The 133,451-nt window shown below is 46.2% G+C and overlaps 7 protein-coding genes and 1 long non-coding RNA gene across 14 annotated transcripts; 7 read left to right on the forward strand and 1 right to left on the reverse strand.

Annotated features, from left to right (window-relative positions):
- The first annotated feature begins 2,877 nt into the window (after window positions 1-2,877).
- On the forward strand, window positions 2,878-5,682 carry HOXD10 (homeobox D10). Its single transcript, XM_004426655.3, has 2 exons — window positions 2,878-3,832; window positions 5,180-5,682. The coding sequence occupies exons 1-2, from the start codon at window positions 2,878-2,880 to the stop codon at window positions 5,455-5,457; spliced, it is 1,233 nt and encodes a 410-aa protein (XP_004426712.2). The 3' UTR covers window positions 5,458-5,682.
- A 3,324-nt stretch (window positions 5,683-9,006) lies between these two features.
- On the forward strand, window positions 9,007-11,188 carry HOXD9 (homeobox D9). Its single transcript, XM_004426654.3, has 2 exons — window positions 9,007-9,892; window positions 10,240-11,188. Exons 1-2 carry the CDS (start codon window positions 9,109-9,111, stop codon window positions 10,479-10,481), a joined length of 1,026 nt encoding a protein of 341 aa, XP_004426711.1. The 5' UTR covers window positions 9,007-9,108; the 3' UTR covers window positions 10,482-11,188.
- A 5,379-nt stretch (window positions 11,189-16,567) lies between these two features.
- HOXD8 (homeobox D8) lies at window positions 16,568-18,996 on the forward strand. 2 transcript variants are annotated; one of them, XM_014784616.2, is made up of 2 exons: window positions 16,568-17,157; window positions 17,533-18,996. In XM_014784616.2, exons 1-2 carry the CDS (start codon window positions 16,596-16,598, stop codon window positions 17,826-17,828), a joined length of 858 nt encoding a protein of 285 aa, XP_014640102.2. In that variant the 5' UTR covers window positions 16,568-16,595; the 3' UTR covers window positions 17,829-18,996. The 2 variants fall into 2 exon arrangements, with proteins under 2 accessions (XP_014640102.2, XP_087291082.1); XM_087434956.1 differs by having other exon boundaries at window positions 17,536-18,996.
- A 3,781-nt stretch (window positions 18,997-22,777) lies between these two features.
- Window positions 22,778-36,897, forward strand: LOC147916309 (uncharacterized). Of its 3 annotated transcripts, XM_087435418.1 has the most exons (5): window positions 22,778-23,250; window positions 33,411-33,436; window positions 35,587-35,698; window positions 35,945-36,149; window positions 36,270-36,897. In XM_087435418.1, exons 1-5 carry the CDS (start codon window positions 23,149-23,151, stop codon window positions 36,464-36,466), a joined length of 642 nt encoding a protein of 213 aa, XP_087291544.1. In that variant the 5' UTR covers window positions 22,778-23,148; the 3' UTR covers window positions 36,467-36,897. The 3 variants fall into 3 exon arrangements, with proteins under 3 accessions (XP_087291544.1, XP_087291542.1, XP_087291543.1); XM_087435416.1 differs by having other exon boundaries at window positions 35,945-36,897; XM_087435417.1 differs by having other exon boundaries at window positions 35,948-36,897.
- Window positions 36,895-38,903, forward strand: HOXD4 (homeobox D4). Its single transcript, XM_087435415.1, has 2 exons — window positions 36,895-37,825; window positions 38,373-38,903. The coding sequence occupies exons 1-2, from the start codon at window positions 37,390-37,392 to the stop codon at window positions 38,711-38,713; spliced, it is 777 nt and encodes a 258-aa protein (XP_087291541.1). The 5' UTR covers window positions 36,895-37,389; the 3' UTR covers window positions 38,714-38,903.
- Window positions 38,904-48,276: 9,373 nt separating this feature from the next.
- On the forward strand, window positions 48,277-57,114 carry HOXD3 (homeobox D3). Of its 4 annotated transcripts, XM_087435421.1 has the most exons (6): window positions 48,277-49,075; window positions 49,661-49,750; window positions 50,375-50,726; window positions 53,187-53,279; window positions 53,855-54,478; window positions 56,298-57,114. In XM_087435421.1, the coding sequence occupies exons 5-6, from the start codon at window positions 53,938-53,940 to the stop codon at window positions 57,053-57,055; spliced, it is 1,299 nt and encodes a 432-aa protein (XP_087291547.1). In that variant the 5' UTR covers window positions 48,277-49,075; window positions 49,661-49,750; window positions 50,375-50,726; window positions 53,187-53,279; window positions 53,855-53,937; the 3' UTR covers window positions 57,056-57,114. The 4 variants fall into 4 exon arrangements, with proteins under 4 accessions (XP_087291547.1, XP_087291546.1, XP_087291545.1 ...); XM_087435420.1 differs by having other exon boundaries at window positions 48,277-49,750; XM_087435419.1 differs by lacking the exon at window positions 50,375-50,726.
- A 3,867-nt stretch (window positions 57,115-60,981) lies between these two features.
- LOC147916310 (uncharacterized) lies at window positions 60,982-71,751 on the reverse strand. The gene is made up of 3 exons (XR_015553224.1): window positions 71,616-71,751; window positions 62,132-62,329; window positions 60,982-61,613 (listed from the first exon to the last, which is right to left on the reverse strand). It is a non-coding gene; the product is annotated as an uncharacterized LOC147916310 (long non-coding RNA).
- A 364-nt stretch (window positions 71,752-72,115) lies between these two features.
- On the forward strand, window positions 72,116-74,076 carry HOXD1 (homeobox D1). The gene is made up of 2 exons (XM_004426658.3): window positions 72,116-72,815; window positions 73,184-74,076. The coding sequence occupies exons 1-2, from the start codon at window positions 72,170-72,172 to the stop codon at window positions 73,516-73,518; spliced, it is 981 nt and encodes a 326-aa protein (XP_004426715.1). The 5' UTR covers window positions 72,116-72,169; the 3' UTR covers window positions 73,519-74,076.
- Window positions 74,077-133,451: the final 59,375 nt, after the last annotated feature.

Below are 133,451 nucleotides of genomic sequence, written 5' to 3' on the forward strand. Positions count from 1 at the left end.
TTTTGTGATAATAGATTCAAAATTATATCTGAAATACGTGTTTTTTTTTTTCCCCCTGTGAGTAGAGAAGATCTATTTAAACCCAAATCCAATGTGGTGGTGACTTTGAGCTCAAAGCCAACGGAGCTGAAACAGAAAGGCCCCCAAATTCAGAAGGCAGCTCCTGCCTGTCCTGGCTCGCCGCAGACCTACCCACTCCTCGAGGAATCGCTGCTTTTTAGCCTGGATGTTTTCTTCATGTATAAATAAATAAAGATTATGAAAGGGAATTTGATGAGCATAAAATTCCCGATTAGATTAAACAGTCTTGCCTCTCGCGTGGATAGGGAGAATTGGACAACCGAGATCCCGGCAGCTCCCCTGGCCGAGATGTGAGGGGACAGCAGTGCTAGAGCACCAGGCTGGCGTCAGGGCGCCTGCCGCGAGCGCGTGCAGCGGGCACTCTGTCCAGCCTTGGGCACGCTTAGCCGTGGCTGGGATCATGATCTCTGCCATGTGAGAAAGCAATTTTCGGGATGCTGGTTGGTGGCTTAAACAAGTACCTTAAAGTACCTTTAAACAAGACCTTAGCAGACTAGAGTCCAAAGTTGGGTGTTTTTTTTTCCTGCCTTCCTCACCTACCCGCCCCCCCCCCCAGCTTAAAAACAGCCACCCCTGCAGAAAGGTAATGTTTAAACCACCAGCTTCGCCGGGCGACATCCTGCAGCCAGAGCAGTTAGAGGCGCCAGGCTTTTAACCTGACAATGATGTTGTATTTGAACAGCTGCGTAAAGGTTTAAAAGGTCTGTCTCATTGCCACCGTGGAGTTTTTAAAAGGGGTTATTGTTTGGGCGAGGGCACTGCGAGGGGACAGGCGAAGTGGTCCCAAGGCCGAAAATAATGTCCCACGCCCGTTTCCACCAGGCCAGGGGAGATTCCTTTTGGGGTGGGGGGACAAAGGGTTTGTTGGAGAAGGTTTTTGTGCAGGAGCAAGCTGGCTTCTAGGTCCCCCAGAACGCTGAGGCGCTTTAATGAGCATCGGGCTCCAAAGAAATGTTCTGCTGAGGCGGAAACCCAATTTGCCCACAAGTTCAGTCTCTGGGCCTGAAATCCAAAGCCAGCCCGTAACAGTGCGAGTGTGAGGAGAAGAAAACACGGATGTCTTCCCGGAGAGAGAACTGGTTCACGATCAGAGTTTCCGGGGCCCTTTTCCTCTCTTGGATGCAGGAAAGGGGATCCAGGAAGCCGGAGGACGGCTCCAGCATCCTGGCCGGCCCCTCGTCCAGGGGAAGCCTTTGGAAATCAAGGTTAAAGCTCCCCGCTGCTGCCCCGAGGCCGGGGCTTCCAAAAGCCGCTCACCCGCCTGCAACCAGAGAACGAGGGAGGAAGTTGTTGGACAAGTTTCTCATAAAACTCTGAGTTTCCACGGTGGTGATGGTGGCTGTTCTTTAATGAGCCCGACCACAACCCCAGACCAAATCCTTTTTATAGAACTTTCCCTCACCAAAGGAAACAGAGGACTAAGATTCCCCCACCTCCTTTTTTCTCCCTCCCCTTACCCAAGCAAAACTATGTCAAATAATTTTAGGAATTGTCCAAAATTATAAAGCTCAACTTCTGACAAAAGTATAGCTTTTAATATTTGACGATTTGTGTTAAAACAAAAATTGACCTCTTGGTTAGTCGCGAAGGGGAAAAATCAATAGTATAATTTTCAATAATTCATAAAGCGAACGCCATTATGCTAAATCTTAACTATTAATCTTATCCTTTACAAAGTCTCGATTGATTTGTTAATAAAATATCTTCCCGTGTGTGGCAACAGCGGGTATAACTCTTTAAAAACCTTCAGAAGCAAGAAAATTACCAAGTAGCCCAAGAATGTAGATGAGAATTTTATTGATCGCCCTGATTCTTCTTAATATGTATTAATAAATTCCACAACCTTTTGTACCTTGCACTTGTCAGAAACCAATGCTTTTACAAAATCCATAAAAGGAAAACATTTTTCTTTGCAGAAGAACCAAATGACACCTTTGCATCCCTCTCTCTCCTGCCTGGCCCAGTCAGTTTTCTAAAACTTCTGGAGTCTGAGGGCGAGAGTTTTCCCCTTTCCTTGAAAAATTCTTTTCTTTCTCTCTTCCTTCCTTCCTTCTTGCCCCCTATTATCAGGGTGTGTGGGGGAGGAAAACCTCGGTTTAGTTCTCCGGCTGGGAACCCGAGGGACGCTTTCGCGGATAGTGAACTGCTGGCGAGGGATTGTCTCTGGGCTCAAAGCTCCCAGCGGCCCGGCCCGCAGAGGTCGGGGTGTGGTTCCTCGGAGAGCCGAAAGCTCGGGTAGCCCACCGGGGCGCGGAGGGGCCGGGAGCCGGGACGGGCGGGCGGGCCGAGGGAGAGGACAGCGCCGTAGCCGGGCCGGTCCTCGGGGCTCCGGGGTCGGCCAGCTGCACGGCCTCTCGGCCCTCCCCTCGCGGCCCTTTTCGCCTCCGCTCCCCAGGATACCTTAACCGCGTCTATGCGCGAGAGATCTTTCCTGTGGACCCCTGAGGTGGGATGTCTCAGAGCCCGAGGAATCCGACTCACCTTCCCAGGCTGCCCAGGACAAAACTAACCAGCCTGGGCCCCCACCCCCTTCCCGGGCCCCGGCCCTCTCGGGCGCGTTCTGCCTGGGTGTGTGCGGGAGAATGCTTCTGTGTGCTGGCACCACGGCTTTCCGGCTTCCCTCCCAGCGCGTGTCCTCCCGGAGGCCCTTCTGGCCGAGCCTTTCCTTCCAGAGGCCGGAGTGGGGGACGCGAGTGGGGCGGGCGGGCGGGCCGAGCAAGCCCCGGGGAGGCTGGCGGGTGGCTGAGAGTGCTGGTTCGGTTGTCTCCAGCGCGCACTATCGCGGGCGCGTAGTAGATGTCGCTGTTGTCCGTGCTTACGCGGCCGGCCGGCCGGGCTCTGGAGCACGTGACCTGCGAGGAGGCTGCGGCTCAAGGCCATTTTCAAATCTCATTGGCTTGGTTGTCATGTGGTCGGCAGAGGCATCCACAATTACACGGGGAATGTTTTCCTAGAGATGTCAGCCTACAAAGGACACAATCTCTCTTCTTCAAATTCCTCCCCAAAATGTCCTTTCCCAACAGCTCTCCTGCTGCTAATACTTTTTTAGTAGATTCCTTGATCAGTGCCTGCAGGAGTGACAGTTTTTATTCGAGCAGCGCCAGCATGTACATGCCACCACCTAGCGCAGACATGGGGACCTATGGAATGCAAACCTGTGGACTGCTCCCGTCTCTGGCCAAAAGAGAAGTGAACCACCAAAATATGGGTATGAATGTGCATCCTTATATACCTCAAGTAGACAGTTGGACAGACCCGAACAGATCTTGTCGAATAGAGCAACCTGTTACACAGCAAGTCCCTACTTGCTCCTTCACCACCAACATTAAGGAAGAATCCAATTGCTGCATGTATTCTGATAAGCGCAACAAACTCATTTCTGCTGAGGTCCCTTCGTACCAGAGGCTGGTCCCTGAGTCCTGTCCCGTTGAGAACCCCGAGGTTCCTGTCCCTGGATATTTTAGACTGAGTCAGACCTACGCCACCGGGAAAACCCAAGAGTACAATAACAGCCCCGAAGGCAGCTCCACAGTCATGCTCCAGCTCAACCCTCGCGGCGCGGCCAAGCCGCAGCTCTCGGCCGCCCAGCTGCAGATGGAAAAGAAGATGAACGAGCCCTCGAGCGGCCAGGAGTCCACCAAAGTCTCCCAGGTGGAGAGCCCCGAGGCCAAGGGTGGCCTTCCGGAAGAGAGGAGCTGCCTGGCTGAGGTCTCCGTGTCCAGTCCCGAAGTACAGGAGAAGGAAAGCAAAGGTCGGTATGAGCAGAGTTGCCACCCCAGCGGGGCGCGCAGCCTGGGAACCCGGCAGAGAGGGAGCACGCCTGGGTGCCCAGCGCCGAGCCTGGGCAGCCGAGGCGGGCCGACTGGCAGGTGCTGCTTCTCCTGGCTTTTAGAGGGACGGTCTCAGTCCCGAGAAGGTTCCTGCTTCTTCCCTGCTGCCCTGGCCCTCCTGGCTAGTCCTGGCCCCATGCTGATGGCGCCGGGGCAGAGGAAAGGCTTGCTGGGTTTATTTTTCCTGAGCTAGACCTGAAATGCAACAAAAGAGCACAAATGAGACCTGCGGCTGGTAAACACGGCCCCAGAACCTCCTTTCTCCCGCTCAGATTTGCAGTCCCAGCTTTGCCTTTCATCCAATGATGATTTTAAGGTGGTCCAAGGCAACGTGTTTGTGTTCAAGTGTATGCACCCCGCATCGTACGAGCTTGGGGGTGGCAAGGGGAAGGAGGTGGCTGGGCTGGTTGGCGCTTGGGCCGGGGAACAGGGCTCCCTGCCTCTGCGGGGATAGGTAACCTTGGCTTTGTCTGGGGAAAGTGCCACAAGCTCTGCAGTCTGTTTGCAAAGGGGGCAAAGGCTGAACTGGGGAGAATGGAATCTGCATGGCCCACCGGCAGGGCCAGCCTTAGGGCTGGGCGAGGGCAGAGAGCTGGGGGCTCTGGCTTTTTCAGAAGGAACTCTGCCCCTGAGCCTCTCCCCTAGTACCCAGAGGTGGGCCACAGTAAGGAGCTACATTTCTGGGGGAATGCTTTTGTGTGAGGGCAAGAAGACATGAGAATTCAGGAAATTCTGGGGGATACAACAATGCCCAGGCAGGGTGGAGAAGGTGTACTTGGTTCCTCGGTTGTCTTTCTAAAGAAAATGGGCACCTATAGACCTGGTTGTGGGGCTCCCTGCCTGCCTAGGAGAAGTGAGGAAGAAGTGGCAGACTTGGGGACCCGAGGCAGCAGTGGGGTTGGTAGGCTTGTCCAGGCTTGCTTCTTCCACTCCAGCCCTGTTCTGAGCTGACCACTTAGAATGTTGCTGGGGAGATCCTGAAAGTTCACTGTTGTACTAATGTTTTGTGCAGGTCAGAAAGTTGAGAGAGAGAACCCTGACACGAGGGCAAGAGTACCCGCCCATTATGTCATTTTGGGCATTTAAACTAATCTGGCATCAATTACAAATCCCTTCCAGGGCCCACCTCACGTGAGCAATGTTTAATACCAGCATTTCTCAAAGCGGCCTGGCTGCCAGTGGGGTCATGGCCAAGGGTACATTTGAACAGAATGAGAGAAAAAAAAAATTCTTGATTTTTTTTCTTCTTCTCCCTTTAATTTTGTTAGAGGAAATCAAGTCTGATACTCCAACCAGCAATTGGCTCACTGCAAAGAGTGGCAGAAAGAAGAGGTGCCCTTACACTAAGCACCAAACGCTGGAATTAGAAAAAGAGTTCTTGTTCAATATGTACCTCACCCGCGAGCGCCGCCTAGAGATCAGTAAGAGCGTTAACCTCACCGACAGGCAGGTCAAGATTTGGTTTCAAAACCGCCGAATGAAACTCAAGAAGATGAGCCGAGAGAACCGAATCCGAGAACTGACCGCCAACCTCACCTTCTCTTAGGTCCGAGGCCCTTCGGAGGCCGAGATCGGAGACGGGGCACCGCGTTCCAGGGCCGAGTGCTGGAGGACTGGGAAGGCGGAAACAAAACCTTCATTGCTCTTTGTTTTTTGTTTTGTTTTGTTTTTTTTCCTGCTAGAATGTGACTTTGGGGTCATTCTGTTCGTGCTGCAAGTGATCTGTAATCCCTATGAGTATATATATATATTAAAAATCTAGCACGTGTAATTTATTATTTTTTCATCGTAATGCAGGGTAACTATTACTGCGCATTTTCATTTGAGTCTTAACTTATTGGAACAGTAGAGCATCCATCAGTCCATTCACCCATCCAGCAATGTGACTTTTTCATGTTTTTCCTAACACAAAAGGTCTGTGTGTGTGGTTAGTCCATGAGCTCATGGCGTTTTGAATACATCCAGTACTTAAAAGTACTTAAATTACATATATATTTAAAAAAGATTAAGAAAACCCACAAGCTTTGGGGGGAGGGGGACTAAAAAAGCACATTACAATGTATCTTTTCGCAAATGAATTTAGCAATTGTCCTTGGTGAGATGGAATAGTGATGACTTATGCCTTGTAGCCTTTCCCTTGTGGTGCATCTGTGGTTTGGTAGAAGTACAACAGCAACCTGTCCTTTCTGTGCATGTTCTGGTCGCATGTATAATGCAATAAACTCTGGAAACGAGTTTGCTCCCTCTGCTTTCTGAAATGGAAATATGTTATGGTGGAAATGAAAGCCTTTGGTGAGATTATTTTCCTGTTAAATTGCTTGTTTAGGGCAGTTGAGGGGGTGACAGAGAGCAGGGGAAGGGAGATGGGAGAGAGAAGCTGGAGGAGGCCTAGGGTGCTGAATTTTGGCAGTGGTGGGGGCAGTGATAATCCAGCTTGGGTGTGCTGTTTTCACAGTTTCGAAGAAGGGGAGTCCTCTCCCCTCCTCCCTCCGTGATAGTAACATAATTGAATTCTCAGTGAGTGTTAGCTTCCCTCCAGCCGGAGCCTGGTAAGTAAGCCTGTGCCCACGCTGCTTTTTCCTCGAAGCTCCCCACTTGTGTGTCTTCCTCTCTTTGGTTTTGGTTGTGTTATTTTTAGTGCTTTCAGCGGGGTCTTGACCATTTCTGGCAGGTGTACCATCGTCAGGGGCTGGGTTGAAACCAGTCTTGCCCACCTGGAAGCCACCGGGCCTCCGTTACAGGAGCAAGAACAAGCAGCAGCTTAGCACTTCCTCGGCTCCAATTCTGCCCCCCCTTCCCTCACCCCCACCCCCACCCCCAGCGCAAGACAGCCAGGCCACAGCGAAGCCATGGATGGGTGAGTTTTCCCATCCCACTTTGCTTTGGTTTCTTTGAGGAAGGATTTTATGCTCAGTCATTACCTTTTAGTGGCCCACATGAAATCTTTTTAAAGGAAGAAAAGATTTTTTCCCAGTTAATCTTCCCTCTATTTAATTACAAAATGCTGGTTGGAGCCACTGTATCTGGGAGGAAAGAAAATGTACAAAGGGTGACTGAAAGGGAATTTGCAAATGAACATGACTTCCCATGAAGTCCAATGTTCCAGCTGCCGCCAGGGCTCTGAAAACTTCAGCCAGCTTTCACCAGTATATATATGTATATACTGCAGGATCCTCAGCCCGAGAGAGTGTGGACTTATCTAGTCCTGCCAGGGAGAAGGGAAGAGAGGCCTTGGGGGGAAGAGCTGACAGAGAATTCGTTACCCCAGGTTGTGCTGCAGTTTCAAAGGGTCTCCAACAGCTTCAAGCAGCTTCACAAAACACCTTTTCAGTTTTTCTTTTTACTTTTTTCCTGAAAACAGTGTATTTAGGGGATCTAAGCCTTAGAGCCCTCACCCAAGGAGTCTTGGGGAGACTCAGTATTCATTCAGAGTTTTAAACTTCCTCTTGAAAACCAAGAACCTTCTCCAGTTCCAAGACAGAACTCTTTAGGGGAGCCATTTCCTAGGGGTGGGAAAGAGACGGCTTGGAATCAATGCCAGGTTGGGAACAGGAGTAGATTTGCCCAGACCCCCATTGGTTGGGCAGGAGAAGGAGGGCAATTTTAACTTCCCCGTTTGCCCGCGATGTGGGGAGCGCCATTAGTTGTTGACAGGGGGCCATGTCTCGGAGGAAAACCCGTGCTACAGGCAAAGGCAGCTCCTCTGGAACAAAATCAGAAAGCCATTGGCAAAGGCAATCAATCAGGCCATAAGTAGCCATTTCCCTCTTTCCTTTCCGGGGCTCGAGGTGGGCTGGGAGCCCTCCACGGGTGCGCTGGGCAACTTGTAGAGCGAGGAATACATCCTCCGCCGCCGGCGCCCGGGCTGCTTTTGTCTCGGCTCCCAGCCGGGCTTCCGAGGCTTTGTACCATGGATTTGGGAGTGACAATGGGCATTTCCCTCAGATTCAAGGCTGCCTAGCCTTACCTCTGGAGGCAAAAAAAAAAAAAAAAAAAAAATCAGAAGAGAGTAGCCCAAGGACCAGGCCATTTTAAAGACATCTCTGGAATCCACTTGGAGACCTCCAAGTGGGGCCCACGCGACTTGGCCCTTCCCGGGCAGATGCGAGTCCCGCTGGCCTCTTTGAGGCAGAGTCGGGGCGGCGGGCGGGAGCAGGCCTGCGCTAGCCTGTGGGTCCTGCCTTATGGCGTGTTCTCTTCCAGGGTCTTTCCCGCAGCCCTGGAGAAGACAAGGCATCCTGGCCGCCACTGTCCGCACGGTGCCGACTTGCCAGCCTGCCGGCCCTTCCGAGGGCACACTGAAGCCCTGGCCGAGGCCGCCGCCGCGTCCAGCCAGCGGGCCAGGCCGCCCCAGCTCGCCCCTCGGGCCGTGGCGTGTGCTCAGCCTCACGTCGGGGTTGTGTGTGGCTGCCCGGGCGTGTGTGAGTGTGGCAAGGGGAGGGGGCCCTCCGAGCTGCTCCATCCGTCCGTTTTATTAGGGACACATTAATCTATAATCAAATACACCTCATAAAATTTTTATTGAAAGGCATAATATCATTACAGAGGTCTTCCACCTGTTTTAAACAACACGACAAGCTGTGAGCGAGCGTGTGTGTGTGGGTATGTGTAGGGAGGGGGTGGCTTTGGTTAGGGAGAGAGGCACAGGGAGAAGAACTCCCCTCGGGCGCCAGGGGGCCGCCTCTGAAGGCCGGCCTGCCTCGGGCCCGCAACCGGCCCTGCGCGCCCCCGACTGTCCCGGGCTCTGGCCAAGCGCTTGGCGCGCCCAGGACGCACGGCCGGTAGCTCAGAGTCCAGGCACCCGGGCGGCGGCGCCAGGGTCCACACTGCAAGACCGAGGGCGGCAAGAGAGGGCGAACAAATAGTCCCCAGCGCCTCCTCCGGCTGCGGTCGGGCGTGTGGTCCCAGCCGCCGGCGGGCTGGCCGAGCCAGGCCGGGCCGAGCACGGCGCACGGGCCGGGGCCCGCGGGCTCTAATTGCGGCGCTTATGTTGATGATTTTTTTTTTTTTTTTAAATCACAGCAGCCCCCAGTTTAGCGGACTGATTTACTCCCGGTATTGGTAAATATGATCACGTGGGCCGCGCGACCAATGGTGGAGGCTGCAGCCTGCGAACTAGTCGGCGGCTCGGGCGCCGGCGGGGAGCGGCGCCGCGGTGGGCAGTGTAACCTTGGGTGGGAGCGCACGGCGCTTCAAAATGTCCTCCAGTGGCACCCTCAGCAACTACTACGTGGACTCGCTCATAGGCCATGAGGGCGACGAGGTGTTCGCCGCGCGCTTCGGACCTCCGGGGCCCGGCGCGCAGGGCAGGCCCGCAGGTGTGGCCGACAGCCCGGCCGCTGCCGCCGCCGAGTTTGCCTCGTGTAGTTTTGCCCCCAAATCGGCCGTGTTCTCCGCCTCGTGGTCCGCGGTGCCCGCCCAGCCCCCGGCGGCGGCGGCGATGAGCGGCCTCTACCACCCGTACGTGCCCCCGCCGCCCCTGGCCGCCGCCGCCTCCGAGCCCGGCCGCTACATGCGCTCCTGGATGGAGCCGCTGCCCGGCTTCCCGGGCGGCGCAGGCGGCGGCGGTGGCGGAGGCGGTGGTGGCCCGGGCCCTGGTCCCAGCCCCGGCCCCAGCGGCCCACCCAACGGGCGCCACTACGGGATTAAGCCTGAAACCGGAGCAGCCCCGACCCCCGCCGCTGCCGCCACCTCCACCTCCTCCTCCACTTCCTCGTCTTCCTCCTCCAAACGGACTGAGTGCTCCGCAGCCCGGGAGTCCCAGGGGAGCGGCGGCCCCGAGTTCTCCTGCAACTCGTTCCTACGGGACAAGGCGGCAGCAGCGGCTGGGGGAACCGGGCCCGGGGCAGGGATCGGGTCCGGGTCCGGGGCAGGCGGCTCGTCGGAGCCCTCGGCTTGCAGCGACCACCCGAGCCCCGGCTGCCCGCTGAAGGAGGAGGAGAAGCAGCATCCGCAGCCGCCGCAGCAGCAACTTGACCCAAGTAAGTGCAAAAGAAATTGCCCTCTGATTTATTGCTGAAACCTGTAAGGCTCGAATGTGCAAAACTGATAGTTTTACTAACCTATAAAAACGTCTAGACGCCTACCCTAGCCTGGGCGAGCAACACGCATCCATAAAAAAGCTTCCCATAACCACCTACCCTGGGCGCCCGGTTTGTACGGTAAACAGAGCGCGGGCATTAAGGCTTTTTATGATAATTCCCCCCAAGTTGTGAAAAGCGGCCATCCTTGGTGAAATTAATTTAACGATCTCTCTCTCCCACCCTGTCGTCTCACCTTGCTTCCCCTCCGCCCCCCGCTCCCCTTCTTCAAATCCCCTTCTTCATAGACAACCCCGCAGCAAACTGGATCCACGCTCGCTCCACCCGGAAAAAGCGCTGTCCCTACACCAAATACCAGACGCTTGAGCTGGAGAAGGAATTCCTCTTCAACATGTACCTCACCCGGGACCGGCGCTACGAGGTGGCAAGAATTCTAAACCTCACAGAGAGACAGGTCAAAATCTGGTTCCAGAATCGTAGGATGAAAATGAAAAAGATGAGCAAGGAGAAATGCCCTAAAGGAGACTGACCCGGCGCGCGCCGGCCTGACCGCTCTGCTGTGCAAAGGCAGTGGGGTTTTTCTTTGTGGGTGCTTGATTTCCAGAAACTCTCCAGCGATTCGGACATTTGTTTCCCCTTTTTTAGGTAGAAGTGACAGTGTGGTTGGTCTCTGTGAGGTATTTGGGGGGCTCTGTATTTGCTCGCTTATGTGTTGGAGAAACCAAGTGGCTTTGGGGTTTTGCCCTATCCCGCTCCCTCCCTTTTCTGCCCGATGGTTCCTTAGGAAATGCTATATTTGTGAGTGCACGCTGGCTTGAGGAGCCCTCTCCTGTGTAAATGTCCCCTATGTTTCTGAAAAGTGCTGTAGTTTAGCCCCCAGCGCTGCTCACGCGGGGGCCAAGCGCACCCCACTTCCAAGAATGAAGGCAGAGTGAGACAGTGCGGAGGCCGGCCCAGGCCGAGGCCTGGCCAGGTTGCCCACCGGTTATGAAAGCCCCCTTTCCTCAGGTAGCCCGTGGGCCCTGCACTGAGACCTGGAATGAGGCTGAGAGAGAAGCTCAGGGCCTCCGGTGGGTCGGGGGTTTAGTCTCAGTGGGCTGGGGGAGCTGCTCTCTCCCAGGGAGGGCTCAGCTCGCGTGGGCGGCGGCGGGTGTAGGCCCTCTGGGTTCCTACCTGAGGACCAGTTGTAAATGTTACTGCTTCCTATCAATAAATGCTGACCTGATCAAATGGAGCCCAGAGCTGGCCCTGAACGCCTGTGTGCCTGCTTTCTCCCCGCAAAATATCACCCTCGCGGGACTTCTCCCCCATCCCTGGGAGGGAGACACTGCTAAAAATCAGGGGCCTTTCCACCTGAAAAGTCTTCTCTGATGTGCTTCTGAGTCCCCCTTTGTGTGGGCAGACCCAGCCTAGGGCACAACCCTTGGGGGGCCCTTGGTGGCCCTGTTCCTCCCTCAGCCTGCTTCCAGCCACTTGCTGAGCTCCGTGCCCTGGGCCCAGGGTCAGCCTCGCAGCAGTGCCCAGTGGATCAGCCGGGCCCCAGAAGCCAGGCTTTGGCGCACCGCACCCCACGTCTTCCTCTGCTCATGGAGTCCCAGCCATCGACTCCCCTCTCCAAACAAGGGACAGGCCAACTCTGCACTCTGGAACAACTCCTCCAGCTCAGTAGGGCTTGCTGGCCCGGGAGGGCTGAGCGGGTCAGCCTGTGAGCTTCCGCCCCTCCCCACAGGAGCCCCAAAGTGACCTTAGCAGATCAAAATGGTCAAGGCTCTCCTCGGCAGCTCCCGCCACCCGACTACCCCTTCCCCCACCCCACCGTTTCTGTGCATGTTTAGCCCCCAGCTAGGCCCTCTGAGGGCTGCATTCAGAGGCTAAAATGAAGGTCATTGTAAGTGAGGATTCGGGCCCAGCACAGACTTTGCAGGCCCTGAGAGGCGGCGGCGCCCGGCAGCCTGGGCTGGGCGGAAGGCGGGGACGATGGCAGAGTTTTGGGGGATCCTGATGAAAGAGGGGACTTGAAGGAAAAGCAGAGGGGGGCCGGGAGGGAAAGCCAAGGCCCAGATCTGGCAGAAGGTGCTTCGTACCTCCGCCCCTGTGGCCAACCCGATACCTAGGGCTCTTTGAAAACAGGAAGAGCCAAGGTGTCATAAAGCCATCGAGCCGGCGAGACGTCTGGAGGTAATGAGTTTACGACAGGCCCGGCGCTTCGCTTTGAAACCATCTCATTTTGATGTTTGTGTTTGTGGGAGGAAAGGAAAAATGCAGACAAAACTGGGTCTTAAAATCTGGACAATAAAATATAAACAAGCCCGCGTTGGACCAAGAAGGCGGGGGCTTGGGAGCCCCTGGTGAGGTGTGAGCACCTAGGAAATAAAAATGGGGGTGAGGGTGGGAAGGAGGAGATGGTGTATTTCTGATTTTAAAAATAGGCTGGATATTAGGAGTAGCCTCGAGTGGGTGGCTCTTTATAATATTTGACTATGGCCCCGGTCTAGCTCGTTCTTAAAAAAAAAATCGGCCTGTTATTTGGGGGTGGGAGTGTTATCGATCTTGGGTCATTTGCTCAGGCCCAGGGTCTCCCAGCTGCATTGGCGCCCGGAAAAGATGAAGTTACTTAAATACCTTTCACAAAATTATCTTGCCGTCCATTCCAAACTTCACCCCCAAAATATTGTTGGAAATTATATCTATTTGCTTATAGAAAATATAATCATTACAGCTGAATTGGAGGAAAGCATTTTTGAAAATAAGAAAAAAGATTAACCTCGCAGGAAACACCTAAGTTGATTAAAATCTTTGCTTTTTTAAAAAACTCAGGTGGAATGCTTAGTCAATTCATTTCACTCTGTGACTTCTGATAGAAATTTAAAATCTCATTTATTGTGCATGGAAGTTCCAATGAACACACCCCAACAGTGCCTTTCCAGACAGCCACTCAGAGATCCAATAGAAAGCTTTTCATTTGGCTTCTATTCGCCCCGTCCCCCAGTGCCCGGAGAAATGGGCCTGAAGCATTAAAATTACGAAGTTAAAATAGCAAATATTCATGATTTAATGCTGAGTAACAGCTTTAAAAGACAAAAATTAACAAAAGTAATGTCTGCAATTTCTCAGTTTTCGAAGTGCCTGGCTCCTCTAAAAAAAAGCCTGTTGCAGTTGATAGACGGTTTGATTTTTGTTAAATCCTGCCGGTCCTATAATTGAGGGCGAGTACAGAATTGGGACCTACTGTGTCTGGCAAAAGAAGGACTGGAAGCTTTTGAAAAAGACGCTACTGGAAGCTCTTGGGAGCACAATTATCTTTGGCATTCACGAGCCTCCGTTTGCTGCACTTGACTTGTTGACAATCAAAGGGATGAAGCATTATTAGTGTCAGCGATCCAAGCGCCAGTCAAACTAAAGAACAAGATTGGAATTGGTTTGAGTCGAATAAAGGCAAGTTAAGCTCTGTCGGCTCGAGGTGGCATTTGGCCACTAGAGAGCGCCGTTGCTCCACTTTGTGATCTCGTAAAGCTCGAGTTGCTGCGGAGGAAGGTTTTGATTAAAAATATTTACAATCTTATTTTTAATTCCAAATTAGGATAAATTTAACCAAAAGAAGCAATGTACACTATTACATTCTCCAGCCGTGTGTGTTAGGTATAAAATTTTGGCTTAGTCAGGATTTCAGAAAATTTGGACTATGGCGCAGCTGAAACTGTAAAACGTTATGGTAAGTTAATGCATTCTATCAAAACAGAAACGTGTAAAAGCATAGATCTTTATTTACTAAGTTAATCGTGCTCTTTTCCCATTCAGATTATAAATAGAATGCTTGAAAAAAAAATCGGTTTTGTCCCAAGAGGAAATGTTATGTTGTAATGTTTTCTTAATTAGGCCAGAATGTGTAGAAATGAATTTTGTAGTGTTTGTGTTTCTTTTTCGCCCCCAGGAATCACACTGTTCTAGAAGGTGCCTTGAATTATTGAGATCTGGGCTCGCTCTTCTTTTTCCCCATTCCATTCCAAAACCCACTCATATATCGCGAGTTTAAACACGCACTCACACACGCCAAACAGTGAAATAAAAAGGCACAATTACAAAGTTAGTTCCAAGGCTTTACTGAAAATAATACTCTTTTAATTGGGTATTTGCAAGATTGAAGTACAAATCATTAGCTGTCAGAATCGGTTTCGTTCGCCTTCGCATTTAAAAGACGTTTTATCTGGCGATAACTGGCAGAAAACATCAGCAAAAACCCCTCCCCTCCACCACCCCAACAACAAGTCTTCTGCACTCCGTACTAATTTAAAAATTATATAAAGTATGCCTTTATCACCTGGAGATTCCTTAGCAATGCGTTTACCCTAACCATTTCCAGCCATTCCCTGTAGAAACAATTGAAGGGGTCAGACATTATTGTCTCGTTTGTGCCTTTCCATCTCGACCTTATTTTTTCCATTTGCAAAATATGATATTCAGTCCACCCGGGCTGACTTCAGGATCGCACTCACAGGCTGGGCCAACCCGCGAGGAGTGAGGGGTAGTTGAAATCACTCGCCTGCTGCGCCTTTGGGGGCCGTCTGGGGTTTTTGGACATTCGCATTGGGCGTGAAAAGCGGCGCGGTGTCTTTTAGCTTTAGCGGGAGCGTCCTCGGTGGGCTCGGGGCGTGTTTCCGAGGACAGTGCCCCAGGCCGGTGGGCCTGGCGCCCTTACAACAATGGATTATCCCCCAAGAAAGGGGGCTCGGTCGCCCAAAGAGCCCACGGTAAAGGCCAAGTAGGCGAGGGAAAACGCATTCATCAGAGACCTATTACATTTATTGGATATTAAAACGGGAGTAGAGAGGAAAAAAAGAAGTGGGGGAGAGAAGGCGGTTGGTGGTGTAAGCCAAGCGGCTTTAGAGTGATCTTCCAGAATCAGGAATATTTTGCGGATTCACACTCGACTTGCCACTTGATTCGGGACTTTTCCTCATCGTTCACAAGCTAGGATGAGCCTTCTCTTTTGGAGAAATTAGTAACTTTTTAAGCTGAGCCCGGCGCCCGCTCTCTCGGCAGCAATTTCGCAGGCTTGGCGAACGAACTAGAATCGTTAGCAGGAGATAGGCGCCGCCTGCAGCTGCCTGGAACCGGCGCGATCCGAACGCTCCATGGGGGGACTCGCGGGCCTCGGCCCCCCGCGCTCCGCCCGGGGCCACCGCCTGCCCTGGCCCGCTCCGCGCCGGGGCCGAGACCCGGGAGCCGCGTCCTGCCCGAGGAAATACCACCCACCCCAGCGTGAGTCCTGCTTCCCGCCTTGGAACATTTCTGTCCGCTGTTCTATTTACTCCCTCAGCAATGCTAATGCCTACCCCCACATTCTTCAGCCTCCCCCCTGCGCCCGGTTCTGACGTCTATCAAGGGTGAAATGATGGAAACTATATTCATGGGCATGATTTCCATTAAATATCAATTAACCTGGGAGCCTCAGCCAGGCGTGCAGTGCGTCAAGGGTAAATGTACATCTCATTTCCACCAGCCCTCTCGGCTGGAAAAGAAGGGCTTAGATTCGCTTTGATAATGCCAAGTTTGAGGGTCACACTAGTGGTCTTTAATCACACCACTTACATAGCACCTAACTCAAATGTATGGCCCGGTCCTTTTCCTCAGTGTCCGTCTACACTGCTTGCCCTTGCTCCTTGCCTGCGCCCGCGTGTCCAGAGGCGCAAAAGCCACGGCCAACTTCTGCGGGGCTGCTCCAGGGGCCGGGGGAGGGAGTCATTTGCTCCGCAGCCTCCTGGGAGTGGCCTCCCTGCCTACCCCAAGTGTAAGGTTCTGCCGCAACCCCGCCTCGCCGGTCGCAGCCCGCATTCCCTCGGCCCCGGGGGCACGGCGAGCCCTTGGCAGTGCGGCTTTATGGGCCCCCTTTAAGGCCGGCGGAGGCATCTCCCTGCCGGCGTGAGGCGTCCCGTCGGGAGCAGCGGTGTCGCCTCCGCGCGGATCCCTCCGCGCGGTTATCTCTCCCCCATCTCGCTCCCTGTCGGCGCAGTGGCGTGGTGCGAAAATGCCTCGCCGGGGCGCACCGGGGCGGCAGCCTCGGCGGCGGCGGCGAGAGCGGTGGGAGGGGGCCGCGGGGGGGGCGAGGTGAGAGGTGGCGGCGGGCAGAGGGTGTTTTTTTCTTTTCCCTCCAGCGCGGGGGTTTGTAAACCGAAGCCAAAGAGTGTCCCCGTGGGCCGGGCGCACTTTTTTTCTTGTCCCGGTGCGTTCAGGGCCGCCTGGTGCCTGAGAGGAAACAGTGGAGGCAGCGGGGCAGGTCACCCGGGGCGTCGGCGATTATATTGCTGCCGAGCCGGCGCGCGCCGGGAGAGGCCGGGCGGGCGGTGGAGCGCGGGGACTGGGCGAGGCCCCGCGACCCGCGAGGGAGGCGGCGCGAGGCCGAGGCGGCGGGCGCGAGAGCCGGGTATGAGCGCCCAGTAACGGAGCGCCCGCGGCTGCCGGGCCTCAGAGGCGACGCGCGCGCGGGCAGGCGGGCGGCAGCGACAACGTAGCCCAGCGGCGCCAGCAGCCGCCCCAGAGGCCCCCGCGGCAGTGCGGCCGCGCTGAGGCGCGCTCCCTCCGGCTCGGCGCCGCCCGCCTGCCCGGGGCCGCCCTACCTCGGGCCCCGGCCGCTGCGGCCGCCCCGATGAGTTCGTACTTCGTGAACCCGCTGTACTCCAAGTACAAGGCGGCGGCCGCGGCGGCGGCGGCCGCGGCGGGCGAGGCCATCAATCCCACTTACTACGACTGTCACTTCGCGCCCGAGGTCGGCGGCCGCCACGCCGCCGCCGCCGCCGCCCTGCAGCTCTATGGCAACAGCGCCGCCGGCTTCCCGCACGCGCACCCGCACCCGTCGCCGCCGCCCGCCGGGCCGGGGTGCGGTGGTGGGGGCGGCCCGGGCCCGGGCCAGGACTACTTCCACCCGGGCGGGGGCAGCCCGGCCGCAGCCTACCATGCCGCCCCCCCCCCTACTCCGCATCCTCCGCCTCCGCCTCCCCCCTGCGGCGGGATTGCCTGTCACGGGGAGCCCGCGAAGTTTTACGGATACGATAACTTACAGAGACAGCCGATTTTTACGACCCAGCAAGAGGCCGAGCTGGTACAATATCCTGACTGTAAATCGTCCAGTGGTAATATTGGCGAAGACCCAGACCACTTAAATCAGAGCTCGTCTCCTTCTCAAATGTTTCCCTGGATGAGACCACAAGGTTGGGATGCAATTTTTTTTTTTTAAGCGGGGAGAGGGGAGAAATCTGCTTTCATCTCACGTTCTAGCTTTAAAACTCCCTTTTCCTCTCCCTCTCTTTTTCCTTCTTGTGTAGCTACAGTGGCTCTTATTCATAAAGTAATACAGGGGTTTTTTTCTGTCTTAAAATGGAAACCATGTAAAGATGATGGGGACAGAATAATTGTGAAGACCTTCTCTCTGGCCCTCTTGCTTGCACAACCTATATATATTAGAGCTATAGAGACTTGCTTATACCCCTTACACCCATTCCAGAAACCTCCAGCAGCCTGCAGAGGCACCATTACATTTTTAAAACGTTTATTTTCCTCTCTTTTTCTTTGTTTCTTTTAATCAGCAGCTCCTGGTAGACGAAGAGGAAGACAAACCTACAGTCGTTTCCAAACCCTAGAGCTGGAAAAGGAATTCCTTTTTAACCCTTATCTGACCAGGAAGAGAAGAATCGAGGTTTCCCACGCCCTAGCCCTCACCGAGAGACAGGTAAAAATCTGGTTCCAGAACAGGAGAATGAAATGGAAAAAGGAGAACAACAAGGACAAGTTCCCGGTTTCCCGACAGGAGGCGAAGGATGGGGAAACCAAAAAGGAAGCCCAAGAACTGGAGGAAGACAGAGCCGAAGGCCCAACAAATTAACTTCTACCTTTAAAATTTTACCACAGACTATTAAAACTAATGATCAACATATGCTGGTGGACACCACCTATTTTCTTTGTTGAAAAGGACTTTATCTGTATTTCAAGCTACCTTCATGTCACTGCTCTCGAGGTTTCTGCGCTTTGAGAGGGATTTGGGTATTCAAGTTTCTAGTATCGCATAGAAGCAGCCCTTGAGCTGTCCTATGTAAGGGTAATTTGATACTGACCTTGTAGCTATATTTTTATAATGGTAGTTTTTAATGTCTGAGCTGGTGATTTGCCTCAACAACGTAAACTTCCTAATGATTAGCACTAAATAATTGAATATAAAATGCTTTATTAATCAGACAAGTGCACTTGAACATTTTAAATCTTTTGTTTATGGTGAGTAAATTAAAAGAAGTTTATTAATTTTTTTAAAAAAATTATGCCTGCAGAATATTTACTTTATATTATTTGATTAAAATATATTATTTATGTTTTTTCTTTCTGCTTTTATAATGAATGGTTCGGGTGCCTTTTGTTTACTCCTAAAACGTTTCTTTGAGTATTTTGTAAATGTAATATCTCTGGGAAAAGTCTGGGCCAAATATTCGAAAAGCACATGTTAGCTGAAGACTGTAATGTGTAGTCCCGGCTCTGCAGCTTCCTCAAACTTGGGGAAAATGTTGGGCTAGTGACAAAAGTTTCAGGACAATGTCAAAGTTGACATTTAATAGTTTTTCTATAGTCTGTACAAATTATGGCAATTTAATCATCTAGAGTGAATGAATACTTGAAAAGCTAATTATAACATTTTCACTCATTAACTTTTTACTCCGGCAAGTCACCTTGTGGAATGCCTCTCGTTTCTCAGTTTGCTTTCGTTTTGAACAGCACTTGGTATCGCCTGAAAGCGCTGGGTCTCTATGCTGTGGCCGCTGCTAGGATTCTGTTTTTTGAGTAGGTGCTGTATTTATTTGTATTCCCTTCGCTCTGTTTGCACGCCCATTTTGAGCCAACTTGCTGTGCGCGTCTCAGATGTCGGTTGGTACGTCCTCTGCTGTTCTCCAGGATGGCCTCACCTATTTGAAACAAGCCCTGAGAGCAAACGCAGAAAAATCTGAGTGTAAACAACCGCTCCAGAAAATAGCTAGCTCCTTAATAAAGAAATTAATCTTTTTCTAGAGCTAGTGTCTTTGAGCGCCGCAAATAACCCTTTTCCTGAGTCAGGAACAATCGCCTGCTCTGCTAAAGTTTCTATTTGATAAAAAGTGGGTGGAGGAGTTACATGTGAGTTGTAAAAATAAATAAATGCAACGGTGGGGGCAGCTTTCTTTCCTTCCAGAGAGGGCGGGTAGGCTATCCTAGCTTCATCTTGCTCTGAATAACCTTGGTAAGATACTGCAAGAGCTTTGAACTTCGCAAAGGACTCCGGTTGTAGGCCCGAGGGGGGACGCCCCGGAGTCCAGGTTACACCACAGCTTATCCCACTGAGCTGGCACTGATGCTGGGGTTTGGGATCTGTTATTAACAAGATATCCGTTTTCCATTCGAAGCTGCTCCTGCAGCTGCCATTTTACGAGGGAAGAGGAGGGGGAAGAGGGATGGGAGAGAAGAGGAGAAATTCAAGCAAACTAACCTTTCTCTCGGTAAAGAGAAAGCACCTTTATCAGGTAGACATTGAAGAGCTCTCTGCTTTTTCTAGATGTGTTTATTTTTAGAGAGGTACATTTTAATTTCCAGAGTGGCTTTTATTGCACAGGTAAGAAAATGGAATCCTATAGTTTTAGGCCTGGATTACCCCCTCAGGCGCTGGTGGGCTTTTGCCTGCCACTTCAAGGACCAGGGAAATGTTGGCACAGGTCAGGCCAGAGGCGAAGCCCCACCTGGCTTTCTATCCAGGGAAGAGGCTGTGACTGTGGCATTCACTGACCTGACCCAGGAAAGACAGTTTTAAGTCACGGGTGACCCAGGGCTTAAGAAACATGTGCACAAGAGGAGACAGCTGCAAACGTGCATGCTGGATTTGGAAACATATTTCTCTGTGTGCTGCCTGAGGCTCTGCTGTTGGCTGGTATAGAGCAAGGATGCCAAGAGCCTGAAAGCATGGCTAGCGAACGGTCTGGGGGTGGGAGGTAAGCTGGCCAGAGACTGGTGCTGGCTAAACTCCAGCTGCCCTCCATTTAAGGGACTCCTGTCTATTAGCAAAATTCGGTGTCTCCTACTCAAGAATGCTCTCCAAATATCCCTTTTAGAGCCACTGATTTGGGCAAGACTGTCAGGTGGGGGATCTGGTACATGGATGGATATGGAAATCCAGGAAGGAAGAGGAGATCGAAATGTCCTTCTTTCCTTGGAATTCTGTGTTGTTCTGGAAGTGTTGTACCTTTGGCTCCATTGGCCCCCTAACTTATGGTAAAATCGTAGCTCATGTACAGAAAAAGACTCTGTTGCAATAACTGGTGTATTTGAACATATACAAATTTGGTGGGGTTTTTTGGTATATATTCGGTGCATTTGTACGTATACATAGATTACACATGTGCAGAAAGTGTTGGTAATAAATGTAGGCATATACGTTTCCTTTTGTAGCCAGGAAAAGCAGAGATTTGTCTCCAAATAAAGAGCTTGGGGAATTACACATCACACACCCACTCACCACCTTCTTTCTTACAGTGGCTAGAAACCCCCCATTATGGTGTTTTATGCAGACAGACTTGCAGTGACAAGAGCAGAAGATGCCCTTCTAATTGGCTCAAATCTGTAAACACCCGAGGGTTTCGGCAACAAGGGAGCAAACATTTTTGCTGCAGAAATTTGCATAAACCTTCAGAGAACACTTTGCAAACCCAGGCGATGCTTTTCTGCCCTGGGCTGCTTAGAGAGGTCTGTAAACCATTTAGAGAAAAATAGGACCCTCCAATGTTAACACTGAATGAAAGAACCAAGCCTTCGAAGTGATTTAGGTTCTCTGTTTGCGAGGGCCAGAAACACACAAAAGAGGGTGTGGATCTCAGTGATTCCTAGAGAAAAGCCAGTTCAGGGACTGCCATTTTGTGAGGTTCCGCAAGGCACAGCACATCGCTTACCTCTGTACAGGGGAGAAAAGTGCAAATATGGCTGCCTTTTCAGTGCACAGAGTCTTTTCCCAGCTCTCCTTTCCCGAGCTGAAAAGGAGGGTCAAAAAGCTCCGCTTTTATTTGGGTTGAGGGGGAGAGGAAAATTGAGATTATTTCTCAGAAAATTTTCTCAGAACAATGTCTGTTCGGTTCCACATGTATAGACCAGTGTGGAGCGTTCTAGCTCGGGAGGGCCCAACAACTTGCCCCACTTTCTTGTGTAATGAAAAATATTGTTTTATTATTCTTCAATGCAGAAGCTGTTGCTATTCCTCATCCAAGCTTGTGTTCTCTGCTTCCAGGTGTTGACTGAATCCTTGGGTATCTGGGGGTGGTCAGGGGAAGAGAGAGAAGATTTTAATGGACCCTGGCTGCTGCTATGGTTCCCTCCAGCGAAGTTAGAGCCCACTGACTTTTTCTAGAAAGAATATGACCTTTGCTGACAGATGGCAACAGAAGTCCTTTAATCAAAAACATCCAAGGTCATTGGAACTTTTTCAAGGGATACAAATGGCCTGCTCCCAGAAGGTGCTGTTGCTTCCTGCTTAAGTCCATCTCCACTTAGGTACTTACTGGGTGTGAAGATGTTAATAGCAGAGAGCTTACACATAGACATCCAAGGCAAATATTTATAAACCTATTACTAGAAGTCCAAAGACAGTGTCCTTGAAAGGATGGGGGGAGGGGTTACCTCTTTCAGGCAGGTTCTGAAGCCTGGGTGACCATGCCGGTGCATTAATGATGAGGGGAACGATGGGGCCAGCCAAGGGCATTTACGTTCTGCTGAAGCTGGCTGGAGCAGCTACTACCAGAAGCGCACAGGGAATGTGACTCCTGCCTCTGAAGAAAAAGGCCTATTTTTTTCAAGGCTGAAACTAGAGAGTCTTTCTTTTCCTGAACAAATGGAGCCCCTCTCCACTTCAATATTGCATTGAGCAGGCTTTTGAACGGACAAACATTTGGGGGGCAAGGGAAGTGGGAGAACTAGAATTAAATTCCATAGAAATGAGAATTGCACTTAGGAAGACTTAAAGAAGGGGTTTCATTGGGGATCCAGAAAGATTGCTTCTCCTCTAACCCGGGACTAACCAGGAGGACGCTTCTGCCCAGATAAAGGCCAGGCATTGGGAGCTCAAATCGTTATTTTGGAGAAGTTGACGAGTATCTAAAACCATTTCCAGCCTTTGAGCTGGATGGTGACTCTCCTACTCAGAAACCCCAAGAAACGGGAGGGGCCCCAATTTATGTCGCGGCGGGGGGAGAGTGTGTGCTTTCTTGGCCTGCAGAGTCTAGGCTTTCTGAGCAAGATCCCTGGGGCTGGCTTGCCTGAAGATGAGAGGGGTAAAAACCGAAAGTGCTTGGCAGCCCTTCCTGAGCGGGCCTTTTTGTGAGGGGAGGGCAAGAGAAGCCAAGTGACCCGCATAAGGAGCGAGTTGGAGGCGGGTGACAGCCGGGATCACCTCCCCGAGCGCCTGGGTAGTACACCGCACTCATTTTCCCTGTAACACAACGCCCAACTGAACAGAGGTTTTGAGTCAAACAAAACAAAAAAGAAAAAAATAATAATTCCTAGAAAAGGTGAGAGAGTCAACAGCCGCGGAGGCACGAGAGGCAGAGAGCAGAGGAGAGGGGCACAGAGGAAGAAAGAGGAGAGGAGGGAGGAAAAAGGAGGAGGAGAGAGAGGGGAGAGACGAGGAGAGGAGAGAGAGAGGAGAGAGAAAGAGAGGAAAAAACATGGCGCTTGCGAGCTGTATGTGCAAAATCCGCAAGGAATTGCAGTAAATTCCTTTTTGTTTGAAGAAAATTTACAACTTGGTAATAGACCTTTTTATGACCTATTTGCGGTCGTCATTGGCTGCGGCTGGTCATGTGCAGGCGCCGCTCGCCTTCACGGCCTTTTTCCTGATTTCCCAGGCGAATTTCGCCCCGCATTCTGCCTTCCTAGAGCCTCACCCCCTCTTTTTCTAACCTTTGTCTCTGCAGAGGTGGGTTCCAGTCGCCGGCTGCGGGAGTGCGGGGTCCGCAGCGGCCTCGGCTCCCGCCCGGCGCCCCACTTGGCCCCACCGCCGCGCCGCCACCGCCCCCGGAGCCGGCGGGGAGCCCAGCGGGCGGGAGAGCCCGGAAGGAGCCCCGGGCGCCCAGGCCCCCGCCGGCGCCGACACGGCCGGCCAGGAGCAGCCGGCATGCTCCGGGTGACCTCCGCCGCGCGGGTCCAACATGCGCGGGTGCCCGCCGCCCGGAGCGCGCGTAGCCCGGCAGCGCCTAATGGATTACAGCAGCCGCCCCGGCCGACCGCCGCCTCGAGCTCGGCAGCCTCCGGTAAGAGTTGTCCCCTCGCCGCACCCCGAGCACCGCCACCGAGAAGCTCGAGGCGCCTACCTCCTGGGGCAGCTCGCTGAGCCCGGCCCGACCCCCTCCACTTCCCCGGGACCTGTGGGTGGCTGTCTGTGCCCCCTGGTCCCTAATCACTCCATCTGTGAGCGGGCGTTCCCTGGGGCCCCGGGTGGGGTCGGTTGAGCTCGAAGAGAAGCCCCATTTCCTCTCGAGATTCCGAGAAGTGGATGGCGGCAGAAAGGACTCCCCTGCCTGGATGGAGAGCCTGACAATCCTCACCCTGGGAAGAGGGTGTAGACGGTTCCTGGACGTCTCAGCTTTGCTGGGGGTCACTAAAGGCACTCTGTAGTATAGAGCAGTGTTTTGCGGTTTGTCTGTGGTCAGAGGTACCGGGAAGGCTAACAGGTGTTTTTTGAGGGTTGAGGGTTGAGGGTTGGGGCTTGGGGTGGGGGTGGGGTGGATTCTGTATACCCACGACGTGCTTGGTTAATCTGGGCTTTGGTGAGTGATGCTGATTTCTAAGATTTATGGTTTATTAGGCCTTGTGTATGACATGGAATTTTAACTATTTCTGTTTCTTTAGTTCTTAGAGAATTTTTGTAACGACTCAAGAAATGTTCCTCCCCCAGCTAATAATCTGTCAGGTGAATTTGGATTATTTTATGTCGCAAAATGGATGCATGTTTTGAGAGGTCATAGTATCAGAAAATCTGGTGCAGGTCTCGGGAAAAAACCAATAGACATTTCAGAAAGCATGCCTAAGTTCAAACATCGTGTGTGTTTCTTATTTGCCAGAGTAGGAAAATAGTAGATATTTTGCTCTGTAAATGTACTGTCGTGTTTTTTTGCATACAAAAAAAATGTTATACAGCAACGTTTCCCCCTCTACTTCAAAAGTACTGAACCAAAACATTATCTATGTGTCAAAATAAAATCCTTGGAGGAAAAAAAAAGAATGCTTTTTTCTCCCAGCAATTTTGAATGGCACTTGAGGATGCAGTTCTCAAATCCTATTGCCTATTCCCTCATGGACACGTTGTGAAATATTAAAACCTTTGCACAAATCTGCCGCATTGCGCATGAGGTTGACCTGCGCATGGCGGAGTATCGTCCCCAATGCACCTAGCGACAAATCCTAACTCAGTATTCCCTCAAATATTTCAGTGTTACTGTGTTGGCCGTAAGAGCATTTCAGAACAGTAAATGACATCTTTGTAGAAAGATATTTTTAGTAATTAACGATGGAATCACGCTCGTTTCAAAATGGAGGCCACGATTTGTGGCTAGTTGACGTCTGCGCAGTTGTCCTGCATCCCTATGATTACTCACAAATAAACTGAGTGTTTTTTTTATTTGGAATGTCTGTATTTTGTAGCTATTTCTCTACTATGGTACAAGGGCTGTAGAGATCATTCTTTCGTATTGACAAAAACCATTACGTATTGAAAAGCAGGCCCCTGGTCGGGGTCTCCTAGGCCCTCCCCTGGCAGCTCCAGAGCCTGAGGAGCCCCTAGGTCGGCTGGGACCTGGGTGGGGGTGGGGAGGAGTTGTGGCCATGATGGCCAAGCCCTGGTGTTCAGAGCTTCAGTCGCTTTTCCCTGGGTTCGGTGGCTGAGCGCGCCCAAGTGACTAGGAACCTGGGCGGGCTGCAGGTCCGATTACGCAGCAGAGGGTGATGTCATGGGCAGATATGGAGGACTAGGGGGTTCTTTGTAAGTCCTGTGGTAGCATTAAGCACTTATTGGAACTAAATGGTCCATTTCATCTAAGAATAATCTGCAAATCACATTGGAACTCAGGCCACTTAGTCCACGAGGAGACTAGTTAACGCTTTTACCACTGCCGGAAATGCCCCCCTTGTCCCTGTTAACCCAAGAGAAAATTTAAACGAAATAAACACTTCGACCCTAAGAGCTCACAAGCTGGGGAGTGTCACCTCCAGCGTCCTTGGCCTGAACCTCTATCCGTTTATAGATCAGGGAGCCGATGGCATGTCCGGGCCTTGGTGTCTGCGGGTCAGGCTGTGAGCTGGGCTGGCGCTCTGCGCGAGGACCAAGAAAGAGCGAAGCTCACGATTGTAAATGAGGCCAAAGCACCAGGACTGAAAACCAAACGTATTTTCCTGTCAGATGCTCCTCCAAATAAATATATTTCACCAGAATTCTGTTTTCTGAGCTCGAGAAGCAGGGGAAATCGGAACAAAGACAGTATTTCACTCTGGGCTGGCAGGCAGCTGTTAGAGGTATTTACGGCCTTGCCGCAGTGCGGCAGGGCAGGGCACGCGGGGCCACCGGAAGCTAGGGAGAAGCCACCAAGAACTCGGAATTCCGATTTAAGTCCAATTTAGGGCCACTTTTCCGGAATTGGCGTGAATAGATACCCTCTTTCTAGGAACTAGTCCCTTAGACTTGATAGTTGTGCAGAATGAGGGAGAAGTTGTGCTCTCTGAATGTAGGATCGTTTTTCCCCCCCACCTTGATTAACGACTCAGGAGAAGCCGTGCACTAGGTGTGAAATTGCTGATCCAAATGACAACCTTGAGAGCATACATTGGCAACATGGCGATCTTGTTGGTTTGGCGGAACAGGGCTTGCAAATCAGAAAGCATAGTTGAGGCTTTTAATACAGGTTTTCCCGAAAAAGTCTGTTTCCTGCCTCTCTGAGGTGGGAGGTCCAAGCTCCTCTGCAGGTAGGCGCTGGAGCAGCGCGCGGTGTCGCACCCCGCACAGCGCTGCGCACGCCGCCGGCACAGCTCAGTGCGCCGAAGCGCCTGCCACGCACGCCCGCCCGGCGTCCGGCGCATGTGCAGTGAAATAGCCCAGCCCGGGGATCCAACCAGCACAGCACGGATGGGGGGAGGGGGCGAGTGGACGCAGAGCAGGAAGATATAACACGATCTCTCCACTCCTCCCTCCCTCGGGATTCGCTACTCGTCTTTCCTTTATTCCAGCCTTCAGTCTAAATATAGCCAAACATCTTGCCCCTGACTACGTTATTTTCAATCATCTTGACTCACCACCCCACCCCTATTTAAATCTGTAGTTTAGAAACAGTCTGCAAATACGAGCTAGTGGCCAAAGGGAACCAAATCCTTCAAGGTGTTAAAATACACACACATTTCTTAACACCTTAAAAGATTTTATATATGTGTGATCCTCGGGGAAGCGTATAGATTTTTTCAGTCTGGTGCTTCTGCTTTGGAAAAAGGCCTTTCCTCTTGGCGCCCGTTCAAACCGCCAAACTTCAGGCCAATCCTTCAGCCGGACCATTCCCGGATCTTGTTACGCCAGCGCAGCACGTTCGAGGGCCCTGTGGGGGTCAGCGGCTCGGCGGAGAGCGGTCAAATAAATAAATAAACGGACAAACTAGAGGGATTTCCCGCCTGGGCTCGCCTAATTAATGGGGGATGCACGCTCAGGGGCCGCGAGCCTGTTGTCGGTGCTGGGCAGGTGGGGTGGGAGGCGGCCTCAGGGCCCTCGCGACTCCTTCCGGCCACCCGAGGAGACACTGAAGAAGGAGTTTACAGTCTCCGGTGCGAGAAGACCTCCGCCCGCGCGAGGCAGCCCGGCCTCGGGTTTCGGGGGCTGCTGCAGTCCCCCTGCTCGGCTGTCTGGCGCCTTGTCCAGGAGGAGGCGCTGTAGGACAAGCGTCTCGCCGGCTGCGGCGGCGCGGGAGATGCCCTGGGAGCGGGCGGGCGGGGGAGGGGAGGACACGTGACCCCGCCCCGCCCTCCACCCGCCGTCCACCTCCGCCGGCAACCTGCTGTCGGCCTCGGAAGAGGGTCAGCGATGCTGCGCCCACTCCCAGGGGGCCGCTTCTCGGGACCGACAGCAGAGGCAGCCACGAGGCCCGGGAGAGCCTGAAGGCAGGTTCTGGGGTGGCAGGCCACCTCACTTCCTCCGCCTTCCCGGAGGGGGCGCGATTTCCGCGTGCTGGGCTCCTAAGAGCAGGAAACTAGGGTCCCGTGGTGGGACAAGCTGCTCCCAGTCCTCGGGATCCCAAACAGCCCCCTCATGCTGGAGTGCTGTTCTTGCTGTTCTTTCTTGGATCCTGGGACCCAGATTGGACAGCCTTGAAAAGCACAGCGATGCTCAGCGCCTCTTCTGGTAGGCTGACAGGCCTCCTCTGGCTTACCTAGAACCGGGCCGGGTTCCGGGACTCCCTCGGGGCTCCTTGAGGGCCAGAGCCAGGGCGAATCCCATTGACCTTGCAGCTGGAGAACTCCGCCGATGCTCATCTCTACCCTTTTCCACATCACCCACACGTCCTTCTTTCACCATTGCTCCTATTTCAGGCCTTTGGTGAGCGCCACGGGGTGTTTCTTGCACCTTCGGTGACACCTGACTTCAACAACTGGCTCTGATCCAACCCCACTGATCTTCCTTTGTCTCCTGGCAACACAGTCTTTTGCCTCCCTCTTTTCTCTACTTTGGGGCAATGATTCTTCATGAAGGCCTGCATTCAAATCTCTTGTTTATAATGCAGGTTCCTGAATCTCATGCCAGACTTACTGAATCAGAATGTCTGGGACTTGCATTTTGTAAACACTCTCCTCCAGGGCAATTAGGATGCACGCTTATGTTTAAGAACTACTGGTCAAGGGTCTCTCCTGTATCTTGTATGGTTCTTCCGTCTCCAGGAGACAAGTTTCCTCTACTACTGAGTACCCCCGTAGTTCCAGGGGCTCCCTCCCTAATTGGGTTTTCTAATGTCACTACCCTATAGGCTGAGTAATTGCTCCCACTTAGGGAAGGAGACATTGATCCCTTGCTAACTTGGAGATTTCAAAGAGATGCATAGGTTCTGGGTTCAGACTGCCTTCGTTCATATCTTTCCCACTTACCTGCTGTGTAACCTTAGACACTTAGGGCAAACTCTTGGGGCCTGTTTCTTCATTTAAGAAGTAAGGATAATAAGAGTACCTTCAAGGGGTGTTATGAGAATTTCTACTTTCATAGCGTTGCTGTGTGCCAAGCACTGTTCTGCTTTACATACCTTAACTCACAAAGACAGGCCTAGGCTTGGTCACACAGGAAGTGGCAGACCCCGGAGAACATTGTTCTGGGACTCTTCCTATTGCTGTAGTGGGCCTCCTAGGTGTTTAAATGCCCCCTTCGGTGTCAGTGTCTGGCACCTGCCTACAGGTTCACTTAAGGGCCATACCCAGGAGGAAAGTACCCCTCACTCCTCAGTGGGCAGATGTCAGGGAGGGGACGCCTCACACCCACAAGGGACATCTGCAGCTCCTACAGAGGGCGTCAAGTCTTTCCAGAGATCAGGCCCCACTGTCCACCTCCTGGAGTCACCTCCACCACCACCCATCAGTCATACCTACCAGGGCAAGTACCCTCTTTTCAGTCTCTTTAAATCTGGGACAGAAAAGCAAACGGCCAGTGGGCAACAGCAGAGGAGGTGGGTGTGCCCACTCTCCCCAAATCTGCTTGTGCTCCAAGATCTGGGCTCCAGGGCCCTGGCTGAGTTGCAGCTCCCGTCTTGGGTCCCTGTCATGCCAGGGTGTGTCTTGGAGAGGACTTACCCCCCAAATCTCCATCAGCCTTTCCAATTTTTTGAGATTCTTTATCTTTTAAAAATAGTTGTATAAATACTGCTTCCAGCTACAACGCACACACGTGCGCACACCCCCCTGCAACCAGGTTCCATCCCTTTGACTTCTGCCTATAGACATCTCCTAAAAGGCCTTCTGCAGCCCTTGGCCAGGCTGCCTCTCTTGGCTTCACCAGGAGTCTACCTGGGTCATGTTTCTTCTCAGCACACAGTCTCTTCTGCTATCAACCGTGTCAGGCAGAGGCAGCCCACAGCACAGGGTGGTGCTGCAGCCCCCCAGCCACCCCCGACTCCTGTGCCATCTACCCTCTATTCTTGGTTCTCAAAGGACTTCCATGACCACCCCAGACCCTGCCCTTGGGACCACTGGAGCCTTTTCCAGCCCCTGACCCCACCACCAGAGATGCCACCCCAGGGCCCATCCTTTTGGATCCCATCTCTCACTAATGGAGTTTTCCTCTGGGGTCACCTTTTCTTCCCAGAGGACACCAAGCCAGAGTTCCAATAAGTGGACTCCATTTTAGGGGGTGGGGGTGGGGGTAGTGGGAGAAGTGTTCCTCTTTCAGTGATAGAGTACAATGCCAACAATATGGAGTCATATTTGTCTCCTGCTTGATACTCCCTGCTCAGCTCATCTCTGGCTCTACCCCCAGCCTATGTACCTGTGTCCCTAAGTACCAGGCCTGGGCAGTCTCTTCTTCCATCTGTCCCCAGCCTAGGGAGTTCATCCAAAGTCCCATCCCCACCTATCCTGGTTGTTTAGACACTTAGAGAGAAGAACTCAATAGCACCTCTGAGCAAGAGACCTCTGAGCAAGAGGCTGTTTGGGTGGGCAAAGGGCTGACCTCATTACATTTGGAGTGCAGCTGAGGCTTCCTGGGGCCCTTTCATGCTCTCCTTCCTGGGAGCTGCTCTGGCTTCTGGGTTGCAGGAGCCCTGCAGGGGTCCCTATCTCCTGGGAGGTCTCTGGGCAGGAATTCCCAGGACTGGCTCTTTCCAGCCAAATGGGGAGCAACAGTGCCCAGGGTCCCACTTAACCCAGAAACTAGTTCCTTGCAGGTTTTTAAGAAGGCTTCAACCTCTCCTCCTCCACCACCTCTTCCATTACCGCCATCACCACCACTGAAAATCCTTGGGAAAACCCCGACAAATTGGCCCAAGCTAGTCTGCCATTCCCCCTGGTGCTCAGCCTGCTTACTAGACTGTTCTTCACTATCCCCACTCTCTCATTCTTCTACAGAAGCCCAGGATACTGGGGGCTGAGGGGCAAGGGAAGACCGTAGGAAGGTAGACCCTCTCTCCTTCATCACCTTGGCTGGCTGTCCTAAGACTAGAAAGTAATTGAAGATGTCTGCCTCAGTATTTCCTTTCCTTCTTTTCTCTATGCACAGCTAGTTACTTTCCTGTTATCTAAACATACAGAGTAGGCTATGTAATTTTACTCATCTTACATAAGCCACAGTGAAGACTTCAACCAAATCCCAGTCACCACCTTTCTTCACCATTCATTCAAAAAATAGCTACTGAACCCAGATTAGGTGCCAGGCATTGTTTCAAACACCACCTCCTCAGCCTGTCTTCTCCTTATCCCATCCAACATAAAAAACTCATCACAATAGCCTAGAAAGTCATACATCCTTTGATTAATTCTATTTCATTAATTTAAGGAAAAATAAAGCTTTTCCCAACTCCAAACTTTTTTATAGTGGATTAACAGGGACTAATTTTGAAGCTGCTCTCCTAGTGCTAACAGAATCAGAAAACATTTTTTAAAGAGTTGATCTTTACTAATATTTTAAAAACAGATACTACCAACTGTAAAAGGAAAAGATCCTCCTTAGTGGCTAATGAGAGGAAAACAGGGAGAAATAGATGCCACACAGTCCAAGCTAACAGCCCCCTGCTTTCTATCTAATGAAAGTCAAATCAGGAAATGGGTTTAGAAATGGCGAATGGGTGGAAATTGGGATGCAAAGTGATCTTTGTAGAGAGGGAGGTGGGCTTGATGGGACTTGCTGATGAGAACTTTTACAACTGAATTTGATTTAGAAATCCTGTGTGTATGCTCTACAAATCTACACAGAACATCCATTCTGTTAATTGCAATAGTCAAAATCACACATTTTCAAACCGGGGGCAACTCTGGCAGGCTATGGAAGATGCTGGGGGTCAGTTCTCTTTATTTACTCTCCTGGTGGGAGCTGGGGGCATCTTTCTCACCCTCACCTCCCCAAGCATAGAATGTCATATTCACGGGGGAGCCGTGCTCAATCCCCAACCCCTTTTCTTGGCTTTCTCAGCAGGAGCGCACGCTCCCTCCTCCTCTGTTAGGATCTCCCTCTGGTGGGGGTGGCAGTGGAGGGTTTGGGGAGGATAGGATCCCACCCAGGTTTGGGCCCCTGAGACTGTGAGCCCCGAGCCCTGTGGTTGGGGGCACTGTGGGACTGGGGACATCTGACTTCCTGGGCTTGGGTTCCTTGAGAGCCTCATTTGCTTCCTCACACCCTGTCCCCTTCACACCAGGGCTGTTTTATTGTTTTATAACCTTCTTTAGAGCTTCAGTTGCCAAAGATTCCGATGGGGCTATCTTCCACTTTCTCACTTTACCAAACCCCAAGTCTTGCTGTTTTAAGCAGTTTGGTCACTTGCAAAGACTTCCCTTTCAGATCTAAGCAAATTATAGAAACCTCTAGGCAGGGGCTACCTTCAACTTTCACTGAGCCCGTCTACAACAATACAGAGCCAAGTGTTAACTCCAACTGCCACCCCCAACCCCAAGCCCACCCAGCCTCTCCCTAACCACCCTTTTTCTATTGAAGCTTAAACAAAATCTCAACTTCTGGTATAAGCAAGAAAGAAGTAGCCTTTGACTTTCCTCTTTATTTACCACGTCTAGAGCCAGAAAATGATTGAAATAAAGGAGTTGATGGTACTCACAGCGAATGCAGCGAAAGAATCATAAGACATGCCCACCAACCAGCTTTTTTCCAAATAGCACTATCGCCCAACTTAGACGTCTCTCAAAAGATGCCATTTGAAAAGCCCAGGGTATTGATATGAATATGACCCCCCTTGCATGCTGGATATTTGGAACTATTTAAATGTGAGGGAACAGTTGCAGTGAACCTTTATTTAGTGAATAAAAGTTTAAAGCCGAAGGTTATTTATGGTTCTGCAGAGATGGGACCTGAGTGGCTATTTATGAGCACGTGATTCCAATAAACTTTGTTTTATGGCTTGAGAGTTGACAAGCCAAAATATAATTCCCACCATAAATTAGGTTAAGAGCATACAAGTGCAGATGCTTGGTTCCTGGAGCAGCGATAGGAAAGTGAGAGGCTCCAGCTAGCGCCGAGCTCAGAAGGAGACAGTTCTACTCCCAGCTCCCCTGCCCACTAGGAGAGAAAACCAGTAAGTCACTTATTACTTTTCCCAGGACAACTCCAGGGGTGGGGGATTTCTCTGCCTCCTCTTGGTCTTGTCTGCCTAGGGTGGAGAGAAGTCCCATCGAAGTTAATTCTAATTTTAGCCTAAACCTAAATTAACAAATGGAATAGGAATCCCGGTTTTCTCCCCTCCCTTCTGGGCATAGAAAGTTAGGAATTGAGGGTTCCCACTTCACAAGAGGGACTTACTGTCTCTCTCCTGCCCATAACGGAGCATCTGCCTCAGAAGTGGAATAAAACCGTGGTAGTCTAGGTGGAGAAAGAAAGGATGAGGATGAAGATGGCTTTGCCTCTGAGATTTCCCAGAGAAGACTGCCATCCTAGAATAAAACTAGAGGAGACAGAAAATTTAAAGCTGGACAGCAGCCCCTGTGAAGACCACTGCTTTGTAAGATTGCTTTGTGGGTTCTCCAGCAGCAATGCTGACAAAATGATGTCATATCCATAGAGCTGGATAACAATCTAAAGCATTGCCATTTACCTTTAAACCCATCGATTTTCCTCCTCCTTGGTTATCATTTGGGTCCTCATTTCCCTTGGAAATTGCTCTTTGTTTTGAATTGGAGCAGAAGGGGAAGGCAAGTCCCAGCCATGCCTGGTCCTTCTTTGGGAAGAAGACAGGTTTTGGCGGGTGCTAGTTGGGGCTGGGGAATTTGAAACCAATCTGAAACTGGAAAAGGGGACTGAATTGCTCCCAGCGCGAGACAGACGGGGAGCTGGGGCGGGAGACAGATGCAGCGGCTGCCCCCTCCCCAGTGGACCTGCGCCCACCCGGCCGATTGTGCAGAAGGAAACACACAAAGGCCCATTTTCTCCTCGCTTCCCGTTTTCCCACTGGGGAAACCCTGTTACAGGCAGCCCAAGTCGGGCCAAGCAACCAGTAAGGTTTTGCCCAAGGGTGCATGGAGTGGGGGAGGTGGTAGGGGCCATACTCTGCTACTCCGTGGGTCCGCCTTTGAGGACTGCGGTCTCTCGCTCCGCGGAGAACTTGGCGCAGTTCCTGGGGGCGGGCACCCGAAGCAAGGAGGTCTGGGTATTGGTGGGGTGTCTGGGCCTTGTCATTTTTCTCTGTATCATCTATCTCTGCTTTATTATCCTGTGGAATTTAAGTGATCCCCGTTTTCATTGCAACAGGTTCGGGACCATGAGAGACCGCCGCTGTAAGTACCTTCCCGTTTCTTCCGAATCGCGAAGAGGAGGTGCTGATAGCTGCGGAGGTGGTGGGCGAAGGGCCGCGCCAGGGGAGTGGGTGAGTGGGTGGTGGCATACGGCCCTGCCTCCCCCGGCCTGGCGATGCGAGGGGAGCTCGCTTGGAGGTGGAGGATCTAAGTTGAGCTCCTGGAAAATTTTTCTGGGGCCTAGTTCACAGTCACCTCACCAAGGGAACGCCTCGAGCTCTCGCCCTTGTCTCCTTGGGCCTCCCTGGACCTTCGGGGCCTTTCCAGGCCTCCCCAGCTCGCACAGGTGCAGTTCTGCCGCAGTTTACGCTTCTGTTAAGAGCTTGCAGCTAATTAGCAGCCCGCCCTATTAACAAGTGGCGGCGAGCATCGCCTTCTGCTCGAACCAACCTGCTAAACACCAAGGCAACGCGATCCCCCTCCGCAGCCCAGCCCAGCTTAACCCGGTCCAGCCTAGTCCAATCTCTTGTTTTTTATCAAAGGAAGGGAAAAAACAAAAACAAAAAACAACCCTCTATGGCTGCGGGTGTTTTCAGTTGGCCCGCTTCCGGGAAGGGCTGCGAATTCTGAGCTTTACGTGGGAGTCCCTCCTCGCCCCTCCCCCAGCCCCAGCCCCAGTGGTTTGGGCTCCGGGTTGGGGACACAGGCTGAGTGAGGAGCGTTCACCTCGCTTCTCTGTAATTGCAATTCACGAATTGCCTCACCAGAGCCGCTGGTATTGCAGGCAAACAGGGTGGGGGCGAGGATTCAGTGGGGGCAGAGATTTTGGGGGTCTTGGGCTCAGAAGTTTGGATCTTTCTGAGTTGCATGTGCCGAGGACAGGTACATTTCTGAGGAGGCCTGTGAAGTCTCTAGGAAGACTATTTCATTGAGATGATGGTAGTGGCCCCTCCCTCACTGCGAAACGGAGATGATTTTATTTTAATGGAAGATGGTACATGCGAGGGCGGTCGGAACCAGGCACCCTCCCTCTCTGGTGAGGCGCCCTCTTTCCAGGGTCGGAGAAGCAGGGGCTTGGCTCTGAGCCAGGTTTCTTTGCCCTCCAGGCTGGGCAGCCTAGTCGACTCCCTGGGGGCTGCGCTCACCCCCAGAAGTGGAGATTCTGCCCAGTATATGGTTTCCCTCTACGAATCAGGCTGGCTCAAGTGAAACGGGCTCTGAGCTCCAGGCTGGAAAAGCTGGTGTCCCCAGGACCCCCTGGTCTTGCCCCCTTCCTGTCCATGCCTGGCTCTGGGTGCTTATCTCTGCCTACGCTCCTGGCTTGCAAACCCACATTCGGCACCCTGTAGCTGAACACAGCACAAAAAGCCCGAGAGATCAAAAGCATTTGTATGGGCAGTTGAGGGGAGGTGAATATTTAACGCTTTTGTTCATCAATAACTCGTTGGCTTTGACCTGCCTGAACAAGTCGAGCAATAAGGTGAAATGCAGGTCACAGTGTCTAACAAATATGAAAATGTGTACCCTTACCGGGGTCCCCACCCGGCCCAGCAGGCTCCCCCAATTTGTCTGGATAAAGTCTAGGCCCAGGGTCCAGGAAGGCGGGCACGTGGGAGAACTTGGCATTAGGGGAATTTGGGGGGAACTCCCTTGGGACAAGAGAATTGGGCATGGGGAAGCCTTGGGAGCTCTTGTTAGAACTGACACCCAAGAAATCCCTACAAAACAGCCAAAGTGCTGGAACCAAAGGATGGGGGGTGGGGGGAGTGTGCAAAGTATAGAGTAGAAGCAGGCAGCCAATTTTGCCAGGCTGGGGGGCCGAGGGGATTTCTCCTGTTCCACCCTACCAGGCCCAAGCTGAGGCTTGAAACTAATTTTTGAATCATGAGGGAAAAATCAAAACAATCAAAAAAAATTTTTTAAACACCTTTGGCACGGTCAGGGATCCAAAAGCCCACTCGAGCTCGGGCATCCCTCTGCCCCCGAACTCCATCAGGGCCCTGAGTGCGTCTGTGCTCTTGGTGCTCTAAACCAAGAGGTGAGCCCCAGACCGCGCAGAGGCGCTGGGGCGGGCGCAATTCATGAACTTTTGTACTCTTGTGTGCTGCTGTCGGCAAAGCAAAAATAATGAAACTTTGTGATATGTTTGTAAATGATTTCGAATGACCCCTCGCCCTGCCCTTCACCATTAGCGCGCTGGCCCCAGCCCAGGGTGGCTCGATGCCTGCAAGCAGCGCCTGCCTCCGGGTCTGCAGCAGCGGCGGGACGGGACGGAGAGGCCAGCCGGGCTCAGGGCCCAGGAAGGTAAATGCGCGACTTCTGGGAGAACTAGCTTTGTCAGCCAACCTGGCTTGCCCCAGCAGTGGGAAAAGAATGGGGGGAAGATATTCCCCTCTTGCCTCTTTTTCTTTTGCCACTGTGGGCATTTGCTCCTTTCTGGAAAATACCATTTGATAAGGGGGGGGGGAGTTATTTGGATCCGGAGAGGGGGGTAATAAAGCCGCCATTTCTGGGATGGATTATTTTTTCTTCTTTTCTTTCTTTCTTAAGAAGACTGTCCTGGCTCCTTGGCTGCTCGGTAACCCCAGCCCTGGTACAAGGATGGGGAACTCGTTGCTGCAAATTGTCACCAAGCCCTTCAGGCCACCTGAACCATCTCTGAAAGTGCGCGTGGCTGAGTCCCGGCGGTGGCCGCTCGGAGGAAGAGGCCCGGGCTGGCAGCAGTCTGGGTACCTGCTCTGGGAGGAACCCGGAGGTAGTAACGTTGTCTATATATACCCTGTAGAACCGAATTTGTGTGGTATCCACATAGTCACAGATTCGATTCTAGGGGAATATATGGTCGATGCAAAAACTTCACGTTTCTCCAAAATAGCCGGAGTCGGAAGTGGAGGCCAGAGGCAGCCGGCGCGGGTCAGTCCTCTCTTTCTGTTTTATTACCTTGGACTCCAGGAGGATCGACTGAACCTGGTGGCAGAAAGCAGCCTTGTCCTCAAGAAGACCCTCACCTTTAAACAGAGGCTCCTGTGTAAACCTCTAATTGGTTGTATGAATTCAGGGCCAAAGGGCTAGGTTTTGGGGGACTGCGGAGTGTGGTGGGAGGCCAGGTAGCACCCTAGCTCTGCCCTCGAGCATGAGGTTGGGGGATGCCCAATGAGGGGGCTCACTGGCTGTTGACTGTCCTGTGGGAGGAAGAGGAGCTGAGAAGAAGGAGTGCAGGGTCCTTTGGGGCCCATTTGGGTGAGGTGGAGGTGCCCTCACCTTCTTCATCGCCCACCCCTCAGTGGCACGGGCAGGGGCAGCAGGGGCCTCTTGCCATAGCGGCAAAGCCCAGCTTTGGCTAGAAACACCCCGGCCTGGGCACTCGCAGAAAGCTTGGCGGTTACTCATTGCCTAATTTGATTCAGGCCAGCCAGATCGTGGTAACTTTTGGGTGACCCTGACGAAGACAAAGCCGGGACTCGGCCTTTGTATGGCAGAGTCCCCGTTCCCGCGGGCGGGCTGGGCGGGTGGGAGCCCTGCCCGCCTGGGGTACTCTCCGCAACTCAGAGACCACCTCCCCCACCCGCCTTTTGGTGCCCTACACCTGGACAGATACCGGGATTGAGTTCCCTTGGAACTGTGCCCACTTTGGGGGGCTGCTTTCAGGCCGGGGTGAGTGGAGAGGGCACTCGAGGTTAGCAAAGTCAGTGGCGGACGAAAGCTGGGATTACCTGCGGGAACGAGGGTGCTGGGGAGTAGAACTAACATTAACGTCTGGTGGGGGCCCTCAAATGTGCCACGGCGAGTCACTTGATTACACGTATGTTATTTAGTTAAATTTGTGAAAATTATGAGATGCTCACCAACCCGGTGATAAACTCGCTCCCTTGCTATTGGCTGGACTGGTCACATGGTCACCAACTTTATTCAGTTGACAGCAAGTAGGAGGGCCCTATGGAAGGAGAAAAAAAGACAACACGAGAAAAATTAGTATTTTCTACCTTCTGAAATTAATGGCCATGAGTTCGTATATGGTGAACTCCAAATATGTGGACCCCAAGTTCCCTCCGTGCGAGGAATATTTGCAGGGCGGCTACCTAGGCGAGCAGGGCGCCGACTACTACGGCGGCGGCGCGCAGGGTGCCGACTTCCAGCCCCCGGGGCTCTACCCACGGCCCGACTTCGGTGAGCAGACCTTCGGAGGCGGCGGCCCCGGGCCCGGCTCGGCGCTGCCCACGCGGGGTCACGGGCCAGACCCCAGCGGCCCCAGCGGCCCCTACGGCGCCCCAGGAGAGCCGTGCCCTGCGCCCCCGGCGCCCCCGCCCGCGCCCCTGCCCGGCGCCCGGGCCTGCAGCCAGCCGGGCGGCCCCAAGCAGCCGCCCCCCGGGACGGCACTCAAGCAGCCGGCCGTGGTCTACCCCTGGATGAAGAAGGTGCACGTGAATTCGGGTAAGCCCCCCGGCCCAGCGACCTCTCAGTCCCCACCCCAGCCCGGTGGCCCGGGCCCCGGGAGAGGGTGCGAGTTGGTGGGGGCGAGTGGGGCTTCAATGGGCGCCGCAATTGCTCTCTCCATAAATTTTTATAGCCGAGGGAGCAGGCCAGGACCATGTGGCTGGCTGCTTGGCTGTGGGCGAAAAAGGGGGTGGAGATGGGGGTGGGGTGGGGGAGGACTCCATTTTCAGAGCGGAGGGAACACGGTGGAGGAGAGGCGGCTTTCCAAAATGCCTGGGAATTCCGGCGCTGGCGGTGGGCCGGGGAGATGGGAGCGCATTTAGGGATCCCTGTCTGCCTGCGAGCCTGGGGAAGTGAGTGGGGGTGAGGGGGTGGGTGGGAGGAAGCGTGTGCGCCAGGGAGAGGGCGGGCAGGAGGAAGAGAGCGGCCGGGGAGCGCGGGGAGGGCGCGGGCCTCGGGGCGCGCCAGGAAGTGAGCGCCGTGGCGAGGGGCCTAACTAGTGGCCGGGCGCTGACCTGAGTGTGTTGTCGGTTTTGTCTCGCAGTGAACCCCAACTACACCGGCGGGGAGCCCAAACGGTCTCGGACGGCCTACACCCGGCAGCAAGTGCTAGAACTGGAAAAAGAATTTCATTTTAACAGGTATCTGACGCGGCGCCGTCGGATTGAAATCGCTCACACCCTGTGTCTGTCCGAGCGCCAGATCAAGATCTGGTTCCAGAACCGGAGGATGAAGTGGAAAAAAGACCACAAGCTGCCCAACACCAAAGGCAGGTCCTCCTCATCGTCTTCGTCCTCTTCCTCCTCCTGCTCCTCCTCAGCTGCCCCTGGCCAGCATTTGCAGCCGCTGGCCAAGGACCACCACACGGACCTGACGACCTTATAGAAGTGGGGACCCTGGGCCCATCCCTCCCTGCGCTCTCGGCCGAGGCGAAGCTTTGGGGGCAGGCCGGGCCTGCTGTCACCTCGCTGGGCTCTAAGGTACTGTAGGGTGGACCTGGGACACGCAGGCCGCCCTCGGACTAGGTTAGCATCCTGCCCGAGGGCAGCCCCCTCCCTGGAGCAGGGATGGGGGTGGGAGGGGGGCGGGATTCTCTCTCGAAGTATATTATCATATGGCAGGAGCTACTGAGAACAGAAAACCTTGGCGAGTCATTAAACTCATGAAAATCTCCGCTGTTGGATTTTGAATTTGCAAATGAAGGTTGGATGCTTTATCCCAGTGTGAATTTGAACATTCTCCCCCACTCCACCCCTCCAGGGATCTTTGTGGTTTGCTAATGTGGGGGAGTTGAGGCAGAAGGTTGGCCACCCTTGTGCTAGATGCTTTCAGTGGAAGTAGGAGAGCTGGGCCAGGATTTCTGAACTTTCTGGGTTGTCTATATAATTTCCAGTGTGAAAAAAAATATTTTGCTCCCGGTGGCCCCATGCCCAAAGAAAAGAAGGAAGTGGAAACGGGTTATTTTATGTTTAGATTATATTTGCTTAAATATTTATTTGTTGGGGAATGGGATACAGAAATAACTGACATCTTAATGCCAAAAATCTTAAGATGGTGAAAGGGGCTGAGTTTCAGGGAGCAGAATCAGAGATGTGTGGATTTACTTCTGGCTGTAAGCGGCATTTTGAACTCCACCCCCTCCCCACTCCCCGGAAATGTGTGTGGGGGGCCCTTAACCCTTCTAGAGGGAAGCAAAGGGTCCACTCAAAGTTGAGTTCTTGAAAATATATTTCCACATGTGCTTTTCTCAGCACTGTGCTTACAACCAGTTCTGGGTGATTAAAGGAAAAGGGAAAAAGAAAGAAACAAATGGTCCAACATTTTCCTTCTGGGGAAAGAAAACAAAACCTCTATGTTCTGGGTCATTAGATAACGACTGAATTTCTGTTCCAACTGGATTCCAAATACCCCATATAGCAGTATTTTATAGGAGTTCGTGTATGGCCTATAGCGGAGAGGGGATGTGCAGTAGGGAGAAAGTGGGTAAGTGAGGAAGTCTTGCTATAAAAAGAAAAAACTAATGGAATCTAGAAATCCACAAAACTTGGTCTTAGGGTTTTTTCCACTGAAGTTTTTATTTTTTAAACAAATCTAAGTTTTTCTCAACCCATTAATTGGAAGCAGAAATTGTAACAGTATAAAAGTTTTCAGGCCCTCTTCCTTGCCTTGAGAATAGTGGTTTAAAAACACTCAAACAACAGGAGAGATGTTCTTTAGTCATTTTTCTTATGCCTTGCCTGGGAATCATTCAAAGCTCATTTTTCTAAAATGCTGACCCTTAAGGATGAGAGGGAAAGAGTCAAAGGTAATGACCAGAGTTCATATACTCAAATGAAACAGGGCTTCGGAAGTTTAAACCCCAAAGCCTCAGTCTCCAAAAAGAAATGCCTGGGGTAGCTACCAAACAGTGACAGGAGCCGGGAGGGAGTAGGGTGAGCTTGAAAGGGAGATTCAGAATTGGGCTATTTTTTCAATGCTTCAGAACACTTTAGAAGATTTCAGAGATAATTAAAAAAATATATTTAAGGGAGGGGGGGTGGAAAGACTTTCTCTACAGGCGTGTTCTTTGGTTCAGTGTCTCCTGAGAGCTGAGGGCAGGTATTCACTGGAGTCCATAGACTGAAATTCCACTTCTCTAAAGTATCTTCCAAGCCTTGGTCTTTTGTATTAGACCCTGGGGACAGCTCTTTGTTCCTCCTTGGGGTGAGCCTGGCTCTCAGACTTGCACATGGCAATACTTGAATATCTCCATGTCGGGATATTAAAGATGGATATTCCTGCATTATTCGCATCATTGTTTCTATGACAAAAAGCACAGAGTTCATACATAGTCAAGACGTCTTTTTTCTGACGCCCTCACGTTGAGAAGCTGAAAAGGTATTTTACTGGAGTTCGGCTAAATTACAGAATCAGGTTCATCCAGAGGACAAATTTTCTATTCGATTAGCTGTATTTCAGCTGGGAGGACTGACCTCTAAACCCTTAACCTTTTGGACTCTAACTACCCTTCTCTTCTTTTTTCCCCCTCTAACATGGAGAGCAGTCTTTGGATGTAGCATTTGAAAAGAGCCGCTGTCCTTAGGCAAGTTGCAAAGTTGCTAAGATTCTTTCCTAAAATGCAAATCTGTGAATACATTGAACCTTGTCCTCGGGAGGGGGGAAAAGTGTATATTTTCACAACATCCAACTATATATATATTATAAAGATTATTACATAGATTTTCCCCTTCCCAGAAGTTCAGGTCACTTACCCCAGCTTCAGACCAAATGCCAAAACTACTTAACTGCCTTCACCCCTGCCACAGAGGAAGGACAAGAGGCATGTTTTGATGAAGAAAACCCAAGCTCCTTCTCAAACATAGCCCCACTACTTTGGAAGGTAACTTAATCAGAGAAACAGCTTCTTTGTTTATAAGTCTCAGCCCTCCTTCTCAGCTTCCAGGGATTGTCTTTTGAAATGTTAATGGAGCCTGGATGGCCCAGAGGGCAGCCCTCAACCCTGAGGTCCCAATCGGACCCCAGCGTCCATTTGGGCCCACAGGAGTGGGGCAAGGAAGAAGCAGCACCCCCTCCCACCACCATCTAGGGCAGGGAAGGAAATGAGTTTCCATCTGGGAACAAGCTCTGGAGAAAGCTAGATGTGGAAAGCCTCAGTGCCCATTTGCTTTTATTTGTTTCCAGTTTGTTCCCCCAAATATGAGCCAGAAGTGTTTGTTTTGGTGTTTTTTGTTTTAAAGCTGTGTTGGGGTTGTGACTGGGGGGGAGTGAAATGTTTGCTGAGGACATTGCTCCTCAGACTCCCATCTTACTTTGTCCACTGCAGCCTTTTGTTGGGAGATGACATGGTCAGTCAGCCCCACGGTGTCTGTTCACACAAGATGGTTTTTTAATAGAATTGACCAATGTTCTGCTGCCACTGATTAAAGTATTATTTATACTAATTGTTGCCTGTAGTTTTGATGTAATTCATTGATCTATATTTGAAATAATAAAAGGTGTAGCGAAATCACCCTGTTTTGTGCCTCCACAGCAGCATTCTTCATTAAGTCTTCTAAAAGCTGACATTCAATATAAACTTTTTTTTATTTTCTGCAATACGCCTGGCCTGTGAAGGTTAAACTGTAAGGCGTAGCACTTCTGTCACTACCCCCTCCCCCATACACACTCCCAATTTGGCCACCATGTTTTGTGAGTATTGGGACGCCTGGGGGTGCATTCAGGCTGCCAGGAAGGTGGTGGGCACTATTTTTGAAAGGAAAATAAGTAACTTCCTAGGCTAAAAGGGGGCTCTAGATTGGCTCTCTGCATGGTCCAGGTCAGCTTCAGACCCCTTCCAGTCTCTCTTTGTGAAGTGGTGGGTGAGAGACCTCCCTGCCCCCCAACTCTGGGAGAGAGTGTGGGGTGCTGGGTTCTGGGCCGAGCCTGAGGTGGCCAGTGGCTGCTCGGACCTGACCCCTCTGGCCTCCGATCTCCGGCTCCTTCTACTTTTCCTGTGCTTTTCAGCACCACTGGGCCCTCCAGCACCTGCCCCTCCTCCCTCAGCGCCCCTCCGCCCTCCAGACGACAATAAACATTCTCCACTATAAAAAGTGGCATGCCCTATTTTTATCGTGAGGGCCTTTTCACGTCTTTGCCTCTGCCTTGAAGAAGGGGCCAGGACAGGAGTCCCAAAATAGATGAGGGGGCTTGCTCGCGACAGGAAATGAGCAGAATGCATAAAATCAGACATGTGTCCTTAATATATGGAAAGGCTCGCCTCAGACGCGTGGACATGGGTATTTATAAGTGCGCAGACAGAAGTTTAAATATTCAGACACATTTTATGATTGTCCTCTGCCCGTCTTCTGGTTAATGGCTCCTCCTGTGCCCACCAATACATCAATACCACTGTGTGTATTGAATCGCAGGCAGGAATGAGGAGGAAGCGAGTCCGTAGCCGAGCCCGCCTGAGTACAGTACAGTAAATCGGGACCCTCGGCAGACGGCGCTTCCCGCCCGCCAGCCCGCCCGCCATGTTGGGGAGCCCTCCCTGCCCCCCGCGCCGGGCTGGGCAGCCGGGGCTCGCCGGCAGCCGGGGGAGGGCCTTTCATAACCCAGGGAATTTTCAAAGTGCGAGGAAGATGATAAGAATAGATTTCTACAAGTCCCGACCACGTGATTGGAGAAATAATTAATTCAGCACGTCCCTTAAGAAACACGGAGTCGTCATTAATCTGCCACGCAAAGGGCTCTCTCCGACTTGGAAAGTGCAGGATCCCAAGAATATCACCCGCCGAGGGGGGCCGCGCGGCTCCCCCGGCCCTCCACCCTCGGCTCCCGGCGGCGGGCGCGGGAGCGCGGCCGGCAGGTAAATATTTTGGCGACTTTTATTTCTGCAGATTTAAATCCTTAATGAACTTAGCTGTCAGGGCCGCTGACAAATAGTTCCCTTTGCTTCCTGATTTGGAACCGCGCGCGGGCGAGAAGTTGTTAGTGGCTTGGATGGTGACCTTTGGTTCAGCGAAGCTTTGCACTTATGAAAAATTACTGAGAGCGGCCGAGTGTGTGTGTGTGAGAGGGTGTGTGAGGATGCGAGGGTGTGCGGGGGGCGAGGGGCGAGGGTGCCTGCGGGCTGCTCAGAGACAACGGGAGTTGTAAAAAACCCGCCCGGCTGGGGGACGCGCCTGGCGCACGCGGGCCGAGGTTGCCCGGTCGCCTGTGTCTACCGGGAACAATGGTCGCTGTCAAGGCATCTGCTGCCTATTCTTAAACCGGTGAGAAAAGGCCCCGGCCCTCTTTTCAAGCGAGGGTCGTAAATTTTTCTTTGCGTCATAATAGAAGGCTATAAAATCGAGTTGAAATTTTACCCCGGGCAGGTTTTAACCAACAGATAATGATTTCCGAGTTGCTTTTCCCACTCCCCTCCCTCCCCACCCAAGCTCTGCTGCTTCTGTCACCCGAGCAAGGAGTTTTCCCTTCTTCCCCTTTATTTTTCTCTATTTTTAATTTTTCTGGAAGATCTAAAATAAAGGCAGGAGGAAGAAGTCCCTGCTGCCCGAATAGGAGTCCCTGGGGCGAGGGGAACCTGGAAGCAGTGATACAGGGGAGAGGGCAGGGTGAGATGCAAAGGCTGTGTCTCTCCTGCTCGCTCCCATCTCAGCCTTTTTAATCTCGCACTCCAAGGAGATTCGAGGTCCCAAGAGCCACTCTGCTCCCACCCCAGCCCAGCCCACCCCACCCCCAGTTTGCCGGAGATCTGGGCTGGGGGCAGCAGTGGGCATTCTCTTCCTCCAGCTCACAACTCTGGCCCAGATGCTGGGCAGCAGAGCCTCTGTATGCATAACCTCCTTCCCTCTCCTTGCCTTTGAGGATGATTTCCGGGAGCTGGGGCTGGCTGCTTTTGGTGCTTGTTTTGGGATTGTGTGTTTTGATTTCTTTTTAGGTGTGTGTATATTTCCCCGTCAGGACAGAGACAAAGTTTCCTCCGTTATGAATTATACATTCAAACAATAACACATTAATGCAATTATTCAAAGATGACAAATGTTTATGTGCTTTGCAAGCGACTCCGGCGGAGATTCCAGGAGCTTTCTCTGAGCCGCTTGCGTTTTTCTCAATGAGAAGTGGCTCCCCTCCCACCCCCAACCCCACCCACCACAATCCACCTCGACATCCCCTGGTAGGCCCCGAGAGGAACCCGCAAAAATCCTCCCCAGCTCCGCTGGAAGCCCGGCAGCCAACAGCCTCTCAAGGCCCGGGCTTGGTGGGCACTGGCCCGGGCTATTTTATCAGTGTGACAATTGCCCGGGTTGGTGTGATAAATCATCGTAAGTAATTCCTGAAAGGGTGCGAGGCTGTTGGGGGCCGGGCGAGGACTGTAAATCTTTCCGGTTTATTGCTCTATGAACATATGCTCCGATTGAAGAAGGCTTAGATCCTTTCCTGGAGACAAATTCCCGCAAAGGGGCCCCCCTCTTTGGCTGGAGATTAACACTTGCTGTCGCCCGGCTGCTTGGCCCCTGATGGGAGGCTAGAGGGCGGGGTCCTCCGGGCGGGGGTGGACTGGGGGCACCCACGGTCGGATTCCAAGAGGCTCCCCGAGTGGGCCTCGAGCCAGGCCCGGCCAGGTGAACAAATGGAGGGGCTTGCTGACAGGTCTGGGGGCTCGAGCCTGTCCTCCGGGACTTTCCCGTGCTTCTGGAGTGGGGATGCGGAGAAGCTTACCCTCTTCTCCCTGGCTATTCTGCGGCTGCCGGGCACTTAGCCGTCTCCTGTCCAAGACCTTGCAAGCGGTGACTGGGCATCTGCTCCCGGCTGGATGCCACTGAGAAGCAGACCTGACCATGAAAGCGAGACTTCGGGGATGGGGTGGAGACCTCCGCATGGTGCGGGATTCCGGGGTGCGGGCCAGGCTGGGGGAGGGCCGTGGGGTCTGGCGCAAGCCAGGAGCTGGAGGCCAGCCGCTGGCCCTGGCCGGGAGCTTAACTCTTCCTCCCACATGCAGAATTGTTACCGTAAATTCCACCTGACCACTCCGAGAGTGCTGGGAACCTGTCTTGATTTAATATTTCTAAAATACAAGCTCCCTCATCTCCGAGATAAGCCCGGCCAGGATTGATTCGGCAGTCCCTCTCGCCTTCTTGGAGACGCCGCGGGAAGCCGCAGCCTGGCGGTCGCTGGGCCTGCGGGATCCGAGGGCCCTGCCCAGATCCGGAGGCGCACAGGTCACGACAAACAGCACCGCAGCGTCTCGGCGGCGCCAGGCCGCGCAGAGCCCGAGTGGAGTGCCCAAGACTCAGAGAGGAGAGATCGCTCCCGGTCCCTGCCTTTTCTGGCTCTCAGAAGTAGCGATTCGTCTGCTGCGTCCGCGGACCGAGCCAAGGCCCCAAGTAGCGGTGGTGGTGATGGTGGTGGTGGTGGGGTTTCCCTGGGGTGACCGGCCTGGTCTGTGAGCTGAAGGCTCCACCTTAGGGCCGGACCTGCGCTGTCACAATGTAATTGCCTTGCCCGGGGAGGGGAAGAGCAGCGTGTCCGCCTTGCCCGGGTGCGTGCGGATGCGGGTTACTGGGCGCGGCCAGGCCGGGAGCTAGGGGAACCCTGAGCCTCTGATGCTTCACAGCCGCCTCTGGAGACGCCTCTAAGAGAGGCAGGCTCTAAAATTTTCAATCCCCGCACCAGTCTGGTGGAAGGCCGGGCCATGGTCAGAGGTCGTGGGGGGAGAGACTTTTAGAGCCCCCATCCTACTGCCTGCGGCCAGGCTGGAGCTAGGTTGGTCCTGAGCTGGGAGATGGGGTCTTTCCTTCTGCCTACAAGTCTGCCCTGGGGAAGGGGCCCTGATCCCATGCCTCCTGCCCCTCCTCCCAGTCCCCAGGCCTGGCTGCGCTCCGGGGCTGGCTGGCGTGAAAGTTTCAGCCTCAATCAGTAAGATCTTCCCTCGGGGTCACGTGAACAAATATGCTCGCATTTGAAGGCAGCGTCTGTATTTCCCGACTATGAGGGGGATTCCGGGGCTCTCTCCAAATCCAGCAAGGGCCACATTCCGAAAGCAAAACAAACCCCGAGCTCTGGGGGGCCTGGGAGGGCTGGGCAGGAACCCAGGAGTGGGTGGGGGCGCGGGTGGCCGACGCTCTGGGCCTGGGAGCGGACAGGCGGGCGGTGGACCGACGGGAGCGCAGCGCAGGCGAAGCCTGCTCGGGGACTACGAACTCGTTCCTCCTGCGTTTATTGGTAGTTGAACCTCAGCCTGGTTCCGTTCTACCGGGAATTCCGTGTGCTCGGGTATATGGCCGCGTCTGCGAGCACGCAAGACCAGGGTTGGGACAGTGTTGTCTGCAGACAAAGGGGGAAGGCTAGCTCTGCCCCCCACTGGCGCCCACTCTAAGGCCGAGGACACCAGGTTTATGATAAATTGGGACCCAGGTAAGCAATTGCATGACAAACTGGAAATCTTTGGCCATAGGGCTGCTTGCTGCCCTGAGCGGGATACTAAATATGATTTATTTTGTGTAATCTCTGATCTTGATTATTGCCAATTGGTGAGGCAGCCCGCGTAGACCTAGATACACTTCTACATATACATGGAGGACGGTGATTAATCGTAAGGAGGTGCGCTTTGTGGGGATGCTCCCCGCCTACCCAAAGGTTAGGAGGACACACTACCTTGCCAGGCTTGGAGGGTGGCTGGTGGCATTGGGGGGGTGGCAGTTTGAGGAGCGGGTCAGTGAGGGGGTTGAGGGCTGGAGGAAGTATTTTGGGGGTAAATGTGCAGTTATGAGAATGGGCTGAAAAATGAAATGAATAAAAAGAAACTTTGTTTTACACTGTCACTGCCAAAGTAAGATGGAGCGTCATATTAATTCTGTGTCTTGGGCTGCCTGGCTGGGTGCAGGCAGGTTGATTTATATGTATTTAAAATAAACTCCGTGGCCAGCCAGCTCTCTGCATTGTTCTGGGAGCTAGCTCCACATACGCACGCTTTTATCTCTTGCTGTTGGCTTAACATTTCTTTCTTGGGAGGTTAGTGCTACTCAAGCTTGTCCTCCCGAATTCAAGAGAACCCCGAAACTACCCAGGAGAGTTTGGGAGAGTCCTCCACACTCTTCACTAATCCAGGTTTTGATTTCGATAGTTGCAGAGAAAAGGTTTAGGGCTTCTGGGTCCTTCTCCCCAAAGAACCTGGAATGAAAGCTAAATCATATTTTGGCTCCCATGTCTTGTCCATCCTTTTGTTCACTTTGTCCTGTGGCTTTGGCTGGAGGAGGGCAGGACTATTCGTCCCAGGTCTTTCCAGGGCCAAAGCCTGAGTAAGTGGCTCTGTGAGCCCGAGTAAGCGGCTTCATGCTCAGGGGAATGGCACAGGGCTGGGCCAGACTGGGCCTCTGTGGGGAAGGGACCCAGAAAGCAAGGAGCACTCCCTTAGCCTTGATTGGGATGGGCCCCAGCCCGAGAGAGACCGACTTCCAGGGGCGTTGCCATCAAAAGAGCAGTAAAGTTGTTTTTGTCAATCGCCTGCTCTTGGCTCCATCAGAACTTAAAGTCACTGGACATTTTTCTTCGCTTGCTGCCTTGGAGCTGCGCGCCTGCCAACTTAGTCAGCTGAATCCAATTACTGCGAGCAGCATTTCATTTGGCCCCATGGAGCACTCACTTATAACTTCCCCGAAAATTTCAATAATCCGCACCAAGGCTCCCTATCCTAAAGATTTTTCCCGGGGTAGTGGTGGGGAATGGGGGATGGGGCCGGGTCTGCCAAGGACCAGCTCTTCGTTGACAGCTCGCAGACCGCGTTCCCTCCCGCTCTCCCAGTTTCTGGCTGTGGAAAGGGTACTTGAGCTGGTGGCCCAGAGCCAGCCGGGTTAAGCCTGCGATTCTGGGCAAGCCGGAGGCTGAAGTTGGGCCGGTGCTGGATGGTGGGTGGGCTGGGGAGGGAGCGCGGGAGAAGGCGCTGGGGACTCTGGGCGGCCCAACTTTGGCCACCTTGGGGTCCTCTTTCCTTTCCCCTTCCCAAACCTCTTGCGCCCAGAGCCCCGAGCGCACCACGCAAACGCCCAGGAGCAAACTTACCCTGTTCCTCCGCGACTGGGAAAACAAAATCTAGCTACAGGCGTCTGGGGATCGCGGCCATGGGTGGCATCCCAATTTAGCCCTTCTTCTGAGGGGAAGCTTCTACTTTTAAAGAACCCTTTTTTTCCCCCCAAAAAAATTAAAAAATAATCAAGCGGCGAAAGTTGACGTCTGCCCACGTGAATGTATCATATAAAGCGGCTTCGGGACTCGTCAGTCCGGTCCGAGGGCCCGGGTACATTTCGTCTCCGCCGCGCAACCCTGGGGCCGGCCCAGCGGAGTGGGCCCCCTGGGTCCAGGCCGGTGGGAAGCTGAAGCCGGGCGCGATGTTAGGAGCCCTACCGGGCCAGGATCTCTCCGAGGCGCTTCCGTTGGGTGTTCATTAAGGGGTGAGTTATTGCTGCGTGAGCCAAAGGTCACTTCAAAGGCTTATGGCTGCGCACTCTGGTCTTTAGAAGGGCCGGGAATGCTTTGTGTGGGGCTTTCCCGGGCGAGGTTTAGTGTTTGCAAACTACTGAGTCGACAAATTGCACAGGGCAGGGATTGTTTCTCTCCTTTTACCTGACCGGGGGCGGGCACCCATTGAGCCCGGCAGTGGTGGGCAGCTTGGTCTGGTTTGGGGTGGGAGTGGAAAGTATGTTTGTTTCTTAGGGGGTTTGCAGCCTGCTCCTGACACAGGCATGGGCAGCCCAGGCCAGGAATGTGGTGAGTACTTACTGGAATAAAATCAACTCGGGGAAACCATCCGAGATGTAAAGTTACAAACGAGGAAACAGCATCCAGCTCCCTCTTCACTGGGGCTGAGCGTGGCAGCCTTTGACTGGGACCTACTCAGGCCCATCTACCTATCCACCCTCCTTTTCTGGCGCCCCATGCTGTAGCCTCCCTTCCACCCCAATTCTGCACAGTCCCTCTCTTTTGCTCCTAGGAGGGTCGGCTTGGCTTGAGGGATTGGGGCACCTGGAGCATTTAGGGCTTGGTTGGAGCAGGAGGAGAGGAACTGGTTTCCCTGTGCCTCTGACTCACTTGGCCCACCCCCGCCCGAGGGTCTGGCCCTTCCCTCAGGTCTGGGCTCCCTCTTCCCCCATCCAGCCAAGGATTTTGTTGTTAAAGGCCACGAGCTCCCCAGGAGCCAATTGAGGTCTCCTTTCTGCCAAGGAGAAGGCGCCTGGAATGGCTTCGGGCACCATATACAAGTCACATTGATTATGACACCCTTAAAGAGGGTAAAGCCTCTCAACATAAGTGTAAGAAAGAACCGCCGCCACTGAGTTTTCCATTTTGTTCCAGATCCACCTCAACAGAATATCAAAAGGAACCCGAAGAGCCTACAAAAAGAGTTAGAGACAAAATGTGAGAAAACACACACACATAACTGTGGTGAGTGGCATGATTTTTAAAAATAATTTCCACTATATTTCCATCAGTCCTGCAACTCAAGGTAGCCATCTCAGGATTCATACATCAAGACATAAAACAAAGGGCGGCTTTGAAGTGGATCACCTCAGTGTGAACTGCCACCCGTTACATGATAACCGATCATTGGCCTTCAAATTTATGGCGCTTTAATGGGGTGAACCCAGTGCCTTAAATGCAGGGTGTATTACATATTGAGTTATCTGGGCTAAATAAGAGTGATTTAGAAGGCGCGTCCAGGGCTTCCCATAGGGCAGGAGAGGCTCAGGCTGAGCGATGGCAGAACTTGGGCAGAAAGCTGCCCCAGCTCTGCAGTAAATATATCCCCTTCCGAGCAAAACCGAAGAGAAGTGGTTCCGAAATCCCGAAGTAGCAAAGCCAACAGGGAGAGAAGAATCGCTACTAGGTTCCAGTGAATTAACGGGGATACCCAGCAAGAGTCGTCTCCGCCAGAAAGAGATCTGTGGGCTTCCAAGGCCCTGGTTTAGGCAAAACAGGGAGAGGAGCCGAGGCCAACTCGAACCTTAGAAAAATTTGAGAGGAACAGAAGAGCAACCAGCACTCCATTGCCTCGCCTTTCTCTTTCAGCGTGCACGGACTGACTCTACCGGTCCGTGATTTACGACGACTGCGGCGCTAGTCACAGCCCAGCGACTGCCGCCCCCTCCCTCCCCGAGCCCCTTGGCCTTTACAGGGCCACGGCGGCGAGCGAGCGAGCGCCGGGCCAGCCTCCGCGCGTCCGGCGAGCCTCCCGGCGTCCCCAGCTCCCCAGGCCTCGGCGGGCAGCAGGTCTTCGGGCCCCGGCTGGGCTGCGCGCGTCCCGTCCCGCGTCCGGCCGCCAAGCAGAGCTGCTCCAAGAGGCGGGCGCCGGCCACTTTATATAATCTCCCTGCTCGCGGGGCGCGGGGCCGGGAAAAGTGCGGAGTCGGGAATTCTTTTGGTACGCTTCCTCCTACGCGGAGCCTGTTTTCCACTTCTGAAAAGTGCCGGGCCTTGGGAAGTGTTTTTCTTTTCATTCCTTACTGAAGCGTTTACTGCCGCCGCGCTCGCAGTCATAAATTTTGTTACAAACCACAATGACAGGTGCATTGATATGCACCGTGAGAGCTCCAGCTGCTTAATAACCCCGTCCCCTGGCCGCTGTGAGCGCCTTTTATTTATTCGGTATCATATTAGGTATTGATCTCGGGCAGAATTAAGTGCAGTGAGCAAGTATCAGGGTTCCGCTCTTTCGGAGGCGCAGCGGATGCGGCGGGCCAGCGCGGCCCGGGGAGCGGGCTGTGGTCTCTCCGAGGCCGAGGCCGCCTTCCTTCCGACTGGGGACCGTTTGGCCCTGCATCCCTGCCCTGTAGTTGGGTCTCCGAACAGAGTTGGGCCACTTCCCGGGACCGTGAGAAAGGACTAGCCGGACCCCGTTTGGCGCCCCTTACCCAGGAGGGGCCGGGGATGGCGGGGTTCTGGGGAGGCTACCCACGCCGATCCTGGGCTGGGGGGTAAAGGGGTGGAGGAGTGAGAGAAAAGGGCATCTGAGGACTTCGAAGACTGCCCCTCCCCCAAGCAGGCTAGTCTTCACCCCCAGGCATTCGGGTCCCTGAGCTGAAAAGAGCAGAGGTACCAAAGGCAAGGAAAAAAAGCCTTAAAAAAAAGGGAGGGGAGGGTGATCGAAAAGATGAGCCACTGAACAGTTGACCATTGTCCAAATGATTTATGACCTGTTCCTGCTTTTTAGGTTCAAGCAGAGTTCACAAGGAGTAGGCATTTCTGGAAAGAAGCATTTTTTTAAAAAACCAGTTTTGTAATAATACTCTCAGGTTCTGTTTTAGGAGAGGTGGCTTCTTTGGGGCACTATATATTTTTTGGAGGTGGGGGGAGGCTGCAAAGCCCTTCCCGTGGAGGAAAGGGCTACTGCCCTTACTTCTGGGGAAATGGACATTGGGGTGGTGGATCACCGTTGGGCCTTGAAATTCCTTAAGACAATGAAAATAGAGGCGAGAGAACAGACTCTGGTTACTCATGAAGCTGCCCAGTGTTTGCACTTTTGAGGTCCACAGAGCTTTTTCTAGGAATATGCCATAGGAACAAATACGTATATGTAAAGGCATCTGTTTCAAAGACCTGTTCACTTCCTAAGGAAGCTATTTTAATGTGACTGGTCTACCTATCAAGATAAACTTGGTCAACCTGGGAGGCAAGAGGGGGATGTTTTGCTACCACATTTGTAAATGGAATGACAGAAGCAGCAGTGAGTTCTAGTAGTCTGAGTGTCAAATGTGACCATTTTGACATCCAGAGGGCCCAAGGTTTAAGACTGGAAGCAGGGTCCCAGAAGAGTCCAGAAACTTAACCAAATCCAGAGTAGCTGGTCATTTGGCCTGATGGCAAACACATATAAATATGAGCCAGAGGATGAGGATGCAGCTGTTCAGTTGATATTCAGTTACTTTAATATCAGAGAATGATAAAGAAAATGAATTGAAAGGAAGATTAAGACCAGCTTTGTTAGGTAGATAGCCTAACTACATAAATTTAAGAACAATAATAGAAACAATTCCTAAAACATAACATCCTAGTATTCTATTATCCCATTGACAAGGGCCTGTCTCTTATCAAGATAAATGGCATATTCACTTATATTTTAAAACACAAATAGGCAACAATACTACCAAACAAAGGCTAAGATGAAGAATTTTTTAAATTGGGTTAGAATCTTTTGTGAAAGTGGAAGGGAAATGAGTACATGGAGGCGTGGTTTCAGTACTAGTGGTCATATCCATTAGGCTGCACAAGTTGTCTAGGTAATGTGGTCCATCATGATGACCATGATGGAAGCCAGGGAGTTTGGGGGAAAGAAAGTTGCCTGAAAGAGGAGATCAAGAATTAAGACCAGGGGAGCTGACCTATGAGTTTTCTTTATCAAGCAGACAAAAGTAGTTGAATTAGTTATACTTTAACTCCTTAGGAGCCTTTCAGGAGAAGGGGTGGGGGGCAGGGTGAGAAGGGAAATCCCCATCAAGAGTTAGAGGACACAAAAGGGGTAGAATTTTTCTTAGCTTTTTTTTTTCTCTTCTAATTCTGGGTCCATTCATTATGCCATGAGAGGTTCTCATTGGTTGTGGGTTGGGTGGGAGGTGGGGTGGAATGGATGATCCAGAGCAGAGGTCAATAACAATATTTATACAATAGATGCAGGATACAAATGACAAAGTTATAATATAAAGCATTTTCCATCCACCCATGCTCCATGCATTTCAAACTCTAAATCTCTTCACCCATTTCCAGTGCTATTCATTTAAAAGTAGTCGAGGACAAGAGTCTAGAAAAAAGTAGATGAAAAAGAAACATTTTCCAGCCTCAAAATAAGTCTGGAAGTCTTTAAGTCCTCTTGGTTTTTATCTCCTAGAAGATTTCACAGTGCTGACCCACGGAGCTCACCTTGTCACCGGAAAGTGGACTATCTGGGTTTCCATGAAAGATGCTGTGATTTTGAAACCAGGTGGGGGAGATGCTTGTTTTGAGAGCTGTGGCTATTTGAGTGTGTTATAGGGCTTTCTTTTGCCCATAGAAACCTTGGGATGACCCACTGATTGACTGATTGACCCATTCATTCATTCACTCATTCAACAAGCATTTATTGTACTTACTACATACAGGGCACTGGGATTGATGTTAGAGATACATAGATGAATAAGACACAGTCCCTGCCTGCAAGGAGCTCAATATCTAGTGGGAAAATCAGCCATTAAAATGTATGAGGCCGAAGTGCTTTTCCATGTAGTTTCAAAGGCGAAATTGACAATCTTGGAGAAAGAAAATTGTATCTGGGGGGGGGAGGGGGAAGCTCCTTCCCTTGGAAGGAGTTGAGCTAAAGAGAAGGAAAGGTCTTTTGGTATGTTTATGAGAAATTCCTTCTGACTTCTCCAAGGGTTCAAATAAGGTGAACTTTATAAAATCCTAGATCCTCCCACTAGGAAGTGGATGGGAAGCAGAGAGTCTGGGCTAGTCCTTCTAATATTGACCAGTCGTGCCAATGACAGTACCTCTGGGGCCTCTCACTTTTCTTCTCCACAGGTCACCTGGAGCCTGGGGCTGCCCCAGCTCTCTCAGGATTTGGCAGACATTGGAGGCGGCGGTGAAGGACACAGTGGTGGTCAATGTTATTTGAGCACGATCAGCAGACCCCGGAGCTTCCTCAGTGCACGATGCAGAAGGCTGCTTACTATGAAAACCCAGGACTCTTCGGAGGCTATGGCTACAGCAAAGCCACTGACACTTATGGCTACAGTGCCCCCCATCAGCCTTATCCACCCCCTGCTGCTGCCAACTCCCTGGACACTGATTACCCGGGCTCTGCCTGCTCCATCCAGAGCTCTGCACCTCTGAGAGCCCCAGCCCACAAGGGGGCTGAACTCAATGGCAGCTGCATGCGGCCTGGTACTGGGAACAACCAGGGTGGGGGTGGTGGCAGCCAGCCTCCTGGTCTGAATTCAGAGCAGCAGCCACCACAACCCCCTCCTCCACCACCAACACTGCCCCCATCCTCACCCACCAATCCTGGAGGTGGAGTACCTGCCAAGAAGGCCAAGGGTGGGCCCAATGCTTCTGGCTCCTCAGCCACCATCAGCAAGCAGATCTTCCCCTGGATGAAAGAGTCCAGACAGAACTCCAAGCAGAAGAACAGCTGTGCCACTGCAGGTAGCTCTCTGAGGGGGCTCACCCCTGAGCTAAATCCCTCAGACTGACCCCAAGAAGCTAGCTCACCTGGGAATCAGGAGACTCAGGGCTGGAAGTGTAACTTTGGAGGCCTATGTCTAAACTCCAATTCATGCATAAATGTCCTTTCTTCTTAGTGTCCTTGATTAGGGTCATACCCTTACAGTGACAGGATACTCACTTCCATTACAGGCTGCTGGTACCATTGCTGGACAAGTCTCATAGCTATTAACAGACAGCTCTTCCTTATACTGACCTAATATCTGCTTTCCTGGGCTGCTGGTCATAACTCAGCTCCTTCTTCCACTCAATAGCTCTTCAAAACTTGGAAGACAGGTATTATGATCCCCAAGCCCAGGTGGTTATGTAGCCCATATCACAGGAATCCTACTCCATTAACTTAATAAGAACTAAAGTCTATGGATTGCTATGTTAAGAACCATGCTGAGTACTTCACAAGCATTATATAATTTAATTTTCCAAAGAACTCTTTGAGGTAGGTATATGATAACATCCCTGTTTTACAGATAAAGGAAACTATTAGAGATAAGTGACTTGCCCAAGATTACAAAACTACAAAATGGCACACTCAAATCCGACCAGGGCTTGCAAGGCATAACCATGGCACTCTACTTGACTCACCCCAGCCCAATTCTCCCCATCCCAGCAAATCCATGATGGGGAGGGGCATATCCTAGAGGAAGAGGATGTGCTCTGAAACAGGAGCAGCCTTGGGTTTCTCTCCCTGGAAAAGGAGACCCCAGAGTTGAGATCTTCTATAGGTCCATTCAGGGTGTATGGAAGAAGGGGGGCAGGGACAGGAGCTCTGAGGACTGCTGCCTCTCTCTCCTTAGCCTGCTTGGTTCCTGAAATTTTCTGGCCTGTGTTCCCTGATGTGGTTTATTTTCAGGTAGATGAACTTGCTTCCAGGTCCAGAGCTAGTTTGAGGCCTGGGATGTAGCTAGCTTGTTATCAGGTTTCTGGTTGCCTGCTGCTCTCTGGGGCTGCTGCTCCTAGGGGGAGAGTGTCTTCCAGCCTGTAAGCTCCTTCTCTTCCTGCCCCTCCTTCCCAGCTGCAGGCCCAAGCCCTCCCTCCCAGGAGAAATCCATTTGTCTTCCCAGGGAGGGAGCGGACAGGCTGCTGAGAGGTGGCAGGGGTGGTGGAAACTAGTGTTGAGGCTGCTGCTCCTAGCACTGCAATACTCAAAATGCACCCATGGCCTTGGATCCCCTGAAACTCCGGGGCAGTATTTTTATGGTTTATCACCTCCCTGTGTTTGGGTGCAGAGCCTTTGGGTGCAGCTGGGTTGGAGAGAGGTGCCAAGATCTCCACCCTCTTTCCACGTTTCATGGGATGCTTTGCCCAGGAGCCAGCCCCTGAGTAAGGCAGGCTGGGGCTGCCTCCCCCTCCAGCAGCAGAGGCTGGGAGGAGTGTTCAAAGAAATCTGGCCCTTCTTTGACAGAGGGGAAGCCTTACCAGCTGCTACTAGTCTCTCATTAAACTCCTCCACGGCCTTTGCGATGGGATGATGGACTAGGCTGGAGGGGTGGGGGCGGGCAGAACGAATGGATCTCAGAAGGCAGATGGGGGTTTCAGGTGCGACTGATAGGTAGGCTTGGGGCCGGTGAGTTCCCCCTTGGAATCTCACCTCTCAGACGCCACCACCTACCCCCACTCCAGGCAGGATTGAGATGGGGGAAGAGGTAGAGGAAGAGGAGGGAACCAGGGAAGCACCCTTCTCGGGCCCTGGGTGTCCCCACCTCTCCCGCTCAGCGTCCCCTCTCTCTCCCTCCCTGCCTAGGAGAGAGCTGCGAAGACAAGAGCCCGCCAGGCCCAGCGTCCAAGCGGGTGCGCACAGCGTACACGAGTGCACAGCTGGTGGAGTTGGAGAAGGAATTCCACTTCAACCGCTACTTGTGCCGGCCACGTCGCGTGGAGATGGCCAACCTGCTGAACCTCACCGAGCGCCAGATCAAGATCTGGTTCCAGAACCGGCGCATGAAGTACAAGAAGGACCAGAAGGCCAAGGGCATCCTGCACTCGCCGGCGGGTCAGTCTCCGGAGCGCAGCCCCCCGCTCGGCGGCGCCGCGGGCCACGTGGCCTACTCGGGCCAGCTGCCGCCCGTGCCGGGCCTGGCCTACGACGCGCCCTCGCCGCCCACCTTCGCCAAATCTCAGCCCAACATGTACGGCCTGGCCGCCTACACGGCGCCGCTCAGCAGCTGCCTGCCGCAGCAGAAGCGCTACGCGGCGCACGAGTTCGAGCCCCACCCCATGGCGAGCAACGGCGGCGGCTTCGCCAGCGCCAACCTGCAGGGCAGCCCTGTGTACGTGGGCGGCAACTTCGTCGACTCCATGGCGCCCGCGTCCGGGCCCGTCTTCAACCTGGGCCACCTCTCGCACCCGTCTTCGGCCAGCGTGGACTACAGCTGTGCCGCGCAGATTCCGGGCAACCACCACCACGGACCGTGCGACCCCCATCCCACCTACACAGATCTCTCGGCCCACCACTCGTCTCAGGGACGCCTGCCCGAGGCCCCCAAACTGACGCATCTGTAGCGGCCGCCACCGGCCGGAACTCGCGGCGCAATTACCTCTTTTGCTTTGGTGGCGGGGGTGGCGGGCGGGGCCCGCGGGGCAGCTGGGTGACCTGCCTCCCTCGTTCTGGGCCGGTCGCTGCCTCCCAGGTCTCGGGCCAACAGCGGCCGAGGCGCAGGCGACTGGGCCTTCCCTCCAGGCGCGCGTCCTTTGGGTGACTCGCCATAAATCAACCGCAAGGATTCTCCTCTGTAAGCCTGGCAAAGCCGTATACTGCGGACCGAGGGACTCTAATCTGGTACTGGTGTCCCGAAGGTAAGTCTGAATCTATCGGCGGCGCGCCCTGCAGAGGGACCTGAGCCCGGAGAGCCCCGGGTCTGGCCCGCGTCTAGCTTAGTTGCGGAGACCTTAATTTATACGCTCCTTCCCGTCCCGTAAGGATTGCATCGGACTCAACGATCTGTATTTATTATTTGAAGCGAGTCATTTCGTTTCCCTGATTATTTATCCTCGTCTTAATGTATTTATGTGTATATTTGTAGAATTCTCCAGCCGAGCTTAGGAACGCGCTCCCAGGCCGCGGGGGCCACATTTCACCTCTTTAGTCCGCTTTGTCTGAACTAGTTGAGAGAGTAGTTTTGAACAGTTGTAACCGTGGCTGGTGTTTGTAGTTGATGTAAAGGATTAAGACCGCAAATTGTCCTTCATGGGTAGAGTCAGGCGGCCCTGTGGCGAGGCAAGACACCCGCTACCCATTTCTCAACAGCTGCAGCCCTCACCACTTGACACAGTTTATTGATTTCAAATTGTCTGGTAATATTTGAACAAATATTTAGAATAAAAAAATTTCTCAGTCGGAAGTGTATCTGTGTTAATCACGCACACTTGCAACTACAGCACTCTGCCTTTATCTTATGCACAGTCGTGGTGGAAAGCCCCAAACTAGGCTGAGGCTTTGAAATATTTTTCTTTTCATTTATGTGGATTCTAGTACACAAATTGGTTCTGGGGATACTTGATCATTCTAGCTATTGACATTAGAGGGGGAAATCTGAGGATGCAGACCTATAAATGTTCTGGGTGGGATGTTTCCGGTAGGGCTTTCTGCGCCTGCTTTGCTGTATCTACCACCCACTTTCTAGACACAGATCGACTTTTCTAGATTGCATTTACATTGGGGAGGCTAGAGGTCACTTTTCCGCATTAAGTAATAAAAAATAAACTTTGAAAGAAGACTGACAATCAAAGAAAAGATGAGAAGTCGTAAGAACTGAGCTATGAAAAAACTAAGGTGCAGAAAAAGAAACGATCCTTTGGAGATACACACCTAAGCTTTTTCTCTAGGGAATGCTGTCAGGACTTGTTCCTTTATACTGGTCAGCGGTTCATTTCTAAAGAAAACAAACGTTCCCCGACATGTAAAGTAATAAAAGTTTCATTAATGGGACATAACAAGTATAAACACCTTGTTTACTCCGGTTTCTTTGTACAAAATGGGCAAACATGTCTTCAAGGATTTATAACCATTTTGTAAATATTAGCGTGGCTTAGCTAGGGGTGGACAACTTAACACCCGCTTTTCTGGGAGGAGGCACTTGGAAAACGCCTTCAGATAAGGTTCAATTCTTTTGTATTTCAGCAAAGTCAGCCCACGCATCTCTATTTGGTTTGACAAATAATGCAACTCCTACTACATCCCCAGTGACACGAGCTGAAATTCCTATTGTGTGGAAATAATTTAACTTCTAATCTTCTGGTGGAACAACAATTGTTTCTATTTGGATGTTTGTGTTTCGCTAAATAATGATGGCTCAAAATATTATTTAGTTTCCTTGTTCCTTTGTGCTGTTTTTAAAATGGCATGTTAGATTGGGGGCGGGAAGGGACTCTCCTTTTGCTAAATTTCACTTTATTGGAACAGGTTAAAAGTAGTATACATGTTGTAGAAGTGTATCAACAGAATAAATGACTTCAACTGGAGGGATATTTTACCCACTTTCAAGGCTTAAAATTGTTTTCTATGAAATTTGCATCCATAGGCAGAATTTCTAATTGTCTTGTAAGAAATTATTTTTTAAGCTGTTAGGGAAATCAAAGAGCTTGCTGTCTTGCAGGGAGTACAATACTCTTTCTTAACTGGCTAAATATTAAATAGATGAATTGTCAGGCTGGTTAGATTCAGCCTGGTTTTCCCTCATCTCCTCTTCCTACCATAAATAATAATAAAAATACATAATGCATCATGGCTCCAGGCGTTTTCCAGCGCGGTGTGTTACCGCAGGAGTATCTGCTGAGTCTGCGGGTGTCTGCAAGGCCCCAAGTGTCATCTGCGGCTTAGGGTTTCATGGATTAGACGTTAAACGGGTCTAGGCCGCCTGACATCAGCTTGCTTTCGCACTCAGGCTTCAAAGAAGTGAGGGGTTGGGGGCTCCCTCTCCAGGCAGCAGCAGCGGCCCCAAGGCACCCCTCTCTACTTGAGTGGGGGAGTTTTCTTAGGACAAATATTCGGTTTTTTCTCACCTCTGGAGAAAGGTTCCCCGAGGCTTCTGAGAATGGATCGGATCCGTTCCTGCCATTGGCGTGAGTGTCCTGTACTGGGCACACTGGGTCCCTCCTGGCGCGGGTGGGGACGGCGCTTCGCGCGCGGTCCCCGGCCAGGACGAGAGCGAGGGCCCGTGGCACAGCCATTTAAAACTTCATAAATTATAAACAAGCCGCCTTGCCCTTCGCCATAAATTCTGCTCCTTTTGAGCCTGCAATTAGTGTTAGGAAGCACGGGAGGCTAAACACAACCAAACGCCCTCTGAAGGGCCCAAGTGCCCGAGGTTGCAAACCTCATTTATTTCCCAGGGCCACCCTCTCCGCACCCCGAGGTCCGCGCACACAGTCGCCTCCTCCCCCGCCACCGCCGGCGGTACACACTCGGCTGGCTTCCCTCTCTGCAAGGGAAGGTCACAATAGCTGCTCTATCGGCGGAGCGCCCGCCTCCTCCCTCCCAGGTCTCGGGAAAGCAGAGCAAGCAGCGAGTGGGGGAGGGGAGCGCGGGCCTGGGAATGGCGCCCTGGCCCAGGCTTCTCCTCCTCCCGGGGAGGACGGGCGGCGGGCGGGGACAAGTCGGCAGGGGAAGGAGGCGTCCACCCTAGCCTGTGACTTCTTCCCGGGCCGGGCGCGCGGGGGGCAGTGGGGAGCGCACCAGGGCCTCGAGGCTGCTGGGTCCTGGCCGCCGGGCGCTGCTCGCTCGAGGGCGCCCGGAGCAGCCGGGTCTTCCGGGCGCGGCTGCGCCATTGTGTGCGCGGCTCGCCCACGGGCTCGGCGGCGGGCAAGGCCACACAAAGGCAGCGCTGGGCTGGCGCCGGGAGGTGGGAAAGGGCCGGGCCTCGCTCAGCCAGTGGTCTCTGAAAGGTTCACCCTCGTTTGCCTAAGCAGAGGAAAAGGCTCTCTGGCTCAGCCCTTGGCCAGCTCTGCTTTTTTTCCCCACAGAGACTGCTTTGGGGGAGACGGGAATCAGCGAGCTTGTGGGGGATCCTCCTGAAGCCTGAAGAAAGGGGTCAGGGCCGCAAGCCCAGGCCCATGGATGGGAGGTGGCAGTCGTTTGGGAGCCCCTGGTTGTTCTGTCCAGGCAAACAGATCTGAATTAACGGAAGGTAGAGGTGAGGCAGTGGCAACGGTCCGCTGCAAAATGGAACGTGGGGGTGGGGAAAGAGATTTAGGCAGAGGGAGTGCTTGCCCTGGCTACCAGGAGAAACTCAGGACCCAGCCTGGAGTGGAGTGAGAAGACCCAACTGAGCTAGCCAGGGGGATGGGGAAGTTGCAGAGGAAAGGCCTGAAGACTAGTCCCGGCCCCTGGAAAGGCGGTAAGAAAGGGCGATTAAGTACATATTCTGCCTCCTGGCTTTCAGACCTTAGCCTCATCCAGGGACGTGACAGAGAAAAATCCACCTGTGATGGAATTATTAAGTTAACCATCCATTTGTACCATTTCTTTGTACAGGCTTTCAAATGAGAGAGAGGGAGAGAATATAGAGTGAGTACTTCCCTTTGGTGCAGCCCCCAGCCCAGTCCCTAACAGACACACATCAACCAAATTGGTTTCCCAGGCCCCAGAGGCTGCTAACCTTGCTGAATAGGATTTTTTGAATTTCTATCTGTAAGGAGTATTAAAAGATAGTGATTACCTACATTAGCTACTTGTCTCTTCTCCCTCCCCCATTCCATACCAGGCAACTGACCCTTGAGTGAAGTGCATCTTCTCAGCCAGCAGGCTTGGGAGCCTAGGCTCTCCATCTGTTGAGGTTTTTCATTAGGGAGGGTGAAGAGGATGTGTGTGGGTGTACGTCTGAATAACAAAGAAGGAACCCAACATCCTAATAAAAGTGTTTCTCTGCTTGACCTGGGGGAGCCAGAAGCTTGTTTACACCTTCAGTACTCAAAGGACAGTCATAGGCGTGTTTTCACTTTATCCTGAGAATTAGTTAAAACTCCCTCCTGAAGTCAAGAATTGGTTAATCCCAGTTACAGATCCAGGAATGTCCTCTTCATCTGGGAGTTCCTGGCTTTACTCTGGTCCTTCTTTCAGAAACTGTAAGAAAAGAATAGAATGAACAGAAGTTTGTATTAAATAAAAACAGAGGCAGAAGGCTCTAGTCGCCATGGGCCTATAGCCTGATCACTTCAGGGCACTGCAACTTCCCAGAGAGGATATAGCTAGGGCATGGGTGAACAGACCTATCCCTAGACACGTTGGGCACAGGGAGCTGAGACTGCCAGCCATGCCCTCACCACCTCTGAGGACTGGCTCACTTAGATCTCTCTTGCAAAGGCCTGAATAGAGAGAAAAAAGATTGGGTAGATGAATCCTCTGCACTGACTGCATTGGTAGCGCTGGTGGTGGACAGGATCACCACAGAGGAAAAAACCTTAGTTTTCATTGTTCCCTTGTCTTCTACTCCAGCCACAAATGCCCTCATTTTGGGGGCCCAAAGTTGGTGCCAAATGGATTTATATACCTGACCTAAAACCCATGCCTAAACACTTCCCTCAGGTCTCATACCCACCTTGGCAAGTTGGAAAAGTAGAAAGACAATCCAAAGGACTCACTTCGAGGCCAGGTCCAGCCGGAAGAGCCCAGGGAGATGGATGTCCAATCATTTGCAGTAGAAGAAGCAGGTGAAGGGTCCCCAGGAGATCCACAAGGTGGGAGATACTTGATAAGTCCTCTTGTCCTAGATCTTGTAGCAAAATATCTTGACTGGTTCCTATAGCTAGTCTGCATCATTTTTTCTGGAAGAATAATATCTGGAAAATCATGAAAATAGGGTTTTACCATTCGTAAGAGCCCAAGGAGGAGATAATTTAAATCAGGATTGGTGGAGAACCTTCATACAGATGAAGTGTCATTGCTGGCGAAGCAGGCCTCAAGTCAGGCTAAGAGGACCTGTTGGGGCAGGGCCTTTCTGAAGGAGAAGCTGGGGAGAAGGCCTTTTGATGGCTCTGTTGTTCAAAGGCTGCCCTACAAATACCACATCCCTCCCCACCTCCTCAGCAAGGGCGAAGCTCGAAACTGGGTCGGGTGAGCTGAGCTCCAGGCAGTGGCAGAGCTGGCACCAACCTCCCTCACCCCCGTCTGCCGCCCCTTGGGGCAGCAACGACGCCGTCCCTGCCGCAGGCAGAGAACACACAAAGGAAGCCTCCACCCGTCCTCGGACCTGGGGACGCTCTGGGGAGGCGGCTAGCGCGGACCCGGAGTCTGAGCGCCTCCCTCCCAGCGGGGAACAATAGCCGCCGCCTCCCCTCGGCGGTCGGGCGGTCGCGCGGCACAAAGGCCGGCGGGGCCCGCGCCACCATGTGACGCGCTCGCTCGGCGCTCTCCGGGCCAGCGGCGGGCGCAGTCGGCGGGGCGCGGGAGCGGCCGGGCTGCAGCGGGGGGACCCGGGACCAGGGAACGGTGGGGGGAGGGTGGTGCTCCCGAATCCACCTGGAGCACTTTCGGAAAGACAAACGGTGAGTTAATCACGCAGCCGGCTGGCGGCCGCGTCCCCCCTCCGGCGAGGCGGCCTGGGGCGGGGGCCGGGGTGAAGGAGTCTTCTGTGTGTGTGTCTAGGGCGCGGAGCGCGCGAGGTTTGTCCTATTAAGAGTTCATCAATCACCCGGTGTGCACTTTTCGCTCGACAGCGGTTCCTCCTACTTCAGAGCAAGGCTGGGCCAGCTGGAATCCGAGCAGAAACCGCGAGCGGAGGCGGCGCAGGCGCGCAGGGTGAGCGCTCCCGGAGGGCGCGACCCGCCGCCCCACGCTCCGCCGCGCCAGGCCCCAGGGACGCGCCGCCGGTCCCCACCGTACGCGGGGCCAGCACTGCCGCCCGCTGGCCGCGCCCTCGGACCACGGAGGGTGCCCAGCGCCCTCCCAACACGCGGGGCCCTCACTCCCGCCCCTGACCCACAGTGATTCCGCATGACCCCGACCCCCCTTTCCCACCTCCTGCTTGCCCAAGTGACACCCATAAACGCTGCTCTCTAACCCAGAAAGGGTCAAATCCATCTCTGAAGACGGGGCAAGAAGAATTTCAGTAGGTCAGAAGGTTCTTGCAGACTGAGTTTGAAAAAGATGTCCCGAGGGACTAAAATTCAGAGGAGAGAGTCTGAACTAGTTTAGTTCCCTTATTTACCTGCAGGAGTATTTGTGTGGGAGGAAGCAGGAAAAGACCTCTGTTGAACTTGGAACTAAACCTGAATGCCATTTAAAATAACAATAAAAATAGACTTAAAACACCAACCACAATGATATGCCTCTCCTCTCTTGTGATGTGGAGGAAGGAGTTGAGTATTTTTACTTCAGCTCTTTCGGCTTCATTTTAGAAACACCATAAAGGGAGAGACTGCAAGGGTGGGGGGCGTCATTTGCATTAGAGCTGTTTACAGCAGGAGGGTGTGGGTGAGTGGGTGGTGAAGCATTCTTATACTTGGAGTGGCACATGTGTCCTCTTTGTAAATTCTAAGAAAGTTCTGGACTACCTCCTCTTTTAGCTTTTTTCTGAGTGACATCAGCTGAGTAGTTTCTGGTTAGCTAAATGTGCTGCCTCAGCCCATAGGAAAGAGCCCTGAAGGACAGAAAGTCTCAGCTTTCTCCCCCATCTCTTTAGTCCTCTTCTCTCTCATAATCTTTTTGAGTGGAAATTAACTTGTTTTGGAGAAATAGTCTACTATCATTTTGCTTCAGATAGATATAAACTTGAAGCATTAAGTCTTGCACAGTGTCCTGATCTCACTGAGCAATTAAAATACTGGTCCTGTTCTCCTTGGTTCAGAGTCTGTCCCTTTCTCCTTGCCTTTCACCAGCACCAGCACTGAACAGCTTCTATGTGCACTGTGCTGGGCTCTGGGATACAAAAATGAGTCACTAACGGTGTGAGCCCTTCCATCTACTGGGGGATAAAAAGAATCCTAAAACTGTGACAGATGCTATAACAGGGGTGTGGCTGAAATGATCCTGGAATGCAGGGAAGGAGACACTAACAGTATTGTACTGTCAAAAAAGGCTTCTCAGCAGAGCTGAATTTGGGTTCCCAAAGCATAGGAGTTTTTTAGGCCTAGGAAGGAGGGACATACCAAGTGGAGAGAGCCACACATGCAAAAGCAGGGAGGGAAGAAAGAGCAAGGTCTGGACCTGGAACAAGGAGAGCAGTTAGGAGTGGGGCATCTGGCTGGAAAGAGAGGCTGTATAAGGTCCAAGGCAAGCGATCTGGCCTTAATCTACAGGCAACGGGGAGCCACTGAAGGTTTTAAACTCGGATATGAGATCATTATTTGGAAAGCTAACTCTTGGGGGTACCGTGTCTGATCGGAGAAAGGAGAGATAGGAGGCAAGAAGAACAAAAAATGAAATAATCCAGCCTAGAGAGGCACGCAGGTAACAAGGATGAAGAGGAGAGTCATGTAGGAGGACAAATTCACAGACTTGGTGGTCAACTGGGTGAGTGAAAGAGCAGTTGTGGATGTTAATACCCAGGTTTCTATTGTAAGGACTTGAGTAAATAGGCCATTCACCAAAATGAGTAAAGGAGGGGGAAGAGAAGACTTTGCAGGGGAAACCAATGAGTTCAGTTTTAGGTCTACATTGTGTTTTCTGCTTTGCTAACTGATACATTGTATGACCCTAAGTAATTCACTTAATCTTTCTGGCCTTCAGTTTCATCATCAATGAAATGGTCAATAAAGATATCTACCTCATAAGTTTATCATCCGAGCAGTGTGTGTGGATGTTAGGTATTATCTTAACCAGGTCCAAGTGAGTGTCCTATAGAAAGGTAAAATCTAGGGAAAACATCCTCTTACCCACACCATGCTGATCAATACTTACATCCTGGGTCGCTACTGAGAAATAAGTCTCAGGGAAATTAAAAACAACACCATACTGCTTCCTAGATATTGAATCCAAGCTAAAGTTTAGGACTAGGTCAGATCAGATTGCTAATCAGAGCCCCTCTGCTTCCGGAGAGTACTCTCCAGAGGACTCATGCAGAAATGTGGTCTTGGTATCAGACCACTAAAGAAGAGGCCTCTTAGGATATGTTAGAAAGCTTCTGTGCTTTTCTATATCATGTGTCTTTCAGCAAATGCTCAAAGCTACCCACTCCCTTTGAACCTCCTTAAGCTTCCTTGTGGCACAGTGCAGTATAGGAAAGAATGCTGAACATCTGACCCTGTCCATTTACATTGTGTGTGACTACAGCAAGTTATCTTTTCTGTGTCAGTATTACCATTTGTAAAATGGAATTATGAAGGGATCAAATAAGATAAGGAAGAATGACATTTTTGGAGATGCTAGAAGGGTAAGTTCAAGGTATTATTTTTCACTTACCAGATTGGCAAAAATATAAAACTTTAATATCCCACTGATTTGGCAAGGTTGTGAGGAAACAGGAATTCTCATATGTTGCTGGTAGCAGTGTAAACTGATTCACTTCTAAGGAGAGCAATTTGGCAATATGCATCAAAATTGCGAGTGCATGTACTTTCGACTAAGTAATTTCACATCTAGGAATTTTTCAATAGGTAAAAACTTGAACATGTGTTTGTAGTATCAAAAGATTGAAAATAAGCTAAATGCTCATTAGTAAGGGACTGTCTAAATAAATTGTGGTAGATGTATACAGTAGAACAGCATGAAGTTGTAAAAATAAACCAAGAAGTTCTGTCTGCATTTATATGAAATGATCTTCAAGATACAATAGGGGGAAAAGCATGGTACAAAACAGTCTATCTAATATGCTATCACTTGTGTAAAAAAATGTGGGGAGACACACACACACATATATAATTGTATAGGTATAAAGTATCTCTGGAAAGATATACAAGAAACTCACAAAGTTGGTGCCTATGTGAAGGGGAACTAGGTGGCTGGGGACGAGGGTGGGAGAAAGATCTTCACTGCATATCCTTATGTACCCTTTGAATCTCGAACTATGAAAATTTAAATTTACTACCTATTTAAAAAATAAAGGAGCAAAAAAATAAATGAGCAGTACAAATGTAACTGACCTGGGTGTACCTGTGTGTGTTTACACATGTCCGTATTTGTACTTGCTCTATCCAGCTACATTAATCTAGCCACACCTCTTGTTTTGTCCCCCCAGGGCCCTGATGCTGATGAAGCTCGGCAAGAATTGAGGGGATCCTTTACCCTTGCTTGATGGAGGGGGTGGGAACCCAGGTCCACCTTTGTCCTCTCTTGCAGGAGTAGCTCCAGGTGGGGCCTCAGAAGTCTGGAGCACGAATTTGGCACACAAATCCCAAAGGGGCACAGGAGGCCTCCCAGTCAAACACTGTGTGTTCTCCCAACGAGGGTGCCTCCTTGAACAATGCTCTGCTCACTCAGCGTTGAGGCCGCCATGGTGCAGAGGAGGGGCTGCCCTACTCCTCTCTTGTGGCAGACTGTGGAAAGGCAGCAGACTGCTGAGAGTCAAGAGACCCAAGTTGCTTCTCTCATTTTTTGCAGGCTGGCTTTGCCTTTTAACCTCTGAGTGAAGTGACTTCCTCTCTAAAGTGAGGGCTTTGATGTCACTTATCTCTAAGTGGCCTTTTAGCATTGACATCTTATGCTTTGTAAGGTCAGTCTTTAGCCAGAGGAAGAGTTACCGCTTAGATGAAGGGATATTTTGCCCCTTCTGGATGCCTGGGGCTCAAATGCTCATTCCAGACAATGTGGGAGGGATGGAAGGAAATGAGAGTTGGCTCCTCCCTCTTGAGACCCCCATTTCTACTCCTTCCTTCTTCCCATTGCCTCAGAACCACTCTAAATTTTCTCTAGAGACTGGGAAAGACAAATCCTTTTCCCTTTCTCCCCCACTGGCATCCTCAAAGCTGAGTTAGGGAAGTGGCAAGGAGCAGAAGTGAGCCAGGTCTCTGCAAAGCACTATTGTGTCAGCAAAACTTGGGAAACTCCTACCAACTACCTAAGGATATTTTCTGGAACTTCAGCCCAACTACACTTAAGTTTGACCTTGACATTGACCTCTCTGCCCCTACCACCCACCAGGCTTCTGGACACTTTTCAGGTATACTCATGCTCCAGCTAGCCATGAGCTCCCATTATGCTGGTCAAGGGCACCTCCCACAGAATCATCCCTCTCTCCCCACATTGGCCCCCCACCCCAAGCTCCTAAAGCAAAAATTCCATAAGTGTGGCTCCAAGAAAGCTTGCTTTAGAATCACCCAAGAGGCTTATTAAAAATAAAGACTCCTCAGGGCCAGCCCGGTGGCATAGTGGTTAAGTTCACAGGCTCTGCTTCAGCGGCCCGGGGTTCACAGGTTCGGATCCCAGGTGTGGACCTAGGCACCACTTGTCAAGCCATGCTGTGGCAGCGGCCCATATAAAGTAGAGGAAGATGGGCATGGATGTTAGCCCAGGGCTAATCTTCCTCACATACACACAAAATTAAAGATTCCTGAGTCAGACCTATTGGATTAAAATCTCTGGGGGTAGGCTGAGGAACCTGTAATTTTAAACAAGCTTCTATGGTGATTCCTACCCACATGAAGTGGTTTTGGGAGCCAATAATCTAAGGATATCCTTTAGCCAATGTTAGTCATGGTGAAGACACACCATTCTGTCCATTTTTATTTCTATCCAATAAACATTTATTAAATGGCTACTGTGTGCCGGGCATGGACTTGACCCATGAGCCTTTCATTCATAAAGCTCTCAGGGAAAGACACAGCACTCTAAACTGTTTTCCTCAGGAAGGGTCACGTTATCAGACTTCCACCAGGTTTAGAATTCCTGTCCTTAGGATCCCTTTCATCCCCACCTCCACCCTGGGATGACTGAAGGATGCTGCCCAGAACTGCAAATCTTGCTTAAGAGAAGACTCCTCCCTTCTTTTTACCCCAACAAGCAAGAGCCTTTCTATCCTTTGGGGCTGTGGAGCCAAGAGTTTGCATGTGCTCAAGTATCTCCAAGGGGTAACACGGTGGGGCTTGTGGACAGGGGTTGCAAGAGGCTTCTTGGGAACAACTGTAAACAGACAGAAGACCAGACCGCTACCCTCTATCACTTCTGTCTTCAGAAAAGAAACTTGTTGTTGTTCAAATGGGAGAGAAAGGTAGTGATGGGGGTGGGTAGGGGGTGGTTGCTGTGGTGAGCAGGATGGGAGAGATTTCAAAGCATTCCTACATCAAACACAACCTGGCAATCAGGCCCCTCTGCTGTCACCTCCAGCTGAGAATTCACAGCATGGGGACCCAGCTGGGCAAGTGACCCTGGGGAATTCATGACTTGAACAAGCAATAAAATTAGTAAGATACTTCTCCCATACCCTGTAAACATCTAGGAGACAAACTTTAAAGTTACTCATAATATCCTATATTCACATCTTTCTACCACACTTCCCCCAATATCTTCCACTCTCTCCTTAGAAAATTATAGATCCAGATTCTTCTGGAATAGATTTAGCTAAGTATAGCTATGGTATAGCTAAGACTTGCACCAGAAATGAATCCCTTGTTCCTTTGGTTTGAGAATATCTTTTTTCCCAGCCTAGAACTCCCCTAGCAAAAGGTTCTTACACAGTAGGTCCTTGGCAAATGTTTGTTGAATCTGAGTCTGAGATGACCAGAGTCCTGATTTCCAACCTGAGCAAGTCAAGAACCAGCCCAGGAGTGGAGATGGCAACTCTGAGCCCCAAGGTGTAGGATATGCCCAAGACTGGGAGATTAAGAGGAATAGAGAGAAGGATGCACAGAATGTAGCTCTCTATGCAATTATCAGGGAATTACTATTGGATCTGAACAAACGTTAAACACCCCATTCATCTAGTCTCACGCACAGCTGTGAAAGCAAAACACAACGTTTAAAAAATCTCATTCTCTTTTAGGACATATTCCCTCACCAAAAGATCAACCTCCAAAATTTTGCTTCAGGGAAATAGTGTGGACAGCTCATGGGTGCATCAAAGTCAATGTTTAATTGTGACAGGAAGGACCCAACCTTTGCCCCAAATGCTTAACAGCAAAAACCTGGTCCTTGTCGCAATGAAGGTTGCCAAGGCACCTGGGCTGCCTGCCTGGTTTTCCTGAAACCTTAGAGACAAGGCTCTTAATTTGATAGGTTTTGCTCAGATTTGCCAGACATTCAGGCTGGGTTTTCTGTCCTACATCCTGGGTTGCAGGCAGCTGGACATCTTCTCCAGAGAAGTTTACAAGGCCATTCTTCTGGACCTTCTGGGTCCTTTGGGCCTAGGAGTTATGATCAGATGAGTACCTTCTGAGAGCGAGGCTTACAGTTTTGAAATAGGAGTGTGAGAGCTGGGACATTACGCTGGTAAAAATTGGCTATTACAGTCTAGCCAGGGATGGATGAGGGGGCATTGTGAACTCAGCAGCATCGAACTTGCTGATACTTTTGCGTTAAGGGCACAGAGAGAGGACAGTGAAGAGATGCTTCTACCTTTGAAGCCTGAACTAGGTCTGAACAACTCTATCATCTCCTGACCAGGGTGCTAGAGAAGAGCCTTTACCTTTCTCTTTTCAAAAAATGATCTAGGACCTTTGTAATCTGATTGGCTACAGAAGAAAACTGAAGTAGCAACATCAAGTTTGAAGGGCTATTTTTTTTAATTTTATTTATTTATTTTTTCCCCCAAAGCCCCAGTAGATAGTTGTATGTCGTAGTTGCACAGCCTTCTAGCTGCTGTATATGGGACGCGGCCTCAGCATGGCCGGAGAAGCGGTGCGTCGGGGTGCACCCGGGATCCAAACCCGGGCCGCCAGCAGCGGAGGGCGTGAACTTAACCGCGAAGCCAGGGGGCCAGCCCTTGAAGGGCTATTTTAGCACAGGATTCTACTTCCCAATCAAATCCAAGAATTTCAGCAGAGCAGGAACCCCCAACCCCTTTAGCTTTGTGTCTACCCTCTAGGTGTCTACCCTCTACCTGCTGCCCTCCCCATCTTGGCTCAGCTTCAGCCTCACCAGCACTAACACTTTTGGTGTTGCTTTGTTTATCCACAAGTTCACATCCCTGTAAGGAACCAGCTCCCTGGACTGTGATGGCTCCTATTTTCCAGACTTTCTCAGAGTGGAATTTTAGGCAAGGGCTCAATCGCTCTTTCATGACAAGTGGATCAGTAAAACAATAACAAAACCTCGGTCACCATAACTCAGAGGCTGTAACAGATCAAGTTCTCAAGGGCACTTGAACAAGCCAAGAGGACTCTTGACTCACACAGAGTTTTAGGAAACCACCCTCTTTCACTACTGCTGTGTGTAAATAACACTTATTTATTTAATTTGTTATTTTCCAACAGCCACAGAGTGGGAAACATTAAAAGAAATGTTCAAGGAAGTTGGAAAGTTTGTCAATGTAAAGCTTGTCTCTGTAACTCCTCTACTCTTCATTTCCTGTGCCAGTTGCACTTTTATTTCCCGGCTCTCTACACTCAGTAAACAAAACCATATTATCAAGGGAAAGACGTGAGCCCATTAACGTTGTGAGCCCTCAGATTTCACTGCAAGAGACGACGCAGCACTTATCTGATGGAACAGAAGCTTTAATTGCTTCGAGGTACAAGCCCGTCCAAACCTCTGAGATCTGACCCGTCCCTGGGAAGCCTTTGCGCTCTCGAGCCAAGCGAGTTGGCGAAAGCGTGCGCAGCACCGGTGCGTGTGCCAGCCTCCCAGAGAGGAGCACCACGAGCGAGCGCTCCACCACAAGGGCAGATGCTTTATTTTGACAACCTAGTCAGAGGCGGAAATCGGCTAAACTTCCCCACTAGGCAAAAACTTTATCTTCTGTCCAAATCAAAACCTGGCACCCCAACACTCGCCCTTATCATGCCGCCACAAATGGAAGGAGTGGAAGATGAAGGGAATGCTGCGAAGTAACGTGAATATCTAGTCTAAAAGTGAAGATTTTGTGCCTCACCAGGAACACAGCACCTACAGCATAAAATTGAGTCCCATGGATCGGCGGGAGGGGGAAAAGAGGGAAATTCAAACATCTACTCCAGGTTTAGGAAAGGGATAACACCAGTGCCAAGGAAACCGAAAGCACATAGAACTCCGAGAGAAAGGGAAGAGGAATAACTTTACCTTCCCTGGAGAAGGGCTAGGAGCAGTCCCCACGGGCCGAGCTCCACGCTCCCTTGTAACCTCTTCCACACCGCGGCGCGCACAATCCGCTCTCGAGGGACTAGCCACCCACGGTCCAGAAGAACTAGCTCTCGCCCTCTCCATCCTCTCGCCCTCCCCCGAGCGGCCAGTCCCGCCTTTCTCCCCCCCGCCTCATCCCATACCTGCCCAGGGAGCAGGCATCCTGCGCTCTCGCCCCGCCCTTCCCCAGGCGGCCCCTGGGCGGTGCCGGCTCTCCCCCGGGCCTGGGGGCGCTGGGCGGCGGCCTCCCGCAGGTTTGGCAAAGTTGGCGGCGGGGCGGGCGCGTGGAGCTGCGCGCCAGTCTGGACCCGGGCCGTGCGGGGAAGGCGCCCATTGGCCGGCCTGCGCCACGTGGTCACCCCCGCCACTATATTAGGCCACTATTTACCGCCGGCTTGCTTGCCATGGCTCGGTAAGGGCAGCGCGGGTACAGAGGCGCGGCGGTCCCCGGCCCCGCACCCCGGCCCGCGCACTCAGGTGGGTGGGCCGGAACCATGAGCTCCTACCTGGAGTACGTGTCGGGCGCCGGCGGCGGGGGCGGCGGCGACGTGCTGAGCTTGGCGCCCAAGTTCTGCCGCGCCGACGCCCTGCCCGTGGCCCTGCAGCCCGCCTTCCCCCTGGGCAGCGGCGACAGCGCCTTCGTCAGCTGCCTGCCTCTGGCTGCGGCGCGCCCCGCGCCTTCGCCCCCTGCCACCCCCGCGCCGCCGCCCGCGCCGCCCTCGGCCGCGCCCCCGTACGCGCCGTGCAGCCTGGAGGGGGCCTACGAGCAGGGCGCCGCACCTGCCGCGGCGCGGGGCGCGGATTACAGCTTCCTGGGGCCGGGGCCCGCCTACGACTTCCCGGGCGCGCTGGGGCGGCCCGCCGACGACGGCGGGGCGCACGTCCACTACGCCACCTCGGCCGTCTTCTCGGGTGGCGGCTCCTTCCTCCTCAGCGCTCAGGTGGATTACGCGGCCTTCGGCGAGCCCGGCCCCTTCCCGGCGTGTCTCAAAGAGCCAGGCGACGGCCACTCTGGGGCCTTCCAGACCGCGTCCCCGGCCCCTGGCGCCTACCCCAAGTGCGCCTCCCCGGCCTCCGGCCTCCCTGCCGCCTTCAGCACGTTCGAGTGGATGAAAGTGAAGAGGAACGCCCCTAGAAAAAGTGAGTACTTGGGACTTGGACCGACGCAGCTGGGGTTGGAGACGGAGCCTCCTCCGCGGCGTTGCGCTGGGAGCGCATCACAGCTGTCCCTCTAGACAGCGATTTGGGTTTTATGGAGGAAACGCGTTCCTTATCAAAGTGGGCGAATTCCATGGAGCGTGCCCCGAGGACACGCTCTGAAAATGTGCCAGGCATTGAGATAATTGCAAGAAGGAGCTCTCCGTGGAGCGTTTCTACTGGCACAAGTGTGTTTACAGAGACCCAGGAGGGCTGCGCTGTGACTTTGTTTCTAACTGTAGCCCCGTTGCTCGCCCGCGTTCTGTCCCCGCGTCCTCTGGCCCCGTTGACCCCCTGTCTTTACGTTGCAGGCAAACTCGCCGAGTATGGAGCCGCCAGCCCCTCCAGCGCGATCCGCACCAATTTCAGCACCAAGCAACTAACAGAACTGGAGAAGGAGTTTCATTTCAATAAGTACTTAACTCGAGCCCGACGCATCGAGATAGCCAACTCCTTGCAGCTGAATGACACCCAAGTCAAAATCTGGTTCCAAAACCGCAGGATGAAACAGAAGAAAAGGGAACGAGAAGGGCTTCTGCCCTCAGCCACCCCTGTGGCTTCCCTCCAACTTCCCCTCTCAGGAAGGAGTCCCACCAAGTCTGGCAAGAACCCAGGGAGCCCTTCTCAGGCCCAAGAGCCTTCATGAGGTTTAGTCTTTGGGCTGAGGAACCTTGGTCTGCAGAAGTCATGGGTCACTCCATCCCTATCTAGACTTAGTTTGGGATGGAGGTGGGTGTGGGCAGAGATTAATCGAGACGTTTCACTTGAGAGAGAAGTATCTTAGTCGGCTTCTGAGTGCCAGGCTGTGAGTGTACAGATATTAATTTGAGGTCTCTTAAGCCACGTGTTTGTGTATTAGTTGTGCCTTAGGGAAAAGGCACCCAGCCCAGCTGCTATGTTGCGTAACTTAGTCATATGCAATTTTGGGTGCAGAGTGGCAGAGCATTAATTGCTGAGCTCTGCCAACCACCTGATGTGCTCAGAAGAGCATCTGCCCGAAGTTTTTCTGGTTTTAATTTAAAGGACGGGGCCGGCCCCGTGGCTTAGCGGTGAAGTGCGCGTGCTCCGCTGCTGGCGGCCCGGGTTCGGATCCCCGCGGCGCACCGAGGCATCGCTTCTCCGGCCATGCTGAGGCCTCGTCCCACGTACAGCAACTAGAAGGACGTGCAACTACAACGTACAACTATCTACTGGGGCTTTGGGGGGGGGGAAGAAAAGGAGGAGGATTGGCAATAGATGTTAGCTCAGAGCTGGTCTTCCTCAGCAAAAAGAGGAGGATTAGCATGGATGTTAGCTCAGGGCTGATCTTCCTCACTAAAAAATAAAAAATGCTTTTTTTTTAAAAAAATAAATAAACGGCGAGGCTACACGTATTCAGCTTCTTGAGATGACCACAGCCTGTTAGGGTATCCTTGATGTAGCTAAGCTGCTTCCATGATCTTCTTCACATTTGCACTTGTAGTTGTTTTTTTCCTTTAAAAACCAGTTTCTACCTCTTCATGTGCCTGAGTGAAGATACAATCGCTGTTTAGTCAGTAGCTGAACAAATCCACAGGGTGGGTAAAAATTAGAACCTGAACTACAACTTGACACTAGTTACTCAAACTTGAATGTAAATATATACAGTATGTATATTTTTTAAAAGATTTGCTTGCAATGAACTTATATATGACATTTAATGTCAGAGCACGTAAAGGGTTTGAACTTTGTAATAAAAACTACAGAATCTGCTACTCTGTTTTTCTTCATACTCCTTTCATTTTGATTATCTTTCTTTAAAGCTGATTCAGTTTAGGGCCGGCCCTGTGGCTTGGTGGTTAAGTGCAAGCGCTGCGATGCTGGTGGCCCGGGTTCGGATCCCGGGTGTGCATCGAGGCACCACTTCTCCGTCCATCCTGAGGCCGAGTCCCACATACAGCAACTAGAAGGATGTGCAGCTATGACATACAACTATCTACTGGGGCTTTGGGGGGAAAAAATAAAATAAATAAAATCTTTAAAAAAAAAAAAAACCTGATTCAGTTTCTTCTATTTGGAATTTCTGGATTCTGCTGTGGTGATCTGTTTAGGTTGATAACTTTAAAAAATAGCACTTCTTACAGGTTGTGTACACAAATGGCAAGTTAGGGACAGTTGTGTGAGCAGGTTAAGGGAGAGAAAAAAACTACTCTGCCAAATATCCAAGTAACTAAGGAAGCACTCTTTGCCTTTAGTACCTGAGTTTTATGGTGTATGTGTAGACTGCACATTGACTCAAAGGTTAGGTATCCACCGTGGGAATGATGTATAGCCAAGGAGATCCTGCAGAGAGATCTTGTTCTTTTGTCTCCTGCTCTCACAAAGGAAGAAGAAAGGTGACCTGAAGACTTGGTTAGTTGTTTAGTAGGTTAGTGTTCTCTGAGAAAGGTGGCTGCACAACAAAAAGCTCTCAGTAGTGGAATTCCCATTTCTAAAGTCAAGAATTACAAAGAAAGTGGGGAGAGTAGTCAGAGCTTTCTGCTTCCTGTAACCCAGACGGAACATCTGGCCTTATAATAGAGCATAGGGGTGCCTTTCTGTTTTTAAAAATGAAATATTTTCATATGAATTCTTTGCAGGAAGCACAAGCACAAAATTTGAAAGTTGGCAAGAGGGTAGGTGGTAAAAAACATTTCCACCCAGCCCCCCAGTTCCCAACCCTGAAGGTACTCATGGTTGGCCAGGCTTTTATGTAAACTTTCAGAAATAGTACTTGAAAAAATGCAATGTTAATACACAAAATCAAGTGGATACTTGGGACAATTATCAGGGCAGGTCATTTTCCTCACTTTATAAATAGCTATAGCTGTATCTTTACGTTCTCTGTATAGTTCAACTGAAAGGCTTCAAGTCCCAAATAGTCCAGGTAGGAACATCGGCTCTCCTTTTAGCTAGATTTCTAGATTGTGGTGTAGTGCTTCAAATCCAATAATTTAGAAGTTTAACAATCATGGGGGATTACTTTCCCTATAAAACAGTACTGTGATTAGTTGTTTTCGAAGATTGAAATTACACTTAAACTCCTGTCCTTGGCACCCACATTTTAATGGAGTTGAAGAAATAAAATTTTCAGCTCTAACAAACTCAGCTGATTAAGGGGAAAAGATATCACTTGAAAAGCGGGTCTGTAAATATTATTCTGTTTCACCATCTGCCCTTCACTAGCTTGATGGTAATCAGACCTTGTTTGAAACAACAGCCCCTGCTCTGAGCTCTGTCGCTATTTGAAAAGACTTGTTAAAGGAGTGGCAATCCGCTTGCTTACAGCCACTTCCGGGCTTCTCCTGCAGCGGTCTTTGACAAAATGACGTTTCCTTTTTGATAAGCATTTAAATGTACACCTAAACAAAAAATACCAACACGCTTGGTCATGTCCTTAATCTACCGCCCTTTTCTCTGAGAAAATAAAGCTTTTCCTTTTGAAACTACTCCTAGCACTTAGCTCTGATGGATGTCCTCCGTGATGAATGTGGCTATTTTGACATACGTATAATGCTGTTCTTATGAATCAGGCCAATATTGGCTATTTTTTGACCAACCCCAGGGATCTTTAAAAGCTTTCTTAATGCAGATCGCTATACAGCTATATTCTGTATTAGGGAGAGTCCTGGCTGGAGATCCAGACGAATGAGGTGACCTCTGGAGGTCCCCTCCAGCAGTGAAAATGCTACAGAAACCATTCAGTGACTTGTGCATGTTTTATTTTAGGCCTATCATCGGAAGAAAGAGAGTCCAGTTCTAAGAAAGCAAATGCAGTCCCTAGGATTACAGTGACATTGTGTTTATACAGGAAAAGTGAATTTTAGACATTATTAAATACTTTTCATCAGTAGGGGTACCTATCCCATGTGGAGCATTTATAGAACATCCCGCTTCCCATTATTCAGAGCTTTGTGTTATTTTGAGTCAGAACTTCCATGAAGTATAATGATTACTATGCAAACCGTGAAACCGCTAAAACAATCCCATTTCTATTTTGTAAGATTTCAAACTAAAGATGCTAATTTACCCTCCAGTGATCTGTCAAAGGAATGAATACACAGTGGATAGTTCTGGCTGTTGTATAATTAGCTATTCAATGTTCTTTTGTCTTCACAGAATGGCCATGTGTCTATTTTTCTGGATTCAAGATAGTTGGGAATGAGGAAGGAGAAATAAAGCATTTAATAACATATAAAATTTCCATTACTTGAGTATTAGCAAATGAAGGACTTGCTAATGTAAAAACCTAAAGAAATGTCACCTAGCTCCTTAAAAGATTAATTGTATGTGATTTATTCCACCTTAATCTCATATATGATGAGGCCCAAGACCAGGAGAGGTTATGTCCGATTATCAGGTCATCAGAAAAGAGGGGTAGGCTCAAGAGAGTTTCAGTAGCTCTGAAGTTCTTAATTATTTCTTAGGGCCGAACAAATGCTCTATATTTGCTGAATATTGAATTTGAAAACCTCAGGACGAAATCAGGTTCAGAGAGATGTTTAGTCTGACCACAGACCTCTCAACAAGAAAAATGCCCATTGTGAAAACTTTATTTGTGGTTTTACAGTGAAAACATACTGGACATATCTCACAAATAATGATAAATCTCCATCTAAATAGAAATCAAGATTTTCAGGGTTTCTACTTGTATACCGTATTTCCAGGGCGTGAACAGGCAACAAATATACAAAATAGTTCTTCTTAACGTTTCACTTATAACTGCTTCTGAAGTTATACTTGTTATGCAGAAATATAATTTCAATAGAAACTGTTTAACTAAATTCAATAATGAACCAAGGGGAAAGAAATTCTAAATATTGGAATGAAAGGATGGTCTATTACTTAAACTGTAAAGATTTAAACATTATTTCATCTACTTTTAAAAGTCTTACTGATATAATTTAATAAATATAAAGGACGGCCAAAGAGTGGTCATTTGGACTTGTTGTAGTAGCTAATAAAGCAGGTCACTGACACTTTTTGAGGCGTTTCTAGAGGGCACTAGACTATTTAGCACATCCCATTCTTAGGGGTTCTGTAGAGCCTAAACTACAATTTGAGGGGAACTGTTTAAGGGAAAAAAAACCCCGAATCATAAATACAAAATTACTAGAGCATCTCCCGGGACCTGGAAGTGTCCAAGTTGGTGAAGTTTAAGTTTCTTTGGGTTCATGGTAAGTCCATTTCTGCCCCTTCCTGAAACCATTCCTCCATTCCCACTACCCAGCCGTTGACTGCAAGATGATAGCAATGACTGCTTCTCTCCAACATCTTCGAGCCAGAATCACTGTTGGCTCCTCTTCAAGTGCATCAAATAGTAGATAATGTGGATAAGGGCAGGTTGGGGCTCTGTTCTACTCTCTGAGCATCTCAATCCCACTCTGCTCTTCTGGGCTACTGGCTAGCTGAATTACTTCACTGCCTTGGAATGGGAGCTCTGTCACATCCTGGAGGTCCTTTTCTGTTGTGTTTCCTTCTCAATGATACAAACAGAAGAGAAATATAGAGCTGGACATGACACAGCTACACTGCCGGCTTCTAAGCATGTCCCAAAAGGATGGAATTACTGAGGCCGAGGTAAAGGACTGTGAAAAACAGAACATTATTCTTAAGGGAGGAGATCTGGATTTTAGTACCAGTTGTGTTTTCTAATTAAAAGGGAAAATGACTTCCCTGGTCTCAGTTTCTTCTGTAAAACAAAGGGGGTTGGTGTGGATGATCATTAAGTTTCCTTATCACCTTAGTATCCTTCCACAACCCTTTACTCTGCTGGTTATTCTGAAAAGTTTATTTAACGATAATGTAGCTCTGTAAGATTTGCATCAACAAGAGGCTGTTATTGAACTAATATCTGAGGCCTTCAACATTTAATCTCTTGAGCTTTAGAATGTGTTTGTGTGTGTGTGTGTGTGTGTGAACTAGGTAATGTTTCTCATTGGTCTTGATGAACAAAAAAGCTAACAATGGTGATAGCCCCCCTGCCCCCGTCCGAAGGTACCACTGCTCTTTGAACAGATAAATGAGAGTCTAATAAGAAACTTTTCAAATGAGTGTCAGCGCTTCACGTTCAGATTCTCAATCTCTTTGTCTTTAATTCTATACTTCAAAGTTGACACCTTTCAGATGAGAGAAATAATTTTGAATTTCTCTTCCTTTAAGATATGTGGGATTCCAAAGTAAATGCTCTGTTCTGTTGAAGAAAAGAGATATGGTTAACCAACTGGCTCCTGCTTTCCATTAGTCACCAAGCCCTGCCTATTTTTCCTTCAAAATGTCTTCTGCCTTTTTTCCTTCTCCATTGGGTCAGGCTTTATCATCTCTCATTTAGTTATGCAATGGATGCCTTACTGGTCTCCTTGCCTCCAGTATCCTTCCTAGCCAATCCAGTCTAAAGCCCTGTCTCCCTCATGTTCTTCCACTTTAAATTCTCGGTAGCTCCTGGTTGCCAGTAGGAGAAACTCAAATGTCTTCAGCCTGAGATTCAGGTCCCTCAACATCTGTATCCATCCATGTTAATCCATGTTAATCTCTAAAATTAAGATTTTGTGCCTGACACAAAAACTTCACCCCAGTGATCTCTTCATTCTTTCCCCAAGGAAATTTATGCTTTTCTGCCTCTGAATCTTTTCTCATGCTGTTCCTCTCTCCCACCTTCTCTCTACCTATCCAAAGTCATCCTTTATGGCACAGCTCAAATCCTATCCCCTCTGTGATATCATTTTGCACCACCCAAATTTAAAGTGAACTCCTCTGAGCTTCTGTAGCTTTTAGTGTTTCTATTACTCACTCAGCACTTATAATCTCCTGCCATATTATGAGATCTCTCTCTTTCTCTTCCTCTTTCCCTCTCCCTCTTCCTCTCCCTCCCCGCCGCTGTCTCCGTCTTCCTCTTCTCGCATTTGTTCTCTCTCAGTGGGTATATATTTTATCTCTCATTGAGTACCTTATGCATAATAGTGGTCCTATACTATTTGCTGAATATTGAAGGTAGTTTTATTACCAAAGTGTACAGTGCTACTCATTAAGCATCTCTTCTACTGGGTTAAGAACATTATAATGACTTATTTGCTAAGTATTCTTTATAGTTCTTTATTTACAGTAGAACACAAGCTATTCTTGACCACACAATAAAATACAAATAGGAGACTAGGAAGTGAAGGAGGGAGAACTATAGACTTCCCTCCTTGTGCTTCAAGGTACATTCTTTTGATTGAAGATATTGTAAACCAACAAAGAGTGTGAATGTTATCTCAAACCATCTCTTTTATCCTTACCAAATATGATTTATGATGCACTTTGGTTGTTGTTTGAGGCTTTTAATATATTGCACTCATTATTTGCTACAGTCATCTGAGTACCTTCCGGGAACGGAACTGTTGGAGAAGGATTGTTGAAACCCAACAATGTCTTGTGTGGGGTTTCTCAAGAAAGGTCTGGAGACAATTAAATGCAGTTGTTACAAGAGTGCACTTTGGAGGCAGACAGGCTTGAGAGCAAATTCTGGGACAGATGACTCAATGTCACTCAGCTCTATATTCCTCCCTTAAAAATGGGAATAATAATGTCCTTACTTCATTGACTTGTGAGGATGAACAGAGATAATACATGCAGATTGCTTAGCACAATATCTGATGCTTCATAAACATTTGCTAATTATTAAGATAGGATAGATTATGAGAGTTGTAATAGGCAGCTAAGATGGAAAGACACAGGCTGAGGGAGAGAAATACTTATATATACAATAAATATCTATTGAGCTCCCAGGTGGCAGGCATAGATGGCACAACTAGAATTGTTGAGAAGAGAACAAGAATTGCAGGGAATCAGGTTGAAGAGAATAGGTAAAGGTCTAGGGTTATTGATAAAATTTAAAAAATATTGGTGGTACATAATAACAGAGGAAAACAAAATGGCAGTTAATGGATACTTGACCAGAGCAATGGCTGAGCACTCACTGCATGAAGTAAGAGCACAAGAACTTAGAAGAAGCCTGGGAGAAATAAAGGACATAAAGGAACAATAGACCATTAAACACTGCTTCCAGTTTACTGGATCATTCCAGGCAATGCAGAAAACTTAAATCCATCACACTGCTGCTCAATTTTTCCCTATCCAAAAGACATGTGAATTCACATGCATGGTATTTTGAGGGTCAGGTATCGTAAATTAGAATGCAGTGATGACTTACATGAGTTTTCTACATTCTTATACCTCCCCAGGATTGAATTTATCATTCTTGAAAATAGAGAGACTCCAGTTGCTGTGTTCTGTTGACATCAAAGTTAAATAAGATAGGATCAACCATATTCTTGACTCTGTTGCTGCAGAAAGGAGAAATTCCTCCCTCTACTTACTCCGGCAGTGGGGAACTGTGAATCTTCTCAACTGTGCATAAACCTGTAGCTATTTTCATGTGGCTTTATGAAAGCCTGATCTTAAACTGAAGGAAGAAAAAAAACTTGTGGCAAAAAGGACACTTTGAGGTCTAATTAATGGCTAAAGGATAGTCCTATGTAAATAGAAAGTATTTTGTTTTTCCTAAACGCCTATGACCTAATTGTCAAAATAGTGTTACTATTCAATTGCTTGTATGAGTGATTACTCTATCATATATAAATGTTTATATCTCGTTTTACATTTGAAACCTGAGCTACGTTTCAAATTCATGAAGTGTGTTGGCTTCACTATAGTGGGCAAGAAAAGAAATTTCTGGCGTATAAAAGAATCATAGAAAAGATAGATTCAATGTAAATAAATAAAATGAGCTCCAAAGGACAAATTAAAACTATGATGTTTCTTATTCAGACAAAGATAGCATACTATGTGTCCCTAAAAATCTTCAATCAACTTTAAAAGCAATTTAAGCTTTCTTGGGTTAACCTGTCAAGAAGTCCAATTTATTCCTCTGTTTTGACTGCAAATAAAAGGCCACATGCAACCAGAATAATCTATTTTTCTAGCAGCATATGGTTCCTTTGCAAACTTCAAAAACTGTGTTTTTGAAGTCAAAAAGCTGTGTTTGTATCTCTGAAGACACTTTGGAATTTGTCACACAGTGACGCTATCAAGAACTGTCCAAGTCCACTTTTATAGAAGGTTTGTGATTTTGTGATTTTTGGCTTGGCCTTTGATTTTGAAAATTTATATATTTTATAAGAAAATGTTCTAGGTTTCTTAACTGATCCCATAAAAACACAAACTATTCAAGTTACATATTTTATTATACCAATGAACTGAATGAATTTCATTCTGAATGATCAAAGATGAATAAAGGTATTGCTTTATACCTGTCCCTAACTCAATATACATCACAAAGACAAAGGCGAGCTAGCCCTAGGTTATTTGTAAATAAAAAAAAAATTTCATGGGGCTGGCCCTGGTGGTGTAGCGGGTTAAATTTGTGTGCTCCACTTTGGCGGCTGGGGTTCGCCAGCTTGTATCCCCAGTGCAGACCAATGCACCGCTTATCAAGCCGTGCTGTGGTGGGCGTCCCACATATAAAGTAGAGAAGGATGGGCACAGATGTTAGCCCAGGGCCAATCTTCCTCAGCAAAAAGAGGAGGATTGACAATGGATGCTAGCTTGGGGCTAATCTTCCTCACCACAAAGAAGTAAATTTCATATTTTCCAATTCTGCCTCCTTCCAATGTTAGTTATAAAACATAATTATCATTTTGAACTCAGCACAAATAGAGTTAGCTTAAAGCTTTCTCAATTAAGATTATGTAGTATAGGGACACTTTAATAAAATTCAAAAACACATCTGAGTTGCTAAAAAATGCAAACTGTAACATATTTTTCCTCCTTAATGTCAGAAGGCTCTTTTAGAGGCTACTCTCTTAGTGAAAAAGAAACAGGTATCAAAATATTAGTCATCTATTTCTTTCTTTTGTTAAATTTAATATTTTTATTTTTAAAATAACATGCATGGTATGTACCCAATTTTATAAAATTATTTTTGTGTACCAAACCATCTCTCCATGTGTTCATCTATCACTCCTCGTGTCTGTGTGTCCACATCGAGGGAGATGTTGAGAAAGATGTTCGCCTAATGTTAATGATGATTATTTCTACACAGTAGAATTTTGTTGATTTTTTCTTTGTAGTCCTTTTCTATGTTGCTTAAAAATTTTTAATAATGAATCATTAAATGTAGAGATATTAAAGTCATTACTTTAAAATATATAGAAAAGGGAAAAACGCATTTGGTAGCCACAGTCTTCGCATTTATTTTTGCCAGAGGAAGACCCCAAAGGAATTAGATAATGCATCTCATGTGCCGATTCCTGAATAATTAAATAAAAATGTCTGTAATATACATGGGTGTACGCATGAGTCAAATAAATGATAGATAAGGTCTATCATTCATTTCTTCAACAGGGAATTCAGCACTTGGGTGTCACATATGTTCAGTTTTCATCCTACCAGTTGGAAATAAGCTCTGAATTGTGCTGATAAGGGCAGAATTCATGATTAGCCAAAGAATAAGAAAAGAATACCTTTAGCTTAAGTAAAATGGAGAACCAAAAAATATGGCAAGCTATACTTCTGATTATCATATTTCCATGCTTACAAAGGAAAACTAAAGAAATGCTGCTTTTAGTGTTAAAAGCAAGTTTATAAAGACACAAGCAAACTTTTTATAAGAATGCATATTCTTAATAAACTTTTCATTTTTTTTGCTGGAAAACAACACCAAAATATTCTTTGATTTCTTTCTTTCCTGTGGTAGAAATTTCATAGTGGTCTGTGAGATAAACACACACCAAAAAGCAGGTCTAGTTAAGCCTCTAGGAGGCTAGTTAAGCCTCCTAATTGGATAACCACAACGAGGAAATGCTAGTTCTTTCACTGGGTTTCATTTCAAAGTTGGCTTATTTCATTAGCAGCTTGATACTTCTAGGTATGTGTGAGAGAACTTAAAAGAAATATGTATTTTTCTAACCGTATTAGATATCTTTATTTGGCCGAAATTATTAAAATTCCGTAGAGCATCTACCACGTGGCTGCTGTTGTTTGGGTTGTTTGGGCTCACCTAGTATCCACTCCTTCTTCTGCTAACAGCCCTTCACTTTTTCTGTGGGGAAAGGAACAGGTGGTTCTCAAGACTGGTGGTGATGCCAGCTCTGGGGTGTGTGTCTGGCTTGCCTTCAGGGGGTTGTTCTCAGCTGGCTATAAAGCCTCCTCCAAGCCTAGTTCTATGGCGGGCCTGGAGACAACTAAAGTTAATCATCTTTCCCCCCTGTTTAAACTAGCTTGAGTGGATGCACTGCTTGTCTCTCAGAACCCTGTGTGATGCACTGCCCTCAAGGAACTTATAAACTCAGTAGTTAAGGGAGATCACACAAGTCCAAAAATAATCTTAAGTGCTTTATGGGAGATTTACATGCTTAGGACTGTGTCTACACAGCACAAAACAAAGTGGTAGTCTGGCACGCAACCAGTTGCTTTAACAAATGTGGCAGCCCAAGAATATACAAGACTTCAAAGTCTATCGTAAGATCTCTGGAGAAGGGAATTCCACAACTTCCACTGGAAACTTGCTGTGAGTTGCTTCATAGACTTTGGCGATGGAGAAATGGAGTAGGATTTTTTCTTCCATCTCTTTTGGTTCCCAAGAACTTTCTCAGCTTAAAGGGGGAATTTTGGTCTAAATGACAACAGCGATCCCACTACCAATTGCTTCTTGCTTTGTTTCATAGTTTGATTAATTTTAATTCCTTCTGTTTCTAAACCCTTCTGTGCTCCACATTGCACTCTGTACACATCTTTATTATAGAACAATTGCTGTTTGTTGCAATGATCAGCATCTGTGTCTATCTCCTCCAGCGCTGGAGCTGTAATATATTCATCTTCCCAACTCTGCATTCTCTACTGTATCCATTTTTGCTATGTTTAGTGTTAAGCTGATTTTATATACCATAATTACTGGGGAGATTTTTTGCTTAAAGAATTGTCCATGTGCCCCACTCTGGTCCTGCTAGAAGGTGCTGCCTCCCGTGCTTGGATTAAAATGATAAAGTAAGAGGAGTTTGTCTCTAAATCTTCTTTTCCTGAGGCTCTTTCTGCCACTACTCTGTCTACCCATACATTCCAGGCAGGGGTGGATTAAGTCAGCTCTAAAGCACTGACTAGCAATGTTCTATCTTAACCTAGTTACACGAGTGGTCTCTTATGATTGTTTTTTTAAACTGTAAACAAAAGTTCAATGCACCTTTCTGCATGCATGTATGCTACATTTCACAATCAAAATAAGTGAAATATGCACATTAAAAACACATGTCCATCACTACATATACTGGGTTTCCCTCTGAATGAGAGATAAGACTGTTTTAACGTGTTTTCAACTTCTTCTAGAGACAAGAATGAGACACTGAGAGTGTTGAACACTGAGCTGTCATAGAAAGCAGGGTTGTAAGATGGATTAGATGGGAAGAGGCAGAAGTCAGCGAGGCCACTTAAGGATTCATTTCAATAGCCTTGATGAGAGATGATGAAGGCTTGAGGCAATGAAGAAGACAGAAAAACATAAAACAGACACTTTGGAGGAAAAAATAGGAAGGTGTTAGTGATTGATGCAAAAGAGGAGATAAGACCAGATACAGACCTTAGAGCTCTAGGAACAGAAATGATTTAAAAAATTTTTTTATCATGGTAAAATATACATAAATTAGAATTTACCATTTTACCCATTTTTAAATTCTAATTTAGTGCCATGAAGTACATTCATATTGTTGTGCAATCACCACTATCCATCGCCAGAACTTTTTCATCATCCCCAACTGAAACTCTGTACCAATTAAACACTAGCTCCCCATTACCCCCACCCCTCAGCCCCTGGCAACCTCCATTCTACTTTCTGTCTCTACAAATTTGCGTATTCTAGGTACCTCACATAAATGGAATCATACAGTATTTGTCCTTTTGGGTCTGGCTTATTTCAATTAGCATAATGTTTTCAAAACAAAGAAATGATTTTGCTGCACCTCACCTCCATTACAAGTCATTTAAGATAAAACTATATTTTTCAAAATGACACCAAATTATGTATACGCTTAAATTAAGGAAGCATATTTCTGGGTTTTCTGATTGCAAACTTCTGGATGCTTGAAGTTCAACTTTTCTCTCTTTTTATGTCTGGGATGTGAGTGGGGGTGTGTGTAGGGGAGACTCTCTGCTCATCTATTGGGTACCCCCCACTGCTCAGAAGGCCTTCCAACACCCAGAAATGCTGCATTTTCAGATCTTTCTCCAATTCCCCACACGTTCAAATGTATCTGCCCAGTCTCCTACTCCCTTTGGGTTCTGTTGTCTGCTGATAGGTTAAGGATGGTGACAACAGGTTGGTGGACATTTCCCAGATAACATATTTATATTTTAACTAGGGATTTTTTTTTTTTTTAATAGACCCTAATGAGTCCTAGAGACAATGTGGAACTGGAAACTTCAGGAGAGCCACAAGCTGATGGAGAAGGAGGTGAGACTCGTGTGGCCAGGCTAGGCTTGGGATTCTCCCAAACCTCATGTGCAGATGAGCCCCTCATATGACTGTCTGGCCACAGCACACCCAGCTGAAAGTGGGCGGTGCTTCCAGTGGCATGAGGCAGGGAGTGGAGGAGGAGCTTCTCGCAGCACAGAATACGCACTGTTTGGGCTGGAAAGAACCTTAGTGATTTCCCAGTCCAGTCCCAGAGCGTGGGCTTGGGCACAGAGGGCCCGGGTCCAAATGCTGGCTCCAGTACTTCATGTTTGACCTTGGGCAAGTTATTTGACGTCTTCTGTGCTTCAGTTTCCTTATGGGGAAATGAACAAAATGGTATCTACCTCATAAGATTGTTGTAAGGATTAAATAAAACAATATGTAAAAAGTATTTAAGGATGGTTTTTAGTATATAGTAAGTACTAAATTACATTAGCCTTCCTTCCTTTTACTTTTGAAAAAAACAGGCCCAGAGATATTGCACCGATGGCTCAATGTAGAGCCAAGGTTGGAGCTACGATGATCAGGACCTTTAAATGCCCATTAGCTCTCTGGTTTCTTGAAGGCAGGAGGAGGGGAGAACATTCTTATAATCAAGAATCTCTCTGTTTTGGCCTGAGGGAGAAAATGTAACCGGATGCTCAAAGCACTACATTTTATTTTCCCACAATAGAATGAAGGACAGACTTACTGAGAAGGCAGAGCAGGAGAGGGGCTGCCCAGTGACGGAGGGGCTGACTGCCAGTGGGGCCCCTTCTCCCACACTCATACCCTACCTGTCATTTCACCATTTTTTTTTTTCTTTAGAAGGAGTCTGGCTAAAGTATAAATGCCCTCAAGAAGGGTTATATATTAACCTTCTGTATTAGTTATCCATTGCGGTGTAACAAATCACCCTGAAACTTAGTGGCTTAAAACAACAATAATCGTTCATTAAACTGCACAGTTTCTGTAGGTCAGCAATGCTGGAGTGGCTTGGCCGGGTGGTTCTGGTGCAGATCTCTTGTGGGGTTACAGCCAGATGTCCGCTAGACTGCGGCAGTCTGATGGCTTGACTAGGCCTGGAGCTTTGCTCCCGAGGTGGCTCACTCACATGGCTGGTGGGTCAGTCCTCTCCATATGGGCCTCTCTCTGCTGCTGCTTGAGTGTCCTCATGACATGGCTACTGGCTCCCTCCAAAACAAGCAATCCAAGAAACTGAGGCAGAAGCCACAATGCGTTTATGATCTAGCCTCTGAAATGACACACCATCACTTCAGAATGTTCTATCAGTCACACAGGCCAGCTCTGATTCACTGTGGGAGGGGACTATACAAGGGTGCAAAGACCAGGAAATGAGGATCTGGGAAGCTGGCTACCACAACCACGGTCAGCTCAGATCCTAGTAATGAGTTAACCTGGGAATAGAAGAAACATGGAGGTGGGGTCCAGTCTGGAGGGAGGCCTTAAATTGGCCCTGATGGGGGAGGCAGGACAAACCAAAAGCGAGCTTCATCTCCTTTTGCCTGCTCTAATGGAGGGCCTGGAATGCAGCTTGAATCAGGAAGAAGCAGCCCCTGAAGGAAACTACAGAGCTCAGAAGCACACTCGTGCCTGGAAAATATAGATAGAATGATTTCTCTTTTAAGCAAATTGGGTAGAACTTTGAAACTTTGACAAATGTCCTGGTAATCCCTGCACCTGGCTGAGCCAGCAGTTTCCAATAGCTGCTGCTGCTCCCACCAACATACTGTGTGCTGGTATCTTCATGCCTCACCATCTCCATCTTTGGAATGGGTTTGACAATATTAGTTCATTGGTGATTGTTTTGAAAAACAGGTTTATCATTACAAATACACAGTATATTTATTTTCGTGTTATTATTTTGCTTTAAAATGTTCATTAGTTTGTTTAAAAGATAGCATAAAGATCCTCATAGATACATTAATCAACACATTTACTTGCTCATTTTTCTTTTAATTTTAGTTTTCAAGAACACTCAAAGGCTACATCCATTATAGGGTAATGGACTGCAAAATCTTATTTAATTACAATAAACATATTTACTGGAGTTACAGAAAAGAAAAAAGACATAATTCTCTGAACTTCTATCAATTTGTAAGAATCAAAACAACCTCTGGTAATGGGCAAGAGAGCGCTTCCTCATATTCTTACTCTCCCCTCTCCCTCCCTCTCTCCTCATTCCCTCTGTCCGAGCTCTGCAGACTTGAGAGGGCAGGAAACCCTGAGCCAGAACATTTGCTAGGCTCACAAGGCCTCAGACACCTGGGGCTTAGAACTTGTGCCTCAGAATTCTTGGGAGATGGATGTAGCTAACATGCTCCTAGTTTGATTCTGATACAGGGCTTTAGGGTGACTCACCAATAGCAATTTCCAGAGCCTTCTTTCTCTGCTCAGCAGATGGATTGTCCTGGGTGACCCTCGGGCCATGAGCAGTCCCACTATCTATGAGTTATTCTGGTGCATTCCCTACTCACCTTGAAGTTAGTGTGAGCAGTTTTTGAGCAGTAACTATGGCGCTTCACCAACCATCTTATTTATCATTCTTGAATTATAAAATATTTTAACGGGAGATTTTGCCCATGAATTAAAAAGTGATAATTAAAAATAGATAAAACACACAAGTTCAGGAACACTTAGTACACCCCAAATTTTCTAGTGGATCCGGGTACCATTACATAGACGATTATATTTAATTCAATCTAAGACAATTACTTCAAACTGGATTCTCCTGCTGTCTATTTCTGGTTCCTCAGGGATCCTACAGAAAATCCAAGGAAATTCCTTGCTGATTGGGGAGATATTAGACTGCAACATGTGGCCCACACATGTGATTAGTATTCCTGTAAGGAAAAATGCAAAGGATTATATTTAGAATATGGAGTATGTGTTCAGTGGTTCTGGATGACCCAGGGGATTACTAGATTCTTCGTGTGGAATTTTCTATAGTTAAAAGATGAATCTGGAATTCTGACTGGTGTGGATATTGGAGCCCATCTGTAAGTTTTTGCAGATGTGAGGCCTGCCGAATTTTCACTATTGTGTAGTTTCTTGAAAGCTATTCATATTGCTCTTCAGAGAAGATTTCTTGAGTTTCAGGGTCTCTACCAGGTATTTTAGAGGAGTCTTTTAGCATAGGTAACTTCTAAAGTAAAAAATTCATAATTCCTCAACCATATGTTATTGGCCTCCAAAGAAAATGGGTTGAGTCTATAACAGCGTGGCCAGTTTTACATCTACTTAAAATGAAATTATTCTAAATTTCACTCCTTTTTGTTCTGATGTTTCACCACAGTTGTGTTTTACCACATATTTGATGGTGGAACTAGAGAATGCCACATGATTTCTGATGAAATTCTGACGCTCATATCTTGGTCCTGGGAGGCCACACGCTGATAAGTCAGGATTTCTTCCTGCCTTGGTGCAAGGCCTTGCCCAATCTAACCATCTCAGAAGTTCCTCCATCCTTTTCCATCTTCTGATAAGATGTCTTGTACTATAATATGAACTCCTTGTTTTGTATATATCCAACTTAAACTACTAAAGTCCTGAAGAATGTAAAAATTTTAACTGCCTTCGTACTTGCCCTTTCCACCTGAATATCCTGCTCTCAACTCAGAATCAATACCCCCTGCCCAATTTACCCCTCCGTAAACTAGCTCCCCTTCCCAGTTACCCGACTGCTGTCACTTTCGTGACACCTACTTCTCTTCACTCAGGTGAGAACACTGGGGAAGTACAATTTTCTTCATTCTTTTACACTAACCTCTTTCTAAGCCCCTTTATTAACTCTTCTCTTCAAGTGTTGGATTCACTTTCCATATTCCTCTCCTTTGACATCACATGGGAATCTTTGAGTATAGCTATTTTCCATGACTCCAGTGACCTTTCCATCCAATTCAGCCTCAATCCTGTTGCCAGTGACTCTTCATGAACCATCTCCCTCTCTCTCCCAATTGTGCTTCTGTTCTGGACTCCAGGCAAATTACAGCAGGCTTAAACTATTTCATCTCTCTCTCAAGGGCCGCCTCTAATAAGCACCTACCTAACTCATCCGGCCTGATTTCCCACTACTGCCAAAAAAGCCTTCTACTTCAGTCAGGTTCATTCCTTTTGTCTTTTATTCATATTAAACTCTTACTTGCTTCTGCTTGTTTTTTCAGGCATTTTTTTTTCTTCCTGAAATATCCCTTTTCCCGCCTTCCAAATCTCCATATTCAGACCTCTGATAACTCGACCTCACAGCAACCTCTTCTTTCTCTGCACTTAAAAGAAACAAGACAGATCAAAACCATAAACATGTGTTCATACTCTTTGATTCAGTAATACCATTTCTAGAACTGTATCCTAAGAAATTAACAGTTAACAAATTAGAAAAAGCTCTTGTGCACAAAGTTTCCTCTCCTGTACAACATTATTGCTGATAATATTGAAGAACTGGAAACACACTATATATCCAATAATAGAACTAAATAATTATTGTAAATCACTCTATGGAAATTTTGTATGCACAAAATGAATATTATAAAGACTATGTAATTACGTGAAATGTTTTTTTAAAATATAAAGCTAACTAAATAGTAGAACAGAATGTAATATTGTAGGTACATAAACATTTTAAGTCGGTCCTTAATATGCAAATTTCAAATAAGCTTGATGATTTCCATTTTTAAAATGGTGAAAAGAGACATAATTTAAGACTAAAGACATTACTGACAAAAGAAAAACACAGCCATTTACAAGTTTCTATGTAAATAAATTTGACTTTTTGTTAAAAAGAATCTAACATCTCTTATGCACCTGTGCCATTCTAGTCACTTTATACGTCATTCAATTCTTACAATATAGCCGGTGAGGCAAGTATTATTAGCTCCATTTTACAGATGCAAAAAAATAGGCTGGGAGAGGTTAAATAATTTTCCCAGGATCACACAGCTAGGAAATGGTAGGTTCAGGATTTTCGTGTGATTCTGCTGCATAATAATCTGAAACAAATTTAAACACATCTTCATTCCTAATAAAATGTCCATCATTGAGGACTTAGTTATTAAATAATGTGATTAATATGAACCTCAAAAAGTAGGAAACAAGAGAAAGGGAGAAAGGGAAAGAGTGGGGGTTTTGGATTTACATGGACTTCTTCCTAAAGAGTAGTCAGAGACATCACAGAAGTTAATGACAAAGGTCATACTGGTGGACAGGGTGACTTTTGGGAGCTCTGGTTTGCCATTTTCAGCTTAAAGTGTAAGATTCAGAGGTGACAGTAATAAAATTGTTCAAGCACTTGAATGGTTTTTTTTGTTTGTTTTTTGAGGAAGATCAGCCCTGAGCTAACGTCCATGCCAATCCTCCTCTTTTTGCTCAGGAAGACTGGCCCTGAGCTAACGTCTATTGCCAATCCTCCCCCTTTTTCTTTTTCCCTTTTTCTTCCCAAAGCCCCAGTAGATAGTTGTATGTCATAGTTGCACATCCTTCTAGTTGCTGTATGTGGGACACCATCTCAGCGTGGCCGGACAAACAGTGCATTGGTGCGCGCCCGGGATCCGATCCTGGGCCGCAGCAGCGGAGTGCGCGCACTTAACCGCTAAGCCACGGGGCCGGCCTCTTGAATGGTTTGATTAGGATACAACCTGGCCTCAAAATCAGATAGAAGATTGGATGCTACCATCTTTCTATAGCCCAGCACTTCAGCTTATACTTCATGACACTTTGGGTTTTAAGTCATCTTTCAACTTTCCAAAGATAGTTGGCTTTCCACACTCAGGTCTGTTTCTGGAGGAACAGAGGATCCTGTAGCTATCTCCCTTATGTGGATCATGAGAAGCTATGAGGTTTTGGCTATCTTTGGCTGCAAGTAATACCTTGATTTGTGGAAAATCTTGTAAAAATAATGTTGGCAAAAAGCTAAATTTACTAAATTCATGGAACGGATAGCCACCTGGGAAACGGTATTTCAGAGATCCACACATTTTCTTCTGGGACTTAAAAGCGTGGATTCCTGATTGAAGGGGACAGGTGAGATGTTTTAGAGCTGCTTCTATGCTCTTCAAGCTACATGGAGGTGGCCTAGGCACCATGGATGAAGTGCTAGTGAGAATTTGAATCTCACAGTGATTTGGTTATTAGGTCAACCTTTGATCCTACCCAAACTGTACTGTACTTGTCAGAGCCTACCGATAGATACTTCCATCAGTAAAAAAGATGGGGCTTTTCATGCCTAAAAGAACTCAAAATTTATTTCATGTTGCTGTGGGCAGAAAAAAGTTTCGTGGTCAATTTAGTTACTCATAAGCACCAGCAGATAATTTTCAGAACAGTCCGTGGGGGTAGCACGAATTTGGGCAATATTGCTTGGCGAGCCCTTTGTTGCTAGAGTGGCCAAGCTAGTCAAGGAAGGAGTGAGTATTTCTTGTGTGGGAGGAGGGTCAAGGTGGGAAAGCTGAAGCTCAGGCTCAGCCCACTCCTATCAGGGTAAAGGGGAATGGAGCTGCCTCTTCCCCTTCCCTGTGTGCAATTCAGGCTTCATATTGCATTGTTCTGACTTCTCTTTGCTTTCAAGTCTACCCATACTGTATATTTTAACTTGAAATCCATGGTGCAAAAGTTCTGGTGTGGGGAGGTAGTGGGAAATTTTAAATTCCTCAGATATGATCCTAGATTTTGTATCTCTCTTGGGGTGGCACTACATTGGCTAAAATTTGTAGTTTTGTGACATCTTTTCCTCGGTGAAGAGTGAGATGTACAAGATTTGGCAATGCCTCGTGTTCACCAGTAGTCTTTGCATTGTTACCAACACCCTGTTAAATAATTCAGTTGTGTGGTATTTGCTAATGTGGTATTAAAATCCCAAACAATTTTAAAAATTAAAGTTCTTAATGTGAACATCTTCAAGGGATGGGAAATGCTGAAATTAGCAAGGTGCATGGAATGACTAAGAACATTCACCAACCCTTCTGTCTGAAAACCTTAACTCCATAGTAGAGAAGAGGCCCATTGGATCTCTTGCTTCGCCTCTTCTTAAACGTACTTTTAAACCTACCTAAAGTCTCTTATTATGGAAATTTAAAGACAAATATGGAGTCTAAACTTATCTTCAGAATTCTATTTATTTGGATGATTTTCAAGCTAGATAACTAGTGATTCAATTTGGATATTTTCTTAGCTTATGTTTTCTCAAAAAATTCATTATTATACTTTTGATGTACATCAGATGAGCAGAGTATAGGTTATACGCCTAAGTATGCTATTTAGGGATTATTTTATGGAGAAATTTTTGAGTTTATTCTATTATATCGGTTGTTACATGAATGGTATTATTTTTAATAAAAGCATAACTTTTGGCCATCATTTTATTTCCTCCTCACCGGGACATAAGCAGCATCAGATGACTTTCTTAAGATTGTGGAGAAAAAACCCTATTATTCTATCAGTGACCTTTGGCAAGCAACTGCTCTCTTGAACTGCTCCTGTCTCTGGAGTGTTTGACTGAGGTTTCTTCTGGTTAAGACATCGACAATCCAAATGTCAAACAACAATGTGGCCATTTTTCATCTTGAGATAAGTGTTTCTCCAATAAGATGATCAATTAGTCTTATTCACATTACAACACACCTCCCCATGTATTTTTATGCCATACGATGATCTCTATAGTCCTATTACCTTCTTATTAAAAAACCTCTTCATTTACATTTCAAGCTATTAGAACACATAATCAATCCAAACACACCTCATGTATGACCTATGTGTATTGACATTTTCATTATACCAATACATCCTCCAACTGTGGTATTATGAAAAAAAAAAAATCTCTATTCTCAAGGATATGAACTAAGGCTTTCATAGAAAATGCCCTATTTTTGATAGAAATAAAGTTCCGGAAACAGCCTTTTCACTGAAGCAAAACTTATATTTAATTACAATTCTTTAGGAATTTTTTCACTTGGGAGCAAGGCATTTCATGGAATGCTACATAAGAAAAATTCTAAAATTTGTTTGCCTTTTGCTAGAAAGGTCTAATGTGGGAAAAATTAGGTGTACATTTTGAGGAGAAGTCTCAGAGCATCATTACATACTACTTTTGGAAAGTTTTGACTGCTGGGTTGTGTAGATACAGCTATAACCCCTGCTTCAAATGCAGCCATATTTTAAATATGAACAACTGTTTTTTCTTAATTTCATGTTACTGGTGACATCATCCACATCTACTCAAGTTTTTGAAATTATTTTATAGTATAGTTGAACAATTTATAAATCCTGCCCAAGAGATATCTACGTTTTAGAGAGACATATGAATACTCTTGTTTTTAGAGATCTTATTTTTAATAAATGAAATTTAAAAGGCCTTTTCTGAAAGGAGCTCAGAGTGCTTACACCTCCAAATATAAACTGTTTCAAATCATTTTTGGAAACACAATAAAAATATAGTACTAAATATATACATATATGTGGGTTTGTGTATAGTGAGAGAGAAAAATAGCTCCACTTCCTGAATCAGTCTTTGGCAAGACATTTCAGAAATTTGGAATATATAACATATTCAAAACAGCTGGCTTAAAATAATAACAAAATACTTTCCTACATTTGAAAGTGAAACAGCAGTTCCAATAAGCATTATAAATAGAACAAATCTTCATTGGTTTATTAATTCATTCCTTCTTTCCTATGACAAGCCAGTGACAAGAACCTACTCTGGACCAGGTAATGTACAGGGCCCTGCAGATACAAAGATAAATGACAATCTGTGCCCTCCTGGAGATTTTTTTCCTCCTGGAGTTTTAATGTTTAATTTCATTCGTGCTTTTATTAGGAAGGAAAAGCAGAAGAGGAGGAAAATGATTGTCTAAAAACGGAATGGAAGCTTGAGTCAGAAGCTATTATTCAGCTTTTCTTGGGAGATTCTAAACTCATTCCATCATTATAATGGTCTCACTTACTTCTCCAACTGAAATGAAACATACACACCCCTTTTCTCTCAGACGAAGACAGCATAACAGTAACAAGAGCATGGGACCCAAAGTCAAGTATGAGCTGGAATACCAATCCTGCTACCAATTCGATCGCACCCTTCCACAATTTACTTAACTAATCTCGCTGTGGATTGGTTTCCTCATTGCAGAATGGGAATAAAAATATCAGTTGGTCCTTGCTAAAGGCTAATTCTTTCACCTTCTAGTCCCTTCCTTTCCCTTCAAGCACTGAATATTATTGATCTAAAAATGAGGCTCCACACAAAAAATTTAAAACAATTTGAAGTCTGGGAATTGTATGTTTTGAATGATGTAGCATAATTGCTAACCTTGATGGTTTATAAGACGCTGGAGGAAAAATGATGTCAGGGCCCCCTAATCCCCTGGTCCGGCTGTACATGTTTGGCACTGATCCCAGACTAAATATAGCAGGTCTTGCTCCTCGGGTCAATATAATTTCTAATCCCTAGGTTGAATGAGCAAGGCTTCCCGACAAGATTTAATTCACAAATGCATTTAGGTAGACACTGGATATGTCTAACCGTGCATCATCAAATGAAAACAGGTCATCAGCATTAGCTCAGCTAACTGAAAAGAAACTTGCATTAGGAAGCCAGCAATCTCACCAACAAATCCTTCTGGGGATTGACTAAACATAATTGCTAATTGAAAAAAAATTAAAAATAGAGTATTAGGGATATATTCTCCCACTGACAGTTGCACATAATTCCCCAAAGTGTTAATGGAAGCTAAGCAAGTGCGTCTTCGGAAGAATCTACCTCTTAACATCCACTTTCATCTGTCAATCTCCTTTCACAGATTCTTGAAGAGGGGTGGAAACGGAAAGAAAATCCCATGGAATTTTCAAGTAAGAGGAGCCCATCTCTTTATATTCACCAGTTGACCACACCACAGCCTTAGCCTTAAAATGGCTGAAATGCTTGGATTCATGTGTTCCCATCCCTGGAGGATGGACTTTGCTCTCTACCTTTCTAGAATAGATTAATGGGATTTCATCTAGCTTACTCCATGAAGGACAAGCTGTAAAAAGCCAGGCCCCTCTGATTCACATGGACATTGAAGGACTTTTTTCTTTTTCTTTTTTGGCCTTTGCCAAAATGTCTCTGAATTCTTGGACCTAAAGCTGAGAACAGGCTTTATGCTCTCAGAGTATCAGTAGAAGTTAAACGTCTTTATTTTTCCATTCATTTTGATTGGAATAAACAAGCCTGTATTTTCCAATTTCTTCACTAACTGAAATCAATTTCTGCAGTGGATGAAAGTTACTATCACAACTCAGTATGAAAAGTCAATAAGAAATTTAAGACTGCTGTTTCTGTGACCACTTCTGATGATTGCTCTAGCGGGTGTAGACTCCTTCCACAGGAGTCCTATAAGCCAGCCCAAAAGAATCCCTATATTTCTGTGCAACCCCTCCTAAGAAAACAACCATTCAGTCTAACAGAAACTGAATACACTATACTCTAGCAATTTGTTTGACTCGAGGCTTGTATTAGTTTTCTATAACTGCCCTAGCAAATTATCACAAACATAGTGGTTTAAAACAACCCAAATTTATTATCTTACAGTTCTAGAGGTCAGAAGTCTGATGCTGGTCTCACCTGCTTAAAATCAAATTGTTGGCAGGCCTATATTCCTTTCCAGAGGCCTTAGGGAAGAATCCATTTCCTGGCCTTTCCGGCTTCTGGAGGCACTGTATTCTTTGGCTCGTGACCTTCAAAGCCAGCAGTAGCCGGGTGAGTCTTTCTCACATTACATCACTTTGACACTGATTCTTCTTCTGCCTCCTGCTTCCACTTTTAAGGACCCTTGTGATTACTGGATGATCCAGGATAATCTCTTTATTTTGAGGTCAGTTGATTAGCAACCTTAATTCCATCTACAACCTGAATTCTCCTTTCTGTGTAACATACCATATTCACAGGTTCTAGGAACTAGGACATATTTGCCTACCACAGGCTGAATAAAATCTCCCTCCAAAACAAACAAAGACAAACAACAAAAAAGGCAAAAAAATTTTCTCTTTTTCAGGAGAGTAAAATAAAAACCCTTCTCAGCTAGGAAGATTTATCATTTGGTTTGAGAATGGGGAGCAACTATTTTTGAATCACAAGCTCCAAGTGAGCCTTGTTGAGCTAGGAGAGACTTCCCGGACTCTTGGCAGTCACAGAAGCATCTAAAATAGATTTCTGAGTCCACTCGGGGTTCACCTCATGTCTCAAACTGTAAACTGGGGTAAACAATCACATTCTTACTGGTGTCCATAGGGAATAGTTTAAATATGTGTCATTCTAATGTGAACTGGGCTGAAGGGAGCTGGATAAGTCCTTTCCCCAAAGTTTACATTATAAGGGCCTGTTCTAGAAGTGAAGATCCTAACTTCAGTACTGGCAATCCAGGGTGGGTGATTTTGCATAGAGTGGCTTTTATTGGCAGCTGGGGCATAATTAGATACTTACTATCACTCTATAATCGATGCATCTTTTTCTTTCTCTTTCTAATCGTTAGGGGTAGAGGATCATCTTTATTTTCCCTTCTTCCTCCCATCCCTCATTTCGCCCCTGCTTGTGTCTTTGGCCTGTCAGAGATACCCAGTGCCTCACAAATGCAAATGTATAAGTTATCATTCTGTGAAACATGTGCAGCTTTTATAGTAGAATCCTATGCAGCTGTTCCAAACCACCAGATTGGGCTTGACTTTTCTTTATTGCCTTCTCATTTTCCCTCTGACCTTTTAAAAAATATAATATAAAAGGTCTTTCCCAAGTCAAAAGATTCAAAGACATGTCATTAAGGACAAAACATAAAGAACATCCTTCAGGATTTAGGGGGTAAGGGGAAGAAATTCTTCTATTCTTACAGACAAGTAGTAGATTGTTTCAGTATCCCTCCACTCCCCAGTCCTCACCTCCTCTCCAGCTCTTTCAGAAATGGCCCCAAGGGGCCTCCCTACATGCCTAGAAGCATAAACTTTTCAATATACTTAGATGTTCGATTCACTCCTGCTGATTCTTGTGCTAACAGAAGTTGCTGAATCCCTGTTCCTCAAGAATAATGGATTACCAATCATCAGCTGCTTGATGATAAAAAGAAAAGAAGAGCTCTTATTTTATAAGTCTTTTATTTCAATGACAATTGCGGTAGGCAACCTTTAAGATGGCCCCAATGATCCCCGATTCCTCAAGTGTGGGCTGGACCTGGTGACTTGCTTCCAACCAACAGCATATGGCAAAAGTGATGAGATTTTGGTTCCGAGCTTATGGTACAAAAAGACTGGTTCCTGTCATGCTTGCCCTCATGTATTTGCTCTGATGAAATCGGCTGCTGTGTTTTGAGCTGCCCTACGCAGAGGCCACGTGACAAGGAGCAGAGCTAGGCTTCCTGTTGACAGCCAGGGAGTTGGAACCCAGGCCCTCAATGCAACAACCACAGAGGAACTGAATCCTGTCAACAACCACTTGAGTGCTCTTGGAAGTAGATATTTCCTTGGTCAAGCCTTCAGTCAACTGTCGTCCTTGAGGCTGAGGCATCTGGCAAAGCTGTGCCTGGATTCCTGACCCGTAAAAATTGTGGGAAAATAAATACTTGTCTTAAGCCTCTAAACTTTAGGGTAATTTGTTTCATACCAATAAATAACTAACACAACAATGAAATGGCATTACAGAAAGTTTGGGAAATAGAAGGGCAAAAATCACCCATAATTCTATCACCTAATCATGTATTTTAGTCTACATACATATGTACATATATATTTATATTGCTGATAAACATAATGTGAATAAAGTTTTGCATCTTATTTTTTCATTTAATATTAAGCCATAAGTATTTCCATTTGGTATAAAAATCTTGGTACTTATAATTTTTAATGGCTGCATGATATTCTCTCAAGTGAAATTATTATATTATAGCTAATTTTCTCATTCTCTTTGGGTGTTTTGGTTACTTCCTATTTAATTTTCAATTAAAAATAATGTAGCAACCATCATCTTGTGTATGTGGTGCTGTCTTTTTTTCTCTCACCACCCACATTTTTCCTCTGCCATTCTCTTCCTTGGTACAGTTCTCAGTTTGCTGTAGTAACTTCTCAGACATTCCTCAGTGGTCGGTGGATGGCAAAACTTCTGAGTCACTTCATGTCCAAAGCTCTCTTTGTTTTTCTCTTCATTAAATATTAATTTAGATGGCTATTGATTTTTGGTTGAAAATTGCCATTCCCAAATATATGGCAATATCAAACTTAAGAAAAGTTCCATCTCTCCCATAAGAAGATAGTTGAAAAGTTTGCAGCCAACTTGAATATACAATTTTATACATGGAAACAAAGTAGATAGTGTATATTTATAATGTTTAATTTTGTCATTAATTTTGTGACACAAGCATTTAAAGCAACATATTACAGGGCCGGCCCCATGGCTTAGCGGTTAAGTGTGCGCGCTCCGCTGCTGGCGGCCCGGGTTCGGATCCCGGGCACGCACTGACGCACCACTTCTCCGGCCATGCTGAAGCCATGTCCCACATACAGCAACTAGAAGGATGTGCAGCTATGACATGCAACTATCTACTGGGGCTTTGGGGGAAAAAATAAATAAATAAAAAATTAAAAATAAATAAATAAATAAAGCAACATATTACAAAAATCACTTTCTTAACTTGAAATACTGCTTTCTTTTTTTCTTGTTGAATTCTTTAAAAAGTTTTTATTATGGTAGAATACACATTACATAAAATTTTCCATTTTAATAATTTTTAAGTCTATAGTTCAGTGGTATTAAGTGCATTTACCTTGTTGGGCAACCAGCACGACTATCCACCTCCAGAATGGTATTGCCTTTCTTTTGGATTGTGAAAAATTTTCATAAATGTGATTACTGGGTTAGAGAGTTTGAATCATGTGCCTGGATTTGAGTCCTGAATCTGAGTAATATTTTACAACCTTGGAAAAGTTATCTAACTTCTCTAAATCTCGTGTTCTTATTCTACAAAGTGAGGATAATAATGGCACCTAATAATACCTAATAATAACAGTGAAATTCTATGTGTAATGTACTTAGTAGGGTGCCTGGTGCGTAGTTGCACCCATTATTTATTTAATAATATGTAAACACCAAATATTGATCATCATCATTGTTACCATCATATTCACAATCCCATAGAATCAGTTGTTTCTTGTGGCTTCTGGAATTTTACTGTTTCTGCCATACACTGCACTGCAAGGGGATTTTTAACAATATTTGTGAACAATATTTGTGTTTTGAACAAGTTGTGATGGTATCACAATTGTAAAAGATGCTTTTGGGGTGATTCACCTTAATCTTGAAGGATCAGCTTCTTATAGAACTTAACAGTAGATACAATAAACATGGAATTAAACCACAACAGCACTCACAGTACACCACCACAAGGCAGATTTCAATCTCAGATGAAGTACAGTGTGAAAGAATATAAAAAAACAAGAGAGAGTGAGAGAGAGATTTTGAAGAAATGAAGGAGAACCAGGGAAGCTCCTGGTTATCAAGCTATTAAGGAAAGTGATTGCAGAAAAAGAGGTAGTCTACATACAATCAAGTGTTGCAAACATCTTCTCAATACTCTCTGAGATAGTGAAGAGTAGACAAATAAGAAAGCCTAAATGCAGAAAACCTAACTTTTCCCAGCATCACACAGCCAATCATTGGCAGAAGTGGGATTAGAATTTAGGTTTCTGATTCCAAGATTCTATTTGCTTATGGCTCACTGTATTAGTCTGACTAAAGCCTAATTCTAGAAGGAGATCCTTTTTACTTGAAAGGAGTTAGTCTTCACACAGACACAGACTCATGGGGAATGGATTAAGCACAGCTGTGCCAGAGAGGTTCCATTTGCCCCCTGAGATCCACTCCTGCCGCTCTCCATCTTGCTCTCTGCATCAGAATTGACTTGTAGAGAACGCATCAAAGGGCTCCGTTGCCCCCCAGCTTCCTGTGGGTATTTGCCAGGGAGATTGGAGAGAGGAAAGTAGTTATGGCTTCCTCCCTGAGGGGTTTCATCAGGGTTTCACAGGGTGGCTGTGTCCTGGCTCCTATCTGGCATCCCTCTGTGCACAACCTCTCAATCTTCGGGTTCAAGTAACTTCTCTATACCCTTGTTATTGCAGGGTGATAACAGCCCAGGACGCCACAGCACTCTGCCTTGTTGATTCCCTATGTGCTGCTCACACCTTCCTAAATAGTCCCTTTACCAAGCTCTCCTCAAATCATTCCATTTTGAGGGCGCCATCTGTTTTCTGCTGGGACTCTGAGTCATATACAAACTTTATTGCCACTAACTAGAACCTTTGGGGAAGAAAGAGGAGGTGACCTGGCCAAAGAGGGATCTGGTTTCTCACCACCGGGATTGGCGTATGCTGATGGCAAAGGAAGGTGAGTGGAGTTGTTCCAAAAGCTGTGAGTCCTTAAGAAACTGGATCCTTCCTCTTCCAGTCAAAGGTGAGATGACATTTCCATCAGTGGTGTCTCACCAGGTCAAGAAGGGAGGCCTGAACTGGGTGGTGTTCTGTTGCCCTGGGCTGTCCTGGAGAGATGACCATTAGATTCCTCCTCTGGATATAGCCTGGACTCTTGCCAAGACTGGCCAGGCAATCTAGGGCTGGGCTGCCCAGGCATCTACTGATTCTTACAAGTCATAGAGCTAAAAGACAACCACATCCTTACATTCCAGTCCTATCACTGGCACCTAAATTACAGTATTATAATTAGGCTTTATATCTTAGGCTTTCAGGCTTTGGTTACTTTAAGGAACAGTCTAGTGACCAAAGAAATTCTCATTACAAAGTTTCATTTGTTTGGAGGTCTCTAGACTCTGGAGAAGAGATTGTCCTGGAAACCCCTACCATGATACCACCATTGTCCCATATAGGGAAGACAGGTTTGACATTGGAATTGGGGCATTTGCTGCTTTATGTCCTCCCTTGGGAATGCTTTGTACATTTGATAGGACACAGTCAGGGCCTCAAAGCTGCCAGACTTTAGCCAGCTGGGAGAGCTTCTTTTATTCTGCAACCTTATTAGGTTCAACTCTAACCTTATCGCCAAACCCATTGACTGTCCACTTAGCTATCTTTGCATTTCTAAATGCTTCTAGCTTTAATTCTCTACCTCTCACTTTGGTATATGGCTACGTAGAGGCTGCCTTTTATTGTTGCTTAAATGATGTATGTTCATTCATTTATTCAAATATTTATTGAGTGGCCAGGGACTGGGCTACAATGTGCGGCTGTGAATATGATGAATACAGTCCCTCCTGTCATGGAACTTACAGTCTAGTGGAGGATACAGATATACAAGAAGATAATTACACGTTTGTTCCTTATTTTGCCAATTTTTTTGTAAGCAGAAGGCAGAAGTCGTATCTACTGTTTTGTCTCCATCGAGTACCAAGCACACACAGGTGACATTTAGTAGATACTTTGTTGTATACATTTCCAGCTAATAGTTTGTTACTCTGCCTGCCGTAGTGTCAAAGGCACTGGATCTGGCCTTGAGGCAAAGAAGGAAATCAGATTAGAAACTGATGCTTGCTTAGCTCTCTCTGTGCGCTCTGGGACAGCCATTAAAGCAGTCTAGATAGCTCCAGATGTTCGATAGATTGGGCCAACTCCCCATTCTACTCCTTTCTCCTGGAGGCACAGGTCCTCCCCTCACTGACGAGCCTCTCTAGCCCACTGCAAAGAGCCACCTTCCAGTAGGTAAAAGAAAAAGAGGAAAGAGCAGTCAGCTCTGCTGCTAAACCTGTTTCATCTCACAAGAGTAAGAAATCATTCTCCTAATCACCTCACTGAAGGGAATGGGAAAGGAAAGACCCTTTCTGAGGCTCACTGGAATTCAGTTACAATCTATTACTTTAGTTTTCTCGCTGAATTCTGGATATTTATTGCTCCTGGCTGATATAATTGACAATTGCTCTTTTAGGAACTAAAGCAACCAGTTATTCAAACCAACATATTGTAAGATTGTTTGGGAATGGTTTGTTTCAATTATTAATTTAATTTCCAACATTTTTACTTTTAGTTAAAACAAATTTTATTTGGTAAATGCATCAGGATTTGCATGATGGAAATGGTTCTTTGCAAAGAGAGGGAGTAGTATTAAAAGGACAGTAGCCCTTATATTGGTCACTATCATTTGGTATTAATACCACCCCTTCCATCTAGATCCCCAAATATTCAAATTAAAGAGTTAAATCAATTATAGAATTGTAATTAATTAATAAATTTCTTCAAATTTTTTGTTTTCATTTAGTTATCTATTTATGCACCTTAATTTTCATTCATCTTAACCACAGTTATGATTTTTCCCTAAGATTGTTACCTTAACTGGGCAGCATGTCTGTCTCATGATCGCCCATGATTTTAGGCTTTTTTAAAAATTTTAAGGCCATTGGAACATCTTCTAGCACTTGAACCTGCAGGGAAGTAGGTAAAGGGACGTTCTGCTGCTTACTCTGCTGCTGGATTGAATCCTGAACTGCTCTTCTAGACCCGATTGGGTGCTCCCCATCCCACTGACACCTGCTCCTTTGGTGACTCTATGCCTCATTTTTCCATATAGTTCATTTACCCATCTAGTTCTTGCCTTGTCCTTTGGATTGGAAGCAGACCAGTTGTCTTCTGGCTTACAACTTTGGCATCTCCCAACATTCCCCTTCCAGCTGCCACAGGAAATGCTCTCCCAAGCTCCACTTAGGAAGGGAAGTGGTGCTTCTATCAGACTTGTTCCAGGCTTGAGGTGGAACCCAGATGCACTGTTCCTTTACTTTTAGCTAATTAAGTGTTGAATTGTGGAAACTGATGGGATGGATAGGATCAGAAACCAACCTAGAGGGGGGCTTAGGGAGGAATGCTTTAGAAAGGATTAGAATATAGATATATAGAATAGAATGCTTTAGCAGAATTAGAATATGCATTGGCATAAAGCCAATAACTGATACTTGCAGCTATTACTTCAATATTTGTAGCCTTTATTCTGTTTAAATCCTTTTTATAACTAGGATTAATTAACTGGAACTGTGAAAAGCATAACTTTCCTTAGAGAATCTCTAGCAGAAGGAGCAATAATTTTCAAGGTAGAGAAAAAGGTGTAAGTACTGAGGCTGAGTTCACCTAAGGCAAAATGAACCAGGAATCTATAAGAAAATATATCAGTTGGGATCAAATATATCAGTTGGGATCAAATCTAGCAGCAAGTAATAGAGACCCAAAATAATAGTGGCTTTAACAAGATGGAGCTTTATTTATCTCCATATAAAAGGTTAGAAGTAGGCAGTCTTGAAGTCTTCAAAGATTAAGCCTCCTTCTGTCTTTCTGGTTTACTGACTTCAGTGTTCTAGCTCATGGTCCAAAGTGGCTACTGAAGTTCCAGCTGTCACATTTGCATTCCAGCCAACAACAAAGAAAGATATTATATACATATATCTTGCTTATACCACATTAGATAAAACTTAGTCATATGGCCATACCTAGCTGCTAGGGAATCTGGGAAATGTCTTTACAATAGGCGGCCACATGCCCGGTTAAAAATCACGAGTACTATTGCAAGGAAGATGGAAAGAATAGATATTGGAGAATAGATAACGATGTAACTGGAGACTGTTGGGGCTAAAAGGATCCATGAGCATTTCATAAAACCAAGTCCCAAAGAATTTCTGCCTTCCAACCTTAAATAAATAATTTTAAATATATGTTAAATCATTTTTAGGAACACTTTTATAATAGAACCACAAGCACAACTCTTGAGAGCCTGGTATTAGAGCACATCACAAGTTATTCTCTTTGTGCAGGTGTTGAGAATGAAGAAGAGGGAGTGAATGTTGAAAACAAAGACCTCAGAGACCCCAGAAATGTCACAGCAGCCTGTCACAACTTGAGGAATGATTCTGATCATTGTCGGTGTAGTTACTCTGAATTGCAGATTTGGGACTTGGGGAGTTTTAGTTCAGTCAGATTCTGCTAAGCAGCGTTTCTGTACTTAGATTTTCAAGTCAGAGAAACTGAAATTTCAACTCAAAATGACAACAATTCTTTTCAAAGGAGCATTTTTCCTCCCAAATGAGTCAGTTTCAACCCCTTCTTGCCATTTCCTACAGCAGTAACATATTTATTCAGTGGTACTCTAAGTTAACTAACTGTGCTTAACTCACTATTAGGGAGTGATTTATGTGCCACAAAAAATAGAGTTTACTAGTTTGTGTGGAAAAAAACAAAACAAGAGAACTTTCCCCATGGACCACTGTCACTCACCATCACATTTTGGTCTCACTTGTTACCTCTGCAGGACCTTCAGGTCTAAATCCCTTGAGGCCAGGGACTCTTCTATTTCACTCTGTATCCCAGGTGCCTAGCACAGTGGCTCTCACAAAGCTAGCTCACAATAAATATTTGTTGAAATAATCTGAAGATGGTTCATCAGAGACAACGTCAGAAAAAGCACATAATAAAAATTAACAGCACAGCTTTTGGGTAGTCTTGGGTCATTTCTAGTAGTTCTAAGAGAGACGAAAACTCAGAGCAAGATAGCGCTGGGAAGTCTTGAGCTTTTGTAAAGAAGTGATGGAGGAAAAATATTTATTTGACAACTGCTCTTCAGTGTGAAAAATCCACAGCTGTAAACCACAACAGAGCAAAGAAAACCTGATCTATAAGAACCTAAGCATTTTGCCATACTAGATTTCAGGACACACGATTATCCCTTTTGCTACTTCTGTCTGCCAGTTCTGCCCATTTGCCAAAATAAAGACGTCCTTTCTCCAGCCAAACCTCAGCTGCGAGACTGAACTAATGACTTCAGAATGGAAGACAGATGCTTCCTGCAGGAAGATTCCCCGGGCAGACAAAGAACATGCAACCACTGTTGACAGAATTTGTGAGGCCCAGCACAAAATGAAAACATGAGGCCCCTTGTTCCAAAGTCAGGAAAAAAGTGCCATTAAAGATACTAAAGTATAAAGCTTTTTCCTTTCTTCTCTGGTCTCCGTCTTGACCTGCCATGGTGTTTTCTAACTGTTGTTTAATGCTGCTCTAAGTAAAGAAAAATTTAAAATTTTAAATTACTGGCATGATTTTTACCATTCATCTTTTTATTGTGGAATATCAGTTTTAAATGCAAACATGAGAACATTTAACTCGTATGCAGAATCACTGAAATTGCACAATTTGTATTTTGTTCTTGCCAGAACACTGGAAATGCTACAAAAAACTACCTTGACTGTTTTTTATTTTACTTCTTGATACGTGCACATTCTACCAACACTCTATGGGAACCAAGGGCTTCCAAAAACGCTTACCTTGTCCTTGCTTTGAGTCCTGCTGAACTCCCATGCTGGGTCCCCTGGAGTTCCGTGCTTGCACAGCGTCAGGAATGCCATACACAGATGGTGTGGCAAGGAAGAACGGAACACATCTATCTGCTCATGCGGTGCTCCATCGTCACTTTGGACTTCACTTACGAAACACAAGTCCAAAGATAAAATTATTATGAACTTCAAGACAGTGACAGCAGAGCATCAAACCAAGCCTGGGGCCCTTCTGAACGTGGGGCCCTGTGTGAGTGCACAGATCACACACCTATGAAGCCAGGTAACCAAAGTCAGAGTTATCTTTTCTTTTCTTTTTCAGTAATTTGAAAAATCAGTAATCATTGGAAGAGCACAAACAAAATAAGCACATGGCAATTGGGGCAATATTAACAAACAACATGGTGGGGCCAGCCTCGTGGCCTAGTGGTTAAATTCTGCACGCTCTGCTTCGGCGGCCCAGGTTTGTGGGTTTGGATCCTGAGTGCAGACCTACATCACTTGTCAGCCATGCTGTGGCGGCAACCCACATACAAAATAGAGGAAGATTGGCACAGATATTAGCTCAGGGCCAATCTTTCTCACCAAGAAAACAAAAACCAAAACAAAACAAAAAACAACATGGTAATGGCTAACTCATGCCTGAGTTGAATCTTGAAATATCTTTTGCAAGAGTTAATAGGAAAAAAAAGAACTTGTAGTCAATGTTTAATTGTCATCTTAAGAGTCATCTTAAGTGCAATACTTACACAGTTGTATCGGAAAATTAGTGGATTGAAAACTTTCAAAGAATGAAAATTTTTGTTTATTGCTGCAAACCTTGCAACTTTAAAAAATAAAGATTAAAAATTACAGAGATGTGGGGCCGGACCCATGGTGTAGTGGTTAAGTGCACACCCTCTGCTGCTGGCGGCCCAGGTTTGGATCCCGGGCGCACACCAACGCACTGCTTGTCAAGCCATGCTGTGGCAACATCGCATATAAAGTGGAGGAAGATGGGCACGGATGTTAGCCCAGGGCCAGTCTTCCTCAGCAAAAAAAAAAAAAAAAAAAGACAGAAAAGAGGAGGATTGGCATGGATGTTAGCTCAGAGCTGATCTTCCTCAAAAAAAAAATTACAGAGATGTAATATAAAAAAACTACTCTCACAATTTTAATATATTTTGAAAATTTTGTTGCATGTATCTATACTATAACCATTTTTACTCCTAATTCAGGCAGGTGACATCAGAATAAGCAAAGATACAAATCTTGTTCTTTTCTTTTCACGCACTAAAGTTTTGTATTGCTTTGTTGATGAGAGACAGCACCATAATAGCCCCAAAGGAAAATCCATCTAAACATTTTCAATTTGAAGAATTTAAAGAAGCAATGATAAATAAGCCATTAATTCATCTTCATTTTGATATAACTTCTTTTATATTAGGGTGAAAACTTCAGTTATATTTTCAAATGAGCAATAAAAATATAAATAACTGTATTAGAATGATATGGAAAATCATATGTGACAAAAGGGCTATGATTAAGTTGTGTGAACATACAGCTTTGTGAATATAAAGTGTTGCTGCAAATACAGATGTCTTATATGTTCACTAGTCATTGTTTGTAATAAAATTAACCAAAAGTAGATCATTCTTGTGCTTAATCAAATATTCCTTAAAAATAACTTTTCCAAACACACACACACACACACTTGATTATGCATTGAACATTTCTGGAAGGACACTCAAGAATGTGTTAATTAGGTGGTTCCACAGCTCTAGGAGTGAGGCTGGGCATTGAGAGGAAGAACTTTTACTTTTTGCCTTTTCCCCATCTTCTGTCCTTTTTTTTTTTTTTTTTTGGCGAGGAACACGATTTTATTTTAATAATTTAAAAGCTGGCTGATTAAAGAAGGTAATCCTTCAGTGAGCATACACTGAAATACATACTGCAGCCTGCAGGCACACATTGTACGTATGCATCTGTACTGTGCTTTCATTTCATTCTTAAGTTGGTTAGAGCCACTCTCTAGCCCAGGGGGATCTTTGCATTAATAATGTCATTGAGCGTCTCCAGAGGAACAAGCGTCTGCAAAGGGAGAAGGGCTTTTTGCCATAGTAGGGCTTGTCAATCATGAGGAAGAGCAGAATCCATGAACCTTCTCCTGTCATATGTTATATGTAAATGATATTCTATTATACTTTTAAAACGTTTTTTAAAATGTAAAAATTCAAACATACACAAAGGTAGAAAGAATAGTATAATGAACCCCCATGTATCTGTCAATCAGCTTCAGCAATGATCAATTCATGTACAATCTTGTTTTCTTTATACCTCCACCCACTCCCCCCTCCCAACTGAATTATTTTGGAGCAAATCCAAATATCATATCTTTTTATCCATAAATATTTCAGTGTGTATTTCTATAAGGACTTAAAAAAAATAACTACATACTAAAAAAAAAAATCCCCAGGAATTCCTTAATATTGTTAAGTATCCAGTTATTGTTAAAATTTTCCTGATTGTCGCATAAATGTTTTTTATAGTTGACTTGTGTATAGATGATAGACTTTTAGTCTATAGACGACCCCGTCCCAATTTTTTCTTACACTTTATTTGTTGAAGAAACTGGGTATTTTGTCCCGCAGAGTTTTTCATAGTCTGGATTTTGCTGATTGCATCCCCCTGTCGTTGTTTAACATGTTTTCTGTCCCCTGTACTGCTTTTAAATTAGTAGCTAGGACTGGATGCTTGGTCAGAGCAGGTTCTATTGTTCAGTAAGACTATTCATAAGTGGTGTCATGTACTCCCCACTGCATCACAGCAGAAGGTACATAATGCCTAGCTGTCTCTCTTTTTGTGATGTTAGCATTGGTCAGTAGTGTAGGGGCCGTCAGCATAGCATATTGCAGTAACCTCCTCACTGGTGTCCCCACTTTGCCCCTGCTTCCACTCCTTAAGGAATATTTTCCGTGGAGGACTGAGCAGTGGGTTGGCTGGGCTATTCTGCTGATCTTGGCTGGGTGATTTTTCTGGGCTCAGCTAGGACTCACACATTTGTTGGCCAACTAGTTGATCCAGGATGGTCTCCAGCCGGAAGACTCATCTGCTCCTGTGTCTCATCTTATTGCAGGCTGGCCCAGGCATGTTCTCATGGCAATTACAGGGGTCCAAGAGCCTCCCGTATTTGAAATCATTTGAGTCACTAAAACGATCATTCTTTCTTAGCAAAGCAAATTCTTCATTAGACTTTCAATTAGTTTTCAGTATGAGCATTCAATACAGATATAATATATGATAGAGCCGACCTTTCTGAAGTTTTGGCCGTTCATTTTGTCTCTTATGTAACAGGATGAGGTTTATTATTAACGTTTTCTAGTCCTTGTACTTACACAGTTTTATAGACTTTCTGACGTGATTAAAGGACTTTATCATTTCGTTCTTGAGCTTGTCAGTTCAATCCACACCAGAATTCTTTATTTCCTTTAATTTGTCTCATTGACTCTTTTACTTCCTGCACAATTCTTCTTCTCTTTCTCTTGACAGCACAAGCAGATTTACAGACAGTCCTGTTTTAGCTATGCCGACTCATCTACTCAGTTTAATCTTGGGAGATTTGGGAAAAACCTGTTGCAGTTAGTGTTTATAAGCTTTTTCGATATTTACTTAACAAATATGGCCTTTAGGAGATCAAGGTAGGCATTGACTGAGTCGACAAATAAGAAAAATAGAAGGATGGCAAACTCAGGCACAGTAGGTGGGAGAGTCGCCCTGGAATGATGCTTACGTGAGATGAGGAATATTTTCTCCCCAATGTTAGAAGAACCTCTACCAAATCATTCATTTCTTCAATAATTTACAGCATCTTGGGTTTCCTGAAGTATACAAACAATAGAGATATATGTTTTTCCCTTGACTTGACCAAATATAATACCGTATATTTTATTTATTGTCTCATACTCTTCAAACTATTTTAAAAATAATAATTCACTTAATACTGACAAAACCTGTGTCATACTTCAGGAAGTATTTAATTCATAGGTAAGAAAGACTAAAGTTCAGGAAGATGGCTTTCCTCTAGTGGTAGAGCAGAGGACTAGGGGAGACCACACAAGCCTAATTCTATGCTCAAAGGCAACCCTTTACTCACCCCATAAGCAAAGGCAAGACAACTTATAGCCTGAACTTGAAGGATGTTATATAATAAAATATTTTGCTGGAAATTAAGAATTGAAAGCCTTGGATGGATTTTGCTAAACAACACAGCTATCTGTGAATGTCAAAGACGTAGGAAAAAAACAAAAACAAAACCAAATCTTTTATCAGAGCTTAGCCAGCCTTATGCGGGTCACCAAGGGACAAGTTCAACAATAATTAAAAACTGTAAAGAGCTTGAGTGTCTTAAATTATAAACACCCTTACAATCTTGGAACCACAAAAAGCCTTGTTGAGTACTATTATCACTAATCAGTTTAGAATATTATCAGTTTAACACTGATTATCAGTAAAACACCGTCAGTTTAAAAATATTTCTTAAATGTTTTAACACTGTTCTCAGTACTTCCAAGGAATGCAGATGAAAAGAACATTTTCCCTAGCATCTTTTTAAAGAGACAGTAACCTCTTTTGAGTCATAGACCACTTCGGATCTTTTGAAAGCTGTGAATTTTCTCCTTGAAAAGAACACATTTGAACATCCACTCAAAATTTTACATTCAGTTTTTGGGGTTTCATGGGCTTTCCAGAAACCCTTCCATGGATCTTTAAAGTGTGAATTATGGACTTCAGTTTCCTCTAGTATATCTTGAAGAAACTCAGTAGGTATCAAAATGCCCCTAACTTGCCATCTGATTTTTTTTTGAGGTCACAGTGGTTTATAACATTACATACATTTCAGGTGTACGTCATTATATTTAGACTTCTAAGTCTATATATAGACTATATATAGATGACATCATGTTCACCACCAAAAGTCTAGTTGCCATGTGTCATCGTACACATGTGCTCCTTTTCCCCTTTCACCCTCCCCCCCACCTTCCCCTCTGGTAACCACCAATCTGTTCTGCATATCTGTGTGTTTGCCATCTGATCTTGAGGAAGTCACTTAGCATCTTCAGGACTCAGTTTCTTCATCCGTGGGAAAAACAAGCACAAACTAGACAACCTTCTAGACATAACTTCCTCCTTCAGGCGCTAATAATCTGGCAAGGAAGATAAAATGAACGACCACAAAAAAATTCAAGGCGATATTTTTTCCAACATTTTTTATGAAAAATTTCAAACAAACATATTTGAAAATTTCTTTCAAATATGAAATAATTTTATAGTGACCATCCATATATCCATCACTTAAATTCTACCATTAAGTTTTCTCACATATTTATCCATTTAACCATTCCTCTATCCATCCATCAACTCATCTTTTAAAAAATTCATTTCAAAGTAAATTACAGACATCCCTACTTTCTCCTCAAATTTTTCAGCATGCATATCATTAAATTGATTTCAATATTTGTTTATAGTTTTCTTCTTTTTTTGATGAAATTTACATACAACGGAATGCACAAACCTTAAGTTTACATTTGTTGAGTTTGACAAACTATATGGTCACTCTTTATAATTGATCCCTTGCTATACTAACTCTCTTGTCCTTTCTCTCCTTATTGTACTCACCTGGAGAAACCAAAACCCTGCTTAAATCCAACTCTCCAACGAACAAAAATTTATCTGTGCTGTTGAATAAGATGAGACAAAAACAACTACGATGGCTGTGTGCGTTTTAAATTCATGATTACTAACAAGTGGGTGCTTAACACTTCCCAGCAGTTAGACTATATTTGCTTAGTCCAATCTCTCTCACTCTTTAAACAAGTGTTTCTCAAATGATCTGCAGTGAACGACCAACTTTTTATAACTTTAAATCTATCTTGGAATAATACTTTTGTAAACTACAACTAAAACGAGTTACAAGAAAAATGAAGTAGACATACAAAATGCAAGTTCCAATTTAATTTATTTTTATTAAATTTAACAGTCATAAAATTACTCTGTCAAATTGCTATAAGAGCTTCTAAATGCTTAACCTTAATTTCTGTGCTTATATTTTTCATGGACAGATAACAAAGAACTGGCAAAAAGGCACTGGTCTGCAGACTACCCTTTGAGTAGTGCTGAAATGACTAGACTATTTTGTACCTTCTCCTCTCTCCTCAAACCTCCACCATCACTTTGCCCTTCCTCACTCTCAGTTGATGACTTTGCTTCACCAAGACACTTGAAGGAATCAGAAGAGAATTCTCATAAGCTTTCACCATCATGTGTACTCATCTACCTGTATCTGTGCCCATATGCACTATCCTTTCTCATGTTACTATGGACGAACTGCCACGCTCCCAGAAAAAGCCAATTGTTTCACCTGTACACTGATGTCACGCCCTCTCAACTCAAGACTGCTGCTCTGGCAATTCTCCCTCTCTCTTTTGCATCATTATTCCCCCTTCCCCCTCTACTACATCATTCCCATCAGCATACAAGAACACTGTTATTTCTCCCATCTTAGAAAATCTCTCTTGGCCCTCCCTCCTTGTCCAGCTACACACTTACTTCTCTGTCCTTTTCCTGCAAAACTCTTTGAAGTAGTTGTTTACACCAGCCATCTCAAATTTCTCTCCCTAATTCTCTCCTGGATCCACTCTAGGCAGATTTTTACCCCAACCACTGCATTGAAACTGCTCTTTTTTTTTTTTTTTTTTTTTTTTTGCTGAGGAAGATTCGCCTTGAGCTAACTTCTGTTGACAATCTTCCTCTTTTTGCTTGAGGAAGGTTCACCCTGAGCTAACATCTGTGCCAGTCTTCCCCTGTTTTGTATGTGGGTCACCACCACTGCATGGCTGCTGATGAGTGGTGTATGTCTGCTTCTGGGAACTGAACCCAGGCCACAGAAGCAGAGTGCACCAAACTTAACCACTAGGCCACAGGACCGGCCCTGAAACTGCTCTGTTTTTAAGGTCACCAATGGCATTCACATTTCCAAACCAATAGTCATTTCTCAGTCCCCATCTTCCTTGACCCATTGGCAACATTTGACAGTTGATGATCCTGTTCCTTGAAACACTGTCTTCTGTCTTTCAGGATACCATTCTAGTTTGCTCTTCCTCTGATTTTTCTGGCCTTTCCTTTTCAGTTTCCTTTGGGGCCTCACTGACCTGGAAGTGTTGGAGTACACAATTTTTGGACCATTCCTCTTTCCTGTCTACACTTATTCCCTACAGGATCTCATTCACCTTCATGAATTTAAATACCATCTATAGGCTGATGAATCTCAGGTTCCCTGAACCTCTCCCCTGAACCCCAGATTGCAACTTATCATCTCCCATTGGGTGTCTAATGAGCATCTGAGCATCTGAAACTTAACACTTCCAAGCATAGCCCCAGATATTCCCTTCTGCTCCCAAATGTTTTCTCAGTCCTCTCTATTTTAGTTAATAGCAATTCTATCCTTCCAAAGCCCTAAAACCTTGGCATCGTAACTGACATCTCTCTTTTTTTCACACTCCACATCTAACTTCTCAGCAAGTCTTGTTAGCTATCTATCTCAGTTTACAAGAGACCCAAATGATGAAGAGTTTTTGCATAAAGATAAAAGAGTAATGCTTTTTAAAACAGAAATACTAGGAGAATGCCAATACAGCATCTGGGCCCATTGACTATGAGGGATAGAAAGTGGGCAGCCTCCACGCCAGAGGGCTGCAGAGCATTGCTGGGGCACAGAGAGTTCTCAAGTTCTCCATAGTCAAGAGGTGAGTCAGATTTTGTGAAGAGACTGAAGATGAGAGGAATTTGCTAACAATGGAATTACTGTTCCAGAGAGCAAAAAAGAGAAGGCTGAGGAGATAACAGTGGAAGGATACATCATCATCATTTCCTTCATCAGGTAGTCTAATATCTCATTAGGAGGATAGTAAGATACACACACATATAAGTTCATTGGGTTGGTCCCTAACATCTTGAATGCTATATACACATGGCAATGTTAACTTAATGATTTAATGCCAAGACAAGGTAATCAATAAAGAAGTCCCAAATTGTAGCTAATTTATAAGAATTGACGAAAAAGAACAAATATTGTATGATTCCACTTAGACGAGATACCTAGAGTAATCAAATTCATAGAGACAGAAAGTAGAATGGTGGTTGCCAGGGCCCTGGGGGCAGGGGAGATGGGAATTAGTGTTTAATGGGTATAGAGTTTCAGTTTGGGAAGATGAAAAAGTTCTGGAGATGGATGGTGGTGGTGGTTGTACAACAATGTGAATATACTTCTTGCCACTGACTGTACACTTAAAAATGGTTAAAATGGTAAATTTTATGTTATGTATTTCTTACCACAATAAAAAAAAAAAGAATTGAAGCAGTGTGCACTTTTAACACTTGGTAATCCAAGTGATTTCAGACAATGTCAATTGCACACCCTAATAGGGGTCTGACACTGTGGAAAGTGTTCTTACCCACTTCTCTTATTTAATCCTCACTGCAGCCTAATCAGGAAACTATTGCTATCTCCATCACAGAAGAAGGAAAACTGAGAGACAGAGAGCATTCTTATCCAAAGTCATATAGCTAGTAAGCAAGGGAGCTGGGAATTTTATCCAAGCATATGTGTCTCCAAAGTCTATGTACTTTCTATGCCCTGACTACATCACACCAAAATAGGGAAGATGGAAATTCTGCTTGAAAAATGTTCCAAAGGCCACATTTTAAGCATGTGGCACAGTAGTGGACCACTGGCAAACACTAGCAACAGATGGTTAAGGCAGCTCCTTTAGAAACAAAAGCCAGACTGTGCTCAAGTTGAGGAGCCAGTGGTGTGAAGAGGAGCAAGCTCTACGAGAAGTGCCGGAGGCCTTGAATGAAAGAGCGCTGTTCAGTGGGAACACTGTGGAAGGGCTCTTCACCATACAGCGGACACATCAGCCATCCCTGCACACACAGGCAATAACTGCCATCAGGGGGCATCGCCTTCTGGATAATGCACAGCCAAAATGTGATGTGCTCCGAGGTAAAATTAAAATTTTATATCTGTACTTTGGAAATACACTGTGAGTGTTTCATAAATACAAGGTATTAAAATGATTTAGATTGCACAAAGCAGTCTGGGTACAGGAATAGTTTTATCAGATGGGTATCAGAAATCTCGCTGGCTGCCAAAACAACCGTGCCAAAAAGGAATTAGGTACAGACCACTCAGAGAAGCTTTGTACAATGCCAGCTTGAACTCTTCTTTTTTTCTCACCAAAGCATGTTTTGGAAAATCTATGTATGTATCCTATTGTATAGAGAACTTCAAAAGACTAAAGTGGACCACTGCAGAAACCTCAGAATACTGTCTTGAGAATACTTCAAATATTTCCAAAACACATCAGTATAAAACATCTGCACTGTAAATTAAAGATGCCAATAGGGTTGCCAGTAAAGGCAAAGTTTAATATTCCCAGATGTTATTATACAGTATCTATGATATGTTGGCTGAGTAGGGTATGTGCATTTGTACATCATTGTATTTTTTCAAAATGTAAATCTAATCCCTGGAGATATAACAATAGCGAGACTGAATAAATTGTCTGAAAAGTAAAATTCATATTTCTTTCTTTGTTGTTATTTTAAAAGATGGGGGAAGGGAAAGAGCAAGAATGCTAATTCCTCTATTAAATGGTATTTTTTTTCTTGTTGAGGTAGTACTCCCAAATTCTTAATAAGCATAGATATAATATGAATAGATTTTTATTTTGGCATTGATTATTCCCATTACAGACCTTTGAGAGGATGCAATGAAATCTAAATATGCTCATTTACTCAATAAACCCTCTTTTTGGGGTACTGACCGTGTTATAGCATACTCCATTTTTATTTTTTTTAATGTTTTAATTTTATTTATTTATTTCCCCCCAAAGCCCCAGCAGATAGTTGTAGGTCATAGCTGCACATCCTTCTAGTTGCTGTATGTGGGACGCAGCCTCAGCATGGCCGGAGAAGCAGTGCGTCGGTGTGCGCCTGGGATCTGAACCCGGGCCGCCAGCAGCGGAGCGCACGCACTTAACCGCTAAGCCACGGGGCCGGCCTGCATACTCCATTTTTAAAGCTCCCTTTATTTTAAGACAATTGTTTGAATTCTATCTAGGATGTTCAAAACTAAATGAAGCATGGTAATTTCACAACATCAAAGAAGACATACCTATATTATGGAAGTATTTTGGAGGATTTAGTAACTCATAGCATCCTTGCTCCTGTGGGAATTGGTGACAAGGATAGAATAGTGGAAGCAGTTTCATTCTGGAAGCTTTCTCCTGCTTTATTTGGAGTTGAGCTTCAGTGGTAATAACCATAAAGGACATTGTTAAGTGCAAAGTTATTTTGGTTAACCCAAAGGATAATTTTTATCTAGTCACTGTCAAGTTCAATTATTCAATAGATTTTGAACTAAAATATCATTATTGAAAGCAGAAAGGAAAAGTTTTCAAGTATGTATGTCCTTTATATAGGTAATATAGTTAAGTGCCAGTCTCCAAGTACTTAGGCATTATGCAAAAATCTTCAAGGTAGAGGTCAGAAAACTAGGTTTCTAGACTCTATTACCAGCCATTTGTGTGACCTTGGAAAAATAATTTTGGTTCCCTTGGAATTATGTTTCTTAATTTCCAAAATAACAAAGTTGGGTTAGACTAGTTTTTCTGACCTGCTTTAGCACCAGAGGACATCATTTTAGCAGTTGTCTGGAGACTTCTAGTTGGGAACCTCCAGTGAGCTTATGTAGTCAATTTGAGGACAAATTTACAGTGTCTGTTAGATGTTAGGCTGGGATCACAGAATTCTCAAAGTTTACTTCCAACTCTAATGGTCTATGATCCTGTAACTTATTTGGTGCCTGTCCTACAATCATCATCAACAACGAGTTATGGGGTGCCTATTATTTTACCATATTGGGCTAGGAAAGGGAGATACTAAAAAGTTTAAAAGATTCGTCTTCATTCTGGCTTGGAAGATAGGTTAGATAAATAAAATTAAGGAAACAGGGTAATGTACACTGGGTGGAACGATAACCTAGGGCCAGAAAGTTTAGGAAGGCCTTCACAGCTGGGACTTGAGAGAGGTTAACAAGGTAGAAGAGGGTGGACCTACTAAAAGGGTGGTAAAGTCTTTACAGGTGAGATAAATGGAGCCGTGAGAAACATGGGAGCAGGAATATTCAACCCCTGTCTTGGAATAACGAGTAGGCCAGTTTGGCTGGAAAGAATTGTGCTACTATTTAATGAATCTTTAATCCCAAATTGTGTAGAGCAGCTCAGCTGTTATTTTATAATTTTTATTTATTTATTTATTTTTCCCCCAAAGCCCCAGTAGATAGTTGTATGTCATAGTTGCACACCCTTTTCTAGTTGCTGTATATGGGACGCGGCCTCAGCATGGCTGGAGAAGCGGTGTGTTGGTGCGCTCCCGGGATCCGAACCTGGGCCGCCAGCATTGGAGTGAGAGCACTTAACCACTAAGCCACGGGGCCGGCCCATCAGCTGTTACTTTAGCAAATGTGGTAGCTATTATTGCTATATTTAGCCAGCCTGTGGTACATCAGACTAGCCAACTGTTTACAATTACTTTTATTAACCCTAGGGAAATTATCAATGTGTCTCGGAATCTAACATTGACACAGTAGACCAATTGATAAATATTTATTGAATCCATATAGTGTGCAAGTCTTTATGGGGCATAAAGCTGAATTGGAAAGGTTCAAGCCCTAAGGGAGGGAACTAGTTGCTCTTAGAAAATGACCTCAAGTAAAAAACAAAATAAAACACAAGACCATAGAGCCAATTTAGTACTTTAAAAAATAAACCTTCAAGCAACATATACTTACAAAAATGATCTTACTCACAACCAAGATGAGAATGCTCACCTTGGTACACTGATGGGTCTAAACCTCTAGCTCTGATCCAGGTCACCTCTTCTCTCTATAAGTTCTAAGACAGTATTTCCTTACATTTTTCTCTCTGAAGATCTCTACCTGGTGTCCCACAAGCATGCCAAACTTTAAGTTCCAATAGAACACACAATCTCTCCCCAACACACCATCTGTTTCCTGAACAAATATGTACAACAAAAGCAGAAACCACTTCCATTGCCATTACCATTACAAAAAAACCAGCCACCAAAAAACTCCAAACCAAACCAAACCAAACCCATTCTTTCTCTGGCAATTCCCACCTTGGTGAATGACGCTACTTCCAACAACCCAGTCACCAGGTGAGAAACTTTGGGCCCTGGGAGAGGGGCACAGATGAGATGGGGGGAGGGAGATTGCATACATGAAGGCAGTAGGGATAAGGGACTGTTATGAGGCCAAGGCAGGTGTCTGCCTTGATCACTTGTGTTTCTACAGTACCTGGCACTTAGTAATTGTCCAATAAATGTTGGTTAAATTAAGTAGAAATTTGCCTAAGAGCAGAAATTATTGCTTTATCAAAAGAGAGGAATGGGCCAGCCGTGGTGGCCCAGCGGTTAAGTTTGGTGCACTCCACTTTGGTGGCCCAGGTTTGGTTTCTGGGTGCTGACCTATACCACTGTCTGTCGGTGGCCGTGCTGTGGAGGAGGCTCACATACAAAAAGAGGAAGATTGACAGTGAATGTTAGCTCAGGGTGAATCTTCCTCAGCCAAAAAAAAAAAAAAAAAAGAGAGAGAGAGGAATAAATTAGTATTCATCCTTTTGCTTTTTCTGAACAGCATAAAGTTTTACCTGCAGATAATTGAACTTGTATTATTAGTACTTCGGTTCAGTTTCATCAAAGGATGAATAGGCTTCTGCGAGCTAGCTTCAAATCTAACCAGTATTTATAATCTGACTTCTGAGAGAAATTGTGTTCAGCATTTTAAGCAGCCAATTTACAAAGATACTTTTGGAATACAACTTGTTTGTAAATTGGGGATTCTCTGTATTCTATGTGATAAATGCTAAGTGCATATTTCAGATGCTGGACACTAATGGTGTACTAAAGAGGGCAAGATTGCTTCCAGGGGAGTAGGTGAGAGAACTTTTCAAGATGGAAGATTTATACAGAAATCTTTGAGAATAGGCAGGAATTGAAAAGGCAGACAGAAGGAAGAAGGGCATTCTAGATGAGAGGAAAATTATGAACAAAAGTAAGAATTAACAAGGAGTACAGGGGATAGTGAGTAAAAACCTAAGTTGTGTAGAGAAGTATCAGAGATTTGTAGAAAGCAACTACTGCAGGAACAGCATTTTAGGAAGATTAATCTGGTGGTTATCTGTGGCATGATTTGGAGATGAGAGAGATTGGAAATGGGAAAATCAATTAAGAGTCTCTTTCATAAATCCTGTCATGAGATAGTGTAGGCACCTAAACCAGAGTGGTAGTGGATATACAAAGAATATGGAAAAAGATAACAGGAAATGAATGGCAATTTATTATTTCATAAAGCAGAAATTATATTCTATGCCTTCTGATTTATAATAAATACACAAACTACAGTGAGATGTTCTTTGAAATATATTGTTGTAAGGTCCTGTATTATTTTCTTGGGGAGGTACTTTTTGTTTAAGTAAAAAACATATTAAATGATACGTAATTACACTGATAGAGTTATCAGTTGAATTTCTTGTTATTAAAAAGGCACACTGACACTTCTCTTTTCAGCAAAATTGTGGATTAGATAACCTGAACACTTGGAAGTTGGAGTAAAATAGAATACTCCCATACACCAAAAGTGAAGAGTGAATTGAAAACCATAACGATGTGGTGGAAGATGATGTCTGGCTGCCCTGGAGAGTTTGTTGGTCTTGTTAACTTAGAGCCTTGGGTTTATTATACTATGCAAGAACACGAAAGGCCTTGGGCCGGTGTTAGATTAGACACCCCCATAATGTCGGAACCCCCAAAAGGTTGTGCCCTCAGAGAAAGGGCAAGTTAGCAAAAATCTGTTTACCAACACAGGGAGGCACCCAGGAGCTTGATGATTCTCACCTGTGCTCTGGGTGGACCAAAATAGTATCCACTTAAAGTTCACAACCACAAGCCCTCATGTGGATTTGTCATTTGAATTTACACCATCTGTAAGGGCCCAGGAACTCTCCCACACTGAGAAATCAACCAAAAAAAAAGTGGTCTAGGCTAGGCTGGTATTACTTCTGGAGTGCTTGGTAGAAGCAAATGCAAAACCTTTCTGGGGGCATATACTCTTAACCCTAGTTGCACATAATTTCCATAGAGGAAGCTGCCCAGATTAAAATTACAAAATACATAAGGAAATAATCTATTATGAGTGAGGGTCAGTGAATACATCAAATAGCATGATTAGACCCCAAGAACTTCAATTAAGCATAGATTAGATACTACAAAATATCTTCTGATTTATATAACAGTAGACTTCAAAGAAATTAAGAACATAAGAACAGAACAAGTATTAAGATTTTTTTAAAAAGCATTTTGGAGTCTCATTCTGGGCAGATTGCTTGGGAAAGGGGAACGAATTGGGCACAAGCAAGGCTAAGACTCATGTTTGGAAGATGTTAGCACTCCAAATCATAGTGTCCATGGGACTGGTGTGAACTTCCACCCTATTCAATCAATGCTGATATTAAAAATGTCAGTATTTTGGGTGATGCCAAGTGGCAGGGATCTCCATGAAGTGGTGATGATTTAAGTCAAATGGTGGAAGAATAGTGGTTGTGAGATTTCTGTCCAGTTGGAAGCAAGACCCCAGCCATCAGGTAGAGTGTAGGGGTGGTGGGTGTGGGAGTGGGGGTGGGGATGGGAGTGGTGGAGGATAGCTACTGACAAGGATTAGGGTGATTATCAAGACCCTAGACAAGAGGGCTTGAGTTTAGGGCAGATGTATATGCTAGGAGAGAAACGCGTTACAAAACAAATTGAGAAAGAAGTCCTGTAATGCATATTAGGCATGCACAAAGAAGATAGGGAGAAGGAAAGACATAGCTCAGGGTTTGAACCACAGGTGCCCTGGATACCTGACTTAGTATAACAAAACTAATTCCAGACCCTACACACTGATGGGAATGGGGTTTCCGGTATGCTGCCAGGCTTGGTTAGGACTTGCTTAGAACTTGAGCAACTTTAGGACCTAAAGTTGGGTGAAGTTCCATGAGGCAGGCACTGACGCATCTGACTATATTTATATATCTACTTATTTCTAGACTGTGCAATGCCTTTAGGACTTAAAAAATGAAGAAAATTACACTAGTATTGGGTAATAAAGTAATTGTCATCCCCTTTAATTTACTACAAAATATCATGCAAAATATTTCTTTTTGCACACAATATGACTTTCATTTAAATGAATGTTGTATCTCAATGAACAGATTTATGATAAATCCACCCAGCTCTTTGATATCTGGCTTCCACTGTCACTATAATTTCTTTTGAGGTGTCTATGAAGAGAGGCACTTTTTTCTTTGCTGATCATCTTTTGAGGAGTGGTTTTTTCATTTTAGAAAATTTAAAATAAAATTTTAAATTTCTGAGTTTGGAATGTTTTCTGTCTGAGAGATGGAATCCCAGTCAGCCCTCTCCCCACCCTAACTGCCTGCTGTGTTGTTGCCCATCTACAGGCTCAGTCTGGATGGGCCCTGGCAGGAGCTGCTCCCTTCTGGAAAGAGCCTGCAGCTGCTGGACTCCAGTGTTAAAGATCTGCTACTGAGAATCACAGTCTTTCTGACCCTCCTGGGTCAGACCTCTTGGGAATTGTGCTGCCAGACTGCAGGATACTCCAAATACTCCTGGGCCTTTGGATTCCAATGGCTCCTTGTTCTCCCCTGCCCTCAACAGAGCCCCTTCTTCAGTGCACCCTCTCGCTGTCTCCAGCTCACAGGTACCGGCTTTAGAGTAATTTTCAGCATGCTGTTCAGTTGGGGTTGCAGTGTGACAACACTAGGAGTACTTTGTGGCAATCTTCTAGAGTTAGAAAGTTCTGTTTCCTGTAAAATAAAAATAAAATTCCTAGATTCTGTGTTTGACTTTGAGCGCAGAGAGGAGGCTAAGAAAAATTAGTTTACAGTGTTCTCTAAAATTTCCAAAGTGTGTTCCAAGATATATCTCATCCTGAGAAACCCTTTTGGAAAAAAAGATTGGTTAAGGAAGCTTTAGGTTAGTTGGTTAAAAAAATGTGTAGAAATCTGCATACTATTCTGTCTTATGGAAATTCATAATTCAGAGGAGCATGTTAATAGCTCCGAGAGGTCCTACAGTAAAGAAACCTGTCTAATTTTGATTAATCCAGTGTTTTCCAAACTCTTTGATCTCCATAACATTTTTTGAATGATACATATTATCATTTTGAAGGAACTAGAATGCTGGGGCCGAACTTCAGAAAACATTAGAATTACCTGCATCTAATGGCATCTGCTCAGCCCTCATTGTCTTTGCAGCTTCTGCCAAAGAGGCCCCCTTTTATATTCTGGACCTTTCTTCTTTCTTGGCCTCTGTGACTTCCCTCATTCTGACGTTACTCCTACTTCCACTCTGCTTCATAAACCTGGGTGTTCTCCAAGGTTCAGGCGTTGGCTTGCGGTTCTTTCTTTATAACTCTCTTCCCTTGGGATCACGTTCCATCTCCCGATTTCAATCATCACCCATATATGGATTTAAAAAAATCAATCTCTAATATCTCTCCTAGCTCTAGTCCTGCATCTCAAAATACCTCCAGAACATTTTCACTTGTATATTCTGCTGCCGCCTCAAATTCAGCGTGTCTACACTTCTCTTCCCACAATATGTACCCCTTCCTGTGTATACATGCAAACAATACCCAGTTACAGTCCATAACGTTAGAGAAAATCCCATTTTAACAGTGATAAAGAGGATTAAATACTCAAGAATACACATAAGAGGAAATGTGAAAAATCCAGATGTGAAAAATTTAAAACACTCCTGAAAGCCAAAAATGTAGACTTGAACAAATGGAAAGATATGCTCTATTCTTGGATAGGATGAATCAACATTATAAAGATGTCATTTCTCCTTAAATCACTTTATAGATTTAATGCAATTCCAATAAAAATACCAACAAGCTTTTTCTTATGGAGCTATACAAGTTGATATAAAAGTTCACATGGAAAAATAACCACGCAAGAATATCCAGGATAAATTCAAAAGTTATGAGAAAAGAAAGACATTGAAGAAGATAAACTACTTCATGTTAAAAGGAAGGAGATTTTAAGAAAATAAACATTTATCTGCTCATTTGTACAAAAGAAATGCAGGAAGGATAAATCAGAAATAATGAGACTGGTTACCTCCAGGGAGTGGATGGGAATGGGTAGAAAGAATGTGTAGTGGGAAGGAGGGGGGAGTGACAGTTCTCTGTGTATGGCTTTTTATATTGCTTTGACTCTTGGAACCACTGTAATGTTTCACATGCTCCCCCCACAAAATAAATAATTACAACCAGCCAGGACTTGGGGGAAACCTCAAATGGAACATGAAGAGTACTAAATGAACCTAAATGTATTAAGTGAATAACATGATCACACTGAAGTGGGTGGGGAAGAAAAGGATTAACCTAACTAACCTTGGAAAATAGTTTTTTGGCTTTAAACCATAAAGCTATGGCCAAAAATCCTGCACAGAAATATTGTACTCTACTTAGTAAATTTGTTTCTCATGGGAATATGGGTTTAAAATTATGAAACTACTTTATGTGTATATTATGATTGAACAAATAGGAAAATACATTGTGGATAATGAGAGCCAGGTTTCTCACTGTCAGAGAAAGAAGTTACAAAATAAGGAAAGGGGGAGAAGGCAAGAATGAATTTTGTGGTGTTGGATTAACATTGAAGGTACTAGTATGAAATCATGGTTTTATATATATTTATATACACATACACACATACATATATATATAATATTTCATATATAATATATGCATATATATGTACATTCAGACACACAAAGGAATAGCATTAGAAAGCAATATAGATGCGTGTGTAGGCTTGTTACTATATACACATATATTTCCAGCCTTTTCTCACTCTGTGGGCCTGGAAGCAAATGACAACCCAGTAGCATCAGGTATGCCTGGCAACCAGATCTTGGTTTCTAACTATCATTCTCCACTAAAAGAAACCTGGGTTCCTTGGAAAACAGTTGATTCCGTGGGTTGGGCAGGGAAAATACAAAATGAACCTGGAACATCTTCTAGTGCCAGAAAATAAGGAAGTGCTCAAAAAATGATAGGGGCATTTTGAAAAGACACAGGAATTAACTTGAAAGATACATCAATGCCAAATCTGTGGGAATTTGAGCAACAAAATAAATAATGATAGTTTTGGATTATAACCAATGGAATAAAATAAATACCCATGAATCTACAATGATATAAATAAATAATTGAATAAAAAAAAGGGAAGAAGGCATAGCTCTTCCTTGCAGTAGGATTCTAATTAATAAATGTAGGAGGAATGATAAAAATAGAAAATCACCATTAGGTAAACACCAAAGTAATAATTGTTGCAGGCAAGAACCATCAATGGATACTAAAATTAGTGGACAAAAGTATGATCAGAAACAGGATTTTGCATAGTCTTAAAGTATCTCCCACAAGGTACTTATTAGTTACAAGAAAAAAATGAGAACTGTGCGGTGGAGAAAACTCACAGACACCACTCTAATCAAGTGATCAAATTTAACATGACCAGTAAGAAGATACATTGACATGTACCCCTGATGTGATGTGTACTGAAAAAGGCACATCGTTTCTGTGGTACTCTTGCCAAAAACACATAACCTCAATTTATCATGGAAAATATCAGAGAAACCCAAATTGAAAAACATCCTACAAAACAGCTGACCAGTATTTTTCAAAAGTGTCAATGTCATGGAAGACAAAGGAAAAGAAAAACTGAGAAACTGTCACATATTGGAGGAGACAAGAGATATGACAACTAAATGCAATGTGGGAGCCTGGACCAGAAAAAGGAAGTTAGTGGTAAAACTGGAGAAATTAGTGTAAGCTCTGTAGATTAGTTAATTATATCATATTAGTATTAATTTCTTGGTTTCTGTAGTTTTATTATATTTTACATTTACAAATACACATACATTTTACAAATACAAATACATTACATCTGCAAATACAATTTTGTCTGTACATAAAATACAAAATTACATTTTCCTATTAGATATTAACATTAGGGAAAACTGCGTGAAGGGTATGTATATGGGAACTCTATAATTTTTGCCACTTTTCTTAAGTCTAAAATTATTCAAAACAAAAGTTAAAAACAATTGCATAAAACAGGACACAACTTCAGCTATTAGGAGTACATACTTTAATACTTAAGAACTAAAATTTTAAAAAGATAGGGGCCGGCCCCGTGGCTTGGCGGTTGGGTGCGCGAGCTCCGCTGCTGGCTGCCCGAGTTTGGATCCCGGGCGCACACCGGCGCGCCGCTTCTCCCGCCATGCTGAGGCCGCGTCCCACATACAGCAACTGGAAGGATGTGCAGCTATGACACACAACTATCTGCTGGGGCTTTGGGGGGAAAATAAATAAATAAATAAATAAAATCTTTAAAAAGATACTGGGAAGGTTACAATATTACTTTTAGGTCTGTTATAGTGCATTTTAATCCAATTTATACTTTCTTTAACATGCTTTCTTACTACAACATGATCTGGCAGGACTGGTGAGCTTAAAGTGTTGTCCAGTATGCCGTTCTTTTTCTAAAAGCCTTATGTCTTGCTGTAAACATACACTTCAATATGATAACGGGCATTAAAGAAAAGTTGAAAGATGTATTTTTAGTTTATCCTAAGAACAAACATATAGGATACTTACATGACCTTTCATTTGTTATTAGATGCCAAAATAAATTTATTACTATTATTTTTTAAATTTATTCTCTTAGGTATCATCTTTGTTCACTCTGTCTTCATCTCATTTTAAGATACTGAGATTCTTCGTTTTTCATATCAGTGTTTATGTATGTGCACAACTACGCTTATATGGATACATTGTATGGGAAGGTTCTCTTTACTCAGGTATGGAGAAGTTTAGCTACAAATCCTCTGGAGAAAACTGGATGAGGGAGTCCTATGTGAAGAAATTGAATTCGCTTCTCAAGCTGGTGAAAGGCCTTCATTTTTTTTTGTAAGGAAGACAAGCCCTGAGCTAACATCCGACGCCAATCCTCCTCTTTTTGCTGAGGAAGACTGGCCCTGGGCTAACATCTGTGCCCATCTTCCTCCACTTTATATGGGACGCCGGGGGCCGGCCCCGTGGCTTGGTGGTTAAGTGCGCGCGCTCCACTGCTGGCGACCCGGGTTCGGATCCCAGGCTCGCACCGACGCGCTGCTTCTCCGGCCATGCTGAGGCCGCGTCCCACACACAGCAACTAGAAGGATGTGCAGCTATGACACACAACTATCTACTGGGGCTTTGGGGGGAAAAATAAATAAATAAAATCTTTATATGGGACGCCGTCACAGCATGGCCTGACAAGCGGTGCCTCGGTGCGTGCCAGGGATCCGAACCTGTGAACCCGGGCGGCTGCAGCGGAGCGCACGCACTTAACCGCTTACGCCACCTGACTGGCCCTGAAAGGCCTTCTTACTTGAATTGTTAACACTTCAGTCTTAGATTGCAGTTTAGATGCAAGTAACGTGCTTTGAGTGCGCCACATACAACATCTTTATTTCCTGAACTGGAGTAGTAGCCTGACAACACTACTAGTATTGTAAATACAACTTGAAACAAAGCAGAGGCAGATATTCTTTGCGATTTTTTATACTTGGAATTAGGTTCTTTACGGACAGTAAAATCCAGACAAAACTAAATAGAAGATCTAGATAAAATGCATGTGGGTTCATGTGAATGACTGGATTCAACAGTGAGGAGAGGAATATTCAGTCACTCGTAAAACACTTTCCAGAGAAAATGGGAACTGTTGCTGTGATTGGCAAGAGGTGCTGCTGTCCAACATCAGTTGTTTCTACCCCTTTTAAGTTTCTGTGTTTTATTTCTGGGGTACTGTTAAAAAAAAAAACAAACAACCAAAAAAAAGGAACCTGGCAAGATGCCAAATATTCACACTGAAATTTGAACTGAGCAACAGCTTAAAATGGTTGCTTTTAAGGAGGAGTTATATAGTGAGATGTTTTCATTTTATCTAGAAAGGAAAAAATAAAGAATTGCCCTACAGAAGCGTGTTGTTCCTCTGAGAGGCTGTGGGTTCAAACGTGCCAAAATAAGGTAGTTCATCACCCCCTCAAATGCTAAGATACTTGATGAGCATTTGGGTTACTGAAGGTGCACTTCACACCAGCCCCAGCAGTTATTTTTCATATATCTAAATTTCAGAAAGACATTTGCTATCCTGGCAAAGGCATTTCGCTTAGGCTGAGTGTTGTGGTAGCTATGGCAACACAGCCACTTAAAACACTTCTTAGGTAACATTGCCTATGACTTTAAATAGGTTTGGAAGCTCTTTCATAGCACTTCTTACACTGTGTTGAAATGCCTTGTTTGCTTGTCCATCTTCTCAATTGGACCCTAATTCACAGCAGACACTGAATTTTGTTCACCGTAGTACCTCCATGATTTAGTTGAGGGCCCAGCATTGCAAAATGGGTTCCAATAATTACCTGAAGAATGAATGAATGAGTGAATAAATCTCATGCCCTAATATAGATTCTAATTTGAAAAAGAAGGTAAAAGAAAATAGTGGTGACTGTGTCATTTGGCGTAACCTTCTAGATGCCAACTTTACATCAGAGATGACCTATTTCTCCATCATGGGAACCTTTTTCTCAAACCAGCTCCAAGAGCTCAGGAATCCTTTCAAATTTCTGCTGTCTTAGGCCGATCTCTTTACCAGTTGTTTGTGACACGCATGTTGTAGACACTCTTGCTTCAGCCTGCTTCATCATCATTGCCAACTCTTGAGCTTTGTTTAGGGTTATAAAGTAAAACACGACAACTCAGATAAAGTTTAAAACCAATACCAAACCATCATCAAAAGCAAGAGTGTCTACAACTGGTCTACAAAGTTTGCCAGTTTCTCCCTGTTCAACACATCACTCAATCTTCAACAATGAGTCACACAATGAGATGTGTCTTGCCCATCTGCATACAGTCTTAAATCAGGACATACAATCAAACAATAATGTACTTTGGATGTCGTTCTGTCTGCACATGTTCTTCTTTCGTTATTACTGTAGGAGTGAATCTCTGCTATGGAACATGAAGCTGGTTTAAGATAGGTTCTCAGCAGTATAGTTGAGGATAATGAGACATACTATGCAAGGCCTGGATATAGCCAGATTGGAGCACTTGCCATATTAATCCACTTTAAAGAAGTTTTACCCATTGTGATAAAAACATATTTTTTCTAAATGGTAAAAATGGCATAAAAGTATTACAGAAAGTTTAGAAGACAGCAAAAATAAATCAAAATCTTACTCCTTTGATACATCAACTTGATCATACTTGAGAAATCCCACCCAGTTTTTTTCATATACATGTTTTTACATAGTTGTATTCACAAAAAAATACATTTTGCATTCGGCTGTTTTTACTCAACATTACATTGTTTGTATTTCTCATGTTGTTATATTCACACATATTATTTATAGCTTCAGGAAGTGTATATCCTTGTTAGCCAGCTCTGGAAGGGTAATATATGTACCAAAGGATGAGACAATTGTGCGTAGGTTTTTTGTTTTGTTTTGAAAACCTTTAAGTTTACTGCTAAACTGCTTAGGGTTGAGTTAGCCTAATAAATATAATATAACATATAAATATAATAAATGTGTAAATAATATAAAAATATAATAAATATCCCAATAAATATAATAATTCTGTTGAACGCATCCTTATCTCTTCCTTTCACTTAACACAATCATCTGAATTTCTTCCCCCTACCTCCTCAGGGACTGTAGTTAAGACATCATTACATTTTATCACCCCCTTTATGGAAATGAAAAATATTAAAGAGCTTGAATAGCTTTTCTAGTTTTAAAACAAGTGGTGGCCACAGTATAGCACTCATGATTCTTATTATAGACTGTGGTACTATGGTTTCTGCTGCCTAGCATATCTTCTCCCATTTTCCTTCTTGTAACGGGTCCCATTCCTCCCTGGCCTGGCCAATTATTGAACCCATTCACTTGCACAAAGTTTTTAATCCAGAGATGAGAACATCCAAGCAATTATAATTCTTTCCTGGGATTAGCATATGGAAGTTGCGGTTGCCAAGCTAGATGTCAAGTTGGTGCTGCCGGCAGTATTTTTCCTGCCACCTGGGAGATGTGTCTTCAGTTAAAAAGAATAAAGCTGAATGGAGATGAGAGCTGGAGAGAGAGACAGAGCTGAAGCACCAAGGTCCTGGTTCCTGCAGTTCTTCCTTTAGTTCTGTGAGTTACAGACCCCAGACCCCAGAACCTGGGGTCTCTTCTGCCACTATGAGGCAATAAACTTAAACTTGCTTGAGCTAGGTTTACTTGTGTTTTTATAACTTACACCAGAAAAGTCCTAACTAATTCAGTTCCTGTAACTGTAGCCAAGACATTTATCAACCACCAGCAAAGAGCACCCTCAGCAGATATAGTTAAAAGCTCAGCTCCCATAATAACACAAAGCTATGAAAGTGAGCCAACATATATATTCTGCCAAATTTGGCGGAATATTTTGGAAATTTAGCATTTTAATTTCTTTTGAAAACTAGTTAATATTTGAAGACTCCAGGCCTACTCTAATCAATAATGTAGATATTTCCCAAAGTGTGATCCAATGCCTGCAGCTCATGTGAGGGTGTGCTAGCCTGAAATACAAGAGGGTGGGATCAGAAAGCCAGAAAAGGTAAGAATTTAACAGTCCTGGATTGACGATGATTTCTTAGGAATTAAACAAAATGGAGAAAAGAAGAGTTGAGAGATACGAGGAATGGCTGCCACATTTCTGTATCCTTTAAAAAATATCTTTGTAAACCCCATATATTAGATTGTGCATAGTTGTCTACAGTTCCATCGTTATTAGAGACGTAAAAACTGTTAACAGACGGACAGAAAAGTTCTGGGGCACAACATGGTACCTTAGTGTTTTTAACTGTTTTCATACTCTATTTGGATTGACTGAATTAACCATAATTAATTCTGTTGGTCGGGGTTATGGGGGGAACTAACTTGATAAAAAGACCTGAATTTATTATATCATTGTGAAATAAATGGCATAATTTTGAAGGAATCCCAGCCCAAGATTTTCTCTTGCAGGCATTTTTTTTTTTAAAAAGAAAATAATTTACACTTAAATATTAACATTCTGTCAGAGAAAAATGAAATGCAGATAAAATGCCTTAGTATTTTCATCTTAATAAAGTATAGATTCATCATGATAGCTGCATATTTTCTACTATATAGCAATATAAAATCTAGATTTGAGACATGAAAATATTCTTGACAAAACAGTTTTGCAAGAAAAGTGATTTTATTAGGGCAAACAATAAGACTGTTAATGTCATGCAGTAATATTTTATTTTAAATAATCGTGTGATTATCCTTTTAGTAACATATGATTCCCTAGCACTTTTGTTTTATAACCTCATTCTTAAAAATTCCAGTGGCTTGTTTTCTCGTATTTTCCTTAATTGTGGTGATCTTAAACAGATCTTCAGTTTTAAATATGCCAGTTGTTCTAATACAGATGCATAAATATATTTTCTCCAGTTGGCTATTTATTACAAAGACAGCTTGTTTGTGGGCACCGTCAGGACATCTGCATTTTATTGGATTTAATTTTTAGTAATAAAGACCTCCCATAATATAGATTCTTTCCAGCCTAAATTAGCCTGTGTGGGAAGCAAAGGAACCGTCAGTCAGGGAGAAAAAAATAAATCCATATGGGGCTGATGATTCTGTTTTCCTGGCTACAATGAAGAAAGAGTTGTGTATAGTCAGTGCCCCCAGCAGATCCCTGTTTCTTTCTCAAAAGCTTGCTAGAACAGGGTTGGTGTCAGCCCCAACCCAGTACCTTTGAGCCAGCCCAGTTCATCCACGCACCATGCGTCAACCATAGACATAACTGAAAATTTGAGGGCACATTCTCCTTTGCCTCTAATTCTCCTCTGTTTCTCTTGCATGCATGCCCAGTCCCTGGCTCTCGCCATTCTCTTCCACTTTGGGGCTCACCCCTGCCCTTTGGACTTGTCGGATTTTGGTTTGCCGAGTCCAATCCTCAGTACTCTCTAGGGACTTTGGTTCAGGTTACCACACAGTCTGTATGATATGGAGAAATAAAAAAACCATCATGTGTCAAAAAGTAGTCAAAACATTTTATCTTCAACTTTTTAAAGCTGATAAACCAAACTTGGTAATAGAATTCAAATAGGTGATGGATCTTCTTCACTTTTACAAGTCATACACAGTTCTCCACTGTGCAGAGAACAGACAGGAACTGAAAGCTTTTCTTTTGATTGACACTAAAATACCTGGAACAGTTAATTTCTCTTGGTCAGTATCACCCATGGGATGAGCAGGAGGAAACTGGGCTTAGCATACTCTTTGCTGTCAGTGTTAGTTCCCTCAGTACAAACGAGAAAAACCTATTATCTCGGCCTGTCGACTCTGAATCTCAGCCAGCAAGAAGATGCTGCTGCTTAAACCACTGCTGTGTTTATGTCCATGTAAGTTTTTGGGTAAATTTAAATTTAGTTTAACAAGTTTCCTAGTTGCAGAAGGTAATGCAAATACTGATAAGACGTATCCTTAAAAACTTATTATCTAGTGTAGTAGGTAGAATTGTGTTCCCCACAAAAGATGTGTTCAAGTTTCTAACCATTGGTACCTGTGAACGTGACCTTATTTGGAAATAGAGTCTTTGCAGATGAAATCAAGTTAAGATGATTTCATACTGGACTAGGCTGGGCTCTAAAGCAATGACTGGTGCCCTTATACGAAGAGGGAAATTTGGACACAGACACACAGGGAGAATGCCACGTGAAGATGGCGGCAGAGATTTGAAAGATGTGTCTACAGCCAAGAAGGCCCAAGATTGCTGGCAACCCGCAGAAGCTACAAAGAGGCAAGGAAGGATTCTTTCCTAGAGCCTTGACAGAAAGCATGACCCTGCGGACACTTTGACTTCAGAATTCTAGCCTCCAGAACTATGAAAGAATAAATTTCTCTTGTTTTAAGCCACTCAGTTTGCTGTAATCTGTTAAGAAACGAATACACTGATATACATATGGCAGAAATATGAACAATAAACTGTAACAGAGGTTTAGAGTTATGGCAGCACACAGAAAGGAGACATAGCCTTCTAAATGTCATGGACAGTAATTCTTAGAACACAAGGTTTCCTTTGCAAAAACTTAGTAAGCTACCTGACTTTTTGATTTACTGTGTGATTTAAAATGAGTCACTTCACCTCTCTGAATCTGTTTTTCATCACTGAAAGGGGGTTTTGGCCCACCAGATGATTTCTGAAGTCTGTTTCACTTGTAATATTTTATGCCTCTAAATTTGTTACATACTCTGATTTTTCTTTAATCGTATACTTCTAATTTTAGAAGTTATTACATTAAGTGGTAAAAAATCACTTATGGGGATTTAGTGTCTCCTCCTCTTCCTGCCCTTCACCCTCGAAAAGGAGAGAAGTATGTAAAACCAGAGTACAGTCGGCCGTCGATATCCCCGGCTTTCGCATCCGCGGATTTAACCAAACGCGGATCGTAAACACAGTACCGCGGTTGGTTGAATCCGCGGACACGGGACCCGCGGATACGG

The sequence above is a fragment of the Ceratotherium simum genome, chromosome 9, assembly GCF_057802395.1.
Source record: "Ceratotherium simum simum isolate JZ-2026a chromosome 9, ASM5780239v1, whole genome shotgun sequence".
Taxonomy (NCBI): Eukaryota; Metazoa; Chordata; class Mammalia; order Perissodactyla; family Rhinocerotidae; genus Ceratotherium; species Ceratotherium simum.

Excerpts from the sequence above, each read along its gene's own strand:
- HOXD10 (XM_004426655.3), top strand. The coding sequence starts at position 2,878 with ATGTCGCTGTTGTCCGTGCTTACGCGGCCGGCCGGCCGGGCTCTGGAG. Across the intron at positions 3,833-5,179 it reads ACAGGAGAAGGAAAGCAAAG|AGGAAATCAAGTCTGATACT; the intron begins GTCGGTATGAGC and ends TAATTTTGTTAG.
- HOXD9 (XM_004426654.3), top strand. The coding sequence starts at position 9,109 with ATGTCCTCCAGTGGCACCCTCAGCAACTACTACGTGGACTCGCTCATA. Across the intron at positions 9,893-10,239 it reads GCAGCAGCAACTTGACCCAA|ACAACCCCGCAGCAAACTGG; the intron begins GTAAGTGCAAAA and ends CCTTCTTCATAG.
- HOXD8 (XM_014784616.2), top strand. The coding sequence starts at position 16,596 with ATGAGTTCGTACTTCGTGAACCCGCTGTACTCCAAGTACAAGGCGGCG. Across the intron at positions 17,158-17,532 it reads TCCCTGGATGAGACCACAAG|CAGCTCCTGGTAGACGAAGA; the intron begins GTTGGGATGCAA and ends TCTTTTAATCAG.
- LOC147916309 (XM_087435416.1), top strand. The coding sequence starts at position 23,149 with ATGCGCGGGTGCCCGCCGCCCGGAGCGCGCGTAGCCCGGCAGCGCCTA. Across the intron at positions 23,251-33,410 it reads CTCGAGCTCGGCAGCCTCCG|GTTCGGGACCATGAGAGACC; the intron begins GTAAGAGTTGTC and ends TCATTGCAACAG. Across the intron at positions 35,699-35,944 it reads CGGGCTCAGGGCCCAGGAAG|AAGACTGTCCTGGCTCCTTG; the intron begins GTAAATGCGCGA and ends TTCTTTCTTAAG.
- HOXD4 (XM_087435415.1), top strand. The coding sequence starts at position 37,390 with ATGGCCATGAGTTCGTATATGGTGAACTCCAAATATGTGGACCCCAAG. Across the intron at positions 37,826-38,372 it reads GAAGGTGCACGTGAATTCGG|TGAACCCCAACTACACCGGC; the intron begins GTAAGCCCCCCG and ends TTTGTCTCGCAG.
- HOXD3 (XM_087435420.1), top strand. The coding sequence starts at position 53,938 with ATGTTATTTGAGCACGATCAGCAGACCCCGGAGCTTCCTCAGTGCACG. Across the intron at positions 54,479-56,297 it reads GAACAGCTGTGCCACTGCAG|GAGAGAGCTGCGAAGACAAG; the intron begins GTAGCTCTCTGA and ends CTCCCTGCCTAG.
- HOXD1 (XM_004426658.3), top strand. The coding sequence starts at position 72,170 with ATGAGCTCCTACCTGGAGTACGTGTCGGGCGCCGGCGGCGGGGGCGGC. Across the intron at positions 72,816-73,183 it reads GAGGAACGCCCCTAGAAAAA|GCAAACTCGCCGAGTATGGA; the intron begins GTGAGTACTTGG and ends TTTACGTTGCAG.